Source organism: Erithacus rubecula (assembly GCF_903797595.1).
Source record: "Erithacus rubecula genome assembly, chromosome: 6".
Taxonomy (NCBI): domain Eukaryota; kingdom Metazoa; phylum Chordata; class Aves; order Passeriformes; family Muscicapidae; genus Erithacus; species Erithacus rubecula.
Genome location: NC_136688.1, coordinates 53,070,689 through 53,200,952, shown reverse-complemented (window position 1 = coordinate 53,200,952; position 130,264 = coordinate 53,070,689). Strand labels below are relative to the sequence as shown.

Sequence of the window (130,264 nt, the reverse complement as noted above, 5' to 3'; positions counted from 1 at the left end):
CTTTATGGACTGCTACAGTCCATAGAATAAATAATGCCTTTTATTACAGGCTGTAGTTACCAAAGTTTCTATTTGATGCCATCAAAATTACTGGTCACACAGCAGCTTGTTATCTAGTTAGTGCCAAGCTAATAAATGTGTGTGCATATATGTCAAAAGCCTTTTTTCTGTATAAATTGGAAAAAATAAAATGTTTTGGCCCCTGCAAGGCACTGTAACTGTGCCTGTTAACATAGCAAACCTCCCAGGGGCTGTGCCAGGCTTGCCAAAATCTGCCCCCAGCTCCTGCTGCTGGTCAGCAGGAGGCTGCTCCCCATGGCTCAGCGTGGGGGCTCACAGGAGGCATCTGCTGGGGCTGGGCTGGTGACACCAGGGAGCCACCAGAGCAGAGCAGAGGCTGCCCAGGGCTGGTGAGAGCTGCAGGCCATGGAGTGGGAAGAGGGGACGTGTGGCAGCGTGGAGGGGGATGGGGAGGAAGCCACAGGGGTGGCAGGGTGGCATCAGTGCTCTGCTTGCTCCAAGGTGGCCTCACCAACACAACCCACAGGCTTCAGAGTGTTTTTTGGCAGTTGATACTGGTGGATAATGGTGATGGAGGGCAGTGGTGTGAGCTGGGCATTCCTTCAGCATTTCTCCAGGCAAGAAGCATTGTCCCCACCTCCCAGTCTCCATGCAAACTCCTGGGGGGCTGCAGTGGCTCTGAAGCCTTTACACCCCAAGGGGTGCTGGGCTCCATCCCTGTGCTCTGCTTCACTGTCCCCACAATGTGCAATTCTCAAACACACAAAACAGTCACAGCATTGCTTTAATTTTCTTCCACAGTCTGGGAATTTTTCACAGAAACAGCAATATGCTGAAAGCTGTGCATAAAGCAATGAGGGATCAGAAGTTTGAATCTGCAATATTAAATATAAACATGTCTTCAACCTCTTCCTTTTTCCATGTTAATTTTGGTGGGAGATTTTATAAGCAATTATGAAGGTTTGAAAATGTGGGTGAAAGGGCTTGACCATGTTAGTTTCTTTTTTTCAGCAAAGTAGATGATTCATATTTATAAAAATAAACCAGAACAATTCAGATGTCACTTCACTCATCAGGGCTCATTTCAAACATTCTAATTAGAGGAAATCCAATATACATTGGCCAAGCCAGGCAGGGAAAAAGTTCTAATGGAATCTCACAATCACATCTGTGTTTTAGATGCATCCTTTGGACGTGCCACCACATATACATGCATGGAGGGTGGGCAGTTAGCATAAAGCAGGGTCCCTTTGCTGCTAATGAGTGCTGGCTCCAGCCTGCAGAGCTCTGATCTGATCTCATCCCACCACCCCATGAGATCAGTATCTTTTATCGAGCACAATTGAGCAGTCCACATTTATAACACAAGTCTTAGAATCTCTGCCGTCTTTACGATGTGACTTTGAGATGTAGAAATAATCTAATGAACCTGAAGTTATGACTCAGACTTCTGACGAAGCCTGGAACGATAGAATCTCCAACGCAGCATCACTGTCGGGCTCATTACTGGGTGGCACAAGAGAAGGCACCAGACCCTCGCGAGTCCATGGCCCTTGTCTGTAACTGCTCTTTGTGACCCTATTTTTACAGTGGTGCAAGCCCTGAGCTACTCCATCTCCCACCAGCGCAGATACGATTAACACTCCGCAAAAGGCTGTGGCTGTAAATAAGCGATCTGAGTTGCGGGCGGGTTGGGGATGCTCGGCTGGAAGCGCTGCCCGCACGCAGCCGCTGCCTGCCCTCCCTCCGCCATCCCTGCCAGCCGCTCCCCGCAGCGCCAGGCCCGGGGCCAGGCCAAGGGCAACCGAGATAATTGCTCCTGAAATACACGTGCCGACCGCGCAGGGCGACCCGCTGGACAAATAGGATTTTTGCTAAATTAGGACAATTGCCGAGCACGCTCCATCCCCTCGCCGGGGCTCTATACATAGATGAAAGGCACACCCAGTTGTGCAATCTGTTGCAATGGCACACCTGGTGCTGTCTGCAAGTCTATTCACAACCGTCAGCAGGTGCGACGTGGCCTTTGTGGCCATAAAAGTCTGTCTGGGCCGCCCCTGCTGTGCTCCCCGCGCTCGGGCACGGGAGGCTGTCACACATTAATGCGCTTGTTTGAAGCTGTTGGGAGCTTGTAGAGACTTCAGGGGGATCAGAGCGAGGCCTGTGCACACAGGGTGGATTTGCAGCTTCTGTCTTGGTGGCTGTGCTGGTGTGGAGGTGACAGGCAGGGCAGTGCTGCTGCTTGAGCAGGACAGGGGACAAGAGCAACCTGGTCGGGTGGGAGGTGTCCCTGCCCATGGCAGGGGGTTGGAATCTGATGATCTTTAAGGTCTCTTTCAACACAGTGATTCTGTGATACAGCAGGTTCCTGTTTCTGCAGCCCCAGAGATGTTGCCTGTTGGCTCTGGCATCAGGCACCAATGATTTCCAATCGAGCCCCTGTTTGGGCTCAGCCTCTCCAAAAAGGGTTTGCTTGTCAATGCATTAAGGTGGAGCTCCAAGATCTCGGCCCCAATCCATACTTGATCTCCATTTAAGCAAGGATGCCATGGACTTTGAAGTAGGTTTTCAGCAGGAGTTTTCATTCCCACTGGGTAATGCAGGATTTGGCTTGATACGAACAAAAAAAAAAAAAAAAAAAAAAAAAAAGATGCTCAAATCCCACCCTGCTGCAAAGGGTACCTCTCAATTTGTCTAATCCTTCAGAGCCACTCTCACATTTTAATTGGCAATGCATTTTTACAAGGACTTAAATGCTCTTGAGATGAATCATGAGGGAAGAGAGGAAGAATTCATAGCAGTTAAATGGCCCAGATTTGTGGTGCTTGGAGCTCTCTGGTCTGCCTCAGGACTGGCTTCGGTGCATTTCTCCTAATTGGAAATACAATCAGATACATATTAAACCCTGCCAACCACGCACTGTATCGCTCTGCTGCTGAAGTGCTCAATATCCTGTACTGGCTTCAGTCTCTAATAAAACATTCAAAAGCAGTGACGCTCAGTGAAACCCCTTTTGGACCCCTGGTTATGAGGAAAATGGGCTGGGAATGGGCAATGTGGGAACATCTGTCAACCCTCATCATTAACAGTGGCCCTCGTGCCCCAGCCTCGTTAACAGAAACATCCCTGGGCTCCTCCTGTGCCCACCTGTGTGTCAGTTCTGTGGGTATGGGATGATGGGTAGAGCATCCAACAGTAAGAAAAGCATGATTTGATCCTTTCTTGACAGCAAAATGTTGCTGTGTGTGGGAAGTCCCTGGGGTTGAAGCTGCATGTCACTTGAGAGACTGACCCCTCCAAATGATGCCATGTGCATGTCCATCACGCTGTGAGCACAGACTGGTTTTAACCCCAGGACTTGTGGAGAAGGGCTTGGGGAAAAAAAAAAAAAAAAAAAAAAAAAAAAAAAAAAGAGTCAAAAATAATCAAAGAAAATATCTTTGGGACCAGGGGCATTAATCGGGTTTCCAACGTGTCTGGCCAGGGAGGTGGCTGGTGAATAAAAGGTGCCTGTAAGAGTTTAAAATGAGGGATGTGGAACTTTAAGTGGGCTCTTTAAAATGCTGTTTATTGTATTTAAATGATGCAGCAATTTACGGGTCGTGGGTGACAAGAGCTTAGTTCACAGCCTTTTTAGTCACAGATGTGGGTTCCTCTGAAAGCTTCTTCTAGTTAAAATGCATTATATACTATTAATTACAGACCATATTAAAACATGACAACAAATTAATACTTTTACAATTACTTATAGCTTATCATAACTACTAACATTATTATATTCGCGTTGCTATATCCTAATTACAAAAGATTAGTATGCTACAGTTTAAGCTAGAAGTTGCTTTTCAGCTTTCTTGCAGTGGAAAAATTTGAGATTTTTTTTTTGCTTGCAACATGGCATATTTGTTTGTCTGTCAAAATCTTTTTGCTTGGTAAAAACATCTTTTGTTTGAGATGGATTTATCTTTTGCTTTAAGTCATAAAAGCCCCTTCCAACTCACTAGCTCTTTGCCTTAGTAACCCAGTAAAACTCGCTCAGCAATTCTTTTCTTTTGCATCAAAACTTGTTATCATTTCTATACTTGTTTCAAATTCTACATTGAAAGATCTTTCTGTTATACATATATATCTGTAAGACTTTCTTGTCAGCTCCTTATCCTTCCCAACAGGTGCTTCCATCTCCTGCCCAGCGTGTGGGTCCCTCCGGAGCCCTGTGGGGAGGAGGTGTTGGGGTAACCCTTGCTCGTGCAGCAATCTCTAAAATAACTGTTCGAGGCACAATCGCGCTCTCGAGAGTGCTCGAAACAATTTAAGAAATGTTCTTGTACGAGCGGCGGGCGCTGTGCAAACAGCTCGGCGGGCTCTGTGCGAGGGGCCCCGCAGGAATGCGCTCGCACCGATAACCCGCACGCTCCTTCTGCAACCTCCTTCCTCCGCTCCTTCAGGCTCCCCCCGCTCCCACCCTGCCCTTTGGAGGTCCTTCTTTTGCAATAAAATCAGAAAAACAAAACCAGAGTTACCACAAGTTCATGGCACACTTTCTCCAGCACCCATTTTCTAGTCACTATGATAGACTTCATCACTCCCCAGGGTCTCCCCCGAGGCAGAAGTTGGGTTTTGCTGCTGCGCAGATTCCCAGTTTCAGCAGGCTCAGAGGCAGCTCTGTGGCCTGTTTGGCCTGTGGCTCTGCTGGCGCTGCTGCAGGGATGCGAAGGGTTGAGTGACAGCGATCCATCGGCTGCTCGTCCCTCGCCAGCCCCACTGCTCTCCTCAGATCCATCATGGGGGAGCCCCCAGGCGGGTTTGCAGCCCGGTTCTCCTATGGAGCTCATCAGGGTGTCAGCACACAGGGGAGCCCCGGGCCTGAATCAGCCGCCAGAGCTGGGACCTTCCACATCCACAAATCTCCCTGGTCTTCTGGACTGGCATCAGGATCTGTCCTGTCTCTTCCTATCACGGTTGGGGTAGTTGGTGGGGCAGCATCAGGGCAAAGCAGCCAAGATCACATTCAAGGTTTGTGCTTAGTCATGCAAGTGCTTCAGAAAACCCCACTTGCTGGAGTGAGCAACCTTTTGTCTGATATTTATGCAGTATCTCTAAAGAGGGAGGAGAGGGGTTTGCAACAGGCTGCCAGAGGAAAAAGGGAACAGGGTTAGGCTGGTGCAGAGTGTGCATGAAAACTGTACAGCTTCAGGCTGGCCTACAAAGCAGCCACAACCCTTTACATCCCTGACCAGCTGATTTTGTAAGAGTGGAGACTGTCCCATCTGCAGCAGCAGCATCATGCTGAGCAGCTTTTGGGCTGCCCAGAGTTGCAGCAGGACATGACCAGCCCAGGTACCAGCTTTGTACCCAATGTTCTTGCCTGCTGCATCTTCCCAGTCATGCTGCCCTTCATTTTTCCAAATGGCTTTGTTTTACCTCTAATGTCTTTGTTCAGGGTAATTTTCGTACCACTATTTTTTTCTTTTATTTTGTTTTATTGCTCTTCCACACAACCTGATCCCAGCCTCTCAGACGAGCATAGTCAAAATCACACCAATACATCACCATAATCAGATCTGATTGCAGGGCTCTCTGGAAGCCAAGGCACTGAGGGAAGGCTAACAGGCTTATTGATCACAGCAGAGGACAGCTCTCTCTAGCATAGGATTTTGCTCCTAAGTGGACTCTAATATGTACATTTCTTTTCCTCACTGGCAAAAGCAATGTGTAAATATTCTGCTGTTAATGATACAAGTGTGTTCCTGGTTAAAAAATGGGGAAACAAAAAGATTGAAGTGAATGTCTTGCCTTCTAAAGCCTCATAACTGATCCTAATGCCCTGTCCTTTTTCTATCAATCAAGGCTGATTGGCAAAGCTTTTTAATTCAAGTCTCTAAGCAGGATGATCAGCATTTACTTAGCTAGTGTTGATTTCCACTTGAGCAGGCTGCTCTGGAGAAAGGTATCACCTTATAGTGCAATCCCTCTTACAAGGGATAAAGAAACTGAGACCACCTCCCTCCTCCTCGTTAACGATCCTCCCGAGCAGCTCTTGGTGTGGGTCAGGGAATGGGGGTCCCACAGGAGCTGGGCAGGCTCCCAGTGAGGATTGTGGCTCTGGGGGCAGAGCACAGGGCACCTCCTGTGGCCCCAGCCCAGCTGTGGGGCTGGCTCGTGGCAGCCCAGCCCCAGCCTCCCTTCCCAGCCCTGCTTCCAGTCACGGTGCGTGGCCTGGGACTGAGTCCCAGAGCTGCTGCAGTATAAAACAAACCTGGCAGCAGGAGCCTGCAGCCCCTGGCACATCCCCCCTGGCTATTTTTAGCTGCTTTTCCAGAGAAACAAGGCTTATGCAACCTGCCTGCATGTGCAGGGGCTCTGGCTACTGTTCACCATGGCACCTCCACCTCTTGGATGGGATAGTTGATCCAGGATGAGTTTAGCAATGCTACTGGAGAGGGCAAGCCCATGGAAATGCTATACAAGCATCCCACAGAGCTGGACCATGAGCTCTGCCACTCACAGGTGATGGGTTTCTCCCAGTGTTTCTTCTGTCACCTATACCTGAGCACCCATCCTGGGCTGCCTGGCAAGGAGAGAGGGGAGATGGAAATATGAAATGCAACTAGGCTAACATTTAACAAAATTACTCATTTTTGTGTATGTAAAATGCTGTTCTGTGAGGCCTCATTTTCAGACAAGATGGGAGAGTATCAGAGCTGAGAGTGGTGGTTTGGCATTGCAGGACTGGTTTTGCCAACCCAACCAACCCAGGGCTGGTTTTCCCTCACTGGCTTCATAAGGCACATCCAGGACATGCATAGAGCACTGCAGAATTTACAGAGAGCATTTACACTTGATACAAAATAGAGAAGCTTTTTTTCCTCAGGTACTATATTTAGATCTTCTTTGTGAAATAAGATTTTGGGTTGTCCCTTCAAGAAGAGTAGAAACTGCTGAGCCCCTGGGAGCAGGGGAATCTGGAGAGCTAGGCAGGACCATTCTAAATGTTTCAGGGGGCTCAGGAGCCATCTCCAGCCAAGATTTCCATGGCATGAGGAAGCCTTCAGTGCATGGGAAAAGCATTGAGACTGTTGGGGCAGTAGTCTGATGACTTCTGACATCCCTACTGCTATATCCATGCTCCAGCTGCAAATTTGCATCCTATATGTAGTTCAAAACAAAAGCAAAGCTTTTGTCTGCAGGACAGCAGTCAAAGGCAGCTTGGGTCATTTCAGAGCCCCTCTTGTTTTGCCAGCAAACAGCACATATTGCTGTGAAACTCCAGGCTGAGCCATAGGGATGACACTGGGGAGTTAACAGGAGCCATCTGTGCAGGTTAGGGACTGTTTGTTTCCCTTTACCCAGTTTTGGGTCAGCTGGGTCATTCTGAGGTACAAGGAAAGTGCCTGCCTCTTTGTGCCACCTGGGGATGTCAAATCCCATGCAGCAGCATCCAATACAGAGCAGCTCAACTGTATTCCAGGTCATTATGCAGTGCTCAGCCCTCCCACAGCCTTTTGTATGCAGATCATGGGTGCTCTAGATCAAATAATTTTTTCTAAAAATTTGGAAAAGTGAATGCCAAACAATAAAATTATTAGACAATCATTCTAAGCCTGTGTGTACACTGATATTCCTGATAGGATACAAAACACATTATTAAGCACAGAAAGAGTATTGCACTAATGCTATAGAAGCTATAAAACCAGCCTGAGTTTGAGTACTCAGAAAGCTGCTTATCTGCTCCTTTGGACTAAGAAGACTCAATGTCTTTCAGTTATTAAAAGGGCTGAATTATGTCTCAGACTAAACTTGGAAGTAGAGAAGCCACAGACCTCTCCAAGACCTCTGAGGGAAGAAAAGCCCTTTAAATCCCAGCTGAGCTTTTCAGAAAGAGCATTCGACTCCAGGAGGGATCCCTCATTTGTTTGTTTGCTTGTTTGTCTCCAGCCAAGCTTATTCTCAAGTGATTTGCATTGACACCCTCTATGGGTTTGGGCTTTTCCAGAGCTTCAAGGAATGTCCCATTCCAAAGGATTGTGCCATCCCAGGTGAGAAGAGATGGATGTGCAGGGAGGGACTCAGCAACAACCCCATGCTTGAGCCCATTTGACTCCCTCCCATCATCAAGCCACCAAACAGCCTTTTACAAAGGACATTGTTTTCACCAGAAAATTTGCAGACTGGGAGGCTCAGTCTCCAACCTAATGATCAACCTAATGTAGCCCTGTAATCTTAGAGGTCCCTGCTTGAAGGCAATCCTTCCACTGGCAAGCTGCAAAGGCTTTGTAAATCAAGTGTGTGTTTGTGGAACACCAGCCCTGGGTAACAGCCAAGGTCCTGAAGGTTAAGGGATGATATAGAAATACAGCAGACCTCAAGGATACTGGATATATTTTCTATTTGCAGATTTATGTGCCTGTCCTGGCATGTGTTTTTTGTCATGTGTACAGCATGAGCCCTGTAGCTGACACTTTAAACCGAGGAACAAAGGACTGAAACTGTAGAGGGGGCTAAATTGGATTGAATTAATTTGTTTATCCTGCAAATCAACATCTGCTCAGACCTATTTCTTTCAACTCTGAAGTTGTCATAACGGAATATTTTTCCTTCTGCTCAGCCTAATTATAGACACACGAGCCAAAAGCTCTTAATTTCGCTCACAGCCGTCAGTGGGAGCTTTTCTGCCACACAGTTAAATGAAAGCTCTTTCTCAGGAAGGTGTTTTCCCCAGTGAGTTGTGTGTTGGTACCCATCTAAGGGGATGTTTTTGCACTGAATTCATTGAAAATCTTCTTTTCAGCACTGATGAAAACCATTACATAAGACACAGGATCCCAAGGGGTCAGGTCTGCTCAAGCAGGGATGGGAGGAAAGTTCTCAGAGGCAGACAGCCCTGTCATTGTCACTCTGCAGTGCCCAGGAGATGGACTCGAACCACTGCTCAAACAGAGCACCTGCCCTCCTCTGAGAGCCCCAGAAAGGATCATAACTCCATAAGTATCCAGCACAAACACCTTTCCTCCATCCTCATATTGTCACAGAATCCTAGGGTGGTTTGTGTTAGAAGGAACCTTTGTGATCAACCAGTTCCAACATCCCTGCCATGGACAGGGACATCTTCCACTAGATAGGTTGCTTCCAGCCCTGTCTAGCCTGCCCTTGAATATTTCCAGGAATGGGGCATCCACAGATTTCTTGGCAAACTGTGCCAGTGCCTCACCACTCTCACAGTGAAGAATATGCCAGGTGGCTCCTTTAAGATGGAGATTCCCAGGCTGGGGCAACCATGGGGCTGGTGAATGCTCCCAGCCCAGCACAGACATGGCACAGGTTCAGTGGCACCAGCCTGAGGAGCCTCAGTCAGGTACAGACTTGTCCCCACACCTTTGATGCAGCAAGTGTGTGACCTTCCCAACCATGGCCTCATTTCTGATCACTTCAAACTATATATAACCTTTTCCTGCCATGTCCAAAAGAAGTCCAGGTGCCTCACTCGGTAATGAGGAAAAACTGTGGTTTAATCTTTCAGGTTTCATCAATTTTCTAAGAAATATGAGGCATCTCCACTTCAAAAGGTCTCTGAAAGCAGAGGGGAATTTTTCAGCTGCTCACTGATGGAAATTACATGGTTTTATTTGCCAAATCAGGGCCAAACTACGTTTGATGCAAATAAATACATCTCTATTTTTTTTTTTTTTTACATAGAAAGTTTTCTGTTGACTTACCCTACACAGAAAGATAGAATGACTTTTCTTTGCCTTGATTGTTTTGGAGTAGCTCTGGGTGCAACAGTTTATTGAGAACTGTCAGCATCAAAATCCAGATCTGCTATTGAGTAAAATGAGACTTGCTGCATTTTCCACAGAAAAAGGACATAGGCAGAGAAATGTGAAGAGAAACCACTCTTGCCTCTCTCCAGAGCCATACCTGTCTCTGAGCTCCCTAGAGGATTTTTCTGGTCAGGAAAAGGTCTCCAGCATCTGTCAGTGGCTGCTCCCAGTGCAGTCCTGCCCTGAGGCTCCTCAAGATGTTGTCTGCCTGCTTACTGCTGCTGCTGCTTATCAGCAGCCCTGGCTTGAGGCTACCCCAGCAGTGCATGGCCATTATTTCCTCTGTGGAGTTGGGTAAAACAAGCAGCTTTTTCCAGGGTTTGATATTCACAGCTGGAGATTGCAAAGTAATTAGCTCCCCTATCTGAAGTCATCTTCAGCACACCAACTGGGGCTCCTTTAAGTAAGGCTCATTTTAAAAGAGCATCATTACCAACACTGGCCTCACACCATTTAGAGTTTTTTCAGAGAGGTGGTGAAGAATTTTTGCCCTTAAGTCACAGATTTGAGTGTTTTTCTCTCCTTTAGAAACAAGTCCTGGAAAGCACAGCTGCCAAAAGCAATCCCAGAGCAGGATCTGTATTGGCTTACACAGAGGTGGGGTCAGGATGGATGTTAATTCCTCTCCATATGCCTACAACATCTTCCTTACCTGCTGTCTCTGGGTCCTCTGTCAGAGTGGTTGCCTCAGAGGTCTAATCCTTGGATATGATACATTGAACCAGAACTTATGGCAAAAGTTTGATACTGCCATTCAAATATAAAGACAATATTTAAAAAAACTAAAAACCCTGAAAACCTGCCCACCCATTCATCCCATGTAACTCAACTGCAGGTTCATCCTCCAGAATCCTTGGAAAGGCACAGTGAGAGCAAATCCAGGAGTGGTCCAGATCCTGTAAAATGTGGAATAAGCAGCTGGAGGGCAGTTAGTGTTGTGGTTAACAATATAGCAGATTCTGCCTGGTAAATGGGAACAAGAGAGCCAGGACGAAGGGACATGGCAAACTTCCTTGTTCCTCCAGACACTGGAAAATGCATTTCTCTGACCAGCGCCTGGGTGGTCTGTTCAGCTGGATTTTAAGTTCTAATGAACAAGGATAAAAGGTATGAAGTTGAGCAGGAATGTGCCTGGTGAAACCCTGGCCTATGCCAGAAAATCCACAAGTTTTTGTAGGGACAAGATTTGACACTCTGCCAGCTGGCCTGTGTCTGTACTCCTGTGTTAGGAGAGTGGCAGTGGCTGGATGTAACTGCTGTGCCCCAAATAGCCACAGGACCTTCTCTGCAAGTGGCACTGGCTTTCTCCAAGATGAAAGTTTGGGAAACAAAAGTAGCACTGAATCAGCATCCTCTCCCAGAGGCTTAGCAGGAATTTGTAGCACTTGAATAGTCCATCCCCAAATAATCTTTTCCAGGTCTGACTCTGATCCTGGTGCATGCTGAGACAGGACTATGTGAATTTGTAATCAGTGCTGTAGACATGATTTAAGGCCCTATAATATGTATCTCACTGTCACATCACAATGCTTTGAATTGAGGAGCTCCAAGTATTGTGTTTTCGTGCATATAGCCTGCATCTCAGATAACTCACACCACTGTAAAAGAACTGTCCTTTCAAACAAGTTCTTAGCTAATCTGCATCCTCAGATAACCCAGGGGTCATCCCAGAGTATCAGTTATGTGTGTGGAACCATGGGGACAGGGTGGCAAGTATCCAGTCCCCTCCTTCCTCAAAGCCTCCACATCCCTTCCTGCTCCCACCTCCTTCCCACAAAATGCCAAGATTTCTACAGTCCCCATCTCCCTTCCTGTGTGCAGCAGATGTGAGATGGGACAACAGAGTCAACAGCATCTCAGGATGCTCACAGCTACCTTCTGGTCCAGTTTTGTTTCTACATGTAACTGGTGCTGAGCATGGACATTCAAGGGGCTCCAAGGGACAGTCAGGGTGGTGGCAGCCTGCAACTTACAGCAGCTTGGATATGGAGGGTGGAAAGAGGGGAAAAGTCACAAGCTGGGCCCTAAAACTGTGCTGAAAAACAAAATGATTAATGCTTTATTGCTTGCATTGGTGTCTCAGAGGTAACTCTGTCCAGATGATCTTCCTCAGTATTTTTTTTTCTTATTTCCATTCAGAGTGCAGACTGTAAAACCTTCTTGATGCAAATTTCCACTCCAGCCTACAGAAGCTTGGCAGAGAAACTGAGCATTTACAGTGATGATTGCTGCAGCCAGGAGCCTAAAATTAGACTTTTAATGCCACTGCCAGCACCTGAGAGGTGACCTGGTTTTCAGAAGTGGGGGGAAATGTCAAAGCCTGGTCCATGTATGGCTCAATGCTCCATGACAGCAGCTGAGTCTGCAGCTGCTCCAGATCCTGGTCTGTGACAGTCAGACAGGTCTGCAGCACAGAAAACCCAACTGCCCTCTCCTTAGGGGACCTACCTGCAGAGCTGTGTCATCTGTGGCAAATTTATTCACTCACCTTGCCTCCTCTGACCCCTTCTCACTCACAAAAATGCCTGATCATCCTTTTTAAGTTCTGCTGTTGAACAATATGGCACATAGGTTTATTCTGCTGACGAGGTAATGGCATCATGTACTTGCAAACATCAGCTCATGGGCATTTCCCAGGCTATGGGGTCTATTTAAAACCATAAAATGCATTTCAGGACTTCCAAATGAGCCAAAGGAATAGCTCCCTGCCCAGCAGCAGTGATGCTGCTGGGTGTACACAAGGCCAGCCAGCTTGGCAAGACAGTGACACATAAAACCTCCTTTATAACAAAACCTGTGAGTGTATCAACCCCCTTGCACATGCTGCACCTTGGGGCCTGTGTTTGTTTTTGAACCAAGGTCATCACATGAATTATATCCTCATTGCAGGGTTTGTTAGAAAGGTCTTTGAAAGCAGATGGGATTGTGAAACACTCCTTTACTACACCTAATGCATTGCAAATAGCAGTGAAAAAACTGACAGCAGGCTGGAATGCTGAGAAAATTGCTTTGCTAAACTAAAGTGTTTAAAATAAACTTTAATGTTATTGATTTTAACCCATGTCGGGAAGCTGAAGCTAGAAACATTCTTTCTAGTGTAAATGAGTTCAGCTTCAAGTCTCTGTAAAATTGAAAAAAAGCCACAACACAGGGAGCAAGAATTAATCTGTGAAAAACTGGAGATGTGTGAGCATGTCAGGAGAAAATAAACACAGGCTGGGCATCCCTTAATATTTGCCCTGGGGAGCAGTGAATGGGCAAACAGGCAAAAATGGATGAAAAATGGGCAAATGGATAATGGGCAAAGGGGCAAAAAATGGACTAATGGGCAAAGGAGCAAGAAATGGACTAATGGGCAGATGGGCAAGAAATGGGCTTACTGACAAACAGGCATGGCGTGTGGCCCAGCAGCTCGCCCCACTGCTGTTCCAGCAGTTGGTAGGAGAGTTTGCAGGGCAGACTGCAGGGCAATTTGTAGGGCAGATTGCAGGACAGTTCACCTGGCAGCTGGAGAAGGGCTCCTCCCTGACCCTCCCAGAGCAGCCAAGAGAGGCAGCCAGCAGAGCAGGGTCTGGAAGGATGAGCATGAGGAGCTGCTTTCAGCCCATCCCAGCAGCATTCTCGTGTCAGCTAGCATGGGGGAGCTGCCCCATGGATGCATGGCTGATGAGGGTCAGGCCCACTGAACACCAGTCCTGCCAAGCAGAGTGGAGGGGCAGCCAGACCCTTCCCTGGGCACTGGGATACTCCTGTGCTGGCTCTTTGTGTCCTCTGGATCATCCCTCCTGCCCCAGAGGCTGGCACTGATGGATGTTGCCAGGGCTTCTCCAGTTGTGGCTGTTTCTTATATAAGCAGCCAGTCACTTGTCTTCAGTGGAACATATTACACTCTTCCAGGAGCTTTTCTACTTTTCAACCTTCATCTGATCCTATTAACCCTTCTTGGCTTGGCAAGTTCCATTACTGCTCAGGGCTTATGTTGTGCCCATCCACCTCCATTCGATGGTGACCCAAGCTAAACACACAAGGTTTAAAAAGCCAAAGAAACTCTATCAAAGTGAGAGCTGGGAAATGCAGCCTCCTGCCCAGGCCATGTCACAGAGCTGGGCTGGGACTGAGGTCTTTGAACTGACCTTGCATTTGAGGCTTTAATGCCCCATGCTGCCTCATGTCCCAATCTCCTTGCAGGGACCCTGAAATGAAAAGAGGGTCAGATTTGAAAAGGCTGCTTGCTTGCTTCTTTTTCCTGGAAATTTGTCAGCCAGCTGCTGCTGTGTCCTTGTCTTGTTTGGCTCACAAGATCTGATAGGATCAGAGCCAGAGACACTACCCAGATAGGCCAAAATGACTGGTGTCACCTGCTCCTCACTTGTAGGAACAAGCTCTCTAAGACCTGATGCTGACATGTCTGAGAGGTCCCTCTTTGAGGACCCTCTGGCTGCAACACCCTTCTCTGCAGAGAGGATGTTACCAACACATCTTCTAGGTCTCTCCTTTCAGGAGAGCAAAGAATAACCCTGCATTTATCTCCAGGCTTTAATAGGCATTGTAATGCAAAGCAGCTGCTCAGCCCCGGAGGGATCTGTGCTGTCCTTTTGGCTCAGTCTTGGGATGTGAAAGCAAGATAAAACCAAAATCTCCTGATGAAACATCCCTGCTGGACTGACCATCCATGATGGGAGTGCAGGACACCCAGCCCCAGCCTCATTTTGGGTTGGAGAGCACAGTGGTGCCATCTCCTATTATGATTTGATCTCTCTCTGCCATGACTTCACTTTCCTGCAGCAGCTGAAGCTTTGGTGCTTTGATTTTTGCACATACAACCACGCTGGATATTAGATCCTACAAGAGGTCTGAGATTTTAAAAATACATATCAGTGTGCATTATTTCTGAGAGCCTGTTTGCATCTGCAAAGCCCCTGGTGTTGAATTACAGGGATAATAATAATAATAATAATAGTAAACATTTTTACAATAATGACTCATCAGTGGGTGATCACTGCAGTCAGGGCCCCATGTGACAACATCCCCCATCCTGTCCCATCCCAAAGTGTGCTTGTGGCTGTGGCACTACCTCCATTTGGAATCAGAGTGCCAATTGTGGGCCAAAAATGGCAGAGCACAGCATAAAAAAGAGGGTGAGATTTGGCCCTGGAGATGTATTTTTAGACTTTCTATTTTGGACTACTCATCTCTAGCATAACATCTGTTGGATCATTTTATAGCTGTGATTGTTTACTGGTGACCGGCTGCCACTGCCACTGCAGGGATTTGATTATAGTGGTTTTTCTGTGTATATGGGGATACATGTTACTGAAAGGCAGTGGGGACAGGTGAATGAACTGTATCTAAACACCACAGCAAAGGGAATAAATTTTAAAATCAATCATTTTCTTGCTACTTGTATAATTGTCTCATCTGCAAAAGACAAAAGAAGGGATCTCTACACTTATGTTTGCTGTTCAGAGATTACCTTGAATTTGACCCTTCTGCTCAGTTTACTTTGTTGAAGCTGCTGAAATTGTCATGTCCTAATGTCACAGAGTCAATTAATCCCAACTTCATAGTTGCAACTCTGGCCAGGGACTCCATGGTTTCTGCACTGTTAGTTCCTGTGAAAGCCTTATCTGCAGGGCACATCAGAGAAAGGAGAGTGAGGGGGTTTTTAAATTATAAAAGTGTGGTTTATTACAACAAAAAGGAAAGATAGAGAGGGAGAAAGGAAGAGAAGATGGGCAGTTTCCATGAGAGGAGAATCAATCCGGGCAGAATTTCCAGCAAGGCACATTTAGAGGCAGTGTGTAATTGAGATTATATTGATTTTCCTCCATTTACTGTAAGGTAACTGTGAGTGAAACTGTAACAGGAAACTTAGAAATGCTCTTCACAGAAGCTATATTTAGGCAGACACACTGACATGATACCACTGAATAAAATAAACATGCAGGAGACAACCAGTCCTGAGAGACTTTCAGCTCCATCTGCCTGACATGAGCAAGGGGAATGCATTATTCCCAAGCCATCTATGTGACCTTTATGGTAGGAACCTATAGAAGCCAGCAAGCTGCTGGGCACCTTGGGTAAACTGGGAGGCATCTCCTTTAAACACAAGGGGCTTGCCCTTCCCTGCTAAAACAAAATGCCTGCTAGCTGGTTTGAGCTCAGCTCCTCTGGCTGCTGTCCCCTTTTATAACGGGATAATTTATGGCTTGTTGTCAACAGAAAGGGCAATAATTTGTTTGCTGCACAGGCTGGAAGAGATGAGTTTTCTCAGAAGTCTGGGTGGTTTTTGGAATTAGGGGGCAACTGCTTCTTTAAAGTCTCTGGCATGGTCTCCTGTGTGAAATTAACCCGTGCATGAGGTACAGCTGCCTGGTCTCACTGATGCTGTCACAGTGCACACAGGGGCACCCAAAGCTTTATCCAATTTCCTATCCAAATCCCTATTGCTCCTTTATCCCTGGCAAGGGACACAATTTCCCAAAAGCACAGCTCCCAAAGTCCCAGGGAAAGAGAGCAACCCTGTTCCCCAAGAGCTCTGATGGATTTCAGGTCCTGTTAGGGTCCAGATCAAGCATGGAAAAGTCACTTAACTCCCCTGTAAGAGGGAGGGATGATACTTTCCCTCCTCCCCATCTACACGTGACACACACTATGTAAATATTTAGTATTTGAGCGTACTAACACTTGCTGGAGCAACACAAGTGAATATCAGATCTGCAAATATTAAATCCAGGAATGCAGCAGAGAATGCTGTTTATTTATATCAGCTAAGTGCACACCTTCTCCCCTTGGCTGCAAAGACTGCTCTGTAATGGGAAGTAAAAGCATAAAATATCTGAAAAACCTGCAAGTTATTTCTCCTTGCATTGTCAACACTGAAGTTACCTTCCACAGGCTTCTCAGCTAAATGAACTCTGAATCAATAGTCTGCTTCTGCATCTGGAGGAAAGGTGCAGTAGCAAATCCTAATCTGCTGATACAGCAGCCTGGTCCCTGTGTCCAGCATGCCTGCTTATGTGGCACCAGATCCCTGGCAAGGCTATAGGGTGTCTGATGCAATAAAGGTGGAGAAATTCAGCAGAAATTAAACCCTCATGAGTTGCAGCTCATCATGTGAGATAAGATGGGCAGGGTGCAAACAGGCTGAATTTCTGATTAGAACCAATTCAGCACAATAGGGCTGGTGGACTACTAGAATTTGCACAATCCAGATTCTGCAATGCTATGTTCCATTGAGAAAACAGAAAAGCAGGGATAAATACACTAACTCTCCCTACTGAGCATATCTCCACTAACTGCATAGTAACTACTTATCAATTGATGGGGGATAAGTGCACTGTCTACAGATTAACTACTTAAACATGAACAAATCCTGATATATACCAAGTCCCTCATCAGGTCTCCACAAGCTCAGCTCTGTGTGTTGGGACTCATCTCCAGGACACTCTGCCACAGCATGGTTTCCTTTATCATTTGTGGTCTCATCCACATTGCTGCCAGAGTACTTCTGGCCACTGCTCTCTGGATTATGGCTCCTTTTCTGGAGGAGAAAGCACAGAACCAAGATTAGGACCAGGACTGCAGCAGCAGCCCAGAATGGCCATTTCTGCAAGGCAGCTCAGAGTGTGGCTACCCAGGAGCTGCCACTCTGCCCCTGGGTTACCTGCTCCAGTTCCACAGCAGCAGTCCTCTGCCATTCCTGACACTTCCATGCACAGACACATCTCCTTCTCCAGCCCATCCCAACCACCCACGGGTGCTGGATAGGGCTGTGCACAAACCAGACCAGGAAGATGATGCCATGGACAAGGGACACAAGGCATGAGGGAGGCTCTGAGGGGTACAGGAGGAGGGGAAGCAGGGATGGAGCCCCAGGGAAGTGGGGGCAGGAAGGTGAGGGAGCCAGGCAGCTGGCAGCATGGCCGAGCCTCTGTCACAGCAGCAGCAGCAGCCACCCTGTGCTGTGCCCAAGAAGCTCCTGCAAGGGATGGGGCACTGGCTGCAGGAGGGAAAGCACTCTCTCAGATGCTGAGCTTGTGCTCTGGCTCTCGTCCTCCAGCCTGGTTCAAGGGACACACAGCCAGGCAGCCATGCCCTTGTCCCTCCCCAGCTCAGCCCCTCACAATGGCCTGGAGCCAGCACAGCCCTGACACCCACGGGACACAGACCCACCATCCAGACTGGGCACCAGGGGCTTTCCTGCCAAAACAATGAAACCCCCATGAAACCTTATCACATATAAAGCTGCACAGTGTGACCCAGGGATGCTTTCCTCCTTGACATGAGCCTGCAATGAGATGGGACTGTTTCCCTTGCCTGTGCTTGTGAGGGGGCTCTTGGGCCTTTGATACAAGGGCCCAACTTTGATTAAAGGCCTTGAGTTTGATACAAGGGCCCCAAGTTTGATGGAAGGGCCCAAGTTTGATTCAAGGCCCCAGGTTTTGTTTCAGGAGGCCACTGACAAAGCAGAGACATCTTTCCACCTCTTTGTGGAAGTGGTGCTCTCTGTGCAGCAGCAGCTTGATGAGAGTGGCACCCATGGTCAGGAGCTCACAGCCACTGTGGCACCTGCAGATCTTTAAACAGGAGCCAGGCTGTGCTCCAGGGACAAGGACACCAAGAGGTGGTGAGGTGGGGCACGATGCTGCAGGGGAACTGGAGCCTGCAGAAGGGTGAGTGGTGTGAGGAGGTGGCACCACACAAGCCGCCCAGTGCCATGGCTGCTGCCTGGGGATGATGTGAGCTCTGCGAAGGGCGTCACACTTGGGGTCTACCTAATATGGAAGAAAAAACAGGAGTGAGCTCAGTGGTGCTGCATCTGCTCTCCCCAGCTAAGGATGAGGAGGAAAGGGGGTCTGGCAATTGTATAGATCCACCAGCTGGCTCAGCACATCCCAGCACAGGCATCAGCCCTGCCCCAGCTCTGCATAGGAATGGCTTTCCCAGTGATATTTTTATTGCCACCAGATCTTAATAATGTTTTGTGAGGTTTTTGGAGGCAGGTGTCTGCTGCCCTTTCTCTGCTCACTGCAGAGCTGTGTAGTGATGTTTCTTGCTGCTGCCTGGCTGGCTGGTTGTCCTGGCCCTCCCTGACACCCTGCAGGGCCTTCAGCAGTGCAGAGAGCAGAGCGTGGCTGGAAAATGACTTGCAGGAGCAAAGGGGGATCTATAGATCCCAAAATAAGTGGATTATGCCATTTTGTCCCCGTGGACCAAACCCAGATCCATACAGAGTGATTCTGGAGCTGTTTTGGCAGCATTCACTGCTTACACAATCCTTCTTTGCCTCCTCTGGATGGATGGAGCTGCTGCACCTGGATGTGACCTATGGGCCACCAAGGGAACCTCAATGGAAAAAGGGTGTTTGACACACAGGTGCCTTCCCTCCAGCAGCCCACAGCTCCCCAAATCACACTGTGAATCATGGCAGGGTTTTGCCAGAAGACACAGGAGACCTTCAGTAGGAGTCAAGCAGTGAAAATTCTCTCACCCATGCCTGACTCAAGGAAATGCAGCTCCTTACCTTGGCTTCCTTCCTGCTTGACCTTCCCATAAATGCAAAGTGAGGTCCAGCTCTGGTGTCCATGTCTTGACCAGAGGCATGGTGAGCTCTACCCACAGGGCTGAGCCTGCTGGACCACTTTGCTCTCAGGCAATGCTTGAGCTGCAGTTTTTACCAGTGCTCTGCTAATTTACCAGTGCTCTGCTAATTTTTTGATTGCAGAATTGTGTGAGTTGGCCCCTCCTGTCATTCCCTTAAGAAAGACTGACTCAGGAGGAGAGCAGGTTCATTTGTCAGTGGTGTAACAGCTGCAGTTAAACACAGTCCTCATTCCCACAGTGCAGCTGACCATCTTGTTCACAGCCTGCCCTGATCACCCAGCCACAATGCCACTGCCTGGTCTATGCAGTACTTAGCACTGAAAACAGTGATTTCTGAAATGTGGATGCATCACAGAAATTATGAGACAGTTTCTGGATGGAAACTACTTCGATTTCTTATTCCAGAACTCACCTTGTGCACTTCAACCCCTTTTTTTCCTCATTGAGAGGGAAAACAAGCAGAAAAATTGCTTTTTCCCCCCACCCAGATGGGTATTTGGATGTTGTGAGCTGTGTGAACATCATGATGTAATTTCCATGACTCCACCAGCAGCAGGGTAGGTCTGGGCAGAATGCATGCTCAGTGCTGGGGTGGGGATCCCAGAGGATGGGGATCCCAGAGGAGCAGTGCTGGGGCTTGGCATGGGGCAGGGGTGCAGGGACTGGCACGTGCCACCTCTGCCAGCAGCACCTGCTCACGTGTGAGTCAACTGCAAGGTGGAAGGCTCTTGAGAGAACATAAGAAGGAAAGCAGATATTTAAGAAATTAGTCACAAACATAATGGCTTAATCAAGAGCCTGTTGGAGGCATTTGGGTTCCATTTCACCAGAGGCTGCTCCAGCCACCTGGATCAAGATGTGGGGATGAGGGGTCTTGTTCAACAGCATGGCTGGTTCTTGACATTCCTGCATCTCTCCATACCTCATTCTGTGCCAGCACTGGGGAAAATCCCTCCTGACACACACCTGCCTGTACAGCATGTCTGTAAGCCAGCCTAGGAAACTGATCCAGCTGGAAAATAACAGGGAAGGAGAAAAAAACCCCACATTTTCCCCACCACCAGCTCTAATCTCTGACATTGTCCTCACCAGACCCCAGTACCCTTCCAGAAGCATGGCCAAGAGGATGGAGCAAGTTTCTGGGAGGGAGGAGTGGGAAGGGATCTTTTTGCTGAAACTCAGCATGGCCAGAGCAAATGAGCTCAAGTGAGGCAGGTTGTCACACCACCCTGTACCAAGCTGATACCTGGGTCACCATGCTCATCCGTGTGAGGGATTCAAAGGCTCCAAAAGAGACAAGACACAGGTGGCCTCCCCTCCCTTGCACTGCCTGATGCTCCTTTAGCTGCTGCTGTTTGTCACAACAGCAGATCAAATTCGTATTTATAATTACACCTGGGTACCTTGACAAACCAAGGGAGCAGAGGGATGAGGTGCTGAAAAGAATTTGATGTTCATACTGTTCACATTTGGCAACTTCAGTGCAAAATGAACATTGAAGGTAAACCAAGTGCATATACTGAACAGGGAAGGAAGGATTATTGCATGAACAAAGAAAATTCAGAGGGAACCATGTGAACATAAGAACTCAAACTGAAAGGAGTTGTATTAATAGCTGTCGACTACTTTTCAAATTCTGTCTGGAATACATTTTAGTAACAGATAGGAACAGAGGCACACTGCTATTAGTCAATTTAGTAGAAACATTTCTGCTGACACATTTTTGCTATAAGAAACTGGAAATTTTACTAGAAAAAAAGTGTTTTTATGTTCTATAAGAGAAACTAGGTTTTTCTGAGGAAAGCCAAAATGCTTCACTGCATCCAAAACTTCATTTTGTCAAAAAATATCTCAGTGAGAAAAGGGCAGGAAGAGATAAGGAGAGGATTTTCTTAGTCTGCTCAAGCCATTAACCACTTTGTGGCTTGATATCTTGATTTCATGACCTCTAATAAAAAGTTAAGCTACAGGACAAGTCCCTGCATGATGAAATTATTTTTTTCTGTCTCTACAAAATGCTTCAGAAGATGTTTGGCACAATGCAAGAAGTTCTGATAAGAGATACTGTCAATAAAATAAATTCAATAAATTCCCAGCTGCATTAGGATGTAAACAGTAAAGTATTTAAAAAAAAAAAAAAAAAAAAAAAAAAAAGAGTAACAATTTATATTAAGAACATCCAGAATAAAAAAAAAATAGTTGGTGCAAACAAACCTAGAGGTTTGAATTAGATTTCTAGTTTGCCTAGTCCAGCTTCTTCAATCTGGCTCAAGAACTGAAGGCATAATCTGGCCTTTTCAGTGTACACCTACCATTTGATTATCAGGTCTATGAAAATGTGCTATCAGACTTAAATTGTTACTTCTCATCTCTTGCCTGAATGCAAACCCTTTGCACAAAGAAATGAGACTATGTGGCTACATTTTCCTTACAGTAAAACAGACAGGAACAAGGAGGGGATAAAAGCCACCAGCAAAACCCACTCCTTCTGTTTAAAATTATAGATGTAAGCAAAGAGCCCAGGGAGCAGCCCATATTAGGCAAAGTGCACTCTTTTCTTGTAAAAAGTTTGAAGAATTGGAGGTCTGCTCTCCCCACTTATGGCCGTCAGCACGCTTGTGTACTGGGAATGAAAACAAGAGGAGATGTGAGGATACAGGAGAGAGAGGAGGGGCTCTCAGCTCCCAGCTGCAGGACTGAGGGGAGGAGGGGGTGATGAGACCTGCACAGAAGGAAATCATGGGGCCACCTGGGCTCCAGCATGGTCCCCAGAGCCAAGCTGGGGTCAGCATCACTGCTGCACCCCTCTGCAACCAAGGGGAGAACCCCATCCCAGGGGCTTGTCTGGGTTGCCCAGTGTGCTGCTGGTGTCAGTGATGGGCCATGCTCAGCCCCACACCTGATGATGCTTTGCTTGGCAGCACCATCAGACAGGCTCAAGGCAGAGCACTCTGCCTCTGGTGATAAAATCAAAGCTGGTTTTAGCTCTGAGAGCCTCACTGTGCAGCACAGTGCTGGGTAACCTAGCGAGGACACGGCGAGTAATCCAACCTGTCCAAAGCACCTTGTAATGCTACACCTGGGTCAGGATCCCAGGTATGGCTCCTGCCAGCTCTGCAGCTGAAAATGGGCTTTCTGGTATCTGGTCTCTATCAAGCTTCAGGGATCAGATTGGTTTATGAACCTGCTTATATTAAGAGCAAACAATTTATCACTGTGGATTTTCCATGGAGCTGCCTCACTGTTCCTCTGGTTCCACAGCTACCTGGCCCTGAGAGCTCAAACCCTAACCTGTGGCCTTTGGGAGCTGTGGTGAGCATGTGGTGCCTCTGTGGGTACCTCTCTCTCCTTCTGCCCTCAAGGCACAACTCAGACCTGGCCTTTTAAACCTTACCTTATAATTTTTCTGTCATGCAAGGTGCTTTAGATCACAAACATCACATAAAGGGTTTTGGTGTATAATATGAGTGAGAATGGTGCATTCTCTATGCTTTACACAATTTCCTTCTTTTCCTGCTGGCTTTTGGGTTGGTTACACTATGATCAATAAGGTGTATTTTTTTTCCAGATTGACTCCACATATCATACCATATGTTTAAAATTGCTGCATCAACAAATCAAAGTAAACAACCTTCTCTCCCCTGTGAGATGATGAAAAACATAAATTATGTGGTCTTTAAACAAATGGTAAAGAGTTTCCTTATTAGGCTTCAGGGTCCTGTGTGTGTATATGCCCATTGTAAAATCCTTGTCATTCCTGGGTCTGTAGGTCTGTATAATGTTCCTCACAGGTTCAATTCAGTGGTCAGCATACCAAGCTTGGACTGGGGGATTTGACATTGACACACACACACACACATCCATACATATATATATACACACATATATATATATAAACTGCAGTGAAAATGTTAAAATATCTACTGTTTCTTTTGCAAAAAATAATTCTTGATAGTGAAAGCTTGCCTTACTTCCAGGAGAATTTTTATTTTCATTTCCCTTCTGTAGCATTTTCTCCATTTCTTTGCTTGCATAGAATTATATTATATTCAACATTTTGCTTTACCAGGTAAGAAAAACACATAATCTCTGTCTGGGGACACAATATTGTCCTTCCCACCCATGTGAGATCTATTCCACCTCCATGTCCCTCAGACAATGGGCCCAGCACATCCTCAGCCAATGCCCTTCCTAACCTGCCACCTTCTCCTGGTCTCAGCCCCCAAAACACCTGGAAAGCAGGAAAGACCTTGGCTGAAAACTGAAAAAGGACGCTGAAGACACTGACTAAAATTGAATCAGCAGCTTTGGTCAGTCTCACCATGGCCAGCTGGGCTGTGGCAGACATCTGGCTGAACTTCCCAGGGACAGTGGATGGGAAGAGCCCTGAGATGCTGTGCTTGCTGCCCCAGGCTGGCCATGGCTGTGATCATCACCTACCCAAGAACAGCTGTGGGTGTGAGTTACAGCACCAGCCATTCCCTTCATAAATAATTTTGTTTAAACAAATAGCACCAAGTTCATTGTACTTGTTATGGGAATTATCTTGAATAAGGCAAATACTGAGGTTATCAGAGAGATATGTCTTATCTAAGGCAAATGGCAATTTTTAGGGGGGGTCATCACTGTTGACTGATTAAACACGTTCCTGATGGGATGTCTGGCATGTACTTATCCATAGAAATGCCTCACTTTTTCTGGGTAGCCTTTGAGAACCAAAGCACGTCCTGGTCTCTTGCCCAACTTTTATTTTCCATGCAATTACCTGTTATCTCAAAGCAAATGTGCAACAGAAGAGAAGAACCAACAAGAACTGTCCAAACTGGGGTGCTGGACCAGAGCTGGGCCTCCAAGTAATACAGCAACACAAAATAAGAAGTGTGTGTGGCCAAATGGACTCATTATCCCACCATCCTGGCCGTTCTCCATCTCCTTTCTACAGAAGCTTTCAGCCCACCATTCTGCCATGTCTCATTTGAGATGTAACTGACATTAAAGACAGAAAATCTTTCAAGTTATTTTAACTGAGTCAATGAACAGCCATCCCAGGATCAAGCCATGAAACTGCAATCTGAGGATGGTCTTTTTTTTTCTCTCTTACTTTTCATGCAGTGGTAAGGAAGAGTTTATATCTTTGAAACTATAAATAGGACTGGAAAACCAAGTACTGCACAGGTAAATCAGTAGCATTTAAGGATGTCTTCAACTACATCAACTCTTCAATTTTCATGACTCATTCAGACCAATTGCTCTTTGCAGTAGCTGTGCAGGTTGCCAGCATTGAGGAGCTACCTGCATGACTCCCTGAGAGAGCTGGTGACATTACCTCTTTTGGAAAGCTGAAAAAATGAGAAACTAGGGCATTAAGGTCAAACTTGCTATTTTCCCAATTGCTAAGAGTGCTCAGATTGAGATTTTTCTGAGTGTTCCATATTTTATAGCACCAAGCAGACTTTACATTCTGATCATAAGCACTTTGCACTGCCTGTGAGCACTCAGACACCAGAAATCTGAAGTATTAATGCAGAGCTTGTGCCTTTACACCCCTGCTGCAGCACAGCCAAGTCAATGGATATCTCCCACCTCTCCCCTCTCTTCCCACCTGAGGTGCACCTGTGAACCTGTGAGCAAACCCATGAAGGGACAGGAGAGATGAGAGAGCAAAAAGCAAACTATTGTTGATGTCCAGGGACTTCACTTTGGCTCTTCATGTGGAAGGGATTCAGGTGTTATAAAGTCTGGTGGCAATATCTCCCAGTAAAATAAATGAGTGTCTCATTCTGTGCACAGAAAAATGAGGAATACACCAAAAAAGTGCATGTGAGGAGTTTGCCACGTACTTTGTGCAGCTTGCATGAGGGAGGTGCAGGGAAGAGATGATTTCTCCAGCCTGGTGTAGGAACACCCTCCTCAGACCATCTGTTCTCCCTCATCTAACCCACCACCTGCTTTCTTCAGCAGTCACTGAAAGAGCCCCAGAGCCCTGTGTGCTCCCAGTGAGCCCCCAGCCCCTCCTGAGAGCTGAAGTGGCACATGGCACATGAGGAGTGTCTCAGCTCTTCCTGCTGGACTCATTTTGTGATCAGGAGCAGAACAGAAGGAAATCAGCTCTGTCACTGCCACAGAGCAGGGCTTGCCCCTTGCACCCTGTTTGGTGCCCATCCCCAGGCTGTGGGAGGAACCAGGGAATGCATGGTACATGGATCCCAAGTTGTTCACATGCCATAGGAATACTGGCCATGTGGGAGACACCCCAGCTGCTGAGCACAGCCTTGGCCAGATGGAACAGGGACTTGATGAAAACAAATTCTGGAGTTTAGTTAAGGAGGTTGTTTTAATTGAATGTGTGTTTTCTAAGGTGAGGAATAATTTGAAGGTGATTTTTGACTTTGATGTCTCAACACATACTGCAGCTGACTTCTTTAACTCCCTGCTCTTTAAGCATATCAAGGTAAGACTATCCACAGTTTCTTCCCTGATTTTGGCACTATCAGTCTTTCCTAGTGCCACATTTTTTTTATCTGATTACTCCTAATCAGATGTCCCTACCCATGGCAGGGGGGATGGAATAGGATTAACTTTAAGGTCCCTTCCAGCCCAAACACCTATTATTCTAATTTTTCCTGTTCCCCTGGAGTATTAGCTCTTACATCCTCACCCTTGGCTTTGAAACAGAAAGATTAATTGTCTGGAAAAGTGAGAAAAACTTATTTACTGTGAAAAAATAAACAAAGAAACAAAGCAGCTCATGCAAGTAAAGCTAGAGATAAGTATTTAAAAATCCTAAATACCTGACATTTTATCTGAGTTGAGATTTTTCTGCCTTGCCTAATTCAATGCAGTTTAACATAACATTAGGGACCTGACTCCTGTTCCATTTATCTCACTGAAATAAAAAAAAAAATAATAAATCCATTCTATTTGGAGGAACAAAACCATTTTTAAAAGGGCTGGAGGTCACCAGTAGGCGTATCAAATCTAGGCAAATTTACATGGTGTAGGAGTCCCCAGCTTTTGAGCCACAGTGTAGCTATTAAGTGAAGGATCAGGGGTTCATTATATTAATCTGGCACTCTGTACAAGGTAGCAGGTGACTGGGGAACATATTTCAAGCAATTGCTGTGAGTCAGATTTAACTCACACTTTCTTTGAGGGCTGCTCACCATTATCTCCCACAGAGACCTTACCAGGATCAGGGTTGGGGGAACATCCCATGGATGGAGGGATGGAGAGGAAGGTGGGGCAGGGGGTCGATGCCTGCACAGCCAGCAGGAGCAGGCTGGGCTCTGCAGGGAGCAGCTCCTCCATGGGCCAGCAGAGCTCCAGAGCCCCATTTCAGCATCTCCTACCCAGGGTGGGAGCTGCTGCCCATCCCTGTCCTCCCAGGACTGCTCCTGCTGGAACAGGACCAAGAAAGAGATGCTGTTTACATCTCCACTTCCTCACTCTGAATCTCAGGAGGGTTGTGGGGTCTATTTTGCTTTCATGTGCTGTGTTCCTGAGGTGCATCCTACATTTCCTGCTCTTGCTTTTGCCTGTGCATGCACTGGTTGTGTGGATACTGCCTTAGTTTTATCCCAGATAAGATTTTTTATCTGGACTCTGCTGTTTATTGCTTAATACATTCCAATATAGTCATTTGGATGCTGAACACAAGCCTTGTGAAAGGAAAAAAAAAAGTGGAAGGGCTCTTAAACTAGATTTAAAGACTTACTACAGTAACCAGGAGCTTGTGCCAGAAGCACAAAATATAGCCAAAGCACTGCAAAGGATTTCAAAACCTACCATAACCCAGAGATCTTAGGCTGATTTTTCTGTTATTCCTCAGTTCACTATTATTAGCTCAAAACAGTGTTTTCAGTGTACAGGCCTGTGCCAGTGCTGCTTTTGCACATGGGTTAAAAGAAAGCACAAGTGCACGTCTCCAGTGGAGATGTGAATTTGCAGGTCTGTGCTTCAGGCAGGTCCCTGGTAGTGCTGGTGGCTGAAGGAAATGCTCTCCTGAATGCTCAGGGAGGAGGAGCAGCACCCATGACCCAGCAGCCTGCCACAGAGAAGAGCTGCTAATGGCATCTCTTATCTCTCGGCAAAAGCTGCTGCTGATTGTAATTTCCATTTCCACCCATTCCCACCTTCTATTAGGCCACTTTGTCTCCTGCAGCAAAGCAGAATAACATATGTGAGATGCTGAAACACAGTCACCTCAGTGGCCAGCAAATCAAGCCCTGCAGTGCAACTGACTTAGAAAGATATTGCCATGATTTTAAGATATTCTGGTATTTTCTTTGCTTCTTCCTCACTCATCCTTCTTCATCCCTCTGATTTTTGCCACCAGGGCTGCTGCCATAATTTGTGATATCCACCATAGGCAGAGGTACCTGTAGTGATCAGCTCTATTTTGTGTGTGGCTCAGTCTGAGCTGACACCTGCACAGTTTTTTGAGAAGCAATCTGCTCCAGTGCTTCCTCCACAGTCATGGGAGGACTTGGAAATAGTGTAAGTATTGCTGTGTCCAGCATTCAGGTCTGGGAACAGGGCTTACAGCCCCAAATCAGGCCCAGCACCTCCCCAAAGTGCTTTGTGAAGCATCCCAGCTTGTAGACCCTGCCTCCCCAGGAGGTCCCCAGAGGGAAGCCAAGGGTTTGCACTGCTTTTGCTGCAGATCCATGTCCAAGTCAGGTGTGCCAGCTCAATGGATGAATGGAATGGTGAGAGAATTAGGGAGAACCCTTTGGGGTAATGATGACTCTATGGTCACACTATTGTCACTTCTCCAGCACTGGGTGAGCCCCAGCTGTGAATCCAACCATGTACCATGTTTTCTTTTTCTCCTACAAGATGTACAAAGGACAGCTCTCCTGGTGCAGCAGCACTGCTCCTTGCTGTCTTTTCCTGGGACAGAAGGCTGGCAGATGGGGATTGGCTGCAGAGTTTTGCAGAGGATTGCCCTCAGAGGGCACTGGAGTTTAGATGTCTGTTCCTTCAGCCTGCAGTGAAGGCAGAGCCTGTTTGCAAATCTGGATTTCAGCAGGGCTCAAAAAGTCAAAACTAAAGACATCCTGTGGCTTAAATAGGACATGTCTGACTTTAATGTTCTCTGAGAAAAGGGTTTAGCTTTTCATCCCTCCTCCATGAGCCAGAAGGCAAGGATCAGTCCCCCCCATTTTCTCTCTATTCTACAGCCCCCTCTGAAAGATCGTCAGACCCTCAGGGATGTTTATTTACACTGGTGACGAGCCCATCTTGAGCTCCTCACAAATATAAACTTGCTATGACTGTTATAAGTTAGTTGGGGATTTATTTTCTTTACAGCCCAAAGCCCCATCTCTTTGGTGTGTGTGTAGGTTTGAATAGACTGGGGGCCCCAGTGTCAGACCTGGGCTTTGAATAGGATCCCATAAAGCATTTGCTTCGTTCAGACCCCGAATGTGGTGGCGAGTGCCCAACAAGTGAGTCAGTGAGGCTCTGTGAATCTGTTTATCAGACAGCAACAATCATTTGTGGAAATGTCTTTGGTAGCAACAGAAGAGTCTATTTGATGGTAGCACTGACTAATGTAAATGAGGATTAATTAATGTTTTCCTGCAGTGATGTTGGCACTGATAGTGCCTTATTCATGTAATTTAATTCCTATTGACAGGCTGCTAATGGAAATGGATAGCAATGGTTGTCTCTTCCATCAGGCACGCTCTGCCACAAAAATAATTCTCCAAACTGGCAGTTGGACTCATTCATTGCTGAAAATGTGAGGCAGTAAAAGAGGATGAGTCAGAAATGGGAAACAAAGCAACTTATTGTCTAATTCACAGCAGTCATCTCCCAGGTTTTTGAACCAGGATAAATTTGGGGGTTCAGGTGTGGTTTGGGCTTAGCTGCCCCTAAACCCCAGCTTCAATTTAGCCCCAAAACATGGACATGCAGCTTCACAGTGGGAAGGAGCATATTCCAAGTGGGCAGGTGGATGTCCCACAGCTCAGGGCTCAGGAGGGGAGAGGCTCAGCTCCCAGTGTCTGGCAGCCCAGCACAGGGGCCAGGGAGGAAGGGTCTAGCAGGGTTAATATGCACCAGGTCAGGTCATTCCCTCCCCCAGGAGAAATCCAAAGCAGTCCCTACTGTGAACAGGACCCTGGGAAAGCCACTGGTGTTATTTAAAGCAGTAACCAGAAACAACTGCTGTGTTTGGGAAGGATTTGAGTTCAGCAAAAGACTCAAGGTTGGGACACCCCTATGGATTGAGAAAAACAGTCTTCTGGTTTTCTTCCAGTGTTCAATTCCACAATGTCCTCAATTGTTCCCTTTGATGTTTGGAAGTGCAGTTGAAAAATTGCTGCTCATGAGAAATCATAGAAGTTGGAAAGCAGAAAGAAATACTCCAGTGGAAAAATATCTTTCCTCTTACCTAAGTAAGTAACACACAAAATCTAATTGTCCTGGGTTAAACCATGACACATATTTTTTTTCCAGTTTTATTTAATAATTTTGCATATTGCTTATTTGTTGAGCAAAGATATAATTTCAAAGTCTCCTTTTGGCCATGGGATGAATTTCTAAGGGATTTCAATTTTTCCCTGTATTGAGGAAACTCCACATAAGCATGACTGAAAGGTCACCAGGGAAACTGGGAAATTACCATTCCATCAGAGCCTGACACACACCATCACCCCTGTCCTTGCAGAACTGAATGGCAGGGAACCATCTTTCAACACCTCTGTATCTTCAAACCCCACCAAATGTCTGACACCGAAGAAGTTTCAGCTGTTGGAGGTCTTCCTATGATCACCCTGAAATATTCATGACCACATTTTGCCATACTCTTGCTTATATCACAGTCAGCAGAAAAATACTTTGAAATGTGAAATATGCCTGTTCATAATAAGTAGTAGGGCTGGAACAAGAGCAACACAGCAACCTGCCATGAGCAGCTGGAAAGAAGGAACAGCAGCTCTGCTGTGAGAGGCAGCAGCAGCCCCAGGAAGAGCCCCGTGGTCACAGCTGCCCCACAGTTCTGCCTGTCCCCACATGCAAGGGCCTGCAGCTCTCCCTCTAATCTGATCACCCATCTACCTGCTCGACATCAGCATTTGCTTAATCCTCATGCCTTCACTGCACTCCATCCTTGTCCTTTCAAAGCAAAGCCATAACCTATCCCCTGCAGGCATGCTGCTGCTGCTGCTACCCCCATTCTCTGTCCAAACTGGAGGCTTTAGTTTGATGCTTCTGCTGTGCTGAAGTCAAGCATCCAGAAGCAGGGAATACTGTGAGGGGCTGTGATGCCCAAGTGAATCACAGTGGTACCCCCTCCATCAAATCTGGCTCTGGGTGAGATCAGCAGGGCTCAGTGCTGTGCCCTGGGTGGTGGCAGCAAAGCTGTGGTGGCCCAGCCTGCACAAGCCTTCCCAGTGCCCTGGTAGCTGAATCCATTGCTGCAGTATGATTTATTCCCCACTGCACACTCAGATGAGGAGCCAAACTCACTGAGAGTCCCCAGGAGGCATCCACACCAGGCTGGGATGCAGTGGTGATCCCCATCCCTTCTCCCACTGATGATGAAACAAAGATAACTGTGCCAGGAGGTGGGGAGAGGAAACTACTCCTCAGCCCCATGCTCAAAGCACCCCAAAGGGCAGCCCTCTGCCTTTAAAAAGAAACAGATGTGAAAATATTTGGGGATAACAGGGACAAGAGCACAGGGCTTTCTTCTCCTTGCCATTAAGCAAGTCCAGGGTTGTATGGAAGTATTGTGACCCTCATCAAACTCACATGTTTAGAGAAAACAGGGCAAGTTTAGAGATCTAAAATCCCTTTGGGTTGGAAAAAGAAGGAGCAGTTCCAGTCTAGGTATATCTGAGCACAACTTATGGAGTTTAATTTTGTTAATTACTCAAAGTAAGTGAAAAGAAGGGTTAGCACCTGCACAGAAGGGAGAACTGTTAACAAGGTGATAAGGTTAGGGGGGAAAAAGAGACAAAAATTACTGCCTAAGGAAGGGAGAGAGGTTAGTTCAAGGTAAGACCTGAGGAAAAGTGTTAATAACAGCATGCAGAATCCTCAGCCTTTTGCTGTCAGCAGAGCTATGGAGGCTGGCTCCCAGGCTCACCTTTGTCTCTGAGGTATTTCTCCCCTTTGCCCTCCCTTCCTACAAGCCCCTGCCTGCACAAAGTCCTGAGCATGCCAGCTGTGACTGGACACCTATTGTGCTCCCTAAGGGGCAGAGGGAATGGTGTTTGGGCCTGTCCCTCTTCTGAAATGCTCTAATTAGGTGGCTACAGAAAGTGACTTCAGCCCACCTCCTGCCCCCTCCCTGCCTGGGGCAGGGACCTGAGCAGCAGTCCTGGCCCTGTTTAAAGGGAATACCAAATGAGGAGTATGCACTGGGACTTCTCTTTCCTCTTTCAGCCTCTTACAGCCACACACTGCAGCTGCTGCCTGCATTGGGGTCCGAATTGGATCAGATTGGAGGCATGCAGGGGGTGTGCAGAAGAGTGGTCAGTGCATATGAGTGAATATGAGCTGGCCAGAAACTCCAGCTGTGTGCCATGGGATGCTGGATGCTCAGTGCTCCCAGTCCATGCTCTGGCCATGCCTGCATGTGCTCCTTTGTGGGCTTGCCTGTGCTGAGAACCCATTAGTGGATTTTGTAGGGCTGCCTGAAGGCTTTGTGACAGGGTGCAGCACCAGCTTGGAGATCTTGTGCTGTGGCTGAGCAGTGGTGGGTGCCCAACAGCACCCCTCTGAAGGTGTTGAAAGCCATCACCCCAACACAGACACTGCTATGGAGGCTGGGCAGCTCTGTGGTGGGCAGAAGAGATCCAGCTGTGGTGCTTCCTCTTATTTTTATCACCACTATCTCTTGCTGAAGAGCTGACAGCAGCTCCACTGGATGTTCCACTGGAAGCACAGGGTTGCCCAGAGGCTTGCAGATGCCAACTCCTGGAACTGAAATGGTTGCACGGATGATGGGATGTTTTCTGAAATTCACTTTTGCACTGTTAGGTGGCTGTACATTTTGGGCATTGACAACCATCTTAAAACCCACTCCCACACATTTGATCCCTGAGAGGCTGAGCCTCTATCTGTAAGCTTCAGCATTTTCTGCTGGGGTGCCAATAATTTATCCCCCTGCCTTGTGCATTTGCTGGTTGATAAGCCCATGTACTCTGTGTAGCTCCATTCCTCTGTGAACATGGACATTAGATCACCTGCCAGGGGGATGTGACTCAGGACTCACTTTTTGTGGATCCATCGAGAGCACATAGCAGTGTCTGACACACAGGCTTGCTGATCTTCTGATAATAACACCGTGTCACCTGCATCTTCAACACTCCCATCCCACACAGGCTTTCCCTATACAGTAATTATGAGTTGCACACGTGAAGCTACGGAGGCAGCCCAGCATTGTTCAGCTGGCGGTGTTTCAGCTCTGGTTGTAGGTAAACAAACAGCCTGTTTAACGAGTACCAAATTCTGGCAGTTGCTATGGTGAGAATTCCCAGCGCGACGCTGCAGCCCTCGGTCACTCCAGGCAGAAAAACGTGGGCGTTTCGGATCACAACACTCTGTTTACCAAGGCAGCTCTGAAACACATCGGAGGGCAGGGCTGGAGGCTGCTGGAACGGGGAGCCTGCTAAGGAAACTGCCAGAAACAAACACTCATGGATGGGAAGATTTAGGAATAATCAGAAAACCAGCTCAGGTCAGCAGCACCGGATTCAGCGCTGGCTCAGAGCTGCCCCGTTGCTGTTGCATTGGTATTTTTCAGGGAGACCTGGAGCATGCAGGGATCCAGAGCACAAAATCCCTGGGCACAGCAGTCAGCAAAGACACCAACCAGCAGCTGCAGATGGAGAAATATCTGTGCTTTCAGCCCTCGGGGAAGGCTGTGCAGAAGAGATGAGAGGGCTGATAGCACTTTGCTTGATCTGCCTGCTGCATCCTCGCTGCTCCAGGAGGATTGCAGGCTCTGGGGCTGTCAAGCCGTCAACTTTCACTTGGTTTGACAACAAACTCACTTCACATACATGGTTACACTCAAAGAAAATAAAGGGAAGAAAAAAAGAAAGCTGTTGGAGCAAGCAATGCCCACAGATGCTTCCTAGAAGTAGAACATTATTTTGTGATCTGGCACCAAATTTTCAGCAGCCTATAAAAGGTAAAGTTGGTACTACAGCCAGCCATTTGTACTGTACAAATAAGAGCTGTGAATATATTCTGGAAGTAATGTCAAAGAGGACCAGATGGGAAATGAGCAGCATTCATTCTCATTTAACAAAGACAGCTAACCCAGAATATGCATTAACATGTAGCATTTTTCATCTGCCTCCATTCAGAACAGATTCTCAGTATCATTTCCAAGGAAAGGAAATTGAAGGAATACTTAGTCCTTGGTGAATTACTGTTCTCTCATAATTGGAGAAGTTTGGCATCCAAAGCTAGGTGTAATATGTTTTCCCTGGAAATGTATGCAAGGACACAGTACACCCACAACCCCCTGCATTCAGGCGTGCAGCCAGCTCTGTGTGTTTTGGTCGCTGCTGGATGGATCCAGGGTTTCAGAAGCCTTGGATCTGGCCTGCAGAGAGAGATTTCACAAGGCAGGGCAGTGAGGGGAGGCTGTGCCAGGTGTACAGAGGGCCTGATGCCACAGCTGGAGGGTCTCTCTCCAGCCCCAGGCCACATTTTAGTGACAGCAGGTCTGATTCCTCATTTCTTAGATAAGGACAACATGGCTTGTGTGTGACATATGCTTTAGACACATGCTTTGAGGGCTGAACCCAAATTCGAAGGCTAACAAATTCTAGATGTAGATTTAAAAAATGCAAGCTCATTTTTGACTCTTCCAGGATGCATTGAGTTGGGTGAGCCTGTTTGAGGGGAAGAATCCCAGGCTACAATATGTTGAAGCATTTCTTCATGTGTTTAGTAGAATCTTTGATCCTATTTTTAAACAAAACACTATTTCCATTCCCTCTTTTTTTTTTCTTCCTTAAATATTTAGAAGGGATTAACCACAGGAAAAAAAGTCACATCCTGAATTTCTTTTTTCCAGCATAAATTCAATCTTTTTGTTCAAAATTGTTCATAACTGGAACCTCTCTCAACTTCCAAGTTCCTTTGTGTACCGTTTCTCTTTTGGAAGTCCAGAATTGTCACAGTTCTCCCAAGCCCCCCATCCTGACACATCACAATGCCAGTTTTATGCCATTCCACTCAGTGGAGCTCTGCATTTAAAACATGCCATTAATTTACAATGAGCAAACAGGTTTCAGCTCTGTTCCACAACACTCTTCCCTTGCCTGGGAGAAATGCATTGACACAACCCATGCTGGCTCCTGGAGCTTTCTGCTGCTCAGCAGCGTTTTCAAAACATTTTTGGCATCCCCTGGGCCACATTCTGCCCCATGAGCAGCCTGTCCTGATCCAGTCCTGGGGAGCCCTGCTGCAGAGCCTCTCTTTTAATAACAGCCAGCAGAATGAAAGCCTGAAAACCAGTTGAGGTCAGACCAGATCACCACCAAGTTCCTGACCTTGAAAACCTGATAAAAATGCACAGCTTTGGCTGCAAGTTGACACTGTACACAAAATGCTTTTTGTGTGGCTGCAGTACCTGGTTTAATGGATCCTTCAGTCCCTCAGCTTTCTCTATGCAGAATCCCATTTGGAGAGAGTGCATGTAACTCCTGGCCAGTGATCTGTACCTGCACAAATCCTCTTCCTATCTGTCTCAGTAATACTTAGAACATGTCCATTTGATATGCAAAGATGCCACTTCCAGAAGCAGAATAGGATTTCCAGCTTCCCAGGCTGAGGTTTGTCCCTCAGTCCCAAGGACAGTTGTGCTGCCTCTGCTTGGATCCTGTGCACCACAAACCAAACCCAGCAGCAGCCCCTGGCTAGGGTGTGCAGCCAGCACCACACCATCCCCACAGGATCACCCCAATCCCTGCAGCTCTGGGGCTCTGCCCCTGGTGCAGGGTCACTCACTGCCATGTGTGCTGTGCAGTTTGCTGTGAGCAGCACAGCAGAGGCTGCTGGAAGTGGTGGCAGCCAGTGTCACTCCCTGCTCCATCCCTGCTTTGTGTGCTGAGCAGGTGCAAACTTGGTTATCAGCAAGGGAAGTGAGGCACAGGCTTTGAGGCTCACTTGTTCACAGCTCTGAGGGTTTTATAAAGCAACCCTGAACAATATGAGACTGCTGCTGTGTGAGTATTCTAGGGATCATCACCAGCAGGAGCAAATACTCCTGGAAACAAAACCTGAGCCTGTAATTACGTGCAGCGCAGTGCATCAAATTCTCTACAGCCCACAGCCTTTTTTCCCTATGCTTTCAGCCTCTGCAAAGCTAAGGTGCAGGTTGTCCCCTGTTCATTTGGGCTGGAGTAATGACTTACAATGGTTCCTGAATTCCCTGGCTAGGGCAAGGGAAGCAGCAGGGATTTTATAGGCAAGAAAGACTAATAATCTTTCTCCCTTCCTCTAAAATCCTCCCTCTTCCCTCCTCTCCCGGAACAAACACAGTTTTTAAAAGGCTTTTAAATAATCTTGTGTTCCTTAACAAAATTACAGCAGCAGTTTCCTCCTTTAATAGCACTCTTCTTCTTAGTAATCTTGTTTTAGCTGCAGTTTTTGATGGAGAGTGCTGGTAGATGAATCATCTCTCACCCCTCTTGGCTATTTTGCCTGGCTTTAGGAAGAAGGAATTCTGTTTTGGAGCAAAGTTTCCTGTTCAGAAGAGGAAGCTCCACTTATGTGTGCTTTTAACTAGGAGTGATAAAAAAATTTATTTGAATGGTTAATTGGGGCATAAATAGATGAATTGTGAATGTCAATCTGATCCATTCCAGTGGATGGCATGACCCTGCCTCCCAGCCACTCATCTCAAATGAATTGAGCTGTCTTGAGGTCTGCTCCTGCACATCCCCTTCTTATGGAAACTGCAGGAAGGCACTGGCTGAAGGGTCAGAGGCTGACTGAGATCCCAGTGTTACTGGAGACAGGGCCACAAGTATTTTAGTTTAAGAGCTATGACATGAACAATCACTTCTCTGATAATCTCAGCCATAGAGAAGCCCAAAAATAAAACTTTATAAAAGTTTATTTTGCAAAACACAAATGGCTGGAAGTGTCAGTGAGAGAATGAGAGGATTGCATGAACATGTCGTCAAATCAAATTGCACATTGAAGAGCAATTCAAATAAATTCATTAGTAACTAGGGGAAAAAAAAAAACCCTTTAAGAATATTGTAGTTACTATCCTTTCTTTTTTCCTTCTTTAGATCAGTGTCACTGTGTAAGTGCACTAACAGAGCTTTGCACTGAAACAGCTTCTGTTGTGCCTCTCTGCTGCTGAGGCTGGACTGGCAGGATGCTCACACTGGGACATCCCCAGGTCATGTTCAGCAGTGCCAGCTACAGATCTGCACTTCCTTAGGTCTGGCTGCTTTACCACAAATTGTCTTACAGCTCTTTCTACATGACAGAGGATGCTGACAAAAAGCAATTCCTCCTCCACTGCTGGGTAGGTTTTCCAGGTCATCAGAAATAATGAACAGTATCAGCTGCTGTGAAAGAGCCTAATATCAGTGAGGAGTACATGAACCCTGCTCTACTGACAGTGAGTAGGATGCTCTCAAAGAAGATGGAATCATAATTTTAAATAACTCATATTTTTTATTCCCTCATATACCATACTCTCCATCTTACTCACATTTAAGTTTAACCAGGTGTGAGCTGGTCAAACTCAGCCATGTGGCTAATGTGGAGAAAGGAATGCATTTGTATGAAGAGAAAACTACCATTACATCTATGTAAATACACCACAATATATTGCACCATAGCAATTTATTGTATAGACAGATGTCTGCTTTCCTCCCTACTCACTGAGCATGTCCTTTCCAGAGACACTAACATTTTATTACATTTTCCTGAATTCTGCCACCACCTCTTAGCAGGAAAACAGCACATTCTGGTCAGCAAGAGCTTCTGCTCTGACAGGAGAGGAATGTCAGACCTCCCTGGTCCCACAGCAGATCATCAAAGATGCCAGTGGCTTAGTCTAAATCTAGATTAGGTTTCAATTAGATAAACTGCCCACTGCATCTTGGGTAATTTCCTATGATTTTCCATGGGAATCAGATATCTGGTGTGTTGGCAGTTGTTGTCTCAGCATATCCAGAGTGGTTTTCTTAGCATTGGTCAGGCTAATTCATGGATTAAAGGAGGAAGGGAAAATTCCTTCCATGAATAAAGCACTAGCTATTTTGGTCACGAGTGGCATCAGCTACTTATAACTCTATTCCTGGAAATGAATGCATGGCTGTGCAGGTGGTTTTGGCTTGCTTAAACCTGGATGGATGTCCCAAGAAAAAGAGCTGGTGATCAGAGCAAGCATTCCATGCAAGACAGGAAGAACATCTCTGTGCCCTGACCTGCTGAATTAATGAAACCAGGATCCACAAGGACTGATTTCTGAAGTGAGCAGGTAAATACAAGCATCAAGTACTTGGGCAGAGCCATTATAAATGAGGGGAAATACCATTACTCATTAGAAAATCATTGGAGGGCTGCTGAAGAGGATAAGGGATCACCTGATGGAATCATACAAACAGCATAAGGAATAAAAAGAGATTAAAGTCTTGATACATAATCAAAGTGAAAACTAAGTTTCACCAAAGAGAGGAACCACTTATATCATGCAAGAGGAATGCAGCTTGGGTGAAAATGACCATGAAACAACATAGTTCACAAGCCATAGGAAAGGAGAAAAGGAAAACAGCAAAATAAATACAATGGACTTCCGGAAACCATATTTCAAAAACCTCACAGTACTGATAATGAGTCTCAGAGAAAAGGGAATTCAGGAAAGTTTGCAGCACCTTAAAGAAACAATGGTAAGAGCATCAATTCAAACAATCCCAATAGAGCAGGGAAAGCAGCTTTTGCAAGAAGCAAACAATTTAAAATATGACCACTTCATTGACCTATAATAAGATAAATGGTTTATTCAGAAAATGGAAGAGAGATTCACTGGCATGGGAATGTAAATGTCTAGGCTGAAAATGCAGGGACCAAACAAGAAAAATCAAGACAGAAAAAGAAATACTACCAACATATTCAAGAGGATATCAAGAAAACATAAAATACATTTTCAGGAACATAAAGGCCATCTATCAGAACTATCCAACTAAGAAGAAAAGCACCTGTCTTCCTCACCACAGCTTTCAGTAAAAAGACCACTTGTACCCAAATGGTTTGCACAGTTGGTGCTGTGGATGACAGGAAAAGATCTCAGCCTAGAAGGAAGAAAGAATAAGTAAAGAATCCTTGCCTTGATTTCATATAATGTACTTGTTAAAGCAATCTCACGGCTGTTAACAGCTCTCTGGGATCCCACAGAGAACCAACAAGGTGTCAGAACACTGCAGAAGTGAGACATAACTCCTTTCTGGAAAAGGGGGGAGCTTAAGAATATGGCACAAGCCATATTGGAATTTTGAGAGAAAATTGGGATAAAGAAATGCTCTTTAAACATCTGAAAAATAGCAAGGAGTTGAGTAATGGCTAACAAAATTTCCTTAGATCACGTAGATATTTTTCCTAAAGCTCCAAGACTAAGAAGATGCTCAATGGATGGCAAATCAAACTGAAGTCAACAATGCTATGCTCTTGAAAAAGGAAAAAAAATATTTCCATAAGCATCATGTGGTGTGTACAGCCAGGAGTGATTTCTGCCTGGTCTATGATGTGTTCCTCTCTTCTCATCCAGTGCTGCAAAGATCTCACTGGAATTCTATGGCACTGGATTTTAAATTACTTGAGGAACCAGGGCAGAGAGACTATAGTAGGACTACACAAATGATGAAGGGTCTAGAAAACATTGCTGTCTGAGGATGCTTTTAAATCAGCTGCTATGCAATAAGCAGGCATTGTTTTTCTTTCTTTGTGGAATGAGATAAACTAGACAACCTCTAGATATCCCTTCTGACTTTGCTCTCTGTGATTCATGCACCAGGAAAGCCATGGGCAGGTGTTTCTTTGAGGATGACTGCAAAGAACCTGAGGGGCAAAGGCTGAGTGTGGGAGCAGACACAGCACACACCATGGTTCAGGCAGTTTTGAAAAGGCCTCTCTGATGGGCAATTTTCTGAAAACCCACAAAGAAGATAAACCACCAGGAGAACAAGAAAAGCTTCACTTTTAAGAGTGAATTCTGTGTCAGAAGTGAGCTGATCTGGTTTTCTAATTTTTTTTTTCCCAAGTGACCAGTTCACATCTCCACCCTCACCCCAGGTGTTCCTGTTTTAAGCAGGGCTCACACACAGGTGGTGATGAGTTGGGAGCAACTCTTCTAGGCCATGTTCAGTGGTTCTTCTCTTTATCAATGTTGCTGGCCTTTAGTACTCAACTGTACAAACTGTGTCCAACTGTCTCTTGGGCCAGACTCAGCATATGCTTCTGCTGGCAAGAGACCAGCCCCAAAACCAGAAAGCACACCAGGCTGCAAAGTTAAAATTATAGGAAACCACCTCTTTTCTGCTCTAAAGCCCACAGAGACCAGTGCCAGATCAGAGCTGGGCAATCACTGAAATAGAAAAGGGTGCTGCCAAGATCCCAGCTCCCTTCCTGGCACAACTTCCATCAGGCATAACTTTACTTTCCTAGTAATAGTCAGGAAGGAAGACAAATACAAGCACTACCTTATGCCTTTTCCACCTGGTCTTCTCTTGGGCTGTACAAGCAGCTCAATCCTAACTAAGAGAAACCACTCCCAGCTCTTATGCTGGATGATACTTTAAATCAACATCTTTACAGTTTAGATCTGGTTTGCATCCATGAACAGCAGGCACATGCATGTACATGCTTGTTAATGACATTACACAAGCCATACAGACCCAACAGGACTCTTCAGTCAAAGTCAAGGGACAAGACATGGCTTTACCCTACCAAGCCCAGAGCGGAATTCAAAATAACTTGCTCCACTCAAGTTACACAAAGAAGAAAGAAAATTCTTCTCTGCTGGTTACCCTCTACCTCTGTTCCTGAGCAGTATTCTCCATCCATATCCTTAACCCTGGCCCACAAGGCTTCACATGGAGAAGGAAGGAGAGAAATTAATTCTTCAGAGCTGGTTCTGTCCTGCAATGCCTTGCTCTCAAGGACAGGCAGCTGTAGCCCTTCTGGCCACAAAGGGAGGGTTAACTCCTACCCTACCAATTTTCAGATGCATAGCATCCAAAGTGATCTTCTTGGCTTTAACTTTCCCAAGTGGACACATTCTGGCCTGGGTAAGTGAGATGTATGTCTATGTCCATATGCATACAGATAAATGACATTCCTATACTCTAAGACACATGGATAAACCCCACCACTTCCGAGCTGCTGAGGTCCTCCAGGGATATTTTATGCAAATGGTTTAGTGAGAATACTTCAGAAGGATTTGCATTCAGGCACAACCTTAGCACAAGTGCACATCTAGAGCACAAAAGCTAAAATCCTGTCCCAGAGGGCATGAGGAGGTGCAGGCTGCTGGGACTCCACCCTGCCTGGGGCTGGTGGTGAGTGCATCCCTCCCCTGCCAGAGGGACCAATCTTTTCCAGTCCTGTCCCCTGTGCAGGATGTGTAACTGCTGGCTGTACACACACCAGTTAAAGTCAACCATGAGTTTTCTCAGCCTTACTTTCACCCTTTTGTCATGCACAGCCCCTGATTCCCACTTGCAACCAACATCAGGAGTTGCCAGAGAAAAGAGAAGGAGCAGCAGCAGGAGGGGGGCAAGGGAGCAGCAATGGGAGGTTATTTATGTTTTTGCAAACATTCTGGATCCTGGAAGCCCTTATTTTGGTGAGGAGGGAGCAAAAGAACAGCAAAGCTTGTGCTCAGCATAGGGAAATTTATATCAACTCCCCTGAGCAGTAAGCAGGTGTCTGCACGCATGGGACTGCATGGACAGCCCCATGACCCAACACAAGGGCACAGGGACCCTTCTCTGGGGAAGCTGAGGGAACAATGACCCCGCAGAGGGGAAGGAAAGGTCCTGGCCTCACCCAGTGGATAAGGATGGCTGCTGGCACAGGGTGCAGGCAGATGCAGGATGGCCGAGGGAGGCGGGTTGGGTGACAGCAGGCTGGGCTGCAGGTGTGGCTGTAAGAGGAGACACTTGCTTACACTTGGCAGCCGGGCCTCGAGCAGGGCTGGAGCGTGCAGATGATTGGGAATGAGTTATGGAGAGGCGGCTCCGGCGTGCCTGCTCTGAGCTGTCCTGCGCCGGGGGCTGAGCCGGGAAACGCCGCAGGAAAAGGGGCAAATCCTGCCCCTGCACTCCTGGATGCAGGAGTTTAGTGGCCTGCTGGAAGTGACCAAGGCACCCAAAGGCTGCACAGGGATATTGCTTTTCATCCCACCTAACTTCATCTCTCTCCAAAAGCTGGGAGGCAGCCCTGGTGGGAAGAGAGGGACAGTGCCAGAGGCTGGGCTGCTCCTTCAGGGCTGGTCACACACAGGTCATCTGATGCACACTGTCCAAGCTGCAAGGGATGTCTCCTCTTAACCTTCCTCAGCATTCACCTCCAGATCTGGTCACTTTTAAAAGCTCAAAGTTCATTTGCTAAGAAATATTCTTGCTGCATTACCTGGAAACCATCGCTATCTGTGCGTAACTGTAATGAAACAGCTTTCCATACCCAAAGAAGAATAGAGTGAAATTTCACAGCACTGAAAAAATAATAACCACAGCAAGAGAACTAGGGAGTTCAGGCTGAAAATGGGGCTGCAGCACCGAAAATAACAAAATGAAAATTTCCCCAACCAGAGAGAATGGCCGGAAATAGCTGCACCTTCCCTCTCTGCTCCTGTGAAGCCAGGTTATAGTGAGAAAAGGCATTTTAAAATGGCACCAGACTTTCTGAGTACTGTGGAATATTTACAAAGGCAAAACCAAAGCAAAAAAAGAGCACACAGCGTGCTCAAGGTAACAAAGAAATTCTGTGATACAGCAGGTAACTGAGCTTGGCTCTGTAGAGACTGAGCATATGCTGTAACTACTGGATCATCTTTCTCCTGTATTACATTTGCTTAGCTTGGTGATAAAAATACATGTCTTCCTCCACAGGCACATTGACCGCACAGTGCTGAAGGTAGATCGTGAGGTTTTATGTTTGTTTATCATGATACATGCAAACAAAATACCTGTCTTGCAAAATATTTTGGCTGCCATCCACCACAAAATAATCTTTAGGCAGAAAGCTCATCTAAGAAACTCCTTCCTTTCAGCCACCAGAAAGAGTAATTAAAAAACTAAAAAGCATTTGCCTGTCCATTTGGAAGCCAGCAAGCAGCTCAACTGGGCAAAGAACATGGGCTCGGTGGAGTTTCTGATTAACAAAATGTAACAACTTTAATGAGACCTCATCCCACCGTAACAACCCTCCCTCAGCTCTCCCCACTTTGCCTCTGCCGCCTTCTAAAGGTGGTTATCCCAGAGGTTATCTTAACCAAAAAAATGCTTGAATGCAGTTATCTTGGGAGGCACAGTTTCAAAGAGAGGACACATAAAATAATTAAAAGCAATATTCACCTCTCCACTTCAGAGAGCTCCTGTTTGAGCTCCAGAGGGATGAGAGGGAAAGTAAGGGATGCTTCCTAGAGAGCAAGTAAGGTGAACCAGGACAGCAGAGGGGTAGGCTCAGGACAGTGGTGAAGATAGGAAACTGGAGCAGATTGTGGCAAGTGGGAGACGTGGTGGGGAAGGAGAAGCAGGTCTGTAGGTGGGGAAGCAGGAAAGCAAGGGGAGCGGGGCGGACAAGAGGATTTTGGAGAGCGGCTAGCCAGCTGGCACACACATAGCAGCTGCTGCTGTGTCAGCCTAGGAGAGTAGCTGCAGCTGCACGCTGGCCATGAATAGCAGAGGAGCAGCGTGCCGGCTGGCTGCTGGAGGGACGGGGGCAGCGGGGCGCTGAAAAGGCAGGGGGAGGCTCTCTGAAAGCTTTTCTGTGCAGGGGAACTTGACAGCCCTTTGATTTCTGAGCTGTTTGTTCTCCAATTGTCCACTCCGGTGCATGATCAGTACGAAAGAGTTAAATGGGAAGAGGGGGAGGGAGAGGAACAGTAGGAAAACTTCGGTCCTAAATGGAGATCTGGGCTTTGATACTGTATCCGTAGCATGCAGTTGCCTGCATGTATAGCTTTCATAGTTGTCAGCGGGGATCAAAATCACAGGGTGCTTAAACTAAAGGAGAAATCTCCGCGCAGTTACCCTCATATTTGCTTGAGCCACCACTGGAGGAGGACATGATCCACCACTTGGCCATCTGTTCTGTGTGCCGCACATGTCACTCCACAAGCCCTCCCGTGCGAGCTCTGGCGGGGCTGTGGGTCGCACACCCTTTGTGCCTCCACACGAGCGTGGGTGCGCACACACCGTGCGGTTCCGCACAGCTGTGGGTGCGTGCGCCCCACACACTCCTCTGGGTGTCCCCAGCATCAGTGCTCCTCTGGAACCACGGGTGCAGCGGCCCCGCGCACTCCTCCACAGCTGTGGCTGCACACACCATGCGTGTTCTTTCACTAGCAGGGGTGATCCCATGCTCTGCTCTCCTCCATGGCTACACCTGCGCATACCATGCACCTCAATGACTGCAGGCACAGACAGCCAGGGCCACGGTCCGTGACTGAGTGCACACTGTTCCTCCACAGCTGTAGGCGATGCCCCTGAGCACCACCCCACAGCTGGAGATGATCTTCGCTTGAGCACTGCTTTAGACCTGATCCCACCCTGAGCACTTCTGCACAGCTGTAGGTGATTCCCCCAGCACTCCCGCACAGCGGTGCCAATTCCAGCATTATTGGGGCACTCCCACCCCAAGCATTCCCTGGCTGTGTGTGCCCTTCCACGTCTGTCTGCACACTCCCTGGGGCAGTTCTACACGGCAGTGGGCGCACACATCGCTCCCCTACGAGCGGAGGTGCACCCACCCTCCTCCGCAGCTACCCGCATCCCGTGGCTATTCCTCCAACACCGTGGGCTGGGCATCCACCCCACACCCACACCACACACACTCCTCCGCGGGTGTCCCGCATCTCTCATCCCCCTGCTCCACCTGGCGCTGGCGGACCCCGCTGCGGGCAGGGCAGGGTAGGGCGGAGCGAGAGCCGCCCGCCGCCCTTTAAGAGCCGCGGCGGGAGCGGCGCTGGCCCCACCCGCCGGCCGCGGGGCCGGGCCGTCCCCCTCATTAATATGAAGGCGGCGGCCGCGGCGGCGAATGGGTAATGAAGCTGTCACTCCGGCACCTACTTGTTGGGTGTCCGCGGAGCCGAGGCGCACAGAGGGCGAGCGGAGCCCGCGGGAGGGGAGCGGCGGCGGAGCGCTCCGGGCGGCCCCGCCGGCAGCCCATGCCCTGCGCCCCCCGGCGCGCTGCGGGCGGCTCCCCCGCCGCCCATGCCGCGAGCGGCCGCCGGTCCGTGGCCGGTGCGCTCGGCGGGCTCCTCTGAGGCGGCGGCGCGGAGCGGCAGCGGGAGCAGGAGGCATGCGGGGTGCCGGCCGGCCGAGCCGGGCCCCCCGCGCCGCCGCGCTCGGCCTGGCGCTGCTGCTCGCCTCCTGCGTGCAGGTACGGACGGGGCGCGGGGGGCTGCGCTCCGGCTGCCTTCTTTCTTCACCTTGCTCGTTTCTCGTTTATGTCTATGTCTATAACGCTATGTATGTATCTGTATATGTGTGTAAACATATGTATATTGCCGCGGCGGGGTTGAACCCGCAGCCGGCGAAAGTTGTCGTGGGGAGCCGGGGACCCGCAGCACCGCGCTGCCAGCGCTGCCCCCGGCCGCGGTAGTAACGAGGCTGTCTCCCCTTCGCCTTTTATTTTTAGGTGTCCCGGTCCACGGGCTATTTCGAGCTGCAGCTTAACTCGGTGCGGAATGTAAACGGCGAGTTGTTCAATGGGGAATGCTGCGATGGCAAGAAAAGCCCCGAGAACCTGGACTGCTCCCGGGACGAGTGCGACACTTACGTGAAAGTCTGCCTCAAGGAATATCAGGCCAAGATCACCCCGGTCGGACCCTGCAACTACGGATCCGGATCTACCCCGGTTCTCGGTGGAAATATTTTCTATTTGAACAGCAACAAATACTCCCACCAAGGCAGAACCCCCGAGACGGGCAGGATTGTTATTCCCTTCCAGTTCGCGTGGCCGGTAGGTTTTTAATCGCGCTCTCGTTATCACCCTTTTTTGTGTGTGTGGTGTTCTCCCCGCGCCCGCTCCCGTCGGTGCCGCTCCCGCTCCCCCGTTATTGAGCGGGCACAGCTGCCGGGGCGCTGCCTTGGGTGCGGCCGCCGCTTCCCGGGGCTGCGGGGCACGGCCGGCGGCGCGGGGAGCGGGGGAGGCTGCGCGGCGTGGGCCGCTGCGGGAGCTCCGAGGAGCGGCTGCGGGCTGGCTGCGAGAGGCTGGAGGCAGGAAAATCACAATACCGGGGAGAGCCCCGCTGCCGTCCCCGCCCGCGCAGCGGAGCCCGACGGCGCGGCCGCGGCGCGGGGCTGCCCCCGGCAGGGGGCGCTGTCGGCGGGCGCGGCTCGCGCGGGGCGGGGGCGGGGCAGGGCGCGCGCCGGGGGGTCCCCACACCTGCGTGGGGGCGGGGCCTCCGCACCTGGGCCGGCCCCGCCCGCCGCGAGACCGCGGCTGCCCGCTCCGAGCACAGCCCCGAGCGACCGGCACTGCCCGCCATGGGGCCGGGAATGCCCGCTCCGAGCACAGCCCCGAGCGACCGGCACTGCCCGCCATGGGGCCGGGAATGCCCGCTCCGAGCACAGCCCCGAGCGACCGGCACTGCCCGCCATGGGGCCGGGAATGCCCGCTCCGAGCACAGCCCCGAGCGACCGGCACTGCCCGCCATGGGGCCGGGAATGCCCGCTCCGAGCACAGCCCCGAGCGACCGGCACTGCCCGCCATGGGGCCGGGAATGCCCGCTCCGAGTCCAGCCCCGAGCGACCGGCACTGCCCGCCGCGAGACCGCGGCTGCCCGCTCCGAGCACAGCCCCGAGCGACCGGCACTGCCCGCCATGGGGCCGGCACTGCCCGCTCCGAGCACAGCCCCGAGCGACCGGCACTGCCCGCCATGGGGCCGGCACTGCCCGCTCCGAGCACAGCCCCGAGCGACCGGCACTGCCCGCTCCGAGTCCAGCCCCGACCCACGGGGGCTCCCTCTCCGAGCGGCCCCGACCCGCCGACACTGCCCGCTATGGGCCCGGAGCTGCCCCTCCGAGCGCGGCCCCGCCTGCTGCCGGGCTCAGTGTGCGGGGCCCCGCTCCGCCCTGCCCTGCCCTGCCCTGCGCTCAGCTCCGCGGCTCGGGGGCTCAGAGCGCCGCCGTGCCCGGGTACCTCGGCCCCGTCGCCTTGTGCGCCGCACGCAGAATGCTGCGGGGTGGAAGGGATCCCAGGGACCATCGCGTTCCACCCCCGCTGCCACTGTGCGCAGGGACACCTTCTGCTAGCCCAGGTTGCCCAAAGCCCTATCCAGCTTTGAGCGCTTCCGTTCAAAGGGACATCAGCGGGGGCTGCAGGCCAGTGCTAGCCCGTGTCCTTGGACACTGGAAGCATCCTTCTGCTTTTGGGGGTGCTGGGTGTGGAGCGTGCCCGGCGGAAGGGAGGCAGGGCAGGCTGGGCTCCCTGCCCGGCTGCAGGCAGGTAGGATCCTGCAGGGAGTTTCACAGCTGTTGCCCTCAGCCCTTCCAAGTGGGCCACGGGGTGGAAAGCTGGCAAGTTGCGAGGTGCTGAGGAATGGGGATGGTGCCGGGCCCCAGCTCGGTGGGGAGATGCGTATCGGAAGCCTCGGTACCTGCGGATTGCGTTTGGCACCTGGTGACTAACAGATGAAATGGCCCTTGCTGACCTCTCAGACTGTAGCTCGCAGCGTCTTGGTTACTTGGAGAAAGCCTGCTAGGAATGGTTAGGGGCAAAAATGCTTCATATGCATTTCAAGCTAAAGCCAGTCTATATAAGTCATTTAACTTTCTGTGCTACCAGAGACCCTCCAACCTGATACTCACGTCCCACAAATTAAGGACTGAGTTTGCTGCAGTCGAATGTTTAAAAAAAAGATATGACTGATAAATTTTTCCATGCAGAGGCACTTAAGTTCTGGTTGCCAAGTTGGGGTGTTTTGATGGCTTTTGTTGGTCCTGTGCCCTCTTGAACTTGGAAGTGTTCCTGTTAATGGATATAGTCGATACCATAAACTCAAGGTATTTAGAGCTGTGTTCTTAAGTTATAACATCAAAGAGAAAATTAAGATTCTTTCCTCCTCTTTATTGGCCGTTTAATACAGACTTGATGAAATCGTAAACTCTTCAGCAGGAGATTTCAGTAACGTTAGCACCTCAAACTTCTGAATGTTATCTGCATGAGGAAGTAAAGGTAATTTAACTCATGCTTTTATTTTGCCAGTTTCTTGTATTGCTGCTTGAAACACAAGCTGAGTTTGATAGTCCTTGCACTGCAGGTCCCTAAGCCCAGCCTTCTTTGAATTCTTCTCTGTTGGAATAAGCACATTCTTACCTTGCAGCTGCCGGATATTGCTGTTCTGTGCTCACCCAGTCCTAAGTAAGGCCTGTTTGACCTGCCTCTTGCAGGTGAATTAACACAGTGTCTCCAGCCCACACTGCCCTGTCTGTTGCTGGTTCTTGTACTATTGTCCCCAGTCCTTTAAAGGAATTGAAATACTCAGGGTACTTCTTTTTTCCACCATTTTTTCCTGTAGCTGTTGCAAAGCGGTCTGTAATTTATTTGAACACTGCCACTGCAGTCTAGTGGGTGGTTAGCTGATTTTTGGCTGGTTTACTGAATACTCTCCCAGCCCACCCTGAGTTCTAAAAATAAGCTGGGAGTAGTTTTACTTTACAACAGTCTGTGGGTGCACCTATGGGAAGAAGTCCCTCCTGTATGTTGTAGTTAATTCTTGAACTCTCTTCATTTCTTGATGGGGAGCACAGCATCTTTGGCAGGGCTGTGCATAAGCTGTATAGAGTTTGCAAGGCTTAATTGTAGTGCTAGTTTATCATGAGGGGTTTTGGAAGTAGATTGAGTTCCTGGGTTATGTTTCACTCCTTGGGTGAATGTCCAAATTATTCCCAAATAGTATTCTTTCTGTATTTAAGTTTGCAAATGAAAAACAACAATATGGGCATAGTCTTTTCATATTACTTTTATTTTTGCTGTACAACAGTACTGAAGTTACTGTTTCTTTAATATGATGGGAAGAAGCAAGAGTGAAGAGCATTGGAAATTGTGTCCTTCACTTATGAAACAAATTTGCTTTGGTATTGGCAGTGAGCAAAGGATTTATTTCAATAGTTCTAGCTTGAATTTTAAAGCACCACACTAATGAAAACCAGCATGAGTCTATGGAGGCTTCTTAGTGAAGCTCATCTGAATAATAACTCCCTCACTTAGAGACTAATGCAGTAATGTATAAATTGCTGGGGAGGGGTGGTGTGGAGTTTCTTGAATGTGTGATCCTACTGTGTCTCAAGCTAGCAGTAGCTGTAAAGAAAATAGTTTCTTGAAAGTTTTGTTTTACTGATTTTCCTTTTTAATTTTATGAGGTAAAATTTTTCAGTTTGGACAAATGTCTCTTCTGTAAAGCTGCAGTACTGAGTTCAGTGACTTCTAGTGTTTGAACCAGTGTCAGTTATCCAGCTTATTCCTATTTCCTGTCCTTTTTTTTATTTTTTATATCATTAGTCTGATCTCTGATTTGCAAGAGGGATCTTGGGATAGTGCCAGAAAGTTCTTAAAATTGCTACCTTGGGATACATCATCCACGGAAATCTGGCAGTGGGAGAGGCTGAGGAACAGCTAGAACAATACAGCTGTCTTCTTCACCCACCTACCTCACATTTTTTTCTTTGCCTCCTGCTGTAAAACTTGAAGCTTAATGCTTGTTTTGAGATTGTTAACAAACAAGTGATGCAATTAAAATTTATGTGTAACTTTTAAACAAAGAAGACAGAAGAATTCAAGCAGCTTTGAAATTGATTCTGGTCAGTTACAGTTTAGGCTTGAGTTAGTCTTGAGCATTTTTTTCCCTAGCACAAAGCTGTTTGTTCAGACACTGAAGCTTCACAAATACCTGGCACGTTAATATTTATCAATAGCCATTGGCAGAATTTTGGATTTGGGGTTAATTGAAGGTTGCTTCTGAAGATGTTTTAGAGTTACTCCTTCTGTGGGATGGGTTATGTGGAACCATTTCTTGTACTCCTTTGCAAGATGGCATGAAATGGAGTTGTGTGTGGTTTTTCCCTCCACCCTGTTCTTTCCCTCAGGGAATTCAGCGTTTTTTCTGTACCATAAATATTGGTATGGCATCCATTACTTCAGTTAATTAGTCATATAGAGGAATTGTTCTGACTAGTTGTGGATGTTGAAATCGTGTATTACAGTATGCATCATTAGCTCCTCTCAGCCTCTGTTTTTGAGATCCTGCTGTGACTGACAGTGCACCCATGGGTTCTATATCCTCTGAACTCCTCAGGTCAACTTCAGCATTCGGGGTCTTGGGGATAAGTAATTTTTGCCTCTCCTTTTCCTTGGTGCTTAGCTAGGACTGTGAACAATGTAGGTGGTAGAGGTTCAGGCAGCCCTTGCAAATTGCTTGGATAAAGGGTGCCTTCCTCACTAGGATTGGGCAACTGACTGATTTTTATTTTCATTATTTTTTAGGGCACTAAAAAATAGTGGTTTTCCCTATTTAGAGTGTGATTGTAACACCTTTCTCTAACTTTTTGAAGTAATGTTAACTCTCAGGTAGATAATGTCTATAATTTGAATGTCCAGGCTGTATGTGAGTTTCATCTGTATGCAGTCCATGTGTGGGTCTCATCCAAATGCCTGGAGGGGTTCAGTCTTGATCTAAAACATACACAGGCATGTGAACCATCAAATATGTAAAGCTGTTGAGAGGATAGCTTGGCTGCAGCAGTAAATGTTAAATTTCTTAGAAAGCATCTTGTCCCCTCCCTGCCAAAACCTCAGCAGGAATACTTGACCTTGCAGCTTTTATTGCCTAATGGGTACAGCATTCTGCCTGGCACTTTCACATGTTGTCTGGTAAACTGTAGCATTCTGCACCAAGCTCTCCCTGTCCTTTTAGTTTGAGAGATGAAGGTGGTTAGAGCCCTGGATGACATCTAGCTCATTATCTGGGATCCTTGGTGCCTCTAGGGAGCTAGATAGCCTGGCCATAGGAAATGCTCTTGTCTATTTTTGTTTGGCTGGTAGATCCACAGTTGGTCTACCTCCTGTCTCAACACAGCCATCACTGGTCTCTGATCAGGATCTTAAGGCTTTGTAATGAAAATATCCTGGATTAGATTACTCTCTGCTCCCTGATAGAGTAGACATGCATCCTGTCATCTTGGATGACAACCCATCAGGACAGATATGCTTAAATTAGGAGGTTAAAGTTATGCCAGTTAGCACTGGAAAGGGACCTTGTGCTTGGCTGTACCAGAGGAGCAGTAGGTATGTTTTTTTGCTTATGAAATAGATTACAACTTGACATATGAACCATTGGGAGACACGCAGCAAACTTTACCTGTAATTAGTTGTTCTTTGCTCCATTGAAACTCCCTCTTAAGGGAAGTGCTTTCAAAAGCACAGTTCCAAGCAAGACCTGAGGGCAGGGAATAAGAAGTGAGAGCAAGACCTTATGCCAAAATGTAAAATTCACCTGGTGGTGATGGACTATAATGTACGTGCATTGCACCTGGTTAGCACAGGAAATGAGCATGGAAAAAAGAATCTAGTTAATAGCTGTATATTGATGATCTAGCATAAATGTTTAATGTCTTATTTACCACTGGCCTTTTTTTTCCCCAGGTGGGAGACTTTGCTGACTCTACTTGACTTTCCCTCCCCAAACTTACTACCTCTGTCTGGTGGGCTTGTCAGGAGACTGTGACTCCTGTGGAAGTGCCATGCCAAAATACTTTTTATTTTGTCAAAACACCTGTAGTCCTTGTGCTCATAAAGCCTTCCTCTGCTTGTTGCAAATCATGAACAAATACTCTGTGAATCAGAAAACATGGATCCATGTTTCTCACTTTTGGGGAGGTAGATCATGGAATTTATATGCTTTCTCCTACTAAATTCTGTATTTGCCTTGAAGCCTTTTTGATCAGAAACAAAAGGTTGAAGAAATGATTTATTTTAAAAATTATATCCCTTTGGTTTCAAGTGACAGAAATGCAGAAGCTGGTTTTCAGGGTTCTTTTTTGGTTTTTTGGTTTTTGTTTTTTTTTTTTTTTTTTGTTCCTTCTTAAAAGAAGATAATGGAGTGATGTTTTAGTGAGTGACTTCAGCAATGCTGGGAAGTGACAACTCCAGTTGATTTCAATAGCAGCTGCAGGTGTCACCTCTAAAAAAGAACCAAGGCCTTAATGGTGACCACTTCAGAACCACTCTTTGAAAAAGGGATTTATTATTGGCATGCTGTGTGTGCCAGCAACTATTTGCAGCTTGCCCAGAATAGAAAGTCTAAAGACTTAAGTTTCATGTAACTATAGGAAATCTGTCTTCTAATTTTAAGCAGAAGTGCTCTTTGCACTCTTAATCTTTCATGCACTCATGTCACTAAATCTAGAATTTCTTATGTCTTTGAAACAAATATGCCTCAAAGGACAATATTCTGCTAGCTATTTAAACTTTATACCTTGAAGTTCTGGGGGTTTTTTGAATGTCACAGAGATGGTCAGATAGTAAAGAACACTTCTATTTATACTCTTTGAAAGTTTCCTTAAATAAACATGTGCTTATTTATTGGAAACACTGAGGCTGAAGTCAAAACTTGCAGATGAAGTCCCTCACCTCCCAGCCACTGACAATGTGCTTGAACACTCTTGTCAGCTTTCTGATCTTTATTCCAGAAGGTACTCCAGCCAGCCTATCTGTGAAATGCTACACTCCTAGCCACAGCTGGTGTGGGCATTAAATCTTTGACTGAAAATGGAATAGGTATTAAAGTAGTCAGGATTACTCTTACAAGAGAGGATGTGAGGTAGAAGCTGAGAATGTTTGATTCAGTGCAGTGCAGTAGAGGCTTTGTAGCACTGTCTCTGGGCTGTTTAAAGATATTACAAATGCTGTTTTCTCAATTAAAAAAAAAAGTCTGCATAGGAAAGGTTTGCTGGAGACATGACCACTTGCTGTGTTAATCTTTAAACAATCAGATTTATCTTGAATGTAGTTAGGGTGAAGTTGTAATTGGTTTGTGTTATATCAGGCTTGTGATATTTGGCCTAATTAGGCTGTGTTCCCACTGTATTTTAGATGGCTTGAGTGAGCCTGTGAGGCTCAGGTGTGAGTGTAGGTGTTGAGGAGCTTTGTGTGGCAGAAGCTGTCTTTTCTCTTTGAGGATACTGCTTGTAATTCTTGTGCAAATGCAGCTTGCTTTTGCAAGTTCACTGGTTTTCAGTACAAAAGCTACAAAAAAATTAAGCTTTTGTCAAACAATTGATAATGTGGAGCTACTACATTTTCTGGATTTAAAAAATGCCAGAAATAGTATAGTGAAAATTTAGAGCACTTGTTAATATGTATTTTTGCCACAAAGCTTTTCTTGTATGAAAGGAGGTTTGAGACACATGTGTAATGTAAATTGTGATTTTTGTTTTTTAACTTTGCAATTTCTTTTGTCTTGTCCCTTGTGGGCCGGTGGCTGTCTGGCCCCTCTGTTGAGCGTTGCCTTCGAGTCACTGCATGTAGGTGAGATGGGTGGAATTCATCTCTTTTTGTGCAGTCTGACTCCTTCACTTGTTTTTCCTCTAGGTGTTGCTTTGTGTTGGCTCTGAAATGCTATGTATATCCTTTAAAAACTATCCTAAGTTCACAAAACAGCTATGATCACATCATACACTTAGTCATCTGCAGGAGCTTTAGATTGTTGTGTGGCAGAGCTTCCCTCCCTGCTCTTCTGAAAACAAGCCCAATGTTTTGTCAACTCTGTGGGTCCTGCTTGTGTTGCCTGCTCTGTTTCAGAGCTGCTCAACCTGATGAGGAGACATCAGAAAGTGACCCTGCCTTTTCTGCCAGCACACCCATTTGCTTTACTTTGTTCCTGTCCAGTTCTAGCTGCAGCAATCCTCTGTTCTGGAAGGAGCTTGAGAGCAGTTTGGAAGGAGAGAGGCTGCTTCCAGGAGTGAGGAGTAAGGGAATACTGGCAGTGCTTCTGACTCCTTGATGCTTATCCATTTGCTTACCTGAAGGAGAGTTCCTGCTGTTCCTTGACAGTAACTCCACCCTTCTCTCCCTCTCCTGCTCTGTGATAAACCTTTGATGGGTTTTTTTGCTAGAAATCTGCTCTGGCTTTGGTTAGTGGGTGTCTAGAACAGGTCAGTCTCTGGCCAGAGGTGATTGCTGGCAGGCAGTGCCCTGTCCATTCTGTGCTTTTGAGCTGCTCAGCTCTCACAGGAGCAGGAGATGCAGGTGCAGCCTGACCACCCCAGCCTGCCCCTGCTCCCAGGGCTGGGGAATCAGCTGGTGTGGGTAGCTGAGAGCATCTCTGCCTGCTCATGTTAGGCACCACTGTCCTCCTGCCTCCATGGGCTGTTGGGGCTCCCTTAGAGCTGCTCCTTCCCCCCTGCACCCAGGGACAGAGCTGAGGAGGATGATGTGATGGCTCTGGTGTAGATCACCTGGGGTCAGGGAGAGCTGGCCATCCCTGATGGAACCAGTCTTTGGTGCTAACTGTACAGGAAAAAATACTCTATATAAATGATTGTCTTCAGCAGAGTCTGTCATGTGCCCATTGATACTACAGACAAGCAATGATGCTAGACTAGGACTGAACAGATGAGTTTATTTTTTGATTACTCCAGTGCTTGGTTTTTTTTTTTTTTTTTTTTTTTTCCCTTTCTGGTCTGATGGCCAGATTCTGCTTGAAGATAGTTAATTTTAGAAATCTAGTGTGTGCAACATAGTAGACACATTTCAGCATCACCAGAGAATTAAGTACCATTCTGCTCTGAATGAAATGCTTGCTATTTTCCTGAAATGTCTCTTCCACTGCTTTTGATATTGCCATTTTTCTTGTAATTATATTTGGGGAATGATTTACAATTACAAAATGTTGTTTAAGATTTGAGCTATACATCATGTTTATTTGTGAAACCACTCCTAAGGGTTTTCTTCATAGTTGTAGCTAGCTTTTAATTTGTATATAAGGAGAAAAGGTTAAATATTTATTTTGTTGTTACTGTTTCAGATGCTAAATAAAGTGTAAAAAGCATCTTTAATATGAGGATTTTCTGATAACAAGAACTCGGGGCTGAATCATGTTGTAATCCTGGATTTTATCTGTGGTTGCAATGACTGCTCTTCAATAGAAAGCTACATTAGATGGAAGGGGCAAGGCATTTCAAGGCTAAATGACAATCTTAGTCTTACTTGATTAGAGCTTGCAGGGGTTGCTAAGAAACAGCCTAATAGTCCTTGAGTAACCAATTATATGCCCCTAGGACAGATGCACAGGTGCTCATTCTCTGAAGTTGGTTTTGTTTTTTTGTTTGGTTTATTTTTTTAAATCTGAGATAAGGCTGGGGTTCACAAACTGCAATCTGTTTACATCCTGCTTTGGGCTTGAAAAGTCCTGATTATATGTCTTGCTCCCAGCAGGGTGTGTTCTGGTGGGCTTTGTTTAGCATGTTACAGTTTGATTATAACATTTAAATTATTGTTGCAGTGTTTCCTCTAGTACCACATAGTCCACTGTGTCTCTAGTCTCTCCAGTTCTTTCTAGCACTGTGAACATATCCTCTTAAATATCTTTAAGCATATAATGTTCAAACTGGATAAATTTTACATTTTCAGACTCTTAATGAATCTTAATACTGATGCAGTATCCTATAGTAAGTAGAAAAATGTCCTTACCCTTCATGCAAATTGGAGACAACTGAGTTAACAGTTAACTGAAGCATCAAATGGGGTTCTTTCCTTTTTTTTTTTTTTTTTTTTTTTCCCCTCCTGGATATGTATGATTGTTTATAGCATTGCAAAATTCAACAATCTACTTTAAGACAGAATCTACACTTTTAATGTAATGGGTCCTGGATTCCAGCTGGAGAACTTAAGATCTAATTAGGGAACTTGTTCATACTTGGAAGACTTGATTGACACATGCTTTAAGCAGTAAGTTGAGAAATATTTCAGTAGCTTAATTATTGATCTTCAATTAATCTACTGAAGTAGAAGTTTTTTAGGGTATGCAGTTTTTGGTACTATTTAGTGTTCTTCCTACTGACTGAGGACAATTTTAATAGCACTGGTCTGGTAACCTGTGCTACTGCTTAAAATAGTTTTAGTTATTGTTCCTTTCTCTCTCTCTTTTTTTAATAGTGGTGATTTTTATCTCTTTTATGGTACAATGACATGATTTTCCTTTTATCACAACATGAAATTTCTGCTGTGACTGTCTAAATGTTATCAGCAAAGTCTAAGAGTCAGTCCATTTTTACTTAAACTGTTAAGGGGCATGTGCTGCCCCTCAGTAGTGCCTGGTTTTTGCACACCACAATGACCTGATAGACTCCTGTGCTGGTTATAAACTGCTGTTTAAATTGTGTTTATATATAGGCTCAGAATATTTTAGTGTTGTGTTTGGCTGTTGGACACCTTTGTAGAACAGTGTTTTTCCATGATTCATCCACACATATTGGTGCTTTCTCCTATCAGAAAGTGAGGAAGGGAAGGAAGCAAGGGAAATGAAGTGTTTGGACTTGCACAGACATGTAAGGTGTTGGCTGTCAAATATTTAGTGCTCCTGCAGCAACTTCTGGTATTTGCTGTTCAGCTGTGATAACTGCAGGGTTGTGGAGAGGCTACCAAGCTGTAAACCACACATCTCTCTTGTTCCCAGGAGGTGAAGGTAAAGTGATTGCCCAACCCAGCTGATGGCAATTTTTCAGAGGTTAATTTCCAGAATTGAAAATTGGAATTGTTGCATATCACCAGAGCTTGTCAAGCTGCTCATATCTACTCCCAGATCATTGCAAATGTAAGGTAAACAAAATAAGCTTTGACTGACAGGAAAGATAGTCTCAGCTTGTGGCAGCTTGCTGTCGGTGATAATTTGTTTGTCCCTAAGCCATTAGAATGGATTTTAGAGTTTTGGTACTCTGTGGGTCTTCAGCTTGTCAAGGAATCTGGAGAGAGTTGGAACAGCAGGGAGTTGTGGCAAATGAAGTGCTGAAACTGTGAAGTAGTCACTGGGACATAGTTTTGAGTTATGGTCCAGTTTTGGACTAACAAACTTACTCTGGCTTTTCTTAATGTTGGACTACTCTCCATGGTTTTGTTGTTCTCTCTTTTGATACTCATCCTTGTGAGGAAAGCTATAACATTGTTACCCACCAGAGGAGTAACTAGGGGTCAGCAGTGAAATAAATTTGAAGACTTGCTGACATAATCTCCCTTTCATAGCTTTCAGATCCATGTCAGTGGGAGGAGAAGGGGAAAAAATAGAGAAGCACTCTGAATTTACATGCTTTGAGTAAATTTACAAGGTGTGTGCTTACTTTCAAAGGCTGCTTCATGTACTTTGCTACCCTTGTTACAAAGTTTTCCTTCCAAAAGTGTGCCCTTTTGTGGTTTTTGTCTGATTTGTAATAATGTAGAGCTATATCAGGTCCCTTCCAGTTTACATGAATCTGAAAGAGATGATTGGATATTGGAGTTCTGATGCTGTATATTACAGTGGGATTGATCATGTCTTGGTTGTTATATATTCAAATAGCTTGGAATTGTGGGCTGCATATGCTATTTTATGCTGTGTTTCTTTGCTGCTGTAAGCAATTAATTTTTAATAGTAATTAGGTGCAATGTAGTGGTTGGTGCTGCAAATGTGATAAGGATTTATTGTAGCCACAAAGTGCTTTTTAGAAGATGCAGTCCTGCTGCTGGAATATGATCGAAGCATTTATTTCAGGAATCTGCTTATAAATTTTAGTTTTTTTCACACCTAAATTCTGGCTCCATGTATACTTAGCTGTGTTCATAATCCCTTTATTCAAGTTGCTTGCATGTGTTGATCTACATGAAAGAACTTGCACCCACACTTAGAGTGATGACTCTTATTTTTCTGCTCAACCTATTCCTGCAAATTTACAGAGAACTAAAATAAGATGTTTTATTCCTGTTTGCTTCCCTGCCAGACTCTTTAGTGTGTGCAGAAGTTGAAAACTGAGCTGGTGTTTTCCTGGGGGCTGATATGAAGGATGGCTTTGGTGTATTGTCCCTTTCTTTTGTATTAGTGACACTTCTGTTACCAGCCATGGTCTATGTTCTGTTTGCTAAGTCTCTTGTGGAAATGTGACTCAATCTAGCAATAAAACAGAGATATTTGTGTTTTTGTGAAAAGGCTTGTGGTGATACTTGTGCTCAGAACCAAAGCCATGGGAGGAAAAGAATGGGTTTTTAGGGTTGCATGAGGGTTTGATCCTCAGCTGCTGCCATCACTGTGGGCCAGTGAAGTCTTTTATTTCTTGTCCCCTTCAGCTGTGGCTGCTGCTGCTGCCCAGGGAGCTCTAGAGGTGACTCAGATGGGTAGGACTGATGAGGGAATTGAAGAGGACTTAGAAAAACAGTGCCACAATCTCTGCTCCCTTAGGAACAGTGGTTAAGTGTGGGCCTCTCCTCTTCCTAAGGCAAGACATCTAGAGCTCATTAGCTGGAATTGGTTTTGTGGGCATTTGCTTTTTCAAAAACAAAGGGAAATATTGCACTGCTATCAACAGCTAATGTTATTTAAAAGGCTTAAGATTAAAACACTACTCTGTATTCCTGGGGCTTTTGCATACATAGAACTTGGGGGCAAATCTGGTTTTTTATATATATGCTTACCTTCTTAGTATGCATATTTCCAATACAAAAGAGAGTGCATGCAGGTGTTCTGTGTTTAGAACAATAATTAAAGTATGTTATTACATGGTTAGTTTAATTCCCTCTTGACTTCAAGTTGAAATTATAATGATGCATGGCTTCAAGTGCTCAGAGGACACTAATATCCATGCCACATGGAGTGCAGAGGGGAGGGGAAGAGCAGTATTAATTACTAGTTCATCTTTGAATTCTAAATATTAGCATAAAAGAAGTCTTACACTAACCGTTAATGGGCCTTCATGGTTGTTACATACACTTCAAAAGAGACAATCTAGCTACACTTTCATTAATGCAACAAGAAAGTGTGTGTATAATGGGCTTAATTTATCTTGGACTTCTTCCAGAACTTTAGGAAAAGAGTAGGACGTGGATACTTGGTTAATATCAAGTTTGTCTGAAACAGTTCAAAGGTGGTAGCAAGGCTGAAAGCTTCCACTTAAATCTAATAGAGTGATGTTCAGATGGTCCCCAACTGCCTGGATGTACAAGTCTTTTTATCTAAAAGTCTTTTTTGTCTGTTCCCTAATCTCATCAATACTTTCTTCTGTTCTTTGCTATTGGATTAACTGGGTGGATTTCTGGAAACTCCTAGTGCCAGCTCTGGCTGTGGTGGAGAGGACTGGAGCTTATTACCTGTGCAGTCATCAAAGTATCTTAAGATGTAGCTGCTTTATTTTCCTGTAACACAATGATTGGGCAAAATGTGAATTCTGATTTATTTATTTATTTTAAGCAAGGAACTATCTATTGGAATTGCTACTCTGTTCTCATATATAATTTCTGATTTAATTTCAATTTTTAATCTCAAAAATCAAGACCTCCTGTTCTTTCTGAATAGGATGGAAGGCTGTTTAAACTTCCAGTGTGTTTTCAGGATTGATGCCTGTGAGGTTAATTTCATTTTCCTTTCTGCTGCTTTTGCTCTAGAGCCCTCAAAAAAGGGAAATGTAACTGGGGGATGTTAACTAGGCTCTCCTGTCTGAGAGAGAGGCAGAACACAAACTGTGATACTTGTTTGGCAGTATCAGGCAGGCTACTAGGATGTTTTATCTTCCTTCTGTGTGGTTGTAGTGTTCCATACCAAATCCTATTGCTCTGGTTGCTAGCTGTTATACTTAAAATAGTGTTGGTAATTGGCTGGCTTCTCTACTACTTAATTTACTCTATGGTGTAGAAGAATATCTTGCTAATGCTATTTTATATTCCAATATACTTTTGAGAAACCTCACTGGGACAGGCCCAGTAACACCCATATCAAAGGATACCCAAATATTTGTTAACTTTTAATCAGACTACATAAAGGTTTAGTGTATATATAGATATCTTGGGTAAATTATCAGAGTGGAGCTGTGCCTGTAGGAAGGATGACTAATGGTTTTTCTGTAACTATTTTGTATTCTGTGCTCGTTAGCTCTTATCAACTGCTTGAAACAAAGCAAAATGATGAGCAGGGTGGTTGAGGGCTGTTTTCAGGTGGATTTTACCTTATGTACATGTCATTCTTCTTTATGGTGTTGACACAATGGTCATTTATGAACAGTGCTGCTGGGACCAGCTGTCCTTTTTTGAGCTCTGTTCTCCACATGCCTAAAGCTTTTTATGGGATTCTGGGCCTCTGCCCAGCAGATCTGAGTATCAGCTCCTAGATGTTTTTGCCATGTTTTTTTATTGCAGATTGGAGTAGAATTGGTGAGCTGGGCTTCCTTTACCCAGAAGAAAAGCAGTTTCTCAGAGTTGCCAAAAGGTATTGAGTTTCTGCAAGTCTGTTCCCAGGACTTGTTGAAGACCTGCAGGACAAGGTCTTATGTGCTTACTGACAAAAACTTGAAAGGCATTTTTTTCCTTACTGGAGAGTATGAAAAGGTTCAAATAAAAAACATGATCAGCAGTTGGTTTACCTCTCCATAGGTATGGCTCCTGAAGGTCTGTGATGTCTTAATTCCTGCTTCTCTACTCCTGCTTATTTTGCTCTAAAATGTTTCCTGAGGTCATTAAGGATTCTGATCTCTGCTCAAATTTCAAATCCAAGTTGTCCGAGGCCTGTAGCAAGTGTCAGGCACACAGATATTGACCCCAATGGCTAAAAGGATGTATCTGCTGTTTCCACTTACCAGGAGTACTCCAGGGGTCCATGCAGGGTATCTAGGAGCATCTTTTGAAAATCTAGCTAATTAATCTGGTTTGCTCTGAAGAGTCTCGTTCTTCCAGTAGTTTGTGTCTGGGATCGTGTGTAATGACAGGGATTCCTTATGTGACTTCATGTTGAGCTTTATGGAGTGTAGTGTTGCATTTGGGTTGGTTCAGTCTACTAGGGGAAGTCCTGTAGCAAGTCTGTGACTGTTTTTTGCTTTTTATTCACTTTCAGCTTTTAAGTACTAACTTTTTTTTTTAGCTGTTATTTCCAGACTATCACAGATGCTCTTGCCTTCACAGCTTCTGTGCCAGTCATGCTAAACTAATCTTTGCCTTTCCTAGTCTATTCTTCCCCTAATTCTCCCTGGAGAATAAAGATGATGTTTTGAAAGCTGTTTTGTTTCTTAGACTGATTCCTGAGTGGCTGAGAGACCCAGCTTTTAATGATGGAAGTATTTCTTGCTTACTCTTCAGCTGATATGGAATAACATGTGTGGCTAGTGTGACACTTGGCTCAGTGACACACGTAGACAGTGCAGAATCACTTTCTTAGTGGAGGAAGGTTAATTAGGAATAGCACTAGCCTTCATCTGTGCCACATGGATGCCAGGAGGGATTGTTTTTGGCTAGTGTAAATAGAATAGCTAAAGTTTGGAGATGAATTGTGAAATTATTTAAGTTATTTTTTTGTTTAAACTTTGGTTTACCAGCCCTCTCCAAAACAAGTAGAGGTTTTCTTATAGTTAAACTAGGATTTTTGTCACAAATGAGCTGATGAATTTTTGTGTCAAAAATTGCTATGAAAGCCTTAAGCTTTGTATTTCACTTGACACTTGTCAATCTTCTAAAATAAGTGCTTGCTGTATTTGAGCATTTCTGTTGTCTTGCCTTGAATGACAGTATGTTCTGCTTTGTGTCACCTGACTTAATCACTATTAAAAGGCTGTCTGGATTACCTTTTCCTCAGGGGAAGTTTCAGAAGCCTACAGTCCTCTAAACCTTTATTCTAAATAATAAAATCACCCAGTTAGTAGCTTTAGCTCAGCTTGTCTTTTTTTTTTTTAATCTGTATAGCATTTGTTGCATTTACTGCAGTGGGTACCTGACTGAATAGCATGCATGGGTTGGTGATTTCTGCATTTGTTCTATTTCATGTGATGTTTCAGTGTTGTAGAAAGGAGAATCTTGATTAGATTTTTCAATTATGTTTTGTTCTGTCATGGTTTTCAAAGAGGAGTTCTGAGATATAATTATAAATCTGATTTAGAATTGTGCTTTGTTTCTCCTGGCTTCTTCTTCTTCCCCAAACACTCCTTGGTCACAATTTTCGTTATCCTGGGATAGATGGTAATGGCTCAGGCAGGTATGCAAGATTCCAGAGTATAATTGTTGTATTCATTTTAGCACTGTTTTGTTTTAATGTCAGTCATCAGAAAGAGTGAAATACTTGCTTCAGAACCACACCTGTACTGGAACTGGAGTTCAGGGAATATAAACAAATGTTCAATGGAGGTTAAGGACAAGAATATTGAAAACTGCTGGTCATTGTCTCTAGCTCTGTTTTCAACTTGAGAGCCTCCAATAAATAATTGTGTTTTGTCTCTCCATAGTGTTTGTGCCATTTTTTCTCTTGGACACACAAAACTCTTAAAACCACTTTTCCCTTGGGCCACCTGTAGCATTTTGCCAAGTTCTGCTGAAAATGCCCTCTTCTCTGACTTAATTTCTTCTGGCCATGACTCCTGTTAGCTTACTGTCTTGCCAAGACTGTGGAGATAGATGATCTACCCCTGACCATCCCCAGGCCTGTTGAGGCATTTAGGCTTCTGTCACTTACTCCTGCTGTGTCTTTTCCAGGCTGAGAAGTCATGGCCAACCCTTTAATTTCTCTAATAAAAATAACTTAATTCTTTGTTCCTTCTTCTTGCATTTCTCTGAACCTTTGATTTCTGCAGTCCATCTCCTAGAAGATTTGTTTTCTCTAACTTCTTCTCCTGTCCAGGGTGCTTTTTTCAATAGACTTCTGAATATTAAAAAGTCAAGGATAAGAGTGGGAGGCAGATCTCTTACTGTGATCAAAGAAGTTGTGTTGAGTTTGTGAAGGGAACTTGCTTAGCTTGGAGAAGCTACATAGCATTGGTGGATTGAAGGAGTAACTGGTTATAGTTATCAAAATATGTATTTAGTGATGCCTTGCTTATCAGTACAGATTTGCACAGAAGAACCAGGTCACAGGTGTCATTAACCCAGGCTTGGGACAGGCTCTGTGAAAGTTAGCTTACATTTAACAAGGTTAGAAGTTAAAATGACATTTGCAATGCTGCATTCTTACTTCAACAGTTGGGACAAAGAATTCTGAAAGATAGCATGGAAAGACAAAGGGAAGTGGCTAAGAAATAGTTTAAAGACCACCAAAAATGACATTGTTCTAGGAACTAGAATAAAGTTATTGGTCATTCATCTAAGATGAAATTCATTATTTTTTGTAAGCATTAAACTTGCCTATTCAGTTGGGAAAAAAAATAATCTTTCCTCCTTGATGTACTGATTAGTTTTATAAGCCATTACTTTTGTTGAGACTTATGTCACAGAGGAGGTGCCTAGAATGGCATAGGCAGAAGGCATTTGCAGTAAAACAGAAGTGTTTCAAGAAAACTGACAGCTTATGGCATGGATTGGTGTTAAACATGGATATTCTTGTTGCTTGTTGGAAAATCTCAAAGGCGAGTTATCATGGGAGTCCTGAGTAGCTGAATTTTCACTTTTTTTTTTTTTATTTAGTTCTGAAAGTATATGGAAAACAGATGATTTCTAAGGCAATTCTATGGTGTTTGCTGAAATTTAAGTGGCCACAGTTGGCAGCTTGGACTTCATAGTTGGAACTTAATCTCCTGAACACAGCAGAGATGTGTACATGCTGGAATCAGGGGAAGGGAGATGGACAGGGTGGGGATGAATAGCAGAGAGCTATAAAAAGCAGAGGCAAGCATTACTTCTGTTCCTTGGACTAGCATTGCTGCTATGTGTGTAATGGTGAAAGGGACTGGTTTAAAGCAGGGAGGGGCTCTTCTAGGAGCTGAGAGCAGTCAGCAGATGAGCTCTTCTTCAGATGAAATCCTCACATGTCTGCTGCCTGGTCACATCTCCTGTAGGTTTTTTAAATGAGAAGCTACTGGCTTGTTCTTGGTGCTGTGAAAACTGTTCCTGGGTTGCCTGTTTCCTTTTTGCTCAGGGATGCTGCTGCCCTGGCTGCAGCAGCTGTCTGACAGGTGCTGTCAGAGGTCAGGGCCAGTGCTGAACCAAATGTGCCATCTCTGACTTGCCATTTGTCACAAGGTTGACTTGGCTGAGATGTGCTTTGAGTTTCTGTCTAGGGTGCTAAGTTACAAGAAAGTTGTGGAGTCTTTATTCCCATGGTTAGCTTCTCATATGTAGATAGCTCTCCATTGGGCTCTCACTTTGCTTTTATGTGGTCTGAGGTGTCTGTATTAATGTCCTGCCTTGAGGAGCTCTAGTCTGTCATGGCACTTTGGGCTTTTGTGAAAATGGGTCATTGTTTCCTACAGGCTAAAGCTGGTATGTGACTTGAGATGATTATAAGAACTCCACAGCTGAAATGTTTGCTGTCCCATGATACCATGACATGTAAAGACTGCTTCACACTGAGAAACTCTTGCTGCTTTCTACCACTGCAGGAGGATCAGAGTATCTTCAGACTTTCACATGAAGATATTTCTAGAAATGTGTTCTCTGGTAAGGTATGTGAGGGTCCTGGTGGTTTGATCAGCCTGGAGAGAAGCACACTGCTCCTGTTTCATGAAACACTAGGCCCTGCCAAATAGCTGTTGTAATATCCCTTTGAGTTCCTCCTTCAAGTTGTTTTATCTTTCAGATGCATGCAGCTGGTTTTTGGTAGGATTCTTCCACCTAGTTACTGGGTAATTTTCTTTACCTGAAGTGAGTCTCTATCTGGGTATTAAATTTGATAAATTAACTCCAGTATTTACTCTTATTCACCTGTTGTTTTTATTTGTGCTCTTTTTGCAATAAAATGATTTTAATAGTCTAGATTTCCCTCTGCCACCCCCATATGCACACACACACACCCCTCCAGCTTAGGTTTTGCTTAGTTTGGTGGAGGAGTGGAATGAGTGTTCAGATTCATGTAGGTGGAGATACCAACCTGTTGTCTCTTAACCATGGCAAAAAATAGCCCCTCTCACCCCTCCCTGGTTTTGCAGACTTCCTAAAGATTGTCAGGTGGGGCTAATTCCCAAAGAGTTCCCCTCACACAACAGTAGGGCTCCAGAGTTTGTAAACATCATCTTGCTTTTGTGACTGGGCCAAGAGGAGTATAACTGCAGTAATTGCTCTCAAATAGAAAACTTGAACTTGCCCAACTGCTTTCTGCTATCTGCTGCTGGTGTTTGCAGGACTCTAACCCAGCCTTCCACTCCTAACAAAATGGGGTTGCTTGGCCCTGGTTTCCAAAGGGAAGGCTTTAGTTTAGGACTCGCTGTTCTTGCTCTTTAAATGAAAAAGGAAGATGTAGAGGATGGTCATCCTTATGATTTTGCATGGTGGATGGCCTCTGAATTCAGCAGAGAAGCTTCTTGCATGCAAGTGGCTGAAATATCCTTCAAGTTTCAGAAAAAACCCCTACCCTGTCCCTGCCCCCAACCCCCATGTTTCCCCCAAACAGGGATGATTTACTCCTTGAGTAAAGGTCCCTATTACAACTTTATAATGTCTGTTTCTAAAAGATAAACCTGCAGAATATCTGTCTGCCTTTACACTTGTACTGACTATGAGTCCTAGATCTTCTCAGAATCTTTCTTCATTTATTCCTTATTCTCTTTCTACCTCTGGGTTATTTATGAGGAAGTTGTATGAACTTGCTGCAGAGTTCCTGGGGAAGGAAATGGAATATGCTTGCCTTGAAGTCAGCTTTTTCCATGGCAAGCAGGCTGCCTGGAGGAGGGGAGGGAGGTGCTGAAACAAAAAAAAGGGATGGAGGGGCAAACCCCCAGACCTGTTCTTGCCTCACTTGACTCAAAGTTTCTCATGAAAGCAAGTATGAGAATTGACTGTGCTGATCAGGGCTTGGTGACTTGGCTGCCAGAAATATTGCTGGTGGTTTGTTCCAGAAGTTACAAAAGTTAACCAGCAGTGAGTGGTGATATGCTATCCAGTGTTTGTACAGTTGGAATATTTGAGTACAAATGTTACCTGTGCTTGATGGAGGTTTGAAAAAAAAAAACCAAAAAACCCAGTATTTACTGGAGATGAGACCCTGCATTTACTGTGTGGCTGTAGAACAGGAAGATAAAGTGGACTTGGGATTTGTTTAGGAGCCATACTTTTTTTCTGCTTCTTGCTGATTCTTTAAACATTTTTCCATGTAGAAAACCCACTCAGTCCTTTTATTTGTGTGAAATTAGTACTTTTTTGTCTGTTAGCATAAAAATCTGTTTAGAAGTAAAATGTTATTGATGCAGGAATCTTCAAGTATTGATTTCAGCTCAAATGTCACCTTTGGCATTTTTCAGACTGTGGGTTGGAGAAGTTCAATACCTGACTGAAAATGCTGTCATCAGATTGATCATCTTTCTTGGGATGAAAATTCTGGCATGACTGGTTTGCCAAAAAACCCCCACCTTTTGAATGTTGATCTGCAGATATCAAGGTGATGGTAATAGTTCATGAAAAGAGAGTGCCAAACCAATATTACAGGTCTTGTTTCCCCCCTCCCCAGAAAGGAGGTCGCTGGGATAGTATGGGGGAGTGTTTTGTTTAGTGTAAACAGTGGAATAATGCTTTGAAGTTGCTTGTGTCAACACCAATCCTGAGAAAAAAAACACAACTGAGGCAGCATCACCAGGATAAACAGACTTTAATTTGTATCTTTCCAAGCTACTTGGCATATCTGTTTAGTTAACTCCTACGAAGTGGCTCTTGCATAAGCTGTGCTCTTCTGCAGAAGTGCACTGATGCTCTTCTGACTCGTAGCCTTTAATATCTTTTGAGTTTTGATTTGATGAGCACAAATGATGTTGTATGTTTAATTCTTTCCAAAAAATAAACTTAATCACCAGAGTCAGTAGAGTCAAGTCTGTTTCCAGTGCTATATGTTCCATACCCCCATCCACTGCCCCTCAAATCTGTCATGGTCACTTCAACAATGTTTTCTGAATATTTTGATAGTACTGGTTGAAATGAACAACAGGTACTACTTCAGAACTTTTGGTATATATCAGAGCAGACTGGAATATGCAAGTCCTGCTGTTCTATTAGCCTACAGCAAGAGTTGTGTGCAAGTTAAAGAAGCAGGTGTGGTGGGGGTTGTGTGTGTTATGTGTAAGGCTCATGATTTTGGGGCATTCCTAGGATACTTGTCTTTTTTGTTCAATTTATGCATGAACTTGAGCACACTTACATCAACAGTCTCTATGGAGAACATGTTTTTAAATAACTTTTAAGCAAGTCTGTTCATATTAAAGATACATCAAAAAGCCAAGACACTGCTGGATGATGTGAGGGGGTTGAGGATTTGCTGTATGGGTAGTCCTTAGCTCCTAACAGGGGCTAAGTTAATGCAAGTTCTGTTGCTGTTTTCTGCAAGCACAATTTAAGGAAGATGTCTGGTGTCAGTGTCTCTGCTATAGATGCATTGCTTGCAGCTGTTGGTTAGTCTGTGTTAAGAATTTCTGTAGAAGAGTGCAGATGTGACTAATGTCAGCTGATGGTAGTTTTCATAAAATGAGTATGGCCCGTATAAAGCTGAAAACATAATTTAGAACTTATATGCATTAGTGTTATTAAACTTCAGCTTACTCTGGTTATTAGGTAAGGATACACAGGGTGAGTGTATGGATGTTGAAATTTCCACTAATAAATTCTTTTGGTAGTAAAATGTGTTTTTGATAATTGAGGCAGAACTGGGAAGCTCTCAGTGCTGCATGTCATGAATATATTTAGTAACACAGATGCTTTATTTTGTTTTCAGCTGTCGTTTTAAAGTGAAGTGCAAAATTCAAAGAAATGTAAGCAGATCTAGTGCAAGACTTGATACATGTGGTAGTGGGAAAGACTGGATTTTTTGAACAAGTGGGTTAAGGACCAGTTTTCTCTTTTGAGGTCTGGTAGTTATAATGAGATGATCCATTGCACTACCACAGGGAGAAATTCTTTCAAGTTATTGGCCAGCTGGAGATGAAGACGGGTGACAGATTGGGTTGGTCACCTTAACTATCTTCTCTAGAGTTAAAACAGCCATAAAAATCAGTTTTATGGTTGCATTTGTTCTGTGTCTGTTTGGGGTTTTTAAAGGGTGACTGTAACTTAGTGGAGGGTAGAAGCTGCACAACTGAGAACTGTCCCAGCTGAAACTGATGGTCCAGTGAATACACATTTGTCTATCAGTGTAGTGCCATTTGATTAACATCTCTAATCTCCTGCCAGTGTGACTGCAAGCCTTCCTGAAAGCTTACACTCCAAATGCTTGTTCATGTGTGAGCAGCCAAGTGCCAGCCTGGTCATCCATAAAAGAAGACACAAGGAAGTGAAAGGATTTAGAAGTCTTTGTCCTGTCTCTGCTGTGTAGATTCTTTAAACCTGTTACAGGTGGACTGGTTCTTGGTGGTGGCCAGTGGGAGGATGGCCAGAGCAAATGCTGGGGACCTGTGGGACATGGGGCTTGCAAAGACACGAGGAGGCAGCACGAGCTGTGTGGGCTCCTCCACGTTTTGGAGGAGCAGCTCTGCACCAGAGCTCATAATGTGCTATTAGGTTTTTATTAGATTGTAAAGCAATATTTTCTGCTCTAGTGACTATGCCAGCTTAGACCATGACGTTTGCCACAAGAGCTGTGGGATTTCTTGTTTTAAGCATCTTAAATTGTGTAGAATGCATCTTTATTCACACTGTCCAGCGTGATGATTCTGGAATTGTGCATTGCATGGAACTCTTTACCCATGAAAATAAATCCCTCAGCATCCTGAGCATAGATACAAATCTGCTTTCAAATGGTGTGATGGGAAAGCATAGATGGCTGATCTGTTTCCTAAGACAGCAAGTCCATCTTAAATTTTTAGCTGCCTTTTGTTGGCAGTCAGGTGCAACAGCCAATTTGCAGTAGGAAAGACCAGCCCTTGTATAAGTGAATGGATGTCTGGAAGCACTTGAGCACTGGTCTGTACTTCTAATACAAATCAATGGAACACAGGAAAACTAAAGGGATATTTTAGAAGGTGAGTAGTTAAAAGTGAAAGATGTGGATAACTTTGGACCTTGCACTGATTGGCAGAATTCTGCTTAGATTAGTTTATAATCTTGATGCAAAATAAGGAGACATGCCATTGCCAGATGATGTTAGGGGCAGTGTCATATAGAACTTGCTTTCTCAACTATTGAATGTGTGAGTGTTTTTTTCAGGTGGCAGTTATAGGAAGAGGGGTTGCAGGTAGTGTTTTCAGAGCACAGTAGGAATCCTGTCTGCTGCCCTGAGTGCAGGGAGTTGGAGGGTGAAGCTACTGAAATGCTCTGCTAATATTTGTCTTTAAAAAACTGGGTGAGTTGACCTGTGCTCAGAGGCAGAGCCCTTTGCTTTCTCAGCTGATCTCTCTCTGTCCATTTCCAAGGGCAGTACAAACTCTGTCTCTGCCCAGTATGGTCACTGCTGAGCTCCCTTTTCCCTTCCTTTCTTTAGTCTAATCTAAATAGTCACCACTAAACCTGTCTCTGCTTCAATGATGTAAAACCATCTTCCCTAGTATATGTCTGAAGCTGAAAACAGAGTAGAATAACTTACTTTCAAAGGCAGTTGTGGTTTGTATGTTAATGTAACTGAGCAGTAGGAAAACAAGCACTCAAGTGCACTTCTGAGTAGAAAGGTCTCTGCTGCAGTCATGGAAGACCTCAAACAGAGAGCCCTTGTGCTTGGGGTGCTGTTCTGATCCTGTTGGTGCTGCTGGTCTAAGGTGGGAAGGTTTCAGTGTTAGATCAGCCCTCCTTGGTGTGGAGTTGAGGGGTATGTAAAGGATCTATCTCAAAATAAAGACACATTTCTTGATGTAACAGTAAAAGGGTCCTAATGACCCTGTGAAAGATGGCTGAATTCTTACATAATCCTCTCCTAAAGGAGGTCCTTGCAATTTCTTGGCTGAATGTCCCCATACCCATGTGAATTTATGGATCATTATGCTGTGAATTGTGCAACATTAGAGCTTGGCTCTGCATGAAGATGTATATGGAAGGACTTTAGGATAGTGGTGCAATAACTCTTTTTCTCTATGGTTTTTCCTTGATTTTGAATGTATGTGAGGATCTCAGTGGTAACTCTTAGCACTTGGAAACTATCAAAGCTGAATTGTTTGACAGCTATGCTTGTTCAACTCAAAGCAGTTAAAATTACCTGTATGCATAACTTTTTCTAAATAAGTTTAGTATTTGAATATTGAATTCTGCCCTACATATTTGATCATCAAGCAAGGAAAGTGCCTGAGGCCTTGGTTTAGTGAAGTAATATTCATATTTTTTCTAAATCATCTAAGAACTATTTGAAATTGTTTTTTTCTTTCCTCAGGGGAAAGTACCGTACCAGGTGTGCTTACTGTAATAATTGTTTCTGCTGTGTCTTCTACAGATCTGTTTTTTGTGCTACCCTTTCATGAGAAAAGTCAAAAATTTTGATAGATGCAGGGTGAATTGTGTATTTCTTCTTTAGATATGTTTTTCTTTCATGTGCTTTCTTAAAGGGTGGATCTCATTCTTTTTTAGGGGAGGTGGTTCAGTTGTTTAAGTCCTAAATATCCCAGCTGTTTCCCAAGGTTCAGAACTTCATTTTATTTAAACATTTTAGGGCTACTTGTGAAAAGGATTTCTGTGGCTAAGCAAAGCTGAGAATTAGATGCAGTGGGAGGAGAGTAATAATAATTCAGTCCTCGATGTGTGTGTGCATGGAATGTTTTTGTTTTGCTGTTAGCACAGCTTATCCCACAATTTCTAATGCTGTTTTATTGCATGCTTTTGTGAAGATGCCTTCAAGGGCTTTCACATGACAACAGAAAGGTGAAATTTTCAATTGCTTTCAGTTGGCTTTCTTGTAGCAGTAATATCTGCTTATTTCAAATCAGTTTGTCTGGTTATAACAGGTTTTTTATTAGTCTAATTGGTGTCTTGTTTTTTTTTCAGAGGTCGTTCACATTAATATTAGAAGCTTGGGACTGGGATAATGATACAAAAGCTGGTGAGTACTTATGGGAAACTTGAGGTTTGTACTTATTCTGTGCTCAATGTGTGCAAATTGGGGAGGGGGAAAGTTGTGTCCTGCTGCAATCAGTCATCCCTCCAAATCAGCTCTAGGAAAACCTGTTGTCTGAGTTAGGAGCATGTACAAATCCAAACAGTGAGTATTGGGTTAAAAGCTGTGCAAAATTATTGCTGTATAGGATAAAGAATGCACATCTGTAAATAGAGTGTAATTTATACAACTCCTGATAATTAGCTCTAAAAAAATGTTTACAAATCATGCTTGCTCCTTTTTTTTTTTTTTTTTTAAAGGAAGATAATCTGTAGAGTTGCATTTCAAATTCTCCTCTGTGTTCACACTATGCAATAATTTCCATGACCGTGTGAACAATTAAACATTCTTCCTCCCCATAAGGAAAATGTACTGAAATTGTTCTAAATCATGGTATGATCTCTTCTCTGTTTCTCAAGTACTGAAGTTACCTTGCATATTTTCAGTCTGTAAATGCTAATACTCACTGTCAAGGCAGGGTTATTGATCTGAAGTGAAAGCAAGATTATTTTATAAATACTTCAAAATCATATAAAGGTGCTGATTGCCATAATGCTGCTAAACCAGGACTCCAGCTTGAACCTACTCTTTGTAAATGGTTTGCAAATATGTCTTAAAATAGCCAGTGCATCTGGCTACAAGAAAAAGAATGAATCTCAGACTTGCATTGTTGTTATTGATGGATTATTTCATTTCAGTTGGGATCAATGTAGAGGAAGGTAAGTGTTTGAACTTTAAGATAGTGAAGTGAAAGTGAAGAAGTTATGTATGCCCCAAATCATCTTCAGATTCTTTATCAATGAGTTTTTAGTTTGTTCCTGAACCCTTCTTCTGTTAGAATTAAGCTTCTTTTGTCTTGTTTAACAGCTCCTTTAGCCTTTTTCTATTGGCTGTTTTTACATCTCTGATATTGAGTTTGTCCACAGCCTTCTTGAATGGCACTTCCTAAAGCTGGATGTGGTATTCAAACTGAGATCTTGTGTGCTGAGCAGAGTAGGCTTGAATCTTTAGATTAAGCTTAGATACCCTATAATAACAGATTGCAGGAAACCTCTTCTCTGCTTTTTAAAAAATATACTTACTGTGTGATATTAATTAATTTAAATGCTTTCCAGCTTGGGAATAATTTATCTAGGGACAGCTAGTACAGCAAATACTAGAGTGTTATGTCCTAGTTACAGAGGGCAAATCAACTCAAGAGGTGGTATATAAAGGACACAAAGAGACAACCTACCTGCAAATCAGCTGTTTGCATTAAATGCTGGATTGCATTTTTTAATTAGCTTCTTAATCAATAGTAATATTGTAACTTTCTTTCTATTTCTTAGAATTTGCAGAATCCTCTTGCAAATCTGTAGCTTTAAACCTTAGGTTTCTTTTAAATACACTTTGTAAGAAAGAAGACAGTAACCTCGGACTTGTGTTAGGTTTTTGTTGTGCTTTTTAGTTTAACAAGCTCTGACAAATCTCTTTACTTGCATTCTTTTTTTTCCTCCTGAATTTCAGGCCAGCAGGATATAGAGTGTCTTCTGGAGGCCCAGTGTGCCATCTCCTTAAATTAACAGTTTCTATGAACTGTGGGAGAGTATATAAGTGTCAGGTTACAGTTTAGCTCTATGAGAAAGTGCTGATGGAGTGAACTTCCCTTTAATTTAGGCTGCCAGAGAGAGGTACTGCAAAGTTGCATTGCAGCTGAAACCTTGGAGGCTTGTCAGGTGAATTTAGGAAGGCTTTCTTGGCCTGGAATTTGGCAGAAGACTAGCTAAGTGCTTGTCTTGTTTAAATGTTTCTGTAGTCTGTTTTCTAGTTCTGTGATAGAGATGTGTTGCTTTGCCATGCTCCAATTTAAATTTGCATGTAAGATTCCTAGGAAGAATTCCTTAATGCTGAATATTTTCTTTTTTCTTTTTTGAGAGATCTTGGCTGTGAGTCCTGCAGTAGGTTTTGTGTTGTGAATCTGTCAAGACACAAAGATGCTTCACTTGCATTTTTGCAAGCAGCACTGAACTGCCAAAGAGGCACAGATCAGAAAAATTCATGTTAGAGAAGAGAAAAGGAAATAGAGCAGCTCCTCCAGAGAAAAGACCTGGTCCTGGAGGGGTGCAGTGAATGTCTGTGGAAAGCCTAACTCCCTGTCAGTCCTGAGCACAGTGCTGATCTGGGGATCAGGTTACATGGATCTTCTGTTGCTACTGTAAGATAATCAAAGTAATTGCCAGAGTCTGTTTATAAGCTGATTAATTAGTTCTAGAGTCAGGTTTTGCTTTCCTTTAATGGTGATGAGTAAGGCTGGGAGTTATATGTAACATCTGTGTTCCAGCTTGGACTCTCAGTTAGGTATTGAAATCCAAAACAGCCCAAAACCCCCCAACAAAATGAAAACAAAACAATAGCAACAACAAAAATGATCAACAAAGCCCAAACAGAACAACAAGCAAACAAACAAAAAAAAAAAGACTCCCCTAAAACCTAGAAAGAGAGGTTTCCAGTGAAAAACTTGAAGGTTTTAGGATATTTGTCATTATTCCCTCCCTCTGTGTTCAAGCATCCTGCATTTTCCTTGCACCCAGTGAAGGCAGGGGGACCCAGAGCTGATTGTGAAGGGCTATCCCACGAGCAAGTCTGCCACAGCAGATGTTTCCTCTGTACAAATTCTTAGAGGGTTCTTCTCCCCGATTCCTGAACTGCTCCTGTGTTTTCGTTCTCCTGAGCAGCAGGCTTGGCTCGGGGGTAAGCTTGTGGCAGTGTAGTGTTACCACTTGTTTGCTTTGGGAGGGTGGAAGAGGGGGAGAGGAAACTGGCTTAGATACAAAGTCACTGCAGAGAGCCTGCTCGCTGTCATCTGTCACTGCAGCTCCACTTTCCAGGTGAGTGCCCTGACTGGGCAGAGCCCTTGGCAAAGCAGGCTGGCATCTTCACGTGGGAAGTAACTTTCCATTTGTCTCTGTCTGCTGCAGGGGTGCAGTGGTTGCTTTCCTCCTTCCCATTAATCTGTAGGAGACCAGTCTGTCCATAGTGCTCAAACACATGCTGAGGAGAATGTGCTTCCTGACATGGGCACCTCCTGCTCCTTTGGATGTGATGTTCCTGTCATGTCACTGTGTTCCTTTAGAAACAACTACCAGCATCACCTTTTGTTCAGCCCTATTGCCTTGTTGGGAATGTTTGGCCTTTGCCAAGGGTCAGGGTGCTGATGGGCAGTGTTCTTATTTGTATATTGCACAGTTAAATACTCTTCAGATAAGGCTTTCTCTTCCAAAAATCAGATGCTCTGGGAACATTAATTAAAGAACTGCCTTTTAGCCATCATCTCCTTGTATGCAAGCATCTGTACCACTATCTGCTTTTCTAGAGAGGCTTGTAGAAATAATAAAGGAAATTGCTTGGGGATATTTGTGTTTATGTAAGTTTGAGTAATAGATGATGGTGCTTTTTTGACCAATAACAGATAAATTCAGTTATTTTTTAGCCCTTTACTGAGGGCTAAAAGTAATGAGTGTGAATCCTTAAGGTGAACTTCTGTGGCAAAGTCAGATGCAGGGAGCAAACTTGTCTCATCAAAACAGGTGAGAGAGGCTGAGTATCTTCAGACACACTTTGGTATTGTGGGGGAGGAAGGAGAAACCTTGACAAACACGTTCCTGCCTGTGTTTATAGATCTCTCTGGAAGATGCACTTTCTACCTAAGATCAGTGTTAAATTTGAAGTTAAAAGGAGCTCTCATACTTACTCTGGTACTTAAGAATTTAGTTTTAGAAATGAAATGACTTGGAGCTGCTTCCCTCATGCCTTTTGTGGCTCAGGGTAAATTATTTGGCTTGCTTGTTTAGGCTGTTAAGCCCTACTTATACTGATACAAGCTTGAGGAAAAACCCTTAAGACTCTGAATACATTCCTTTTGAAAAGAGCTTGTGAAGATAAAGTTTGAGTGTTCAAAAAGATAGAAAGAGCACTCTTGGGTTATTTCCCCTGTTCTTGACCCCTGGTATCAAGAGGTCTGTACTGCATAGGTATATTTGCAGTAGCTGTAATGCTTGTTCCAGTTAACTGGCTCTGATGAATCTCCATTAGCTTCAAGATGCCTGATAAGAATTTTATTGTATAAGCCACTCTTTTAATCTCAGGACCTGCTCTTTAGTCCATCTAAAGCACTTTGAGGGAACACTTTCACAGCAGTGGCTGCTGCAGCTGTTTATAAGGAGCCTATGTTGCTTATAGCAGGAAAGCAGCTCTGTAATGTGTATTTGCTATTTGTTCAATTTTTCTTGACCATCTAGTGATTCACCATATTTTCCTTTATAGTTTTTCAGGTCAATAGTCATTGGAGGGAAATAAGGTTATTAAAGGATGCTGAGATCTGCCCAGGGAAGTGGTGGTGTCACTATCCCTGGAGGTCTTTGAAAGACACATGTAGGTGTGGCAGCTGGGGACATGGTTTAATGGTGGCCTTGGAGGTGCAGGGCTAATGGTTGGTCTTTGATGGCCTTAAAGGTCTTTTCCAACCTAAAATATTCTGTGACTCTATCTAATCATTGAACTTTCAGTGGTATCTGGTGTGAAAAATATCCTGTTGGTCAAAAATAAAATGCAGCAGCCTTTTCTATCTTGTACATGCTGCTGGGTAATGGAGGAGCTCATGCACAGGAATGAGAGTTAAAAGAAGAGGATAGGCTTCAATGTGTCCTGGCCAGCCATGAAATGTTTTATGCAATGTTTTATACAGTCTAGTCCAAGCAAGCATGACTTGCAGCTCATACAGGGCAATAGCACTTTTAATAATAAAGGAGGGAGATACTATGAGGTCAGAATAACTGCAGTACCTTTCAAAACACTTTTACAGAAGCAGGCTTGGAAAAAGATGTCAAGAGAGCAAGATGCTTTGGAGAGCCTGATACTTCTGTAGCTATTATTTTCTCTTAATATTGGAGAGGCTGAAAATTGTGACCTTAGTTCTTTTACAGGCTGAGGGGAAAATGCCACTTTGCTACAAGATTCACAGGATTCCTCTAAACTGTCAGTAATGTTCTGGTTGAGAAACAGCCACTCCTTGGGTTTTGTTTTCTAAACATAAGAGGTTAATGAGTTCTAGAAAGCAACTGAGTAGGTAAAATGCATTTACTAAAGGTGGTAGCTTCATATTTCTTGCTACCAGCTTGGAATGTTCGATATTACTAATAATTTGAACTTCAGGCTTCATCTCACTATCATCTCAGCCTCTTGCTGAAGGTTTTTGGTTATTAATTTATTTTAACATGTACTCTGTTTAAAGAAAATGAGTGCAGAAGCTCTGAGCTGGCAATATTATAGCTATTTCATAAATGTGTATGAAACTATGTATGTTCAAGTGAAGCTTCTGTGCCTTTTTCTCATCCTTAAATAGTGTTTGTAGTTCCAGATGCAACTTGCAGTCACCTAGAAAAGCTGTACAGCAGGTACCAGATTTGAATGGTTAGAAAACTCCTGTCAGTGGGATTGCTCACTGTCTGCCTCTATCCCCCCCACTGAACTTTCCTTATTCTCAATATTTGCTGAAGCAATTGTATAATTTCATTGTCCTGGCTATAATTGTCTCACCTCCTGGTATTGAAGCTTCTATACCAAGAATTATATGGATAAAGATACAAAATGGATATTTATGTAAATGAAAATACTTTGTGTTGGCAGTTTCTGTCATGTTACAGCCTAGAATCCTCTTTTCCCCTGGGATATGTAATTCTTTGTGCAGTTTTGGCCTCAGTGAGGGGAGCCTGGCAGTAGCAGAGCTGCTGCTTTCCATGGGGACAAGGCAGGATGCTCACAGAGTGTGCTGCACCAGGGATCACAGTTATCAGGAGTTTCACTGGGGGTAAGGATAAGGAGGATACAGAGCTGAGGATGGCCCTTAACAATCCTGGGTTCACTTGTTTATTTATTCTCAAAATGTCAAACAATAGCTGTGTTCTATGGAATGGTTGTAAAAGATGCTTTGCCTTTATTTTAGAAAGAATGATAAAATGGAAACAAGCTAGTTTACATATATATAATGCAAGCCTAACAAAGTATTTGCTACTGCTCAGTAATTTTGCAGCAAATTGAACATACCGTGTTTTGCTTTATTTTTAAAATTAAACTCACAGCAGAGAACTTTATCTCAGCTATGAGATTATGCAGATCTTGCAATTTTATAAGAACAAAAAGGAGACAAGAAGAGCCTCAGATCAAGATAAAGCTGCTAGTTGTCAGCATGTGGGTGTGGTATGTTTGGCTGCCTTGAAAAATAAGCTATTTCCTATGGATTATGTTCCAGGGTTTTTTAATATTTCCTTTGAGACACTTTTTAAAATTGGCCTTCCTGTAATGAACTTTGCAAGGCAAAGGAAAATTCAGTTATACAGTAGATCTTTATCATCTTAACATTTTCTTTACTTGGTTTCCCCTTAACCAGTTGAGTACTTCTATTGGATTCCATATGTCCCTTTGTGCTATCCAACTTAACCCCTTGTTGAATTTACCTTTCTTTCCAAAAAGGTGAAAACCTGTTAATAGAGCGAGTGGCACATGCTGGCATGATCAACCCAGAAGATCGATGGAAGACCCTCCAAATTAATGGTCCTGTTGCCCACTTTGAAGTGCAAATAAGAGTGAAATGTGATGAGAATTACTACAGTGCTCTGTGCAACAAGTTCTGTGGCCCTCGGGATGACTTTGTTGGTCACTACACATGTGATCAAAATGGAAACAAAGCCTGCATGGAAGGTTGGATGGGAGAAGAATGCAAACAAGGTAATATGTTTCCTTTGTCTTGGGTTAGCCCTGGTGTGTGTAGAACAGGTGTAAACTGTAGGTATTTCTGTGGTGTCAGTGCTGTAGCATTTTGATTTTAGCACTTACAGGCTTTGTCCTTTCAATACAAATCCTTAAATAAAACATCCTCTGTGAGAAGTGGAGCACAGGATACAGTGTTGGTTCTGGTGTATGCTAAACAAATTTAGTATTCAAGAAAACATCCTTTTACTAGTTTACTTTATTCGGTGGTGCTGATCCTTCAAAGCAAAATGATGCATTGCATAGTTAATGTAAGATTTCATTGAAGTGATATCATTACTTACACAGTAGACTTTAATCCTGTATAAATGCACCCATAATGCTGTTTCTGCAAATGAAACAGTTTTAAGTGTAAAGTGTGCAAAGCTGAATGCTTTTTGATAGCTCTTAATGGGAACAGAAATTCAAGTGTGGTTGTCTCTTTTAAAGTACCACTCTATCAAATCTCTCTGCATTTTGCCTTCAGTAGTTAGTGCTAAAATTATTTGATATACTCTTCTTTCTGCTGAGGGCTTTTTGGTTTTTTCTGTTCAGTAAAAAAGCTTGGTAATGATGGGGAGGACCTTGGTCTTACTCAAGGTGATACTCATGTATCACTTAAAGTTTGGGATTTCCAGCATAATACCAGTCTTATACCCATTTTAAAAAACAACTGTATTTTATAAAAGCTTCAGTGCTGACACTCTTTTCTGCAAAGCTCTTTGGCTATAATGGTGCTGTGTTCTGTGAAATAACTGTCTGGAAGGAGCAACTGCTGGAACATGGCAGAAAGCAATCTGCTTTGGGCACAGAGCAGACAGGCTAAATGACAGGAGCCTACCTGAGGAGCTCCAGGCTGCTGCTGTACTAATGGATACCTGGCTGCCCAGACTGATGCCCAATCTTTTTGTATCTACAGCTGTGTGTAAACAAGGATGTAATTTGCTCCATGGGGGCTGCAGTGTACCTGGGGAATGCAAGTAAGTCTGCATGCTTGAGTATTTTTTTTTTTTTTTTTTTTTGGGAGCACTGATTCCTTAAGTGTCTTCCATGTATATTGCTACTTTTAAAAAGTTGACTTTAAAATGAAAAAATTCTGTACAAGAACATGGATGGAAAAGCATTTGAAGTAGATGTTGTATGTAAGAACTGCATATACTCTCATGATGCTATTCTATTTTTTGCCTATATAGAACTAAAGAGATTTGCTTCATGTAGTTCAAAACTGTACCTTTATCAAATGAGAAAAATCTGTACTTTTAGTATTATTTTCAAAATCTTTAGGAGTTTTGATCTCTATTTGTTTCTCTCAAGTGAAAAGGTCAGCTTGCTCTTTGAACTGTTAGATGAGGAAATGCTCACAGTCCTAGAGCACTCAATATATATATTTTGATCACCAAAATATAGGAAATTTTGCTGTTCCAAGAAAAAAATGGTTTTGGTAATAATAGAGATACAGTAGCAACCCCAGCCTAAACTTTCTACCCCAGGTAAATTTCTTTGGTCCCTAAATATGAGAGAACAGAGTGAAATGTTCCCTTAGCTTTGTGATGCAGTTTAAGTAGGTTGTGATAGCAAGGGCAGTTGATTGTTTTCCTGTAAAGGTTCAGGCATTCAATGTAGTAGGTCAAGGGGAAATGGGTGTTATTTTTACACTGGCTGTTGAAGAAATGGGACAGGTCTACTTGCAAGTTTGGGATCCTGTGTAAGTTGTTGAGTTTATTTGTGGTCAGTGTTATGCACCATTGTAAGGATGGATTCACACAGTGGTTCCTTATTGAGCTGTGTTGAACCTGCTTGGTTGGAATGATGTGAAACTGAGCTGTGGCTACCAGAACCCCTAAGAGCTGACAAATGCCACTTTGTGGCAAACTGTGACAGTTTTAAGGCAATTTGGCATCATACTTTTGACTGCTACAGGCTCCACAGAAGTGGGATGCAGATAGTCCAGATTATCTGGGCTTAGAGTTGAGCTGGGGTTGAGGTGCCAGTTCATGAACTGTGGCTGGTGACATGCAGACAAGTCCTGTCCTGCTGCACAGCCTCATGTTTTTAACACTGGGGGATGGCAGATAACAAAGCAAACCTTAAATCATTGCAGCAGAGTGGTTTCTTACTGCCCTGAGACTTCCATCAGATACTGCTGACTTGTTGAAGGTTTGCTCTGTCATAGCCCTCTGGTCTGACTGAAAACTGTAAATTTGAAGGGCAGCGCTTCAGTTTGTGTGTGGTTTCACTTCTCAAGCTATTAAATATTCCTTTAAAAGATTTTTTTCAAGGAAGGTGATCAAATGATGTTTTCCTTTTTGTGTAAGAATATTTATATATAAAGTTATTTGTGATTTTTCCATATCGCTAAATATCTTCCTTGTGATTTCAAGTGTTGGGTGCTCCTACTGCTGTTGGGGTTTTTGTTGCAGTAGAGATTGTGCTTGGGAGCTGAGCCAGTATCACTTCTGGCTGAAGAAAAAACACTCCTTCCCTTGAGCCTTCTAAGAATGCATTTGTTCCCCTTGAGAGCCTATTTTAATGAATTTTGAATCGTATAGGGGTTTCTGGTGTCCTGTAGGTGTCAAAGTGGCATCCTAGGAGCCTGTGAGTATTTGCTTTTTGAATGCAAGAAGTCCTTGACTAAATGTATAAAAGAAACAGATTCAAGTTAATACAAAGCAGTACCTTTGGTTGGGGTTTTTCTTTTGAATGGAATGGGTGGGTGAAAGGGACTGGTGCAGTTTCATTTTCAACTTCCATTTCTCTGTGATACCAGCTGTATCTGAGAAGGCAGAAACTGGAGAGGAGGGAGGTTTCTGCAAGGGAATATAAAACCTTTCAAGCTGAGAAGCTGGGTGCTGTTACCTTTTTTCAAGGTGCCTGCCAATAGGTGATTTCACATGGTAAAGCCTTTCCTTGCAGCCTGGAGCTGATGTGAAGAAGCATCTGGGGTTGTAAATCCAGGTGTTCCCTTGCAACCTGTCCAGCTAAACTGAGCCCACTAAAATAACCCTGAGTCTACTGAAGGTATCACACTGTCATGGGTAGGTTCTCTCACCTGAAGGACAGTTCTGAGGGAAGGATTGTGTCAAGTTTGCCATCAAGTTTCTTGATGTCTACTCAAGTCAGATCTGTGATCAGCAAGCTGGAGGAGAACAATGGCTTTTCTCTGTGTGGTCACTCTCTGTAGCATTGCAGAATGTTCTTAGCTACCTCTTTAATGGTGATTTGGTAGCTTGAGTGTGTTCATACACAAGCTTTAAATTGTATTCTGTCATAGTTATTAGACTACATTGGAAATGTTGCTTTTAACCAAAATGGATAATACTTTCTGTAGAAAAATGATGCTGGCCTAAAAATAAACAAGGCTTACAGACATGACCTTTATCTTCAGCAGTACAAAGGAAGCTGTTATTTAAAAGAAACTGCTATGTTTGGTGCTATTGAATTTTAATCTAGATGTCTTCATCCTGGTTTCTGGACAACTGCCACTGTAAGTTAACAGGTGAAAACAAATGTCCTTTTTTAATTCAGAAAGAAAATGAAAATGTGAGAAAAAATATGGGTGTGAGGTAGTTGGGAACCAGCTGGTGCCAAAAGCTACTTAATTGCCAAAACTTGCAGTGCTGTTAGTAAACAGAAAAGCTGGAAAATGGTTTCCATCTTCAACTTGCATGAACATGGAGTTAGCTTAGAGACTCCAAGGCTTCAGCCAAGGTCTCAAGAAAAGATCTGCCCTCCATTTTTTTTATGTTCCAATGTAATTTAGAGGCGTTTGTGGGTTAGAAGTTGCACTAAAATCAGAAGTAGCTAAATGACCTCAGACTGTTAATAAAAGCTGTGATGCTGGTTCTGGATATGCATCATCTGTTGGTCAACTTCATGCACCCATTTGCTTTGAGAAAATTACAGTGTTGATATGGTTTTCCATTTCTTCTGCTGAATTTCCATCAAAATGGAAAATAAGTAGAGATGGACAGATGTCTCAAAGTGACCTGATGTAGGAAATGGTTTAGTGGTGTGGTTGGGTCTGGGTGATGTGTTTGCCATTTTGGAGGCAAGTCAGGAAAAATAAAAATTACCTGAATAAAGATGAAAAATATATCCTTGAGGAAAGCAAAAGCAACTTAGCTGAGTCTTGCACAGATGGAAAAATGCCACAAATCATAAAGAGAAAATAAGCCAGTCTTTATCCACAGTGCATAAAGAAAGACAATGAACTTTGGTCTGTAGTGGCAGGCTAAATGGTGTTTTTTTTTTATTGACTTCACCAGCCCAAAGTAGTAGGAGGGATTATCAAAGACACAACATTGCAGAGCCTTGATGCTGGTACTTTTTGTATGTTTTTACATCATTTAAAGTACTTTGTTAAATTCCATTAAGCTGTCTAGAGGAGAATGAAGTTTGATCTAATGGCTCATATCTGGCTTAGATTCAATGACCTCATGAAATTAGCAAAGTTGAATATAGAGAAGCCACCAGTGAGAGTCTTTCCTTGATTAAAACTGCTGGCCTGGGTATGTTTGGTACCACTCATAAACTGTCACTAGGCTTAACAGCTCAATCTTTCACTTCCTTGTTATCCAGAGTGGTATGGCTTTGGTTGAGGTCCAGATATGCCTCATATCTGGCTTACATTGTCATAGCCCTGCCAGGATGGTGGCATTTTCAAAAGTCTTTCTACTTTTCCCATTGCCTTTGAGTGCTTGTTTCTCATCTAAAGCAAAAGGAGTTGAATCCCTAACACTGCTCAGCTTGCAGTCTGGAGCCATGCTAAGAGCAAGGTTTTGTTCTGGGAAATGCCAGTCTTACTTTCCACTGTTGACACAAAAATTTTTTCAGAATGTGCAGACTAACTGAAAATAATTAGAAATGGGGTCATTAATAGTATTCTAATGGGAATTCTTTGCAGGGTGGACAAAGCAAGCATACTTATTTTAAAAGAACTTTTAAAATAAATTAAGGTTTGTGTACTTCAAACTTCTTCTAGTACTAAGTATGGCAGTTTCAGTTTTACAGTTTTGGTGATTTTTATGTTTGTTTGGTTTTGTTTAAACATGTACCTTACCTTTGCCCCATTGAAAAAAGTTTTCTCCAGGTTTCTGTGCAGTGCCATGCCTTTTTTAGTGCTTGTATTCCCCTTCAGCAGTCCTACAGTGCATGCCAGGGCTGTGGGCATCTCCCAAGTTGTTTTGCTCCCTTCATCTGTCACTTTACAGGACAGACTCTGCTCGACTGTTATCCACTACTTTCTTTAGGGATGCAGAAAAGCTTGAACTGCAAAATGAGCTACAACTACCTGGAGTACTGGTGGCATAAAATGTGTTCTGGAGAGTCTTTGTTAAATCTTAGACTTCTCAGAGGCTATCCAATATCACTGATGTCTCACTTGTGGTTTTGTGATGGTGGGGTGGATAACATGTTTAACATCAGCACTGGGGAACTCTGTCTAAACTTCTTTTTTTTTTTTTTTTTTTTTTTTTTTTTTTTTTTTTTTTTTTTTTAAATCCCAGCAACTGGATTCTTGTAAACTTTCTTGGGCATAAAGTGATCTGGTGAGGCTTTTAAAAACAGGTTGTTATTGAAAGAGTGTAGAGGACTAGCAAAATGTCATAGAGAACTGGGGAACAAAAAAAAGAAAAGAAAATAAAATTCCCGCTTCTAAAAATTGGGAGAAAGTAAGAGTTGGGGATCTTCCACAGGTGTTCTAGAATGGAATTATGAGAAATCTTGTAGACTGCTCTGAGCAGTAAGCTAGAAAAGACCTTGTTTGGGCAAAATGCTTAGCTGCTTTGGTATCTGACCAGTTCAGTTCCAGCAGCTCTGGCCTGCCCATGGTCCCTAGAAAGTGTGAGGCTCCTATTTGGCCCTGCAGGAATGCACTTGGTACCAGGACTGGGACATGTCCTGTCTCCTCTTTGGTGTAAGAGAACCTATCACAGCTTCAGGTCTCAAAGATCTTGTAGAATTCTTTCCATTACTGTGTCTTTCATCATGTTGAATTCTCTTACCTGTTGCTATAACCAGTGTGCTTTTAATTACTTTATTTTTTTTAAGTCCTAGTAGCGAGCCCTTAGGGAATGTTGGCAAGTGTTCCACAAGTAGAAACCTTAAGTTAGACAAAGAATCTCATGTTTTGCTTTTTTATTGGTCAAGGAACTGAGGCATGCTCTGCATGAGTGGGTTGAAGGGTATGGAACATATCCTAAAGGTGGATCTGCATCCAGGAGTGTGAGCAAGCATGCAGGAAATAAAAACATACAGTGCTTGAACTTGTCTGCAGCAGAGTGGGGAGTGCAGCTGAACTAGAACAGCAGATCAAAGCAGTGCAGAGAACTCCATGTCATACTCCAAACATTTCAGGACTTCTGGTTTTAGACTCTCTAGGCTGTTCTTGTGGCCTGAATGCCTGTTTGCAGCTGGAACACGTTGGGTGTGCTCCTGGCACACATTGTGTGATGTTACCTTAGCTTAACCTAAGAAAAATCCAATTCCTTTGTTCCAAACAGCTCTGTGATGTGAGCTAACACACATCAACAGGAATGATCAGGCAGTTCAAGTAAAAAGCATGTTCCTGGTGTGAACTAATGCAAATACAGGCACACCCTTAGAGCCACTTATGTAAGTTAACTGAACAATGTTTTGGCTAAAAACTTTTGAGCCATCTCCTCTTTTTACTTGTTCTCAAAACTCTACATAGTACTGGAGTGAGAATGTTAGCTTTCAATAACTTCCTTTATTAGAGGAGAAAAAAGTTTGTAGGGAAAGGTTTGTAGCTTTTGGTGTGATAAGAATGCTGGGGGTGAGAGGAAAAGATAACAAGCTTTCAGGTAATTAAATTATTTGAGCTCATTAATGAGTATGTTTTCCTTTGCTATTCACAAAATTATCTTGCTTATTTCAAAGGTAGGAAAGTGGGCAAAGTGTTTCTGTGACAAGTATTAGTCAATGAGTGCTGTACTGCTAATTAATATTGAATCCAGATGCTCAGAATTGTAGGATACAACAGCTGGACAATATTGCTGCCTGGTGTGCAACAAGTAATCTCCTAAAAGTTTAAACAGACTTTCTTATGGTTATTTTAAGTAAATAACTAATATAAAGCTATTGTTCTAGCCTATGCAACACCATCCTGTTCACGTCACTAGAAAATTTAGCGGTTTTCTATTTAAGAGGGTTATTTTTCCCCCACCCCTGAATGATGCATTTTGCTTCTGCTCTTAATGTCACTGTTTTGCTTTGTTTTCCTGTATTGAGTGTTTTGGCCCCAGCTTCCACTTGAAACATGATTGGGAGAGGCTCCTTCCAAAAAGTCTGCTTATAAAAAGGTGTATTAATACCTCACAATGATGTTCTCTTCACTCTTTGTATGATGTGCAATATATCAGTAACCTGGTATAACCTGTGATATTTGAAGGTTTATACCCCATTGCCTTCATCATCCCTAAGATTTATTTTTATTTATTTTTTATTGTGTTGACTTCAGAAATAGACTTCAGTTTGGTAGTTTAGGTGTATTTATGCATGAAGTGCTGACAAAGCTCTGTAAGTAGGTGCAGAACTGAATTTATTTAGATATCCTCTCATCCTCATGAATTGCAGAGCTTTCTTTAAGGTTAACCAGCACAGATTAGTGGTTGGATGAGATGTGCAGTGTGAAGTTTCTCTGCTGAATTTTCTGTACAGAAAGATTAGACTCTCAAATAACAAGAAGTGATTGAACCAGGAGAATAAACCATGTGTGAAGATAATATAAAAGAGCTGTGCATTGAGGGCACCCTGACTTTCTGCTGTGGTGGCAGAGGCATCCACCTTTTGGATAAGGAGTTAATCTTGCAAGGTGCTGGGGAGCCATGGTTCACAGACCATCGGGATCTGAGTGCAGCTTTTCACCTTTCCACATCACTTTGATAACTGCCACTGTAGGATTTGACATAAACTTATGGAGTCTGGACAACATTTCCAGGGTCACCTAGTCCCCTCATTGCCCAAGGAGATCTAGTTAGACCCATCTAGGTAGATCATCTGATGTCAAAATTTTCAGTTTCAACCTAGTTCTTACCAAATAATAACTTCCTCAGAGGAAAGCAAAGACCACTGTTAGCTTTTTCCTTAATTATATCTCTTTCAAAAGATCATAAGGAAAGCATATTTCTGTAGAAAAATCTTTTATTAGATTTGAGTTTAGTTTTTGAATGACCCCAGGAAAAATAAAAGCCCTGCCTCTGAGTACACGTGCACCTTTGAATTGTGCGTAGGGATGAGTGCTTTGTAGGATTCCCTGATGTTAAATTTACTCCTTTAAATGCACTGAGATTTACTGTAGGAAGTCCTTTATCCTGAAATTTAGCTGTTTAAAGCCTCACTGGGCTGAATTATTGTGCTTTTTCTGCTTGTCAATGACAGCAGTGTTTTTTCTGCACAGTTGCAGTTTTTCTAATCTGATGTTTGAAGGATTGTCTAAAATTTTTGCTGAAGTTACCTCTAGCCCTTTGTTTGAATTCTCATTTTTCTATTGCCACTAGACTCTCATCTAAGGAAAATGGAAGCTGTGAATTGTGCCTGTAGAATTACCAAGTTGGTTTCAAGATAACCAACAATTGTTCTCGCCCTATTACCCTCTGTGTTAATTGTGACCCAAAGGGATGCTTTAGTCTGGGGGCAGATGCCTGTGCTTCAGCCTCCATCAGGAAGTTACTAAAGTGTAACAATCTATTTATGGTAGCTTCTTTGTGCTGCTAATAACCCAGCAAGGGCTAAGATTAAGCCAGGTCTGATTTTGTTTTGCATGTACTGGATTGTGAAGACAAGTTTGAGCTGATGAAGTCAGCAGAGGGGAAGGACAAAGGAAGTAGAATCTTGATTCCAATAAGAATTTTCTTTGTCTGTTGAACAATGAGAACCCTTATAGATTCACTATATTTGGCTTTCTTATTTTGTCAGATGTGAAAAATTGAGAATTGCAATTTAGTTGATTCTTGACTGGGATGAGAGGGTAGGGAAGAGGTAACTTTAGCTCACTATTAGCTACACTGGCAGTTTCCTTTCAGCATTTGCACTAGTGGTTGGTACTTGAAAAGGAGTTCTGGTTTTGGGGTTTTTTTTTGGTTTGTTTTTTTTTTTTTCCTAGATGATGTTGAATTTGTGTTTCTACCATTTGGGCTTCTCATAGTGAATCATTAATCATTTTCAGCTTGTTTTTGTGTCTTGATATTTCTGTCATGCCCATGACATACCCATACCCATAAATGACATACAACATAACCATTTCTGAGTTGGTTTCCATTTATCGATCCCATCTTGCTCTCAGGGTGGGCTGAGGTCCATGTAAGCATTATCTTTTTAGAAGGAAGTGGAACTAATGCTGCTCTAGCACCTGTTAATGTAGGATGCAACCAGACTTCCTGTTCAAGAGGAAATCCTAATTTACTCTTCCTTGTAAACTGAAGGCTGATCAGCTTACCACATAGTAACCTTTTGACTTGTAAACATTGTGTTCCTTTGGACTGTTTTGAGCCTCTAGAAATTATTTCCCTCAGGCTTGGTGGTAACTAACAGTAAACTTTGACTGTGTTGAATATCATGAAAAAGCAGCAACCTTTTTTGTGCTGAAGTGATTTTAATATCATCCAGCATACCTACAAACTCAAGTAGGTGCTTAAGATGCCTTCAGGTTCTAGAAGGTGGCTGTATTTTTCTTTGCAATCTTAAGCACCACTGCACTGTTAAACAAAGAAACTTGTTGTCCACTGGCTATGGAGAATAAATTGAGCTACTGTGATTATTTGCTTTGTGATGCAGACTTTCAGCTCTTGAAAATGCTTGTTGTATGTGGGTGGGGAGTTGGCTCTGGCTGGGATAGTCATGGTGAATCACTGGCAGTAGTGCCAGGTTTGGCATGGATGGAGATTTGGGTTGGGGCCAGTAAAGTGAGTTGCAATGCTTTTTTTTATTGTTTATTACCATCCTCTGAAAAGATTTTTCTGTCCTTGAGGAGGAAGGAAGAGATCAAATTTAGCAGGAGCAGTATTTGTTTCCTCTTGCTGCTGCTGCAGCCAAAGAAGGAGGCTTCTCAAATATGAGTGTTCTCCAGGCTCTGGCAGCCCTGCTGAGAGGAGCAGGAGCAGTGGAGCTGGGTCCTCAGCTGAGGCTCTGCTTGGAGATGTGCAGCTGGGAGCTGTTCAGGGACTGGGACAGGAGCTCAAAGGAGTTCTAGAACACTGTATGAAAAGAATGGTCTTGCAGAGATCTGCATCCAGATTCCTTACTGCCACTGTAAATAGTGAGGACTGAAACATTGTGCTGCCAGCACAGCTTGTTCTGTTCCTCTGGGGATTGGTCCAGCTTACTGAAACAGTGGAAGGGGATTGATTCACAAGAAACCAAGACTCCTCTTTTATACTTCTCTTGCCTTTTCTCACTTGCCCCCAATGACTGACTTTATTTTTTGCTCTTGTATACTATTCAAATCATGTGCATAATAGAATTGTAGTGTCAGATCTAAAAACCATAGTTTCATTTTTAACTTTTTTTTTTTCCTCTAGGCCATAGGGCTGCACTGTTGTGCATGTGCCCACCTCTCATCCAGTGTGATTTTATGCATCTGTTTGTTGCTAGTATGTCTCTTGAATTCTGTATAAGAAATACTCTTAACAGACAGAATGTTTCCTTTGTTGGCCCAAAAGGGCAAGGTTACTATTTCTTGGTACTTAAAATACATGTGAAATATAAATGTGTTAACAAATAAATTAGTCTATGCCCTTTCCCCATCTAAAAGTTCAGATTTTAATACTTTCCTGTAGCATAAACAGTTGCTTCTTTTAGCAGAGTTCTGTTACAGATTAACATAAAGATACTGGTCTCAGAAGAAATCTTGGGGGAAAAATTCAACCCTAAACCAAATGAATTATTAATGGCTTTTGTTTCTGTTCCTCCTTTCTCCAAAGAGTTCATTTTCCATAGTGTCAGTAGACAACACTGAGGATATAACAGAATAAATCTGTGAAAAAAGGTTTTCATGAGAAACCAGGCTTTGAGCAATTAAGACTGCTGCCTTTCTGGCTGCCCTGGTCTTTTAAGGCAGTAGCACTCTTGAGAGCAAATTGGCTATTATCTTGAAATCTTTCTTCACAGAAAAGTCCTGTGGTGCTCAATTCAGTAAGCCAGCAGTCTGCTTCTGAAAAATCAATTTCTACTTTCTTGCATCAATCACAAGTTTTGTCCCAGTGTGAGATGATTATGTGAAGATGGGACTTCCTGTGAAAGAACAACTAATTCCTGTCCAGCTCTCATAATGTGTAGTGCTTGGTGGTGTTTGTTGCCATGGTGTGTGACACATTTGAGCAGGATGAGTTCCTGTAAGGATGTTCAACAGGACTAGTTGTGTCCCTTCTAAACAGGATAAAGTTTTGTTATCTGTTGCACATTGAACAGTTGACCTTGTTCTTGAGAATGGTAAGTGTAGTGTTGTAAATACATGTAATGCTGATAATGAAGCATCATGTTGCTAACTTTTAACATGTGAACTTACATCTTAGGTGTCATTATGGTTGGCAAGGACAGTTCTGTGATGAGTGTGTCCGCTACCCAGGCTGTGCTCATGGGAGCTGTAATGAACCATGGCAGTGTAATTGTGAAACCAACTGGGGTGGCCTGCTCTGTAACAAAGGTACTTAACATTAATGTATAGGAAAAATAAGTTAAGTTGCATGATTAACTGATAACTCATTAACACTTTTTTATTCTGCTAGTGTGCAACTACCTGAGTGTTTCTGTGCCTTAATTCTTGTGTGGCAGATGGTGCCTAGGCAATAGAAGTATAGGAAGTTCAAGACAAAAGGCTGGGAATTGTCCTGACTCTTCTAACTCCTGCAGTTGTCTCTTGTTCATTCTGCCCTGTTCTGTGGATGGTTACCCGATCACAGGCTAGCCACTGGAACGTGGGGATGATGTGGGTGAAGGATGTTTGAGCCAGAAAGTCATCTGTGTGTCTGTCTATGGATTGAGGTGGTGGGATCTATTCTCCCTGCTGACTGAGCCTTTCCTGTGTGCAGATCTGAACTACTGTGGGAGCCACCACCCGTGCCTGAACGGCGGAACCTGCATGAACACGGAGCCGGACGAGTATCGCTGCGCCTGCCCCGACGGCTACTCGGGGAAGAACTGCGAGATCGGTACTGGCCCTGCTGCATCTCTGCTTGGCCCCTCTGCATTTCACTGGGAAATGCTCCCTCTCTCCTTTCTGCTGCCTGAGCCTGGCTCTTCAAAGCATCACCAAAGACAGATGCTGCACCCGTTTCCCTATAGATAGGACTGCGACTATTTCTCCCCTTTAATTTCCTTGGGTTGTAGCCTCCCTAAATAGGTTACACATGTGGCTTTCCTGTTACCTTACTCCCTGCTGCCCATTTTCTTGTCTTCTGACTTGCTGGCAAGCATGCATCTTTCCCAAGCTGGGGACTGAGAAAGGTGGAAGTGATTTTCACTTGAGTTTTTACTCTGAGGTGGGGCTTTGGCCCAATTTTTAGTTGGCTGAATATGTTGATTATTCTTTTTAACCAACTAAAACTTAATCTTTTAATATGGGAGTTCCAATATATTTGGATTAATAATGAAATATTGACTACTATGGAAATGTGCTCAAAAAGAGGCACCTTGAGCAGTCTTAACAAAAAGTATCTTTCTTGTGCCCATTGGCAAAATGGAGGAGAGCATTTGAACCACATTTGTGATGATGGCTTTGACTTGAGTCTAACAGATCTGTGTCTTGAAAAATTGCTATCTCAACCACAGCACAAACATAGCATGTTGCTTTTTTCTGTCTATGTATGTGTGACACAAAGACCAAAATGTTCATGTTCTGGGGACATTTGGGTCTCTGGGAAGTTTTCTTGATTATTCTCACTTTGGAGGTAAATGGGCAGTGTGCAGTTTCTTGTTCTTTCATATTTAGCTTCATATAGTGGCTAGTTGGGCATTCTGTTTCTTTGTCATGATGCATTGTTAAATCCTTCTTTGAAATGTGATATTCACAGCTTCTCACTATGAATGTTGCTGTTCCTTGATACTTAAAATTTTAGATGGAAAGAACCCATTTTTTTCATTTCACTGCTTGACCCTAAGTTCACTAAACTATTATCAGCAGAAGGTTTTCAGAGTTAATCAGGATGTAGGTCTTTGAAGTTCATAAAGCTCTGTGTGGTATTAAAGATGCCATCAAAACTTGAATTTTGCTTCACCTGGTAGAACGTGATATAAACTTTAAAATCCCCCTGAAAGCTATGGGGGAGTAGCTTCAGGTGAGGAGGCAGTGAAAAAGAGAGCCATACACTTGCTGAGATCTACAGAGATTTTTAACAGTAGGTTGGTGTGTGAGCTGTTTCAGGTATTGGTACTAAAAATTTTCCTTGGTTTCTGAGAGGGAAAGTTGCCAAAAAGAAGTTACAAAAAGCTTGTCCCAACCTGAGGGTTGTTTTGTGCAGCCTCTGCCACTGTTGCAGCCCTATAAGGAGCATCACTGCCTGTAAGAACCTTTGTTCCCTGCTGTTTCCAAGGAACAGTGCTAAAATGAAGCTAAACAGACCTTAAACTGCTACAACTGTTCAGATTTCTGCATACAGCAGATCTGTCTCACTAAATTTAAAAGAAGTGCATGGCTGGAAGCACAGTGTTAATGGGGAGCTTTGCTGGGATATTGAAATAGAGTGAGCTGTCTGTGCTTAGGCTTTCTAGTTATTAGGTGGGAAGGATGATATGTCTTCAGTGAAATCCTGCTTAATTTTCCTTCTGGGAATCTTAACTCTCTGCAGGTGTGAGAGGAAGGCTTCAAACTTTTGTACTGGTCTCTCCACTGCTGTTTCTCTTGGTTACTTTTAGCCAATGCAACTTTAAACTCTGAGTTCTTATTAATTGGTACTGGAAGAGTATTTAGCAGGAATTTCTCTCCTTCTTTCTCCCCAGCTGAGCATGCTTGTGTATCTAATCCCTGTGCTAATGGTGGAATTTGTCACGAAATTTCATCAGGCTTCAAGTGTCACTGCCCATCGGGGTGGAGTGGACCAACATGTGCTATTGGTGAGTATGGCTTTGCTGACTGAGCTTTTGGGTTAGAAGGGTTGATGCAGCTTACTTGGTGATATCACCAAACTCTGTCAGTTTGGAATTTGGTGGGAGTCTTTTACTTTCTGTCTTTTAACAGCTGAGCATTGGCAGAGTGAAAAGAGAAGGGTTCTGTGCTGCCACAGTATTGACTTGATGCAGTTGAGATCTGTTATCAAAAGCTGGACCATACCCAAATAAATGCCCTGTTTGACAATTCCTGACTCCTTAGCCACTCCAAAACAAAATGGAGAGTGGTTTCATTTCAAGATATATAAATTTGAAGGTCAAAGGTTTTTCCCCTTCTTTAATAGTAGAAAAGTAGATTTGCACACTTAAATGTTTAAGTATCTGGTTCAGAGAACAGAGAATGGTTGAAATGTATTGTGGGACTATCACTGGTTTGCATATTGCCTGTGATTTCAAACACAGGTGGCTTACCTGTTTTCACACAGCAACTGTCCTCAAACCCCACCCCCCAAAACCAAACCAAAAAACCCTGAAAATTGCCACCCACAGAACCTAAACTGGCTAAATTGTGTCATGATCTAGGTACATGACTTTCTATGCATAGGTATCATAGGTAGGTTATCTGATTCTTCTTTGCTGTTTGCTCATCTTCTCTACTCTGTCTCAAAGATGTGAGACAAGCCCAAGTAAAAATTAGATTAGAAATGTTAGTCTGTGCCTAAGCTTGTTTGTTTGTGCATCCTCCCCCTTCATCTCAGTCTAACTTTGAAGCAGAACCTGTTGAGCCAAGCTTTAGGCTGTGTGATGGAAGTCCCCCCTTGCCTTTGCAGATATTGATGAGTGTGCATCAAACCCCTGTGCTCAAGGAGGGACCTGCATTGATGGGATCAATGCATTCGAGTGTATTTGTCCACAGCAGTGGATTGGAGCAACTTGCCAGCTTGGTGAGTAATTCTAAAACTTGGGAGACCACTGGAGATTATCCCTAAACAGTGAATATCCCAGTGTGCTTCTGGCATGGTGTTTATTGAAGAAAATGTGGAATATGCATGTTGTTATTGGTATCTTAGCTCCTCGTTAGTACATCTCAAAGCCAGAAGTTTCAGGTGGATCTATAACTATTTAAGTCCCAACTTAAGCTTACTTACAATAGTTCTTTTGGAAGGCCCCATAACTTCTCTGTTGCAGAATGCAGTGTTGGTGGTGGTAACTCCTTCTCCATGGTGGCAGAACAGTGACTAAGCTTGTGGAGGCCAGGAAGGGATTTGCCCTGACTAACAAATTGCCTTTTTGAGTTTTGGCCAAGGGAAGTGTAAGATAACATGCATGTGCTACTATAGGCAAGTGTGCATTAAAATCCTATTATGTAAATGGTTTTAGTGCCCTACCAGTGTTTAATGTGAGCTTCTGATGCTTGGATTGCATGGACACTTTGCTTGGTGCTGTGGTAATCTGTTTCTGGGTTTGTTCTTTATTCTATTCTTTATTTTCTCTTCTTTCACAGATGCTAATGAGTGTGAGGGGAAACCCTGTGTTAATGCTTACTCTTGCAAAAATCTCATTGGTGGATATTACTGTGACTGCATTCCAGGATGGACAGGAGTAAATTGTCATATCAGTTAGTATTTTTTTAGTATGTATGTTGACAAGTAGGATGCTTTGTTCTTAAAAAAAAAATGTGATTACAAGAAAAAAACCTGTGGTCAGGATTTTTCTAACTTCTAGCAATGTAAATTGAAAATGCTGTTCAAAAATTTATTTTGAAAAGTAACTGGTATTACAGTGAGCTTAGATATACACTTAACTAATAAATCTTTTGATTCTTACATCTTTCTGAATGATATATACTGATTCAATTTAAAATTTTGAGTTAAAATGTTAGTTATTAAATTGATATTCATATCTCATTTTTAGTACACTATAGTAGAAATATAGAATGTATTTTTTATTGGATATTTTTTTAAAATAGGAATCTTTTAAGACATCAAGAATCCTTCCTTTACATTAAAATGTCTAGAAAAAAACATTTTTGAAAACTACTTGTTCTCCATTTTTATGCTAAACCTATACTTTACAGCTTTCCAGCTTCCAGTCTAAATTCTAATGCTCTGCATATTTTATCCATAGATATAAATGACTGTCATGGACAGTGCCAGCATGGAGGGACTTGTAAGGTAACTCTTGTTCATTACATTCCATGTTGAAAATTAATCTTTCTTTGACTCGTTATGAGTTTTATAGTTTGCATTTACAGTTTGGTTAAATGAGTTCACATGTTAAAAATGTAACACTCTACTTGCAGACTCTTGCACCCATTTCACAAAATAAAATTCCGCGGTGCTACTGCTGTCCGCAGATCCAGAATACACGAGTAACTTGATATTTTTTGTGTGCAAGTTTCATCAATAAACAAATCCTCCTACTTTTCTTTTTGCTGCTGTGTGAAGGATGAGGTGAATGGTTACCACTGCCTATGCCCCCGTGGCTTCACAGGGAAGAACTGTGAGACAGAAACCAACGAGTGCGAGAGCAATCCCTGCCGCAACGGGGGCCGCTGCAAAGACCTGCTGAATGCATTCGCCTGCCTGTGTCCCCAGGGATTCTCAGGAGCCTTCTGCGAGGTGAGGGCAGGGCAGGCATTGCTGCCGTGCTTGTCATGGACTCAATTCTTGAAAGAAATATATCTCTGGGTTTAAATGGGAGTAACCCAAGGCTGGGGCGTCACTGCCTGTCGTAGCTGTTACCTGATACTCTGAATAAGCAAATTTGTTGTGCAGCGCTGTCATAGTAGCTCTAATGCTTGAATTTGCAGCCTGATAAACTGCAAGTTGTTTTATATAGGTGTTGGACCTCCTAAGGGTTTTAAGGCTGCAAGTGTTCCTTAAGCTTGAAATGTTTTCCTTTGCAATTTTCAAGACCTGTGTCCTTTTGTTACACTGGAGAGCTTTAGGTTCTCATTCTAATAGCTCTGAGGTAGATAATTGAATTACCCTTCTAGTAATCCTACTGCTATTGGTAGGAGTAAATTAATTATATATCAATTATTTATATTATATGTAATGGTAATAATTAACATAATTACTAAAGGTAGGCAGATAGATGAGTATTGGCTCTCAGAACTTTGTCTGAGATAATTTTAGGGACATGGCATTCTAGTGCTTAAAGATTCAGATCTTAAATATTGAAGTCTTAGTGGTAATTCCTAAAGTATTTCATGGTAAAGAAGATATTCTTCTTTTCTAGGGAGGACATTAGGCTTTTCAGTGTAAAATTATTTTGCATTAAGTATTCACTTTCTGGCTTTTGCTGATAGTCAAATTCTTCTGGGTGTTATGCTTAGTATCAACTGGAGGCATTAGGCTAGAATTTTGTTGGATTTGCTCCAGATTTTTTTTGTGGAGGATATTGGAGTGATTTCTCTTAAATGCTGAAGTAATTTTATTCTGATATTTGCATCATTAAAGAATCATTTATTATTATCATTTTATTCAAAGTTTAAAAGGACTGCAGATACCAACCAGTTTAATAAAACTGTTGCAGCCCCTAAAATTGAACTGTTTCTGCATAAGGATCATAACTGCAGTGCTCTACTCTGGGCTGATTCATACAATATACTGTGTAATTAAAGTTTTAGCAAATGCACTTGAATAATAAGGGGGAGTTGGCTGCTTGCCTTGTGTGCTGCAGGAAATATCTACCATTGATTCCAGATGCTAAAGTACCAGCTACTGAACTTGCATTGGGAAGGGGAAATTTGCACTAATGGAAGGAAACAAATGGAGACATCTGATAGAGGAGATCTGAGAATCTTTCTCAGACTGTAGCTATTTTTTTTATAGCATGCTTTGAATGTTCTGTGTGAGAGCACGAAATGGTTTGCTGAGAAATCTTCTGTTTTGACTGCAATAGTATGTGCTCCTCTGAATTAAATACTTAATGCCATTTGTGTTCCTTCTCCTTTAGCTAGTTTTGCATTTTTTTCCTATTTAGCTACTGAACTGCTAAAAATAGGGATCAAAACCACTATTGGACTTAATTTGATGTCTGTGAAGTTGAAAGCTATCTTTCTCCCAAGAGAGATGTGAAGGAGGAAAAACTGACTTGTGGGGAGAAAAGCAATCCTTAAGAAAAACAATTTGGAGCAAAGATACTGTGATGTAAAAATATCCCTTTTGGGGCTGCTTTGTGGATTTTGAGACCAATTTAGGGCATCACGAATCAGTGATCTTGTGTGTCAGTCAAAAGCAGAAAACTGCACAATTGTATGCTGCAGCAATGTTAAAGGTATTAGGAAGGCAAGGTTTAAATTTTGCTCTCTGGATCAGGTGGTCAGAGTTCAAAATGCATTTTGTGTAAATTGGTGTGGTGATGGTATTTGTTAAAATAAGGCCCTGAGCAGCTGGGTCTAACTAGACCTGCTTTGAGCAGGAGGTGGGGAGTAACTGACCTCTAGAGGTCCCTTCCAAGCTGTGTGGTTTTATAATAAATTCTATGTGTTAATTGAGATGGGAAGAGAGTTTGCTCCAGGGGATGGGATTTTGTTCAGGTTCTGTGTACTTTAAGGCTCTTGCAGACACAAAACTGACAAGTGCACTGGTATTTCACTTGCCTTGTGGCACTTGGTACGTGGGTGTGAAGGACAGAGAAGTGACTTATAATGATCCAGAGAAGTTGCAGTAAGATGTCTCCTAATGGCTTAAGTAATTATTTACTGAGTTATTGCAAATGTGCTTATTCAGCCTCCTCCAAAGGAGTATTTTTTTAGCAGTGTCAGAAATCCTTTGTATTAGGATAGGTGAAAGTAAGCTGAAGTTTGTCTTGCAGGATGGAATGCAATATTTATGATTCATAAGCCTTCTTAAAACTTGAGGTTCCTTGTACATTAGCTTCATCTGTGTCTCTGGCAAAGCAGATAATGCTGCTTACTCCTGGGAAATGAAGCAGCTGCTGCTAACTGTGGTCTCTCTTACAGATGGATATTGATTTCTGTGAACCTAACCCTTGCCAGAATGGGGCTAAATGTTATGATCTGGGAGGAGATTATTACTGTGCCTGCCCTGATGACTATGATGGAAAAAATTGTTCTCATCTCAAGGACCACTGCAAGAACAATTCTTGTAAAGGTACCTGCTGTTGTCCATAAATCTGTCTTGATTGTGCTATGTTGGAGAAAAAAGGCATTTTGGGATATAGTATAATGCAGAAATATTTTTATTGTACTCACTTGGACTTCATAAAGTAGGGAGAGGAAATGCTCCTCATTTATGAAGAGGTAGATTGTAACTTATAGCAAACATAAAATTCTTGCTAGTTTTAATTTTTATAAAACTTCTTTTAAAACTAAAATCTGAATGGTAATACAGATCATTAGACTAAAGACTACACTTCTTTTTCAGTAATAGACAGCTGTACAATAGAAGTCTTCACTAATGCTACACAAGAAGGAATCCGTTTCATTTCATCCAATGTTTGTGGGCCTCATGGACGGTGTATCAGTCAGCCAGGAGGGAATTTCACTTGTGCCTGTGACAGAGGTTTTACTGGAACATACTGCCATGAGAGTAAGTAGGAGCTTGTAAAAGATTTATTCTTTTTGCTCGAAATTTATTTTAAAGTTAATGTTATGGAGCTTTATAGCATAAAATAAAACATTTAGATTTCAGTGAAGTTGCATAAAGTGCTGTTTCAGATGCACTGCTTGAAATTTTCTCCTGGTAGCAGTCTTGGTAGTGGTTTACATTTCCTCTATGACAGAAAACTGGTTTTAGTCCAAATTCAGTGTAAATGTGTACCCACTACCTTTATGTACAATCTTATGAGCCAAAGATTTCTCCAACATGAGAATGACAATGAAGGGACTAGAATTGGTATTGATGATCTGGGTGTTTTTAAACCCCTGGATATTCTTGCCAGGTAAGTGTAATGCTCCGGTTTGTCTTGCTACATGAGAGACAATACAGCCAGAAACCCAGCAGGCTTGAAAACAGATGTTTGAGCTTTTCTTTTGCATGTACAAATGCAGTAATAACTCTGCTGCTTTTCCTAGAGACAGAAGTGTAGATCCCTCCTCTGAGTAGGTGAAAACAACCTTGAACAATAACTATTGATCTTTTGTAGATATCAATGACTGTCTTGGGAAGCCTTGCAAGAATGGTGGGACATGTATTGATGAAGTTGATTCATTCAGATGTTTCTGTTCAAGTGGCTGGGAAGGAGAGCTCTGTGACACAAGTGAGTACTGCTCAGTGTTGCAGGGCCCAATGATGCAGCTTTGTTGTAACAGATGGTTGGTATGTGCTTAGTAATGGGGTAGTTTCTCTGTTCTGTAATTAAGTCTTTTTTGCAGAAGAAATATTTCTTTCAGAAATAACTTAAGGTAGCTGCATAGAAGCCTCAGCTCCTTTATTAGGAGCAGAATCTGATTCTTTGGTATAGTTCAGCATTTATCTCAGGAGGAGAAAACTTTTTCCCCTGGGGATAGCCAAAAGTGTGGGCCAGGAAGTGAGCTAGGCCAGTTCATGGTTAAGACACCTCAGAGGAAATTGCAATTGTTTCTTTTTCTGCTCTGTATGAAGCCTCTTATAAAACATGATGGCAAGGACTTGCTGAGACTTATTACAGGACACGCATCAATTAAGATGTGAAATACAGTGTGAGCAGCTTTTGGCAGCTATTGCTGTTAAAAGAGCCTTTTGTGTGGTCTAGATGAGGTTTGTTCTGGAATACTTAATGTTCCACCTATTAAATGTTTGTCTCAAGTGAAAGGAGCTTCCTCTAAAATCCCTGATTGTGTAAGCATGTTTAATGTGTGCACATATGTGTGTATGTCTTTAAGCCACCTCTAATGGCTGTAACTCAGTGTTTAAAGCAGAACAGAGAAAGGGATCCTTAACACTCTCTCATCTCCCAGGCTGGACTGGGACTCCTTTTCAGGACATTGTGGTCCCTACTAGAAAGATCTTTCTGAAGTTCAGAATACAGCTGTTTGTAAAAAGAAAGCTACTTTCATGCTTTACTGAGAAGCCATACTGAATGTTCCCTCTAAGCTGTCAAAGTCATAATTCATGTTGTTCTGTATTAAATCAGAGCATTTCCTTGCTTGTATAAAGATAACCTCATAATAATTAGGATTGCTGTCTTCCTAAGTAGTACAAAATTTATTTTCTTTATAAAGAGATTTTCTTTTGTTTTCTCATGTCTGGGCTAGATCATCTGATTTGAATAACTGGGTTTTTTTTTTTAGATTTCAATGACTGTTCTCCTAACCCATGTCACAACGGTGGCCGATGCATTGATTTGGTAAATGACTTCTATTGTGAGTGCAAGAATGACTGGAAAGGCAAAACTTGTCACTCACGTAAGTGTTCCTTGCTTTGATCTTTAGATTACCCAAAGATTTATTTTCTTCTCGTGGGACTGGAGTTCCTGAAATTTAAAATAAAACAATTGCAGTGAAAAAATAGGTGCTCTTTCATTACCCCTTCCAGTTTCCCAGTCACAAAATGGAACATTTTAAAAATATATTCCTTCATGTAGTGAAACAGTTCCGTGAGATGTCCTTAGATTCCATTCTTTGGGTTGTTTATTGTAATACAGCAAGCAGAGCAATGTGTTTCTGAAACTGGTGCATTTAAGCATGAGGTCTCTTCAATTTTGTGATTAAAAGGTATCTAACATTTAGCAAGACTAATGGAAATTAAAAAAAAAACAACCTGCTTTGTTGCAGGTGAATACCAGTGTGATGCAAACACTTGCAGCAATGGTGGGACGTGCTATGATGATGGAGACACATTCCGCTGCTCATGTCCTCCAGAGTGGATGGGAAGTACTTGCAATACTGGTAAGCTTTTAAAATTGTCTACAGAACAAACAGAGAAGTGTTTAAAGAATGAACTGTTTAGTAAACAGACACACTGCTCTGGCTGGCCAGTTCAGAGCTATTCCAGTTGGTGATTGAAATTTAAGTAATTTCTTGTACTCACCTGACATGATCCTGATCTTTAGGAAGCTGTTCTCTTCTGGCTGCTTGTATGGTCTTTTCCATAACTTCTCTCCCAAGCAGTTTTAGAAAACTTGGACTTGTGTCTTGACTTTTCTATTGGTACTTAGTGGCCCTGTGTAAAAATTTTCCTGATGACTTAGTCCCCTGCTTGGCTTGCAGAGTCACAAGAATTGTGATCATGTGGTATATGAGCAGGCATAGCCAGGAAAACTGAAATTAAGAGGCACTTCCTGGGGGGTTTGCAGAGTTAATGCCTGCTGTAGGGAATTGCTTGATTTTTTTCAATTTTTATTTTTTTTTCCCCTTTGGAGACTGAATGTAGTATCTCTGGTGCATCTTTCTGAAAATGAAACTTCTGTTATGATCTGGAAGTTGGGTGAAGATAATTTAGTGCAGCTTTTCTACGTTTTAGGTACAATTGCAGCTTTAAATCAAAACCTGAGCTTTAAATATTAGTATTTTATTGCTAAGAATGCCTCACAGCCTGGCTAACTCACTGCCAAAGTAATAATTTAGGAGTATTTGAAGAATGCTTACACAAATGGGGCAGAAAGGAGATAATTATTTTTTAATAAAATGTCATAATTCAGTTAAACAGTTGGATTGGGACGATGCTGAAGGTGGGTGAGAGACTGTCCTATGATTATTTTTGGAGGTTTTTTGACCTTTTTTTATAAGTTTTCAACTGTTGACTTAAATACTGTTTAGTATTGTGATACTGACATATCCAGATGATAGGTACTCTTTGTTTTGTGGTCTAATAGACACTTTTTTTTTCTGTTTTCAAAGCTAAAAACAGCAGCTGCATTCTAAACCCGTGCATGAATGGTGGAACATGTGTTGGCAGCGGAGATTCCTTCTCATGCATCTGCAAAGAGGGATGGGAAGGACGCACATGCACACAGAGTGAGGCTTTTCTCCTTGCTTCCCCTGCATCCCCCTGGGATATTGGGAGTGTCTGGCAGGGAGCTGCTAGCTGAAACAAAGCAAGTTTATGGGGTTCATGTGCCAAAATATCTGAATCATTCAGAGTGGGAGGTAGGTAAAGAAGACGATGCTCGAGCAATGAATGAAGAGTTTGTCGTGCTGCTTTTTGCATCCAGTCTCTGCCAAAAGAAGACTCCCAGCTTTCTATAAAAATACAGTTTTTGGAAATGTGTGCAGAGCTGGAAGAAATACTCAGAGAAATAATAATTTTAATAATGAAGAGTATCTGGAAAGGCAAGCAGTAGTGTATAAGCCATTTTCTCTGAGGAAAGCAGTTAACTACTTTGACATACCAAGACAATGAATTGTTTAGGTGGAGTAAAGCCTGCAACTTTGATTTTTATTTTTTCCCTAAGGTGTAACATTGGGAGTGGAAGGGAAACTCTAAATTTGAGCTCGTTTTTTACTCTATTGTTGATATATATGATAATTGAACATTTTTGCAAGTGTGGAAGAAAACATTCAGTTCTGTATATTTTTCTTATCTAATAAAGTGGCTTCTGAACTATAGAGTTATATTTTAGAAGAATAAATTGTGCCATTATTTACACTAGCCAATATTCTTTTTTCTAGACACCAATGACTGCAACCCTCATCCATGGTAAGTACATGAACTCCATTCCTGTACCTATTGTGAAAATAAAAGTGAGCACAGTAATGGATTTACATTACAGATTTGAGCTAATTTTACTCTAAAATAATTGGAGCCAGCCTCTCTAAAATATCTTATAACCATTTTTTTTTGCTATGTCATATCTATTCCTTGATAGCACCAAAGACTACAAAACAGTCTTGAGCTGATTCATGTATGAACAAACAAAAGTATTTTAGTGTAGTCTCCATGGTGGAACTGACCAGTAAATTAGTGATATGAAGTGAATCACATATGGTAACATTCTAAGAATTTGTAATTGAATAGAGTAAAAAGTGAGAAATCAAAACTTGTTAGTTTACAGTAGATAATTTCAAATAATATAAAAATGTCCTGTTGGATCAATTGCTATGTATAAACATGTTTAAAAGCAAAACTGAGGTGTTGGGAGATAAAATGGGAATATTTTAAATACAGAGGCTGATATTTGTGGTTGAAAGGGGAAAAAACTGATGTGTGGGTGAAACAATCTACCTTATCTTTCTCAGTTGTCCACTCTGATGCCATAGTCTATGCTTCATGTATTAAAAAAAAAAAAAAATTGGAAAACATTGGGCTTTCTTTGTATTCACTTGAAAATGCTGTTCTACCATCCTTCTGTGGATGTGCTTTCTCATGCATCTGTAGGATGTTGCTGTTTAGCTGCTGGCCTGCTAAGCAATATTGTTTATCTAGCATTATGCTTTTGCTCTTAAGAGAAGTAAATTGTCCTCCTGAAGAGCAGCAGAAGTTTTAATTTACAAAGCTGTAATTGACCAATGAAACAATGTAGATGGCTACAGAAAGCTACACTTTTTTTATTTGCAGTTACAACGGAGGGATCTGTGTGGATGGAGTGAACTGGTTCAGGTGTGAATGTGCCCCTGGCTTTGCTGGTCCTGACTGCAGAATTAGTAAGTACCTGCATGGGTGGAGACCTGGGTGATTGTACCAATCTGTACAAATTGGAAAGGACACCTGGTGACCCTTTTTACATTAGCTCAGCTGAATTCCAAATAGTGAAGCAGAAGTCAGCTGTTAGCCAGGTACTGGTACCTTGTAAATAAGAGCAAGTTATGGTCTGTTACTCATTTCCTTAAATGGCACTGAAATGAGTTGGCTTAAATCATGCTTAAAGACTTGATTGCTAGATTTTCTTGGATAATTCTGATGTTTCTGGGGTGCTGGCTTTGTAGAAATTGAAATTTTAACTATTTCTCTGTTGATAAACATCTTGTTGGTCAAGATGACATATGTCTGAATGTGTTCCACTTAATGTAAGAAACCAAAATGCATTGAGACATTCCAAATGGAAACAAAAACATTGAGTGTAGTGCTGGCACGTGAATAACAAAAGTATGATAAAGGTCTTTCAAAGCTGGAAAACAAACCTGCTACACTGCAGTTCTGAAGGGTTGGGGCCAAAAAGAGGGGAGAAAGTGCACCCTAAACGTGTGTGGAAGTGTTGTGGAACAAGCTGGTGAGGGTTTTTGTTGTTTGATTGGGGTTTTTTTGGGTTGTTTTGGCTTTATCTTTTTAATGGAATTTTACCATTTTTACTTGAGTGGGTACATACCTTACTTTTACTTTCTGCTTTGGAAGACTAGACTTTGAATCTTCTGTAGCCTCAAGGCTTCAGGGCTTGGTCCTTCCACTCCATCAGTGTGGTGATGTGCTTTCAAGTTGAGACTTCATCCTCATTCTGGCACAGAGAAAACAAACCAGCCCTTCTGGCTGGAGGGCAGCTGCAGCACTTGTGGAAGCATCAGCTTAGTGATGTCTGGATGCAGATCATTGTGTATCTAGATCCAGATACCCAGAAAGGGATATTGAGTTCTCCTTGCCTGCTCCTCTTCCCCTTAAGGCTAGGATGTCACAAATACAAATATTGTGCATTTGTAATGGAGCTGCAGATGTTTTTTTTACTTGTTTAGACTGGTATGGATGGAAAGAGTAGCTCTGAAAAAAATACCTTTTATGGCTGATACAGAAACAGAGCTAAGTCAACTTTTTCAGCATACAGAGGCTGGAGATTCTTAAACCTATGTGAACACAGGAGGAAAGAGTAGTTAAACCCTGCTGAGGTTTAGATTTTAGTGCAGTTTTGAAGGAAGGTAATATAGAACCAAAAGCTCTTCCATATCCATTGGATTGTTCTGCCTTGCCTACAAGTGTAACAGTCTCACTGCTGCCCTTTGTCACATTCACTTTCAAAGTCCTGTACTTTAAAATGAGCTGAGACTGTGTATTGGACAAGAACTGTTGTTTAAACAGTTTTCTCTGGGGTTGGAAAGGGAATTTATATTCAATGGAAGGAAACTTGTCAAAAAATACTTTGGAAGAGAGAAGTTCTGTTTGAAAATGAAGCAGTTGGTGCATGTGGCTCACAATTTCATAAGTTGGTTTCTATTGCATAAATCAGTATTGGTCATTTCCCCAGGATAACAAATGGCTCATTGCTGTCCATCTGAATGGACCGTGCTTTCCTGCCTTTTTCCATTGGTTTCTGTGGCTAAGCCTCTGAATCTTTGAAGCATTTCTTAAAGAGGCTTTTATGTTAAGTGTCTATATATTAAGTTAATCTACTTATTATTTTAAGGGTATTAATGTTCATCAAATATGTGTTACAAACTAAACTGTTACTCTACTGCCTTATGGTCACTTGTATTGCAGCAAGTCACTTCTTTGAGCATTGTTGAACAAGATCATTGTTCAGCTCTTGCCCACTGATAACTTCATGAAAGCACATGCTTTTGTGTGAAGCCCAAATGTCTGAGATTAGTGCCAGAACAGGATGTGGGACTTGTTCTGTAGCTGAATGTGGACAAAGCATTAACACCTTCAGCTGCCCAACACCTCTGCTCTGTGAGTTGAGTCAGCATGTGACTGCTGTTTTGACTACCAGAACTTCAATTAGGGTGCAATTACGAGAAATCTGTTGCAGGTTATTGCTGAAATGGCAGAAATGTTTAATTACAAAATGAATTCTGTACTCACACTGTCCTTTCCTTTAAAGAAAGGAGGTGTACTGTTAGATTACACCTCAGTAAATTATTAATTACAATGTCCTGTGTCCTTGTCACTGAGTTTTACCCATTTTCTGTCCAGATATTGATGAATGCCAGTCTTCTCCTTGTGGGTATGGTGCCACCTGTATAGATGAAATAAATGGATACCGATGCACTTGTCCCCCTGGAAGAATTGGTCCTAGATGCCAAGAAGGTATTCCTATATCTGCTATCAACCTTTATCCGAAAAACAGGCACAATGTAGCCAGTATAAAGTTTTTGTGCAGTAGTCTGATGTGTAAGGAACAGTAACTGATGTTTTTAATTTAAATTTGTGTAGTATTTAAAGCTTGAAGCAATGAAGTGTCTGAATGTGCTTTTTGGTGGTTTTTTTTTCTTCAGTGATTGGAATTGGAAAGCCTTGCTGGCTTAAAGGAATGACCTTTCCCCATGGCAGCCGGTGGGAGCAGGAGTGCAACAGCTGCCACTGTTTGGATGGACGCATTGACTGCACCAAGGTAGGCTTTTCATCCTATTTTCTGAAATTCTTGGGGCTGAAACAAACTCATTCTTCTTCATGCAGAAGTTATTCTTTGTGTCCTCTAAATTTCCTTTGTTTAAAAGAAAAAAAAAAAGTGGCTTCCTGTAAAAGTAGTTATGGATTGTCTTTTTAATATCATAAGTTACTGTACTGTCTACCTGCTAGAACAGGCTCTGTAGACCACACATTGCAGAAAATGAAACATGAGCTGGAATAAAGGATAAAGAAATCAAACTGCTGAAGCTTTGCAGTTTTAGAACTATTAATTTTGTGAAATGTGAGTTCCAGGTTGGAGGACATGTAGGAAGAAATTTTTCACTGGCTATTAACTGCCTTTTTGTATTGTCCTTCAGTAGCTTTATGAATTGACAACTTTCGACCTTTGTATATTTATTGTGAACTAGATCTTGGTGGTTTTGTGCTGAGGAGAAGTAAGACCTAAATACAGGTTGTGCATGTGCCTTAAATTCACCTGATTATCAATGTGTGGTATTAGGTTTCTTCCATGTGTAATGGAACACTTGCACTTTCTTGCTGACAATTGTTCTTTAAGAAATCCCTAAGTTGCTAATAGCTGTATAGTGTTGTGTAGGATCTTAAAGGCTACATGGAATTGTAGAATATCCTGAGTTGGAAGGGACCCACAAGGATCATTCAAGTCCAGTTCCTGGAATGGAACTGTGTTTGGAAATTTGCTGCACCTCAGTAGTTTGTGGGTAGCAGCTTTTGTTACCTTTTGAGAGCATGGTTGGAGTGATTGTGCTTATCACCAATCAGCTCTTAACATAGTCAGCATTCTCTGGCAGGGGTCTCAGTATGAATATTGAAGAAATTAATCTTTGTGGTGTTATTTCTTTTTCTATATTGTAGAAGCCTAGAGGATTAGATTAAAATAAACGCTTAAATTTCTGTATAACTCAGTTAAGTGGGACAAATCCATAAACTTCTAAGGAGATGTGCCTGAGTGGTTTTTCAGATTCTTTGCACAGATTTTTACTCTTGTGTCTGTACTAAATGTCCTCATTACATGGAAGGGGAGATCCATCTGCTACTAGGTCTCTAGCAGTATCAAAAAACAGATATTTTTCTATGTGAATTGCTTATTTGGATTTGATGCATGAGAATAACTGCCTGTAACAGTGCTTTGTTCTTCTTAATTTCTAGGTGTGGTGTGGAAAAAAGCCTTGTCTGTTACACAAATACTGGGATAATTCCAACAACCAGTGTCCCATGGGTCAGGAATGCCAGGAGAAATATATGAAATGTTTTCAGCCACCATGCACAGACTGGGGAGAATGCAGTGCCTCTGAACCTCTGCCTATCAATATCAAGTGTCTGCCTAATTCTGGGTACTTGGACAACGACTGTGCTAGAATTACTTTAATTTTTAATGGAGACAAAGTCCCCCAGGTGAGAATGGAATTCTTAATGAAGTGTGGCAATATATGTAGGGATCTGTTCTGTGTCACAGCATGCAAGATTAAGGTTTCTGGTATGACTTCTTGCTATTATAATCGTGCATATTTTATTACTAGATTCCTCTGTTGCTTTTAATTGTGCTTTGTATAAAGGGTGAGGCAAAATTCAGGTTTATACTGAATATTTTATTTTCTTGAGTCTTGAAGAACTATTTGCATTTCAAGATGGGCTCAGACTGTACTAACATAATCATGTAGACTGAGTTCCTTGCCCTTCATTCCAAAACCCTGTTCCTCACTTTTCTGCCCTTTCTTGCTCCCCTCTTTGCTGCCTTCATCAGTTCTTAGCAACTGCAAGAACTGAAGGTCCTTATTTTTACATGCTGTTTTTAGCTTGAGCTAAAATGACACATTCTCCCTTGCTTCTAACAGGGCACTACAACAGAAAATATCTGTTCTGAAATCCGGTATTTACCAGCTACTAGGACAGTTTCTAGGGACAGAACTCTGATAATATTGTGTGATCCATCTTACTCCACAGAGAATGCAGTGGAAGTTGCTATTGTAAGTATGAGATGTGTGTATATATACACAAATATGTTTTCTTATTGTTTTTACTGGGGAAGAAGTTGTTCAAGCTTGTTTCACTTGAATGCAGGTGGAACAATCTGTGGCTTAGTCTTGTCTGCAAAGCAATTTTGTGATCTCACAATTTCCTACATTGCCAGAGAGCTGAAACTGCAGGTTTTGTTAATGATAGATGGCTTCTACATGTAACCTCATGATAAATTACTATAAAGACTAGTTCTCCCCAAATTAGTGAACAGGTGTGTACTTGTTCTGTCAGAAATGTTGGGCTCTTGACCTTTTCAGTAAGGAGATATGGTTACAGGTGGCTGAACTTGGATTGTTCTTGTGAAGAGGTTTCTGCTTTGCATTTAGTGTATGGCTGCTTCAGGGGTGTTCTTTAAACACAAGGTATCAAGTGAGAAGTGGAAGATGGTGCAAGTTGAACAGATGAAAGTAACTGTTGCCCTGATGAACTAAAGACTTGATTTAGTTGCATTTACAGCTCAATCACTCCATGCCTGTGTATAGCTTAGTTTTAAAGAAAGAGTTAATTTTCATGGTAAATGTTTATCCAGGCAGAAGCTGGACTGTCTGTCTCTGCTACCACTGTAAAGAGCATGCTGAGCCATGATGCAGGGAGCAAAGTGTATGGTATAAATAGAGCAGACTGTTATTAGTCCAAGCTTCTATCTAGATAATCCACATGTCTTGAACCATTCCAAACTATGACTAAGTTTGGCTCATCAGTTTAAGTAACATGGAAGTCACTGTCTTTCCTTTGAGGTATGTTAAATTAACAAGCAGGTGTGCTACCCACCAAGTCTGACACTGCATCTGCAGTTTGGGTAGAGCCAGCCATGCTGTTGCTGTGGTAAGCTTTTAGAGAGCTGTTTGTAGCTACTGTCAGGCAAATTCCGCCAAGTGAGCTCAATTAAGATGTTGCTGGATTTAGAAAGTACTTCTCCATGGTTAGGTGGCTGCAATAACTTCTTGCTTTCCCCCTTTGCTCACTCCCTGCAGTCCTTTGTCCCGCACCGAGATGAACAAGATAACAGCCTCATTCAGAATGCTGCTAATACAATAGTGAATGCCATCACCAAGCGACAGAACAGCACAGTTATGTTGGCAGTAACTGAAGTCAAAGTTGAGACCATCGTTGTTGGGAATTCATCATCAGGTAAGGCTCCAGTGAATACCTCCTCTGTGGTGTGTTTTGTGTTCTCCTGCTATCAGACTTCTCTTATCTTCTTTACACATTGGAGAAAATGATCCACCAGGTTGTGTCCTTAGTTGCTGTTGCTAACTGAAGAGAAAGAGGTTTTGAGATGAAGATTGTGTGCTAATTTAAACTTCATCCCTAACATGATATTCTTGCCATGGTTTCACCTCTGACTTCCAACCCAGCTCTCCAGCCCAAGCACTCCTTTCATAAGATCAGGAGTTGTTCTTGTGTGCAGTTCCAATCCTGTCCAATTCTCCTACATGACCCTTAAGCCAACCTCAGCCCTTGATGCTGCTGCACTGAGGCTGTGAGGAAATGAAAGCATGGGGAGAGAGAAGGTGTGGTGTGATTCCAATCTCCTCTGAAGTGCTTGTGTGCTATTTATTTACCTTAACAAGAGTTAAAGATGTCTAGTTTCTTTCAATACTTGGCCATGATGTAAAACTTTGCTCTTTTTCAACATGTGTTTCTCACTAGTGCACAGCTGGCTTAAAATGTAGCATTTGTTCCTCTTTAAGAGGATATGGTGTGATTAGAGACCTTTATCTCTGAATGCTGGCTCTCCAAAAGCTGTGCCAAAATAAGCTATTGGAGGTTTTGCATTCCTGTGTTTCTGCCTGGGGGAGGCAGGAGATGGGCTTGTGGAAGATGCTGGTAGGCTCAAGTTCAACTAAGCCCCAGAGTGGAAATCTTACAATGGTAGGAGGCTCTCCCAGCTTTTTCCTAGACCTCCCCAACATAATCTTCTGGAAGATCTTCCATCCATAGTCCAAACAATTAGGAGATTGCCTGGTTCCACTTCCCTTGCATTTTCCTTCTAGGAAATGCCTTTCATCTGTTAAAGTCTTGGCAAATTTGCTGTTTCCTCAGCTCTCCTGAAGGAGTGTGCCTGCTTTGTGCTTGCCTTAAACAGCAGTTGTATAGAAGATAAGGAATGAGCTGGGATTTTGACACACCTCAGCCTCTGGCTTTTCTGATTGCATATTAAATTCTAGGGCTAAAGGGCTGCAAATTACTTTGCCTCCCACCTCAATAAGATTTAAAGGCTCTCCCAAAATAGTGGATTAATTTGGTTTCTCTTGCAAAATGGTTTCCAGACTCCTCATTTTAATATGGTGCCTCTGTATTGATCACTGGCCCTTAGTTCTTTAAGTGGAATTGTTATGAAGCAAACTTCAACATTTTATTTTATTTTATTTGTTCTATTGCTGCCCCTTAATTGGTTGAGTGGGTGAAAACCTATCAGAAAATGTGGTCTAAAACCCTATGTGTTGAGAATCTCATTTCTGTGGGATGCTCAAGTGTCTAGGTGAAGATAATTTAGATGCATTATTGACTTCCTCTAGCTTTCAGAAATAGTCTGAATTTGAAATCTGTATGCTGAGAATTCTGTTTAAAGAACCAGTTACTAAGTAATCTTGAATCCATGTTCATACAATGAAATAATAGATGATAGCAGTGAGAATTGCAGGCTTTGTATTCTAATCTTGGAGAAGCTGTTATGAAGAGCTCCTTTTTCTTTGAAGTATTTCTCCCATTCACAATTTAATGTTAGGGTGCTTATAAAAAATCAGGAGAGAAAAGCAGTTACTCATGTGAGTGCAATCCTTCCCATAACTGCTAAATTACAATATTGAGATCCCTTGAGGCCAATGATGTTGGCAGTTTACTCACCCTCCTTTACCAAAAGGAAATGTTTGAGAATGTGTCACATTCCACATAAGAATGTGCTCAGAAGGCACTTGAACATCGGAGCAAAGAACTGGTGTTGAAACACGAGTTGTTTTTGTATATAGTCATTTCCAGGTTATTCTGTAAGTCGTAAAACTGCTGAGGGAATTTGTTTGGATCAGGCATTAGAGTGGTGGGTTGACAGCATTTGTCTGCAGAGCTGTTGAACAATCCTATTGCTCTCTATGAAACAAAGCACCTCATCTCGTTGCCCCTTACCATGTGTGAGTTTTTGCTTATCAAGAAGAGTAGAAATACAGCTCTCCTAACTGTACAGCTCTTGAGGAAGGGGGGAAGGAGAAGTCCAAACATACATAAATTTTTCAGAAATATTTTTGTAGAGAAATAATTTGTGTCTATGCAGCTGGGAGAACACTATAGTGAGGTTTAGATTGGGAGAGTGAAGAAAAGCAATTGCCTCAACTTTTGTTTGTTGAGCAATGAAGACTCTTCTCTCTAGGGACAATATTCTGATATTTCATCCTGAGGCAGAGCAGGAACTTGCTGAAGAATGCATGACCAATTTGGTTACACAGCCCTAACCTGAATGTTTTTGGAGATCATTGATACATAAATGATACATATGCTGAAAATAAAGAACTTTTCTTTCTGATGATAAATGCAGGACATGTTTGAAGTCCCAATACTTCTACAGCAACTTGGAGGCACAGTACTCCATTGCTGCCTCCTGCTAGGATAAGGTTTTTCAGGATTTCTCAGATTTTCTCAGCCAACTTTGCGTAGATACCTGAGAAAGATGCTACTTGACAAAACCAGTTTGTCTGTTGGAGGGGACAAAAGATCTCAAATGGAGCTTTCCTCCCTCATCATTAATTGTGTAAAACTAAACTATTAAAAAGAGCATTTTCAGATTGACCTGGTGCATCCAGGCAGTTGTTATTGTGCTGCAAAGACATCTTTCTTCCTTTCTCCTAAAAACGTTTCGGCAAAATTAAATATGGATATTTCTCTTGCAAATGTCCAGTGCTATATATCTTGCTCTGTTAACGTGAGACTTTATTTCTTTCCATTTGCCCTCTAGATTATTTGGTTCCAATTCTTTGTGCGGTATTTAGCATTGTGTGGCTGACTTGTATAATCATCTGCGTGTGGTGGACTCGGAAGAGGAGAAAAGAGAGAGAGAGAAGCCGTCCTCCCAGAGAAGAGGGTGCCAATAACCAGTGGGCACCTTTAAATCCCATAAGAAATCCTATAGACAGATCTTACAGTAACAAAGACATTCGTTACGAATGCAAAAACTTCATATCTCCTCAAAAGAGAACTTGTGATGCTGTAGAGGAGTATGTAGAGTATGAGGAAGAGGAGGATGAAGAGGAGGAAAGAGATGAGGAAATGGACAAATTCCTCTCTCACAAACTCGCAAAGCCTTTGCCAACAAAGGTGTCTGACACATCAGAGAGCAGTCCAGTAAAGAAATCCCATCAAATAGGCAAAATGGACAACAGATCTGTAAAAAATGTGAATGCATCAAACTTTGAAGGCAGTAGAGACTAACCTGTATTTGGGATGTAGGCAGACTGCGCCTGCGCTTGCTGGGGAGGGGAAAAATTGACATCTCCACTTTGCATCAAGGACTAAAAATATCTGGAGTCAAATGTTCATAGTTTCTTTATTTTGCGTAAAAAAAATAAATAAAAATAATAAATAAAATTTATTTTGTTTCTTTAGCCTTGTATAAATTATTCAATGACTGTCAGATGAAAAAAAAAATGAGTAATCTTTGATAGTTGCTATTTTTGTAAAGTTTACTTATAATACACTCGCTGTGTGGCAGAGGAGAGGTTGTATTTTCAATATGTGTAAAGTTTATTACAAAAGACTGTACACTGTTTACAGAATGTATTTCTTTTTATTACTTGCTCTAATTTAATGGTGGCTTTAAAACCTCCTGGTTGAGGAAATTGTGTGAACTTTAAACTGCTTTCTTGACTTTGAATCTCTATTAATGGCAGCTCACTGCACTTGTTACGTTAGTAGCTTCTGTAAGATTTTTCCAAATTTGCCTTACACACTTTGTAATAGGAACAAAAAAAAATTATAGAGATCTTTCAACTGTGGTTTAAAAGTGGCCTTTTTATTTCTGTTTAATTACTTTAGAATTGCAGTATTGAAGCATGTGACAAGTGCCTTGAGATTAAACTTTTTCTATAGCAACTGTCAAAGACTGCCATATCAATATAGTAAAATTGTGAGAACTCTAGGTTCCCCAACTGACACAGTTTATTTTCTAATAGTGAAAGTGCTTTTTTGTAAATATGTACATATTAAATGAATCACTCTGTATATTTGATTTAATAAGTTAAATATTTTGGTCTTTTTTTTTTTTTTACATGTCATTCCTTTTAATTTATGTTGCAGAAAAGGAGGTTCTATGGCAGTTTATAAGACTTTTTTTTGGTATTATGTCCAGATTAGAAAATGATGTTAATACAATCAATGTTAGGAATCTGTTGGTCATTTGTATTTACATAGGAGCATAACCACTTACGTGTAAATAGATCCAGAAATGTTTGTTTATCCCCATGTTCAGCCCATCTCAAGAACACTAACGGGTGCATCTACTGTACAGTACCAACATAGAGAGGCATTGTTTTTTCTTTTGTGAATATGTTAATTACATGTGGTATTACTTTTTTTGCGTTTAAATACAGGCCTAATGAAGGGAACAATATTTTCCTCAGTCTTGTTTCTGTTGTGCTTTACTCATCTTTTGCTCTAAAGGAAAAAGGCTGGCAAGCTCAGAGGATGGGAGTACCTCAGTAGAAATGGTTAAACGTTATGGAAGGCTTATGCTTTTTTTTTTTTTTTTTTTAAAGCTTTTATTATTGCTGTTAACTGGGCAGACTATAAGTTTATTTTAATTACTGAAGAAGCATAACACTACATACACCTAGTTACCCTACCACTGAGAAGAACGGATGTCTGAGAGTGTAAACTCTGGCCCACGAACAATGTAAACATGAATGTTTTGAAACCAGTTATTTTATACAGGAATGCAGGATTTACTTTGCAGGATCATCTGTTTTAGTACATTTTTTTGACATGTTCTTAAAAAATAAAAAACCTTTCAGAAAAGAAACTATTTATTAAAGCATTTTATAATGATGTTTGTTGTAACTTTTTTACTTGTGCTAAATATTCAAAACTTATTTTGATAACCTGGTTAGGAGTTAGTTTAGAAAAGGGTACTATCCTTCTCATGTTCCCCAGTATAATCCTGAGTATTTAAACCAAAAACACTTTTTTTCTGCTACTCTTGTAACTTTTTGTACTGTAATGCTGCTGTCTTCCATAATCTAATAAAATGATTCCCTCATTGTGTGTAAGATACTTCAGATTGTCGTTTGCTTTCCAAGTGTTGGAGCTGGGATGAGCAGAGGAGTGGAAAGTGCAGGTTGAACTCCCGTAACCCGAGCGCCGGCGCTTCCCTGTCCTGTACCAGAGCCAGCCTGCAGGGAAGCTGCTGCCCAGACACCCCCAGTGCCAGCTGGGGTATCCCTGCAGGGCAGCAGGAATTTTTAGCTGCTGGAGCTGGGCTGGATTGTCCCCGAGGGTCCCAGCCAGCTCGGCGTGTTCCGTGTGCCTGTTCTGCACTTTTCCCCCGGCTGCTCAGTGAAGCCTTGTCTGAGCACAGCTTGGATTCCTGGGGTCACAACAGGCTCCCTGAGCATGTAGGGGCCTGAGGAGGTGTCCTTTCACAATTGGGTTGGATTCTGAAGTAATACCTTTCTCTACTCTGCAGCCATTCAGAGCTTTTACATGTCATGCTCCAATCTCAGCTGAGGTCTATCCCTGTTTCTGTAACAGTTCCTTTGTAAATGCTAATTTATGTAGTAGAAGATAATATGGAATATAAAAGGTGAATTTTTCCTAGTAGCTATCAGCATCTGAGGCAGAATTCTAGTTTCTAGCAGAGATTTATTCCAGTCATCATTCAGCTACTCTGTATTGCTTTTCTTGGAGTATTTGCTTGTCTTCATCGTGACAGAAGCAACTCTCAAGTGAGTCAGTTCTCAAAATCTAATTCTGTTACCTTTCTCAAAAGAAGAACTAGTAGGTTTATATATGTTTGGAGTAAGTTCCCTGCTGTTCTGTCCTGAGTTGGCTCATTGCTCCTGCAGGTGCTAATTCTGCTCTTTCCCAGTACTGAAGGAGCATATAAAGAAAAGGGGGCACACCAGTGGTCATCACCCACTGCTCTAAACAAAGGGACTGATCCTGTGTCCAGAGGTTGTTTCCCTGTGTATTCACAAAACTACCACAGGCAAATGTTCAGTTTTTAAGTGCTCTTTCCCTGCTAAAACCAAGAATTCTTTGATGCCTCCTTCATGCGATGAGTGAGTTACATACACTGAGATACATGAAACAAGATGAGTAAGGTTAGGATGACAAACAAAAAATAAACTTGTGCAAATCAACCTTGATCAGTTTTATGCAGACTTTATTTTTATGCTGCTCTTAAATTATTTGAATGTCTCCATATGCCTCATCTTGCCTTATTCAGTACTTTTGTTTCCTCCTGATTTATTTTTGCAGGGGATGTTAAACTCTTGCATCTTGGCTTTTTGTTTCTGCACATGTGCTAAGCATTACGGTGCTGTCAGAATCCTCTCTGTTACAAGAACTACATAATGAGGCAAACTAATAAATGGACTTGTGATTTTTCTAAGCAACGAGTAGTTCTGGGTTAATTTTTCTTCCCTGATGCTCTTTCCAAGACCTGATGTTAACCTGAAACACCTGCTGAGCTCAATTTCTTTTCCTGGCCATTTGCTGTTGTCTGGTTTGTTCTTCAGCAGGCCATGCAATTATTCCTCTTCAGATCTGACTGTGCTTGGATGGAAAGTTAATGTATCCAGCAAAATAACTCGCTCAGTCCATACCTTTTCAAGAGCAAGCTGAGGGCTGAAAGGCATTTCAGTCACTGCCTTGAATGCTGCAGACACCAGCTGCAGTTCTAGTTGTGAGGAAACTTGGACAAAAGGGATGGGGTTAGGGTGTAACGAATTTTCAGAGGAATTTGTGTTAGAGATGTGATGTGTGTGGCTGAATTGAACTCTGTTACTGATGGTGAGCCATCCTAGTGCTTTGGATGCTCTAGAGAAGGGATGAGCCTGAAGAACTGTTCAAGTAGCTTGTGAGCTGCCCTGGGCAGTGGGCATTCCTGAGGCAGTCTAGTAGTGACTTTTAGGAGGTTTCTTGTGGGTGAGGGGAGTAAAGATTGTCTTTGCTCTTCCTCCTTTCTCAGCACTGTGCTGTGCTTGTATCAAGCTTACTATTGCTGTGAAAAAATTATGTGACTCTGGTTTGCTCTGTTCAGTGCTGGAAGCAGTGCCTGACCAGCCCAGTGTTCTTATTTCATCACAGGTGGTGGGATAGAGAATGGACTTATAAAAAATAAAGGAACAAAAAATCCCCTTGAGAATGAGAGATGACTAAATCCTTCCCAAGTCCATCCTTGTTTCTATATGAATATGTGGAACGTTCTGCTTTTGCTCTGTACACCTTATGCTCTCTATACTTCTTCAGTGTGACAAAAACATCTCTTCTTCAACTACTTGATTGTAAACATGTGCTTGCAATCAAAAGTTTATAAATGAATGTCATAAGTAGGGATAAATGAATGTTCCTAAGTAAGAAGTTTTGGGTTTTTTATGAGAATCATTAAGTTCCATGGTTTATTGGGTTGCCTTTTCCCTTGGAAAACTTATCCATCTAGGAAATCTGGATTTATATTGTATTTACTATTTCTAGAGCAAGAAGAAACAGACAACGTACAAGGCAGTGTACATTACAAACAAGCTGAACAGAGACCCACCTGTCCTGCTTCAAAGTTAGTGATCTGGGGATTTCTGCAGAAAATCAACATGATTTTGTAGAAATCCTTCTCAAAGGATACTTTGCACTATCTTTATGAAAGGAGTGCATAAATCAATTGGACCTTGAGGGACCAATGAGCCAGTCTTTAGAAGCTCAGAAGAAAAGCTCTATTTAATTTTTTTCTTGGCAACAAAGCTGCTTCAGTTTTTTCTAGATGGGCAAAAATCATGGAAAACATGCAATGTTGAGGAGATGTCATGTTTTCACTCATATTGATGTACTCCATCCATATTATTCTTTATAACTACTGAGACACGAGGAATGAATGTGCTTTGCTGAAGTCAAAACTAAGATTTCCTGATTTCCAGTGGTGGATGAGGCAGAAGCATCACTTTACAGGTGTAAATGCGACATTCTGTAAGGATGCATGATCATGATTAGGGAAGCACAATGTTTTCTGACCTTTGGGTTCCCAAGAGAGGCTGTCACTTTCAAATGTTCTGGCAAAAAAGAATAACACAGCCAACCAAAAACCCTGATGGGTTGGGAGAGATTTGTTAACCTGTGGGCCTTTCTCAGCTGCTATCCCATCTTTTCTCCCACCCATCTGAAGGAGGTTTGGGTTGGAGGGGACTTCTCCCTGTGGCAGATTTGCTGTGCTGATAGGTGTGAAGGGAGGTTGGGAGGGAGCAGTGGAGCAGGTTTGGAAACTGCTGTGGCAGCGGCCCTTTGAAGGCTTGGCCATCTGCCTGCAGGCTTAACTCTGGGCATAACCCCACCTATGCATTAATGAAGCCCCAGCTGTGGGTGGAAGTTGCTCAGCCAACAGCTGCACTGGTGCAGATCAAAGGTCCATCTACTGCAGCATCCTCTGTCCTGCAGTGGCTGGTGGAAGATGCTTACAGACAGTGCAAGGCAGCAGCAAATTGTAGCATGAGCCCTTCTCACACCCAACCAGCTCTTTCAGTCAGCACTCTGGGGTCATGTTTGATAGGCACCTCTCCTCTGTAGCATCATATCATCCTTCTTTTGCTTCAGGCCTCCACAATGTCCTGTGGCAATGAGTTCCACAACTGCACCACGAATTGGGTGGAAAAGTGCTTCATTCTGTTTGTTGTGAACCTGCTCCTCAAGGTGATGTAAAAACAGGAAGCAGTTGTTTCCAACTCCACAACATTTGGGAATTACAGTGTAGACACCACTTTATCCCTAAGTCTTGGAGTTCAAAGTCACAGTCTTCTCTTTCCACTTGCACACCTGTTCCAGGTCTCCAGCTGGTTTTCCTGTATGACCTCTGTGCCCTTCCAAATTATTCTCTGTCCATTTGGAGTCAGGTTGACCAAACTGAACAGCATCTGATGTGTGGGCACCCCTCAAAGGCCAGCACTGTTCTATACTCTGCTCAGATCCTTTCTTGACCATCCCTGGTGCACTGGTTTCCTTTTAAGCCTTGGTTTCAAGACTGATGAGAAGGAAGAGGTGGTTGTTTCATGCCTTGGCTCTGCATGCTCCTGGTGCTTATAAAAGCAAAGCTGCCTGTGGGGTCACTGTTTTGAGTGCTGGGGTCCCTCAGGAAGCTCACTCTACCATGAGTGTCTGCAAGGAGCAGCGCTGGGGTGTGGGGGTCTGAGCACTGTGATCCTGTTTATTTGGGGCAGGGGGGGAGTGGGTGGATGTGCCAGTGACAAGGATTTGTGCACACCTGGCAGTACAGGAACGAGCCCTGCAGCCTTCCCAGCAGCCAGGAGGCTGAAAAGGATGTGGGCATCAGTGAGTGTGGAAGAAGATTGTGTTTTGGGGAATGCTGCATCAGCAAGATCTAGAGGTGAGGGTAAGGTGGGTACCACATTGCACTGGTTCATCTCTCCTCAATTTCTCTGCTGGTGAAGAGCTGTGCCACAAGTCACAGCTGGCAGAGTCTGTCTCACAAGTGGTGCACCCATGAAAGGGCCATGTTAATGCTGCACCACTTGTGGTTTGCTGCTGGAGAGGCAGAAGGGAGAAGGAGGAAGGGGTGGTGGCTGGTGGCCATTGCCCTGTGCCCAGCCCTGGGCAGATGTGGCTGCTCAAACTGAGGAGAGCAGCCCAGGAGACTTCTCTCCATCATTGTCTGTCAGAGAGCATCAGCTCTGGTTCATCACTGGGATACCTCTTAGGAAAAGCTTACCCATGTCTGACAGCTGCTTCAGACAGCTGTTTTAGGAGCAGAGGGAATCCTCTGGCAGGGCTTTTCTAGGTCCTGATACCTGCAAGTACTGGAAAAAGCAATTCAAAAGTAATTTGGTGTATCTAGGAGTTAAAGTTTCAAATAAACATGTAGGTGTACATAATTTCAAAATAGTGCATGATAGATTTGGGGAGAAGGGGGTTGTCCCTCCTTTTGAACTCTTGTTAGCCTGTGAACCAGGGCCTGACCTTTGCATGGGTTAGAAATGATGGGACAGTTTATATCTGTTTCTCCCTTTGCCATGTGCCTTATCTAAGTGCTTCCCTCTTTGGTGGTCCCCTCACTGATGTGTGCCTGCATGACTGGGCTCCACTCCAAAATCCTCCATGTGTTGCTTGCAAGGAGGTGCAAAAGGGTGAGAGAAAGGGCTGCTCAGTGCTGAGCCCCCCAGACAGCCTGTACAGGGAATGTGCCAACCAGCCCCTTTTCTGCTGAGGTGATGCTCCTGACCTGCTCTGCCTTCTGTGGGCTACAACTGCCCCAGACAGGGCTGGTCCCTCCACTGGGCACTGCAGGCTCAACTGCTGCAGCATTTCCTCATCCCCACTTCCCAGGAGAAAACAGAAATGGTTTTCTTGATGAGTGGAGCAGCTTCTCAATGGGAGATAAAACTGCTGGAGTTGAACATTTGGGCAAGTTAAAAGGTGAGCATGGATCAGCAGGCCCTCCTATTTCTCTTTTTTTTTTTTTTTTTTTTTGTAAATTATAACCAAAAAAAAAAAAAAAAAAAAAAAAAGAAGAGTGAAAATTCAACAGTGAAGGGCTCTGCTGTCTCAGGACATTCTTGAAGCATGCTCTGGGAAGTGCAAGGATGCTGCCTGGGCCACTGGGATGTGCCTGGATGCCACCCTCAGCCTGGTGAGGCTCCCTGGCCATGGTGGCACAGACACAGCACTCCTGCAGCTCCCCAGGGAGCAGCTCTGACAGTCTGCTGACATCACTTTCACTGCAGATAAACCAGCACGGTTATCTCAAGTGCAGCAACATCTTCTAAAAAAGTGAGGAGAAGCCCCTTTGCACCGTGTGGCCCTGGATAAAACCCTGCTAATGGGCAGTGGTGGTGGGAGCAGAGACCCAGCTCCTTCTAGGGGCATGGTGTGAGAACAGCCTGGGTGTGTGGGACCCACAGCACAGGGCAGTGGAGGGAGCACATGGTCCACATTTTCCAGCCTGGGTGTTTGGATTTTGCTCTATATTTAGTGCCCCAAAGGAGTGCTTTGATTCCCAGTGTTTCCAAGCACCTGCTGCTCCCCTGGACTCTGGAGGTCTATATGGGTCCCAGCAATCCTCGGGGTTCAGCTGCTCCAGCTCCATGCCTAAATTTGGGTACTAGAGCTCGGGAGCTGCTATATTCTGCTGGGGTTTGTGTTTCTCCTGCTGTGGGGCATGCTGCTAATCTGGGGTTTGTGGGCAATGTGTTTTCAAAACAAGGGTGGCTTTGATTTGCCAGTTTCTGGTTCGGCTCATCTGAGCGATTAATCATTTATCAGAGCAGAGAGAGATTAAAACTTACAGAAATAAAATCTGAATGCAGGCTGGCTGCTTTTCCCAGCAGCAGATGCCTGGCACACACAGGGTGGCTGGTGCAGGACATCCCTCCTGCAGTGGGAGCGTTTTCCAAGGGCTGTTCCCTGCACACCCAGGGGAAGCTGGGCTCTAATGCTGAGTGTGACCACCCTGCTGTCCAAACCTCCAGCTGTGACAGCTGTGACAGCTGTGGAAGCTCACTGGGGCACTGCGGTGAGTGGAGCCAGGGCTGGCCTTTTAAGGAGCCCTGGGCTGGGACTGGGCATTAAACACTTCTCCCTTTCATGCTCGTTTCCAGGGCAGGTAATTTATGTATCTTGGTAAGAATTGGCAACCATGTCCATGCTTCTGTCCCTTTGTAATATCCTGTTGTTTCTTCCCAGAGAGAAATACCAGCAGACATTCAAGGTTACTTCCTTGGCATGCTCTGTGTGTTTTCAGCCTGATTGTATCTGCACTGTGTAGATGTTTCCTGACGTGCTGTATCTCCCCTGCTCTTGCATCACAGCCTGAGCACTGGCTGTGCATGCTCTGCTGCAGCAGACCTTTCCTTCAGACCACAGCCCCAGCTGTCTGCTCCCAGCCACGTTCCCTCCTTTGTCTGACTCCCAAATTGCTCCCCAGACACTTTGTAGTGCTTGGTAAGCCTTGGATGTTGAGCAGGAGATGAGCATGGCACAGATCAGATCCCACACAGCTGCTGCAAAGGGTCCTCACCTCTCTTATTTCAAGACAAATGACATCTCTCAAAGGTGGCTTTCAAAAGTGACCCTCATGGCAGGCTGACTGCTCCCAGATGTTGCTCAGGGTCTCTGCAGCACCTGGATGAGGAGCAGCCCCAGGATCCTGGTGCATGCCTGGTTCCCTGACTCCACTGCTCCTTTTGCCCATCCTTGAGAAGTAAGTACAGCTTTGTTGTTCCTCATTGCTCCAGGATGTCCTGACATTCCTTAGGGGGATCAGAGCTCATTCCATCCCCAGTGCCAGCCCTGGTCCAGCCCAGCTCAGGGTCTGTATCACTCGTGATGCTGCAGATGAAAGCTGCTGTTTGTTTACAAGCTTTCCTCAATTAGAACTCATTTGCTGCTCACACACTATATTTAAAAGCTCATGTCTAAATCAGCACTGGTGATTTAGGAGTGCCTGTTTTGTTTTCTTTCCTAGATACATATGATAATTCCTCCACCTGTTAAAAATCTGTTGCTAATATTTGCTGTCAGGTTGGGGATTTTGTTGTTGTTGTTGTTGGGTTGTTTTTGTTTTTGTTTTTTTGTCCCCTGCCAGGATAGCCAGAGGCCTGCAAGTGTTTATTTAACTCTAGCTGTTTACTTCTCATAAATTTCCCTGCCTGAAAATCCATTTGGGATCAGGCAGGAAAAAGCTTTGCAATCATGTTGGATAAGATTAAAACAGACAGAAAGTTTCAGTTTGGACATTTTGGCAGCTCTGGACTCCTCAGAGCTGCTCTCAGTGAGGCTTTCCAGCACACAGCCCAGTGCTAAGGAGGGGATAAGTTCATGTCCTGGTGTCCTGGCCAGTGCAGGTGTCCCAGGAGGGGGGGCAGGGCAGGGGCTCTGCCCATGGGATGCTTCCCTGAGACCCCTCCATCCCCAGGGACTGCTCCAAGCAGAGCCACTGCACCATCCCACTGGGGTACATCTCACCTTTCAGCCTTAATTTCTGCAGGTAACCTAAGTAGGGAAAAATAATTTTATTTTTCTCAAGGTTAATGTTTTTAAAACTTCCTTGTATTTTTAAAAATTATGTTCATTCTTCATTAATTTTGTTAATGCATTGCAAACTTATCACATAACTGATGTCTATGTATACCTTGTTTCAGAATATCAAATCAACCTGATCAGATTCACCCTTGGGAGGATGACTTTAGTCTTTCAAGAAAAGTTTTGTCCAGATTGCAAAGCCCTTGCTATAAAATTTGCATTGAGTTTTGCACTTGTTTTGCTGCACCTTTCCATGAATGAAGTGTGAGAGCTCCTGAGCCAAATTCCAGTGTAAACTTAGGAAATTCAGGGTAAGCCCAGGACGAGAAGACAAGATTCCTGTCTGTGCAGATGAGCTGAGCCAGGAAGATTCCAAGGAGCAGGAGCACACCCAAGGTTTGAAACCTTTGGCTTTGGGTCTCATCAGTCATTTCTTCCAACTAAACCCTGTCATGTCATGGTATTATTTGTAGAATTATCCCTTTCTATAACTTTTTGTCCACTTACTGAATTTTGATGAAATGAAATGTTTGCAGAGACCAAGATGGATTTTCCAAAGGGCTATGGACTGGGATGCTGACACAAATGTTCCCATGTATGTATCTGATTGGGACACACATTTTGTTTCCTCCAGGTCCCTGGGCCTTCCCTACATTTCATGCTTTAGCCAAGGGCCACAATTTCCCACTTCTGCACTTTGGAAATCAGCAGAATCATTCTGGATTCTCTGCAGTGTGCATCAAAAAAAATTATTTTGCTCCTCCCATAATTTTTAGAACAGCTCAAAAGTCTTCAGGGATTCAGTCAGGAAACATAATCTTGAATAAGATAGAAACAAAGTCAAGTCCTTGTTGTATCTTCCCTGCTATTTCCATCTCCAATGTATTTCCTCTCCCAAATTGCTTCTCTCCAGAGTCACACTCTGCCAGAGATAACTAGGTGGCAGTGAGTGAAGAAAGGAACAGCTTTGAACCATGAATAGCCCTTGGAAAAACAGCAGCAGAGAGAGATACAAGTTCAGGTTGATAAAAGCAGGTTGCCAAGTGACTGAAGCCTTGATCCTGTTCCACTGAAGCAGTGAACTCCCATGGACATCACTGTTATCACTGCTCCAGCCCACCCTGGGTGCCATTCCCCGGGAGCCCAGGGCAGAGTGTGGCTGTGAGGGGCTCTGGGGATGGGCTGGGATTGCTGCTGGGGCCAGGGTACCAAACCCCACAGAGCAGCTGGGGCAGCTGAGGGGCAGCATCCTGCTGGTGCTGTGCAGTGCCCTTTGGCTTTGTGCTCCTGGCAGAGGATATGCACCATATTTATGTGTCAGGACCTCCAAGCTGTAAGGAGTCCCAGCAACAGCTGCCATTTGCCAGTCCCCTGTGATGAAGATGGAGGCCCTGAGCTCTCTGTTGATATTGCAGCTCATCCTCAGTTCTGGCTCCATCAGCCAGTTCTGGCAGTGCTGATCCAAACCCTGGTACCCTCCCCAGACAGCTCAACAGGGTGACCCCATGTGGAGGGGTCACCTCCTCAGCCCTGTACCAGACCCACAGCTGTGCCTTCACCAGCTGATGGAAGAAAATTGAGCAATTTGACTTCCCTACTGCCCTCTCTGCCTGCTTGGTGCCCATGACATCAAACACTAGGCACCCCAGCAGCACAGACACTCACTGCTGTCCTGAGACCAGCTCTCAAAACCCTGCACAATGTCAGCCAGCAAAGAAAAACCCTTTATTTCAGTGCCTCTGTGGGGATAGCTGAATAGCTGAAGTGCAGCAGCCTAATGGATTTTGGAGGGGGGTGGGAAGCAGGACAGGACACGCAGTAATTTGCAGGGAGGCGTGTGGGAAGTGCTGCACAGCGATGAGGAGCAGGAGATGGAGTAACAATGGCTCCAGTTTACATTGTGCTGCCCCAGCGCTGTGATCTGCTGCCAAGATCAACCCTGGAGAGAGGAACTTGAGAATAACACGAATAGTGTGGCAGGAGAGATACCCCACAGCATATCCTGCTCCCTCAGACTGTGCCTTTGAGGCAGGAGTGAAATATTGGAGCTATTGTGGTGAAGTGAGACTTAAAAATAGAAGGAAAAATTGCCGCTTGTTCTTTTTTTTTTTTTTTTTTTTTTCTTTCTCTTCAAGGGGACATTAATTGTTTTTAAGTTGTGGCACTTCTAGTTTGAGTCAGGGAGGAAAGCACTTCAAGGCATTGAAAGGGCTAGGAACCACATCACTCATCAGCTGTGGTGTGAGAGTTGCCCCTTATCTCCATCTCCACAGCCATGCTGCTGCTCTGGGTACTCTCCCCAATGGGTTTCACACTGCTCCTGCATTATCCTCCAGCTCAAGATCCCTCCAGAGGAGGCCTGGTTAACACCATGAATGCCACAAAAAATCTAGTGCTGAAACTCAGGTGTGCTAGCAGCATTTCTTCTGTCTGCACATGTGTTACCTGCAGGGAGCAGAGAGAGGGCTGGTGCCTGGCATTCCTGCACAGATGAAGCTGAATTCCAGACAAAAACTGGAAATTCTCTTCTGTCTTGCAAGAGCAACAGTCTGGAACCAAAGTGGGTTTAGGGAGTTACAAAGTTTATATTTCTTGCAGGCTTTTACCTCATTCAGAATTTTTTGTTATTTCAGGGTTCAGTGGGCTGGTAAAGCTTAGGTCTCTCTGGGTTTTCTAAGAATTGCATTTATGTGAATGTGAGATGAAGCAGAGCAGAATCAGATCTGGTCACAGCCATGTGAATGCTGTTTATCATTATCTGAATGTCTTCAGAAACAGCACTGCCCTCTGTGTCAGGCTCCTGGCTGGGTGCTCCAGGGTGCTGCCAGCACTGGACCATTTGCAGGTGCCTTTCTGGGAGCACAGCACCCTCCCTGTCTGCCTCTGAGCTCCCTTGGGAGTGCAGAGGCCAGCCTGGGATGCCAGCACCAGCACTACAACCAGACAGCTGTGGACAGCTTCCAGCCAGGCTCCCAGGGTTTGTCCCCCACCCCAGACCTGCTGCTAGCCTTTGATGAGTGACTGCTGCCACATGGGGACACGGCTGCTCCCCTACAAGGAGAGAGCTGCACTGGTTTGTATAAATATAGCACGTGACATTTATGTCTGAGTTTACCAAATTGGGCCCTTTCCCACTGGTAAACTGTGAGAACCAGCAGGGTCACAGTGTTCATGGCCAGAAGGAATTGCTAAATCTGGATTTACACAGATCACTGAGCTCAGACACTCCAACCCAGCAGCTTGTTTCACTGGAGCTCGTGTTGCTCTGAAGACACTGGGCAGCTCTTTCTCTTTGTCCCAGAAACTGGTCATCATCATTGCTCAGACATGTGCTTTCCTTCTGGTTCAAGAATCCTTGTCCTGCTATGCATTGATAATGGTGCAGATCCCAGAAGAGCTGAATATATTCACCTCTTCAAAACATTTCTATCAGGCTGTCTCTCAATCCTCTTTGATAAAATTAAGAAAGCTCTCAGCCTCTAAGGTCTGCCATTCTACCCTGCCTCTTACATCCATGATGGATAGCTCACATCCCTGCCAATCAGCATTAGAAACCTGGTGTCCCACAAATGATTTCCAAAACTCAAAATGTTTCATCCTTTCCTCAGGCTCTGGAAAGGGTCTGTGAGCACACTTTGGGATAAAATCCTCCTATGGCTGAAATCCTATGAGCAGCAGTGCTGGGCAAGCATCTCCAGGGGAGGTGGCCACCCTGGACCAGGAGCTGATGGATTCTGTGGGACAGAGCTCAAGTGCAGGGTTCCCCCAGGAGCTCAGAGGAGCCTCCATGCAACAGCTCAATGCTGCAGCAGATTCAATCAGCAAAAGGAAATGAATAAAGAACAAACAGCGGGTTTTAAAAGATGGAAAGAAAAGATTGTTTTTTATCTATGTGGAACCTGACAAAATACCCATGTGCTGTTAAGAGATGGCATGACTTGATAAATGTGATGGAAATACAGCATGGGGGCAGAGAAACAACTCAGGGCCCACAACTGCAGTGGATATGGGTGTTGGCATCTCAGACATTATCCCTGACCAGCCCGGACAGGTTTGATGGCAGTGCTGTGGGGAGCAGTCTGTGGTGTTTTGGGTTCATGCTGATTGATTCAACACTGAAGGTGGAGCAGGCTCTAAGCATTAGTGTGGGGTTTTTCCAATGCCATTAAAAAGGAAAAGGATAAAAACACCAACAGCACCTGAACGCTGGAAGAACAATGCCTCTCCATTTAGAATCTATTTGTGCATAGTTATATCAGTGATTTTAGGGCCTAAATCTCTGAGAGAAGCCTGGAGAGAGACAAGTTCAATATGTACAATTTGACAGCCAGCACTGCTCACTGGAGAAAGAGTCTTCTTTCCATGTGTTTCTCAGCTCAACACCAAAAGGAATCCCCCAGGCAGCCTTCATTCTGTGCTCAGTTAGGTGTGCAGAGTGGGCAGACCCCTTCCAGCTCCCCAGGCAAAACCCAAGTGCTGCACCCACCTCATTGTGCCTTTGCTTTGCCCAGGCTGGAGAAGAGCCAGGAGCACTGATGGTTTGCACCAGGGACAAGGAGAAAAGTCCCTTTGCTCCCTGGCCAGCTGGTGCCTGGCCTCGTATCTACTAGGACAGAAAAATAAACAAATTCCTTTCTGGGAATGATTACCTTGGTTGGAAGTGTTTTGTTGCCCTCTGTGCAGTGTTGGGTCTCAGGTGACAGTTTAAGAATCCTCTACCCACAACTGGCTGACTACAGTGAGGAAATTTCACCATTTCACCCATCAATCCACAAAATAATGTCACTGAAAGGGGACATTGCATGGGGTCTGTTGAGTTATCAAATCATTCCTCCTTTAAAATATAAAATCTTTGCACAGGAATACTCACACTTACCTTGCTGTGAATCCATTGCTCTTCAGAAGGAACATTTAATATTTGTTTCTTTCAATCTGGACAGGACACCAAGAAGCCTTCTCCTGCAAAGCTGTTTGGATACCACAGAGCAGCCCAGGGCTTACAAACATGACAAACTCATCATCTCTATGAGTAATAAATAACTAAAAATATACCCATCTTGGGTGAAGGGGAGAGGTGATTCAGCAAGCACTTCAGCAATGGCCTGGGTGGCTTTAATCAGCTCTCATGTCAGAGATGCTCTGTGTAGTCATCTCACAAACCAAGCTCATGGCAGCAGCTCCTGCACCTCTGAGTCAGACACAGCTCTGAATCCTCCAGTGCCAAATTTCCCAAGTGACCTCTGAGTGGTTTCCCAAATGGGGAGTCAAGAGCAGAGGTTTTGGAGCCCACACATCTGCAGGGGGGCTGGACCATCCAGCTGAGGGGCTCTTTGTGCAGGACAGGAAGGCACAGGAGAGGAACATTTGTTAAAAACTTACTGCATGAGGCCAGCTGGCAGTGCAGCTCCTTTCTGCTGCCTTCCCCATTTTATCCAGAAGCTGAATCCTGGATGAAGAGTTAATGAGAAGTTTTGAGAGCACCTGCTTGGTTTCTGCCCATACACAGAAACGTTCCCAGGCTTGTTCCCTAGGCCTGGGCTGGTGTTTGGCTCTGGAGAGAGCTGCCAGGGAGGGATGGCCAGCCTGCCTTTGGCCTCAGAGCCTGCCCAGCACCCCAGCTCTGTGCTGCTGGTGGGGACCAGCCCTGGCATGGGCAATCATTGAGGTGTGCAGACACTGTATTCATGGAAAGCCCTCAAATTTTGGAGGTGCAAATGAGAGAACCTGTCTGGCAAGTGCTCCATGGCTCAGGAATTTGGATTCCCTCGAAGCTGATCTCTCCTGTGTGCCTGCACTGCTCCTTCAGTTGTTATCCTCTCTGCAGGATCCAATCTGTGACTGTGCTGGATATCCTGCAGTGAAGCTTCCCAGTGCCAATCTGACATTTCTGGGAGTGGATCCACTGAAGAAAAGTAGCAGCTGAAGAAAAGTACATCTGAATATTCTGCTTTTCAGCATTTTTTTCTCCCTACTGTGTTGTGCCATGAAAATTGATACCCCCTGGTTCCCTCTCCAGCCATCTCCTGCTTCCATTTCTGCCTGCACCTCCCCAGGGACTGCAGCCAGGTTGTCAAAGGTCCTGTCAAAGGTCACCAAGCAGCAGGGTCAATACAGCCACAGGTCTGTGGCACAGCCCTCCTGAGCCAGAGCCCAGACCACAGACAGCCTGGGGCTCTTTTTGGACAAAACTTGGACCAAGTGCTGCCTTCAGCACCCCCCTCACCAAGGGATGCTCACAGGGTCCTGCACCCTGCTGCCTTCCACTCCTCTCACACTCCCCAAGGAATTCTCTAGGCAATTATATTGATGATAATTCATGTGGATATTAATAAATTTACAGGAGGGACAAGTGCCCTGTGTCCACAGTTTGGATACCTGTGGCTTTTTAGTTTAAGAATGTCCATGATTGGGGGTGGTTGATTGGTTTTTTCTCTCAGGCTTTCCTATTCCTCATGGCCCATCAGTGGCTTTCTGCCAGCTCTGCCACTCCTTGTCCCTCTGCCTGGCAGCAGGTCTGTGAGCAAAATGAGTGAAATTACACGGGACAAGAATTTCCTTTGCTGACAGTGTAGAGGGACACACATTTATGTGATTCTGAAAGCTGAGTTTGAAATACTGTTTCCAAACCCAAACAATTTTTTTTAAGTTTGAAATCTCCTTGGAAAGGTACAAGTGGGACTTCAGATGTCAGAAGAACATTTTCCATCAATGCAATCAATGCTCCTTATTTCAGGCTTAGTGTTTTCTGAAATACACTGCTGTTTGTAATAGAATATGCATTAAAAATTAATGAAAAGTTGTTTAAAAAAATAAAAAAGGAAAAAGAAAAGAAGAAGGCTCTTAAAAAAGACTGAGAGTATATCTTGACCTTGGCAAGAAAGTGCCAGTGCAACTTCTTGCAAAGTCATTTTTGGTTGAAAGCTACATGTCCCCACAGAAAGTTTGAATTTATTTAAGGAATGCATTTTCTTTTCTTTTCCTTTCCTTTTTTTTTTTTTTTTTTTAATGTTACTGACAGAATAGGACTCAACCTGATTATTTGCAGGCAGCTGTCTAAATAAGCTATGACAAAAATGTCTTCTTGTGACACTGAAGAATGAGCAAAAGTATTTTTAGTCACTGAAGTGGATGTACTTAATATCACACATTTTCCCTCTGCACTTTTTCCAGTGTATTTCCCAAAGCTGCTGGGCAGCACTTGTTACTGCTCAGGAATTTCATCACAGGGTTTTTTCTCTCAGTCTTGGGCCCACCTGAGCATCCTGCTGCCATATTGTCCTATTCTCATTCTCTCTTTTCTGCCCCAATGTGAGTTGATTGCTTCTTCCCCCTCCTTTGTCAGCCCAACAACCTTTTCAGGATCCCAGCCATTTATTCACAAAGTGTGCATTGGTGCCCACAGGCAAATTTTAAGTCCCTAAATCCCCTCTTGGATGCCTCAGTGGTGCATTGAATCTGGTTCAATAGCCTCTTAAGAAACAGGCCCTCCATAAAGAGCCAGGGGACAGGCACATCCCTTTCTTTCCTCTGCAGTTTGCCCTGCAGGATGAATAGGAGCATCCCAGCTTGCAGCTGATTATTTTTTTAACACTTGGAGACATCTGCCTGGGAAAGCAACTGCCTCCCTGGGATCTGCACGTGTTTGTGCATCACAGCAAGTCAATGGAGGGCAATTCTCCAGAAAGGATCCTGGGCATGTGTGTGAGAGAAAGGAATTGCAGGGAGGCCCTGATGAAGTGAGGAGGGAGGCCCATGAATGACCTTTTCCAGAGGAGGAGGAGGGGAGGGCAGTGCAGGGAGCCAGCTCCACCACAGTGCCTTCCTCCTTCTGCAGGAAGGAAAGGCAAATGAAGGTGTGAGTGTGGGGAAACTCTGCATTCATTCCCAAAGACAGGGCAGATCCAGGGCCTGAGTGACCCAAGCCCTGCAAGCTTCTCCCCATCCCTGTGCAAACAGCTTGTCCCTTGCTCACCTTGTCCCCCTGGCCAGCCCACAGGGCCTGGCAGTGGCTTTCCCTGCCACAGGGCTTGTGCTCACACACAGTGCCACAAAGGAATCTCATAAAAGCTGGAGCAGGGCTGGTGTTGGGCCCTCCACCCCCTGACCCTCCAACAGCTCAGTTAATGATTGTGGTTATCAGATTCACTGCTCAGCAGTGCATCCATCACCAGGCTGACAGGGACTCAATCCCACCAGGGGAGGGAATGTGCAAACACATTCAATCTCAGCCCAGCCAGCCCCCAGTGCCTCTGCCCCTAAATCCAGGAGCAAACAGAGAGTTTCCATCAGGGCAAGAGCTTCTGTGATTTATTGTGAAATAATAGACAAGATGGACCTGTGGGTGCAGGACCAGTCCAGCTTAACTGATGCTCCTTGCAGTACACTGAGAGGAAAGCAAACAAGCAGTGGTGCTTTCCTTTCCATGACTATCTTTGCCTGCTCCTCTGCAATATTTTACTTGCTTTACTGGGTTCAATTCTGCAGCCCAAACCTGAAGCCAGCAGTTTGCTTTGCTGAACCTAAGGCTTATTCCTTGCATCTGTACTGTTTCAATGTCCCAACTCTGCATTAAAGCCTTCTGCCCCATTTGTTTTCAGTCCCTGTCCAGGGCACTGTGCCCCTCTCTCCATCCTGACAGTTCTTCTACATGCTTTCAATAGGTTATTCTGCAATGAATCACAGCAGTCCTCACATGATGGAAAACTCTGCTTGTTCTTGGATTTTGGGGAGGTTCATAAAGATGCTGTCAGCCATAGCAGACCCAGGGGTACCAAAGGGAGGAAGATACAATTGGTGCTATGACAGCAGCAGTCCTGAGTCAGTTTGCCCATACTGTTGCAGCTGCTGGCTTGTCCCTGTGTTTTTGAATATCACAGTATTTTCATGGTGAAAAAGGTCTGAGGCAAAACATTGGAATACATTTGCTGAGCTCAACAGCTTTTTCTCTAAAAGGCTTGGAAAAACCTGGAAACATCTCTGAGGAGATAGTGTAGGCACAAGCCTGAACCCAGAGTTTCTAAGGCTCAACCTCTCCTTCTGCTCAAATGCCATCAGAAATTCCCTCTCCTGTTTCATTTTCTTGCCTCATCATGTCACATGTGCACGGAGCTGACAGCAGGGAAGCACTGAGCATATCTCAGAGTGGGAGTTTTCACCTTCACAACCCCTCCACATGAAAAAGGAGAGGCCAGATGAAGCACCACCAA

General features: G+C 43.6%; 1 protein-coding gene across 2 annotated transcripts; it reads left to right on the top strand.

The window, feature by feature from the left end:
• The first annotated feature begins 44,681 nt into the window (after window positions 1-44,681).
• On the top strand, window positions 44,682-113,098 carry JAG2 (jagged canonical Notch ligand 2). Of its 2 annotated transcripts, XM_079309286.1 has the most exons (26): window positions 44,682-45,041; window positions 45,300-45,623; window positions 70,683-70,737; window positions 77,299-77,553; window positions 78,494-78,554; window positions 89,103-89,233; window positions 89,619-89,738; window positions 91,525-91,638; window positions 92,463-92,576; window positions 93,137-93,250; window positions 93,760-93,806; window positions 94,080-94,253; window positions 96,605-96,755; window positions 97,029-97,193; window positions 97,750-97,863; window positions 98,876-98,989; window positions 99,359-99,472; window positions 100,424-100,540; window positions 101,195-101,222; window positions 102,081-102,166; window positions 104,361-104,474; window positions 104,663-104,778; window positions 105,966-106,211; window positions 106,652-106,783; window positions 107,810-107,966; window positions 110,785-113,098. In XM_079309286.1, the coding sequence occupies exons 1-26, from the start codon at window positions 44,697-44,699 to the stop codon at window positions 111,255-111,257; spliced, it is 3,981 nt and encodes a 1,326-aa protein (XP_079165412.1). In that variant the 5' UTR covers window positions 44,682-44,696; the 3' UTR covers window positions 111,258-113,098. The 2 variants fall into 2 exon arrangements, with proteins under 2 accessions (XP_079165412.1, XP_079165413.1); XM_079309287.1 differs by lacking the exon at window positions 93,137-93,250 and having other exon boundaries at window positions 44,689-45,041.
• The last annotated feature ends 17,166 nt before the right edge of the window (window positions 113,099-130,264 follow it).

Coding starts and splice junctions, on each gene's coding strand:
- JAG2 (XM_079309286.1), top strand. CDS start 44,697: ATGGGTAATGAAGCTGTCACTCCGGCACCTACTTGTTGGGTGTCCGCG. Junction 45,042..45,299: donor TGCTCGCCTCCTGCGTGCAG/GTACGGACGGGG, acceptor TTTTATTTTTAG/GTGTCCCGGTCCACGGGCTA. Junction 93,251..93,759: donor AGGAGTAAATTGTCATATCA/GTTAGTATTTTT, acceptor TTTTATCCATAG/ATATAAATGACTGTCATGGA.